The 144,179-nt window shown below is 38.5% G+C and overlaps 2 protein-coding genes across 3 annotated transcripts; both read right to left on the reverse strand.

Moving 5' to 3' along the window:
- Positions 1-5,311: 5,311 nt before the first annotated feature.
- On the reverse strand, positions 5,312-82,915 carry BBOX1 (gamma-butyrobetaine hydroxylase 1). 2 transcript variants are annotated; one of them, XM_027115151.1, is made up of 8 exons: positions 82,551-82,915; positions 76,083-76,336; positions 74,756-74,870; positions 56,576-56,774; positions 30,528-30,633; positions 25,343-25,539; positions 7,554-7,720; positions 5,312-5,822 (listed from the first exon to the last, which is right to left on the reverse strand). In XM_027115151.1, exons 2-8 carry the CDS (start codon positions 76,299-76,301, stop codon positions 5,662-5,664), a joined length of 1,164 nt encoding a protein of 387 aa, XP_026970952.1. In that variant the 5' UTR covers positions 76,302-76,336; positions 82,551-82,915; the 3' UTR covers positions 5,312-5,661. The 2 variants fall into 2 exon arrangements, with proteins under 2 accessions (XP_026970952.1, XP_026970951.1); XM_027115150.1 differs by having other exon boundaries at positions 76,083-76,339.
- Positions 82,916-118,108: 35,193 nt separating this feature from the next.
- FIBIN (fin bud initiation factor homolog) lies at positions 118,109-120,179 on the reverse strand. The gene has a single exon (XM_027115152.1). The coding sequence runs from the start codon at positions 119,720-119,722 to the stop codon at positions 119,087-119,089; it is 636 nt and encodes a 211-aa protein (XP_026970953.1). The 5' UTR covers positions 119,723-120,179; the 3' UTR covers positions 118,109-119,086.
- Between the last annotated feature and the right edge of the window lie 24,000 nt (positions 120,180-144,179).

A 144,179-nucleotide genomic window follows, 5' to 3' on the forward strand; every position in this document is an offset into this window, starting at 1 on the left:
AAATGTGAAGGCCTCCCTATGACTGGGGTCCCCTAGAGATTTTCCCTCTTAGATATGTCTACTCTGAGCCTCCAGCAATTTGTCAATTATAAATTAGGGTTTCCTACCCTGGTACTGGTCCTGTGGAAGTTTCTGCTCTGATAAGTTGTGATTTTCTGTACTTGCTTTTTTGTCTGTAGAGTTTGTCACAGCAGTTTACCCTGTGATCTCACTTGTTTGATGGATCTAGGAAGTGTTGTTGATTTTTCAGTTTGTTTTACTTTTTACTTGTTGTAAAGAGAGCAAGGGCTTTGAAGCTCCTTGCATGCTGGTCTGAAAACTGAAAGTTCCCTGCTGGGTTGTTTTAAATTGGTGAATGGACCGATCCTGGTAGAGAATGAAAAAGCTTCTGAGGCTAAAACTGGGTATGTGCATAGATAAAATGTTTTATACAAGTGGAAGAGGGAAAAGAAATGAGGTCCCACCTGACACAAAAACTGAGGTTTTTCTAGATGACTGAGGTTCTGGGGTTGTGACCTAGGATGTAAAATGGAGAGTACTAGTATGCCCTAGCTTCAATCATTTATTCCACGTACTTAGGCACTGGGGATATACTAATGAAAATATCTCTGTCTAAAGAGTATATAATCTATTGGACACTGTTGGTTGGCTACTCAGCTTCTAGACTCATGGCGTTCATCTATTTCTTCAGAGGTACCATATTGCCTTCCATATCAGAGCACTTACTCTTTTTGGTCTGCCTGCTATGCTCTCCTTGCCTGTTTTTCTCCTTCACCTAGACAAGTCTCTCCTATCTAGAGCAGACACTGGTGGTTGCCTACACATCATCTAACCTTAATCTTCATCCTGATGTTTTAGTTATTTGCTCTTCTCCACACAACCACCTGCACCAGTGATAGAGACTACCTCCCCTGTCCAAGGTCAGATCCTGATTCATCTAAGCTAAACATGGAAATCTCATTTTCTTTTTCAGTCACTAGCTTAGGAGAGTGTATTTGACACAATTGTGGTTGAGAAGGCATGAGAGGAAGCCTGTAGGAGGGGTTCTAGGAAAAGTTTCTCTGCTTCCAAGAAAGAGAGCTTTCTAGGAATGTTTCTCTGCTTCCAAGAAAAATATCAGACTTTTTATTCCTTTTCACAGAGCCGTGTCTTGATGTGATGCCTGGAACTTCTGTAGCCATTTTACCAACTTGAGGATGAAGCACACATATGAAGTAAAGCAGAAGCAAGAGAGATACAGAGGAGTGGGACTGATGAAATGTGATGTGGGGAGATTGCCTCATTCCTGGACTTCAAGTGTTGTGAGATAAAAATTTTCTTTATTGTTAGATTAAGAGTTTCTGTTGATGTCAAAAGTACCATTATATATATCATTCTTCATCAAACAACTCAAAAGTCAATTCCTCAAGGAAGGCTGAGCCCCACTCCCTTCAAATTAGTCCTATTCTCTTATTTTATGCTTTTGTAACTTCTTAGACTTTTCATCTATAGCATTTACCACAATTTGTAATTAATTACTTCTGTGATTACTTGATCAATGCCTGATATTACCACTAGACCATTAGCTCTACGAGGGCCCTTATGTCTGTCTTCCTCACCACTGTGTTACCAATGCCTTGAATAGTGTCTGGCACATAGTAGGTGCTAATGAATATTGATAGAATAAATAGATGAATATACAAACATTTATTTAAAGCTCACTGGGAGCCAGAGGAAAGGGTGCTTAAGCCTGACTTGGAGAATCAGGGAAGGATTCACAAGAGAGGTGAAAGGAGGAAGACGAGTTTTCCTGGCATAAAAGGTGGTAGGGAAGAATAGTCCAGACAGTTGGAAAAGTATGTGCAGCGACACAGAGGTATGTTCTAAGCTATTTAGTCTGAACAGATCACATTTTCATTGCAAGAACTTTTGGTTCAAATCTATCCTCAAAATGATATTTAACATAAAAGGGTATTTTTGTTCATAAAGTGTCTCCTGTTTCTTAGCTTAAATTCTGAACAGAGAAATTACCCTCAGTGTTACTCAGCTTTTCCATGGATTTCCTTCTTTTGCATAAATTCCCTCTAATGAAATTCATTTATTTACCTTTTAATGGTCCATTAGGGGGAGAAATAGAGAACAACAAAGATACCTTGTGACATGTCATTCTGGTGACCTGTGAAGTTATTCTGATTAACCAGCCAAGAAGCTAATATTCTGCAATTCAAATTGGAGAAATAGAACAGACAGTAAGAGTCCGCGCTGCCAAATAGGGGTAAATTCTAATCCAAGTTGCATCAGATCTATTATGAGTTTGGAGGAAAGTCAAATCTTTAGACTATTATATCCAGGAAACCTAATCATCTTCAGTCAGCACCAGTTGTCGTAGCCCATAATATGTCATGTCCTATATAATACTTCAGAAATTGTTGCAATGGCATCCAATCCTTTTGTCCCTTCTTTCCAGGGCAGAAATAATTTTTCATCAGAGAAGGAAGCAGCCAGTCCATGGGGCGCTGGTTTGGAATGTTGTCATCTAGTGACTAAATATGATATGTAAGAGGTCTAGCTGATTTTGAATGTAAGCCACCGCTGATATGTTCAGGGTGTAACTGATTCCACAAACTAGGCCAATATCATTAGTTTATCATCATATCATGAGGCTTGTAATCTTGATCATGATCACTAAATGTCTCCAGGAAAACAAGTAATGATTTCATCCATCATTTATATACTTTCCACATGCAGATCTCCAATCCAGGTCTCTGTCCTGAGCTGTAGGTATATACAGAGCCAACTGCCAAATGGACTAGTCCAAGGACAATTCAAGTTCAGTCTGTTCAAAACTGGATTCGTTGTCTTGCCCACAAGCTTTCTTCTGCTCTTGTGGCTTCTCTTCCTAAGCATGGAATCACTGTTAATCCATTTTTCTTAACTGGAAATACAGCAGGCATCCTGGACATCTCATTCATTCTCTACATGCCGAGAGGCACCAAGTTCTCTAGATTCAGCCTTCTAATTATCTCTCTGTTCCCTCTCCCAGCATTCTGATTCAATCTTTCTTAATCTCTCATCTGGCTTCCTACAGTAAGTAGATTTATAACCTCATAAGTGGATGTACAGCTTCTAGCCTTGCTCATTTACAATTTCCTCCACAATGTAGCCAGGCGGATCTTTAAAAAAATGAATATCTGACCAAGGCACTTTATTGTTTAAAAACCTTTAAATGGTTCCTCATTGCTTTCAAGATAACATGTCAGCTCTTTAGTGCAACATACATTTTGACATTTCATGACTTGGTCCCTATCTCCGTCTCTGGCATCATATATCTCTTTCCATCCTTATCTACCCTCTCCCTCTACAACCTCTGTTATTATAACTAATTATAGTTAACATCTACTGAGTGCTTACCCTCAGCTAAGAGCCATGCTAAATGCTTTACATTAATTTTTTTCCAAACTTCTCTGTTGATGCCTATCACCTGGGATCTTTGCTCAAAATACAGTTCCTAGTTCTTAGCCCAGATCTACTGAGTCCTAGTCTTCAGGGACCGAGTCTGGGAAGTTGTATTAAACACACACACACACACATACACACACACATGACTCTTATCATCTGAGAAGTTTGGGAAAACACTGCTCTACATGAACGTTTACTTAATCCACATAAAAATATAATGAGATAAGAACTATTATTAGTCTCATTTATAGACAGAAATCTGAGGCTTAAGGGAAGAAGTCATTTGTCCAAAGGCACATAGTTAACAGATTATCATTATTACAATTTGAACCTAGGCATCCAATCCCAGGATTTACAGCCCTGCTATACTCTACCCTCTCAGTGCCTGCATTGTGATCACTTTCAATTCTCTGTGCTTCTTCTGCCCTTTGACTTAGAAAGTCATTTTCCCATCTTTGCCAGGAAAACTACTGTTAACACTCATTCAATTTACACTGAAGCTTTCATTAACCTCCCCAGTATTGGTTGTCTCCCTATGAACCGTTCTGTTAACATAACACATCGTCATCTACATCCTTATCTGTTCCTCTACCAGACTATAAGCAGGCACATCCCAAGTCCTTCTATGTCCTTAGTCTAGCACCGTGCCTGATATATACCAGGTATGTGATTAAATATCTGTCAAATGAATAAAAGTCTAACAAGTCACTTTAGTGTTGCAAGTGTTTGTGGTTTAGGTGCTGTAAATGGATGGAGCTAGGGTTAGTCCAGAAACTTATTTGTTTTCAGTTATTGAATGCAGCCTCTTCAAATCAAGCCATGCCCCCATTGAACTTACCTGTTTTCATTCTAGGAGTCTCTTAGGAGAGGTGAGACTGAGAACACAACCCATTTCATTTGAAGTATAGAGGAATCAAACATGTGTGGTGTACTATAGTAGCCCCAGGCAAGACCAGATGATGGGAAAGGACAAAGAAGGCCCCAGAAAGGGGCAGTGTTCCAAGAGAAAGAGGAGCCTGGGCAGGCAACATGGACTTACTACCAGAGTTCAGAAAATAGAGGGGTGTGCTGACATAGGCCTAAGACACTTTTGATCCAGACTCCCAGTGCCTTGGGCACACTATGAGTGTGAAACAAAAGTTAAAGCATGGATGGAAGTAGTGTTTTCACTCGGTCTTAAGGTGACAGGTAGAGCGCTACAGTGGTGGCAGTGATTAAGACTTTTGAAATAGGAGGCTTGGTTAGGTCCCAAAATGTATGGACTAAAAATCTATGTACTACCAGGATTTCAGCAAATGGAAATGCTGAGACTCCCCTTTTCGGCAGAGGTAGGGAAGGGACTGGGCACAACCAGAGTGGAACTTTCATGGCTGGTGGTGACACCTGTGTTCCATCACTGGAAGCAAGGCAGTGGCCATATAAGAAGCCAAGACCAGCAAGTCAAGCTGTCCAGAGGTTAACAAACATCATGTCCACTTATGAGTGTTGCATGCATCTTGGTTCTACCTTTTCTAGTTATTAGTTGAAGGCAAGGAGTGAGGAGAACTGATCCACGGACAGGGGTAAGCTATGCTGGCAGTCCTTGGGAGTATTTCTTTGGGGCAAGAGCAACTTGGCGGGGGGTGGAACTAGATTTTCTTTTCATTTGGCATATTCTTGGGTTTGGTATCATAATTTAGGTATTAAAAGAAATGCTGAGATCACCAAGTTGGTGAGGTCTGGAAATTGGGGTCACGTAATTCTGTAATAAGAGTAAACAAAAGAGATCTTTGAAAATATGAAGCCTCTTTCCAAGCATGCTAAAGACAGTCATATGTAGTCATGAAAAATGAGACCCTCCAGGCAACAGAGCAGAAACATATTTTGAGACAAGTTTATTTGAAACACAACCTTTATTTGAAACAAAAGTTTTATTTAGAAGAAGCCTTACTTGAAGAAAGACTTTGATACAAAACTATTTGAAGGTATTCTGGATACTCTCACAGATGTGCAAAAGAAATTAGATCATACATGCAATTGGACAGAAGAGATGCTTTATTATTTGAAAAAGAGAGAGCATGGCTACAACATCTAAAAAGTTGGCAGTGTATATGACTACAAAGAAAAGAGAACTCTTGTGTTAAAGAAATTAATATGTTACTGACATGGCTCATGGCCTGTGAAGACAAATAACCTTGCCATATCTTATAAAATACACTCACTGGAATCTTATCGACAGGAGATTCAGTTTCTATTCCGGACACTCTGCCTTAAGATACGAAGCCTTGACATGACCACATCCCAGTCGGCATAAGCTCCTTCTAGATGGCGGGATATCTCAGTTCCTGCTTCATAGCTCCGTCGGCCATGAAGTAAGCGCCAGTTATCAAAGGTAATCACATCACCTAGACAAAAGATTTTGTTCAATATGAATATAATTCTATGTGTAAATGATTTTCTGAGCTAGAAAACGTAAACTGCAAAACAGCATTGCTACTTGGTTCACATCAAGACGCAATATGTTTATTTCTTTACATGAAACTGCGCATTTGCTTTTTCATACAAATCAGGCCCACTGAATGGAGACTGCTTTAGACCTTTTGACATTTGAACTACATAGCTTGGGGGGCCCTTGTAGACACTTTTATAATTCTTACTTAAAGTATTATCTCTGTATAAAACCTTTGAATTGTTCTTCCTAATGGTTACTTATCTCTTACTCAGAAGTGTTTTTTTTAAATTGAAGTATAGTTGATTTATAATATTGTGTTAATTTCTGCTGTACAGCAAAGTGATTCAGTTATATATACATTCTTTTTTATATTCTTTTCCATTATGGTTTATTACAGGATATTGAATATAATTCCCCGTGATATATAGTAGGACCTTGTTGTTCATCCATTCTATATATAATAGCTTTCATCTGCTAACCCCAAATGTCCAGTCCATCCCTTTCCCCAACCTTCTCCCCATTGACAACCACAAGGCTGTTCTCTATGTCTGTGAGTCTGTTTCATTTGTGTCATAGTTTAGATTCCACATATAAGTGGTATCATATGGTATTTGTTTTTCTCCTCCTGACTTAAGAAGTATTTATTTCTACTTTAACAGCTTCAAACAATTATAAGGGTAGTGACATTCTTGGTTTGTCTTTCATGTTCCTAGTATTTTATGTACATAATTTCTATGCCTCATAAAAATCTTGAAAGGAGAGTATTATCTCCTATTTTCATACATGAGAAAACTGAAGCTCTGAGCAGTTGAGGCACTTGCCAGGAGATACACTGCCATTGAATGGTGAAGGTTGAATTCCAACTCCTATTTTGGGGGTACTTTTCTCCCACGGTATTTCCATTTTACATGTTGCTGCTCTTAAACTCAACTTGGTGTTGACTTCATAGCAGCGGACTTATGGAGATTTCTAGTAGTACCTTATTATACCAAAGATCAGTTCAAAAAATAATCACACACGTAAAGTATCTTCCACTTGGCCCAATCAGTAGGAGGGAGAAATTATGCTTTTTATTTTAAATATCAAAAGCCTCAAGTTTGATGTCACTTTATTGAGTAGAGATGGTCCAGACAAACCATAGTGCTTTCTGCTCCTTTATCCAAGTGGCTGGAATACTTCAAGTACTACTTTATTTCAGGTAGCACCATGTTTGCCAGATCAGATAAGCGTAATGAGTAAATCCTACTCATGTACTTTAGAGTGAGACTCATGGAGATAATTTTATTTATTTACCAAGATAGGAAAATTAAGTACAGGTTTCAGTTTATATTGATTGGCTATCAAAATAGAAAATATAAGTCATCAGTCTTCATATCAGACATGAGATTTTATTTGGTCTGTAGCTTGTCTTTCAATATTTATTCTTTAGGTTAGAGGTTATTAAATTTTGGTGTGCTTAAGGATTACCTAGGGACTTATGAGTATTTTAAAGTCTGGAGAGTCAATTTAGAGGAAGGGTAGGGGCCAGGAGTCTGCTATTTAAGCAAGCTGGCTGCTCACCAAGACTCTGTTGTTAGTGTTCCACATGCCATGTTTGAGAAACACTGCTCTAGATATTGTGCTAAATGGTTAAGGTTGAAGAAAATCCATTCTTTCAGTTGTCTGAGAAAATGTGTTCACTGACCTGGATTCATCTTGAAAGTAAACTTGAATTCTTTACAATTCATGAGGTCAACAAACTCCTTCAGAGCAGCATAAAAAGGCTGAACTCTTTCAACAGGTACATCAAATATTGTGTCTCTAGTTGCATTATTGAAGTTGATGCGAACCACTTGGCCTTTATCGTCTAATCTATTTTTCAAAGAGAAAAAGTTAAAATATAGAAGTCATGAAATATCTATTTACATTTGTAAGGGTCATTTCATCTTGGAAGATATTTCTGAAATACAATATTAAAGAATCCAAACACATGTACAGAAGATATTAAGGTTATCTGTGGTACAATGTACTCATTTGTTTTTTTCACATATTCATTTAGCAAGAATTTTTTGAAATCTTACTACATAAGTTCCAGAATTGATTCATTTAGCAAGAATTTTTTGAAATCTTACTACATAAGAATTTAGCAAGAATTTTAGCAAGAATTTAGCAAGAATTTTTTGAAATCTTACTACATAAGTTCCAGAATTGATTCAAATTAATTTAAAATAAATGTTTCTGAGAAATTCCAGTTAAAATTTGTTTAGGAAAATAAATTCATTCTTTATTCTTTAAAACAGTAGCTTTTACATATTAAAATATTTTTATATTACAGTTCATAGGTCAATCACTTTATATGTTTCATCTATGGAAGTTTTAAATATGATTTTACTGGAACAATATTGGGAAGAAAAAATTTTTTTTTTTTTTTTGTATGCGGGCCTCTCACTGTTGTGGCCTCTCCCGTTGCGGAGCACAGGCTCTGGACGCGCAGGCTCAGCGGCCATGGCTCACGGGCCCAGCCGCTCCGCGGCACGTGGGATCTTCCCGGACCGCGGCACGAACCCATGTCCCCTGCACTGGCAGGCGGACTCTCAACCACTGCGCCACCAGGGGAGCCCCAAAAAATTGTTTTTTAAAAATTGGAAATACTCTGTTCTATTTCAATCCCTAGTTTATAGATGGGGAAACTGAGGCACAGAGAAAGAAGAGTCTAGCCTGAGGCACATTCTTTGGATCTTTCCATCTATACTATGTATCTTAGTGTATAGGCTTCTAGAAGACTGATACTGAATGTCATTTAACGTTGTATTCCCAGCAATTAACATAGATCCTGGATATAACAGGCAGTTATTAAATATCTGTTGCATATGTAACTTTGTATATATTTTTTCAGTACCTTTAGAGAGTACCAAGGTCTTTTTAGTACCTTGGGAGAGCCTAATATTGTGATCTCTATATTCTTTCTTAGAATATTGATCATGACAATGTAACATAATACTGTTTTCAATGTAACAAATGATAACATTATTTCTAAATTTAAGTTTGCTGGTTATAATTAGGAAGGCATGACCATTTAGACACAGAGACAAAAGGAAGAGACAAATTTTTTTTTAAGCTTATTCGGAAGGTGAACTTTTCTCCAGTTCTAAAACATCAGCCAACTTTACCTTTTCTTTAGGTACAGGAGTGATGGATAAAAACTGAAGGTGGGCAAGGATGGTGACAAAGTGCCAAGAATTACTCCTGGGCCAGCTTAGGAGGTGGTAATGTGAACCAACAGCTGACTGATGGGTCAAACCGAACAGACTGTCACATGTTCCAGGGGTTGGTGACACTGATTTGGGGTCTAGATTACACTTAGCTGGCTGCTCACACAGAGTGAACCATTATCAACAAGCTAGGTTATGGGAGGAAGGATGCAATGGCCTGTGGTATACAAAGTATGGCTATCTGGGCCCCTGTGCTTTGTACCTCAGATTAATAGTCAATCCTCTGAGCCAATGGCAAATGTAATGATAAACTCTAAGAAACAGTGACTAGCAGCAACTCTTTGCTTATTGAACAGTGACTGAAAACTACCTATTGAACCATATAGGGAAAGAATGTAAGAAAGGAACAGGTTTTCAAAAAAGGCTCTTAGAAATTGAATTTATATATATTGATAAAATACAAATATGACTGAATAGGCAGTGAAGGGCCCTCCCCTGTTGCCCCATCTTCTCCACATAGATAAAGGATGCTCTCTGGCCTGCAGGTTGTGGCTTTATGAACAAAGAATCAAGGAAGAGGACAGTCAGCAGAAGAGACTGTGGACCTCTGGGTTTGAGGGGTACAAAGGACAGTGCTTGGCCTTTCAATTGCCCCATTAGTGTTCATACTGCTGGTTTCAGACCCCTTTCACAGTTTCTGAGGGCATTTTGCCTTTTCATCTTATCTTTAAAATTCTAGCCTGACTGCTCCTGACCCACATTCCCTCCTCTCCCCCTGCATTATTTTCTGTACATATACCAATGACACCCTTTGTGTCATCCTCCATGATACTGACAAGTATGTCACATCTTTGAAACTTCTTGGGGTCTTCCATCCCAGCCACTCTGGTGATGTTTTTTTTTTTTTTTTTTTCCACTAACACCGTAATTCTTGCATGGGAATGGTTATGCTAGTTATGAGCTCTCTCTTTTGGAGTCCATGTATGTATCCTCACATATCTTTGAAAGGAACTTCGTGATTCATTAATCTCATGAAATCAGGATTGTGTGTCCCATGGTACATTGTATTAAGTTTTCATTTCCCAGAGTTCACACATGTGGGCAAAAAGAAGCAATTTCTCTGTGTGTGTACGTGTGTGTAACACAGCCTCTGTCTCTTTTCACCTGGTATCTACTTTCTATATGAGAAAATAAGAAACAAATTTGTTATTTAGCATTCTCAGTAATGACCTGAGGAGAAATAGAAAGTAAATTTAGTTATGAGGTCTAGAGAAGATGTTATCCTGAGGGTTGAAGAATGTTAGAGGAGATGAGTGGCTGGCATCTTGAAGATCAACCTAAAATGCAAAATTGAATCTTAGTAAGCAGGATATTCTGTGTGCAAAAACAGAATGAAAGGAAGGTCTTGATGCAGGATTATATGCTGAGGAAGGGTAAAAAGCCCCCAAAGATGAGGAATAACCAGCTATGTATTAGCTATGCATAAAGGACAAGCATTTAAACAGAAACAAGCAACATGATGACTGCAAATTAGTAAAAGCAAAACATCATCAGTGATGCCAATAAAAGAACCCAAGGGAAAGACTGTAGAATCATCTCCTACAATCCAGGTGGATGCTGTGGACACGCCTCGTTAGTTAAAATATTATTTCTCATTGAGAGAGGTGATGTGAATTTGTTGTGAGAATATCACTATGGTCTTGCCCACCACATCACATTTTATGCAAGAAAAATTTATTTCAGACTTTAAAAGCATCTCAAATCTTGCAAATGGATTATGTTCCCTCCTTGCTTTGGTCTTTAGAAACTCAGAGCTGAAATTAAAATCTATCACCAGTAAATGTGTTGGATTATGAAAATTATGGCTAGCTAAAATTTATTCTGCCCTTTCTGATCCAGACACTTTGACAGGGCTGTCTGTATATTATCTCTTAATTCCCACTACAATTATTATGTGGTAAGTATTAATATCACTTTTTTTTTTTTTTACTGAGAATTACTCCTTTTCGTGGCTTAGCAAGAATAAGTCACTTGACCAACAACTCACAGATAACAAGAGGAGTTGTGTTCATGTGACTGAATTTGTAACCAGTAGGATGCAACACTATAGCTTAATCTCACTATTATTTTCATCCTAGTTACTTTGTTTTTTATTGTACTGCATGATACTTAACTTTCTCAGCAGCCTCCAAGATCTTTTTGTATTAGATAGGACATAAGCATCTCAAAAGACTTAAAAGATTTAACCACCAGGAAAATTAACCCAAACACTCAGGGGACCGAGGCCCTTGATTAACTGAAAACTCTCTTTGTTTCATCTCCTGTTGTTAAAAATACATTTTAAGTGAATTAATGTTAACCACTTGATATTCTTTATGGATATCCCTGAGACCTTGATAACGGCCAAATTCTAGAATGTTATTGCAAAAAATAACAAAAGCAAATTATGATGATAGATATTGTTAATCTCACTCAAGGAGACCTTCAAGATGGGGGAAGAGTAAGACGTGGAGATCACCTTCCTCCACACAGATACATCAGAAATACATCTATACGTGGAACAACTCCTACAGAACACCTACTGAATGCTGGCAGAAGACCTCAGACCTCCCAAAAGGCAAGAAACTCCCCACGTACCTGGGTAGGGCAAAAGAAAAAAGGAAGAACAGAGACAAAAGAATAGGGACGTGCACCAGTGGGAGGGAGCCGTGAAGGAGGAAAGGTTTCCACACACTAGGAAGCCCCTTCCCGGGTGGAGACTGCGGGTGGCGGAGGGGGAAAGCTTTGGAGCCGCGGAGGAGAGCATAGCAACGGGTGCGGAGGGCAAAGCCGAGAGATTCCCGTACAGAGGATCAGGGCCAACCGGCACTCACCAGCCGGAGAGGCTTGTCTGCTCACCCGCCAGGGCGGGTGGGGTTGGAAGCTGAGGCTCGGGCTTCTGTCGGAGCGCAGGGAGAGGACTGGGGTTGGCGGCGTGAACACAGCCTGCAGGGGGTTAGTGCACCACGGCTAGCCAGGAGGGAGTCCGGGGAAAAGACTGGACCTGCCTAAGAGGGAAGAGACTTTTTCTTTCCTCTTTGTTTCCTGGTGCGCGAGGAGAGGGGATTCAGAGCGCTGCTTAAAGGAGCTCCAGAGACGGGCGCGAGCCGCGGCTAAAAGCATGGACCCCAGAGACGGGCATGAGACGCTAAGGCTGCTGCTGCCACCAACAAGAAGCCTGTGTGTGAGCACAGGTCACTATCCACAACGCCCATCCCGGGAGCCTGTGCAGCCCACCACTGCCAGGGTCCCGTGATCCAGGGACAGCTTCCCCGGGAGAACACACGGCGCGCCTCAGGCTGGTGCAACGTCACTCTGGCCTCTGCCGCCGCAGACTCGCCCAGCACTCCGTGCCCCTCCCTCCCTCCGGCCTGAGTGAGCCAGAGCCCCTGAATCAGCAGCTCCTTTAACCCCGTCCTATCTGAGCAAAGAACAGACGCCCTCAGGCGACCTATACGCAGAGGCGGGTCCAACTCCAAAGCTGAACCCCGGGAGCTGTGCGAACAAAGAAGAGAAAGGGAAATCTCTGCCATCAGCCTCAGGAGCAGCGGATTAAATCTCCACAATCAACTTGCTGTACCCTGCATCTGTGGAATACCTGAATACACAACGAATCATCCCAAATTGAGGCAGTGGACTGTGGGAGCAACAATATATATATATTTTTTTCCTTTTTCTCTTTTCGTGAGTGTGTATGTGTATGCTTCTGTGTGTGATTTTGTCTTATAGCTTTGATTTGACCATTTGTCCTAGGCTTCTGTCTGTCCATTTTTTTTTTTAGCATAGTTTTTAGCACTTGTTATCATTGGTATATTTGTTTTTTCATTTGGTTGCTCTCTTCTTTCCTTCTTTTTTTTTCTTTTTTATTACTTTTTAATTATTTTATTTTTAATAATTATTTTATTTTATTTATTTTATTCCAATCTTTCTTTCTTTTTTTCTTCCTTTTCTTCTGAGCCGAGAAGGTGGGAGAGCTGAGGTCAGGACATTGGTCCACTAGAGACCTCCTGGCTCCACGTAATATCAAATGGTGAAAGCTCTCCCAGAGATCTCCATCTCAACACTAAGACCCAGCTCCACTCAACAAACAGCAAGCTACAGTGCTGAATATCCTATGCCAAAAAAATAGAAAGACAGGAACACAACCTCACCCATTAGCAGTGAGGCTGCCTAAAATCATAATAAGGTCACAGACACCCCAAAACACACCACTGGATGTGGACTTGCCCACCAGAAAGACAAATCCAGCCTCAACCACCAGAACACAGGCACTAGTCCCTTCCACCAGGAAGCCTACAGAACCTACTGAGCCAACCTTAGCCACTGGGGGCAGACACCACAAACAACAGGAGCTATGAACCTGCAGCCTGCAAAAAGGAGACCACAAACACAGTAAGTTAAGCAAAATGAGAAGACAAAGAAACACACAACAGATGAAGGAGCAAGGTAAAAAGCCACCAGACCAAACAAATGAAGAGGAAATAGGCAGTCTACCTGAAAAAGAATTCAGAGTATTGATAATAAAGATGATCCAAAATCTTGGAAATAGAATGGAGAAAATACAAAAAACGTTTAACAAGGACCTAGAAGAACTAAAGAGCAAACAAACAATGATGAACAACACAATAAATGAAATTAAAAATTCTCTAGAAGGAAAGAGTAGCAGAATAACTGAGGCAGAAAAACGGATGACTGACCTGGAAGATAAAATAGGGGAAATAACTACTGCAGAGCAGAATAAAGACAAAAGAATAAAAAAATTGAGAACAGTCTCAGAGACCTCTGGGACAACATTAAACTCGCCAACATTCGAATTATAGGGGTCCCAGAAGAAGAAGAGAAAAAGAAAAGGATTGAGAAAATATTTGAAGAGATTATAGTTGAAAATTACCCTAATATGGGAAGGGAAATAGTTAAGTCTGGAAATCACAGAGAGTCAAATAAAGGATAAATCCAAGCAGAAACACACCAAGACACATATTAATCAAACTATCAAAAATTAAATACAAAGAAAAAATACTAGAAGCAGCAAGGGTAAAACAACAAATAACCTACAAGGGAATCCCCATCAGGTTAACAGCTGATCCTTCAGCAGAAACTCTGCAAGCCTGAAGGGAGTGGCAGGACATATTTAAAGTGATGAAAGGGAAAACCTACAACAAAGGTTACTCCACCTGGCAAGGATCTCATTCAGATTTGACAGAGAAATTAATACATTTACAGACAAGCAAAAGCTAAGAGAATTCAGCACCACCAAACCAGCTTTACAACAAATGCTAAAGGAACTTCTCTAGGAAGGAAACACAAGAGAAGGAAAAGACCTACAATAACAAACACAAAACAATTAAGAAAATGGTACTAGGAACATACATATTGATAATTACCTTAAATGTAAATGGATTAAATGCTGCAACCAAAAGACATAGACTGGCTGAATGGATACAAAAACAAGGCCTCTATATATGCTGTCTATAGGAGACCCACTTCAGACCTAGGGACACATACAGACTGAAAGTGAGGGGATGAAAAAAGATATTCCATGCAAATGGAAATCAAAAGAAAGCTGGAGTAGCAATTCTCATATCAGACAAAATAGACTTTAAAATAAAGACTATTGCAAGAGACAAAGAAGGACACTACATAATGATCAAGGGATCAATCCAAGAAGAAGATATAACAATTGTAAATATTTATGCACCCAATACAGGAGCACCTCAATATATAAGGCAAATGCTAATAGCCACAAAAGGGGAAATTGACAGTAACAGAATCATAGTAGGGGACTTTAACACCCCACATTTACAAATGGACAGATCATCTAAAATGAAAATAAATAAGGAAACCAGCTTTAAATGATGCATTAAACAAGATGCACTTAATTGACATTTATAAGACATTCCATCCCAAAATAACAGCATACACTTTCTTTTCAAGTGCTCAAGGACCATTCTCCAGGATAGATCATAACTTGGGTCACAAATCAAGCCTTGGTAAATTTAAGAAAATTGAAATCATATCAAGTATCATTTCCGACCACAATGCTATGAGACTAGATATCAATTACAGGAAAAAAATCTGTAAAATATACAAACACATGGAGACTAAACAATACACTACTAAATAACCAAGAGATCACTGAAGAAATCAAAGAGGAAATCAAAGAATACCTAGAAACAAATGACAATGAAAACATGATGACCCAAAACCCATGGGATGCAGCAAAAGCAGTTGTAAGAGGGAAGTTTATAGCAATACAATCCTACCACAAGAAACAAGAAACATCTCAAATTAACAACCTAACCTTACATCTAAAGCAATTAGAGAAAGAAGAACAAAAAACCCCCCAAAGTTAGCAGAAGGAAAGAAATCATAAAAATCAGATTGGAAAGAAATGAAAAAGAAATGAAGAAAACAGTAGCAAAGTTCGATAAAGCTAAAAGCTGGTTATTTGAGAAGATAAACAAAATTGATAAACCATTAGGCAGACTCATCAAGAAAAAAAGGGAGAAGACTCAAATCAATAGAATTAGAAATGAAAAAGGAGAAGTAATAACTGACACTGCAGAAATACAAAGGATCATGAGAGATTAGTACAAGCAATTGTATGCCAGTAAAATGGACAGCCTGGAAGAAATGGACAAATTCTTAGAAAAGCACAACTTTCAGGGACTGAACCAGGAAGAAATAGAAAATATAAACAAACCAATCACAAGCAGTGAAATTGAGACTGTGATTAAAAATCTTCCAACACACAAAGCCAAGGACCAGATGGCTTCACAGGCGAACGCTATCAAACATTTAGAGACGAACTAACACCTATTCTTCTCAAACTCTTCCAAAATATAGCAGAGGGAGGAACACTCCCACACTCATTCTATGAGGCCACCATCACCCTGATACCAACACCAGACAAGAATGTCACAAAGAAAGAAAACTACAGGCCAATATCACTGATGAACATAGATGCAAAACTCCTCAACAAAATACTCGCAAACAGAATCCAACAGCACATTAAAAGGATCATACACCATGATCAAGTGGGGTTTATCCCAGGAATGCAAGGATTCTTCAATATATGCAAATCAATCAATGTGATAAACCATATTAACAAACTGAAGGAGAAAAACCATATGATCATCTCAATAGAGGGAGAAAAATCTTTTGACAAAATTCAATACCCATTTATGATAAAACCCCTCCAGCAAGTAGGCATAGAAGAACTTACCTCAACATAATAAAGGCCATATATGACAAACTCACAGCCAACATCATTCTCAATGGTGAAAAACTGAAACCATTTCCACTAAGATCAGGAACAAGACAAGGTTGCCCACTCTCACCGTTATTATTCAACATAGGTTTGGAAGTTTTAGTGACAGCAATCAGAGAAGAAAAAGAAATAAAAGGAATCTAAACTGGAAAAGAAGAAGTAAAGTTGTCACTGTTTGTTTGCAGATGACATGATACCATACATAGAAAATCCTAAAGATGGTACCAGAAAACTAGTAGAGGTAATCAATGAATTTGGAAAAGTAGCAGGATGCAAAATTAATGCACAGAAATCTCTTGCATTCCTATACACTAATGATGAAAAATCTGAAAGAGAAATTAAGAAAACACTCCCATTTACCATTGCAACCAAAAGAATAAAATAACTGGAATAAACCTACCTAAGGAGACAAAAGACCTGTATGCAGAAAACTATAAGACACTGATGAAAGAAATTAAAGATGGTACAAACAGATGGAGAGATATACCATATTCTTGGATTGGAAGAATCAAAGTTGTGAAAATGACTATACTACCCAAAGCAATCTACAGATTCAATACAATCCCTATCAAACTACCAATGGCATTTGTCACAGAACTAGAACAAAAAATTTCACAATTTGTATGGAAACACAAAAGACCCTGAATAGACAAAGCAATATTGAAAAAGAAAAACAGAGCTGGAGGAATCAGGCTCCCTGACTTCAGACTATAGTACAAAGCTACAGTCATCATGACAGTATGGTACTGGCACAAAAACAGAAATATAGATCAATGGAACAGGATAGAAAGCCCAGAGATAAACCCATGTACATATGGTCACCTTATTTTTGATAAAGCAGGCAAGAATATACAATGGAGAAAAGACAGCCTCTTTAATAAGTGGTGCTGGGAAAACTGGACAGCCACATGTAAAAGAAATTAGAACATTCCCTACACCGTACAGAAAAATACACTCAAAATGGATGAAAGACCTAAATTTAAGGCTAGATACTGTAAAACTGTTAGAGGAAAACATAGGCAGAACACTCTATGACATAAATCACAGCAAGATCCTTTTGGAACCACCTCCTAGAGAAATGGGAATGAAAACAAAAATAAACAAATGGGACCTAATGAAACTTCAAAGCTTTTGCACAGCAAAGGAAACCATAAAGAAGATGAAAAGACAGCCGTCAGAATGGGAGAAAATATTTGCAAATGAAGCAACTGACAAAGGATTAATCTCCAAGATATGCAAGAAGCTCAGGCAGCTCAATATCGAAAAACAAAACAACCCAATCCACAAATGGGTGGAAGACCTAAATAGACTTTTCTCCAAAGAAGATATACGGATTGCCCACAAACATATGAGAGGATGCTCAACATCACAAATCATTAGAGAAATGCAAATCAAAACTACAGTGAGGTATCACCTCACACCAGTTAGAATGGCCATCATCAAAAAATCTACAAACAATAAACGCTGGAGCAGGTGTGGAGAAAAGGGAACCCTCTTGCACTGTTGATGGGAATGTAAATTGATATAGCCACTATGGAGAACAGTATGAAGGTTCCTTAGAAAACTAAAACTAGAACTACCATACGACCCAGCAATCCCACTACTGGGCATATACCCTGAGAAAACCATAATTCAAAAAGAGTCATGTACCACAATGTTCATTGCAGTTCTATTTACAATAGCCAGGACATGGAAGCAACCTAAGTGTCCACTGACAGATGAATGGATAAAGAAGATGTGGCCATATATACAATGGAATATTAGTCAGCCATAAAAAGAAACAAAATTGACTTATTTGTAGTGAGGTGGATTGACCTAGAGTCTGTCATACAGAGTGAAGTAAGTCAGAAAGAGAAAAACAAACACCATATGCTAACACATATATATGGAATCTAAAAAAAAAAAAAGTTTCTGAGAAACCTAGGGTCAGGACAGGAATAAAGATTCAGACATAGACAATGGACTTGAGGACAGGAGAAGGGGGAAGGGTAAGCTGGGATGAAGTGAGAGAGTGGCACGGACTTATATATACTACCAAATGTAAAATAGATAGCTAGTGGAAAGCAGCTGCATAGTACAGGTAGATAAGCTTGGTGCTTTGTCACCATATAGAGGGGTGGGATAGGGAGGGAGGGAGGGAGACACAAGTGGGAGCGGATACGGGGATATATGTATATGTATAGCTGATTCACTTTGTAATAAAGCAGAAACTAATACACCATTGTAATGCAATTATACTCCAGTAAAGCTGTTAAAAAAAAATCACTCAATAGCTAAGTGTTGTTTTCTTTTCGTTTTTGTTTTTTTGCCTCTGTTCTCTAGCCCTGAAGAGTCTGCACCCATATTGTGTCACAACAAAATGGTAATTTGTCATAGGGTTTTAAGGTAACTTTTTTTTAAATTGTTGTATTTAGCCCATTTATATTTAATGTCATTATTGATAAGGTCATGATTAAATCTACAATCTTACCATTCATTTTCTCTTTTTTTCTTGAATTTTATTATATTTTATTTTTTATAAAGCAGGTTCTTATTAGTTATCCATCTTATACATATTAGTGTATGTATGTCAATCCCAAACCCCAATTCATCCCACCACCACCACCCACCCCCCTGCTTTTCCCTCTTTTTGTCCATACGTTTGTTCTCTACATCTGTGTCTCATTTCTGCATTTCAGACTGGTTCAGCTGTACCATTTATTTAGATTCCACATATATGCTTTAATATATATTTGTTTTTCTCTTTCTGACTTACTTCACTCTGTGCAAAAGCTTTTAAGTTTCATTTGTTCCCATTTGTTTATTTTTGTTTTTATTTCCATTACTCCAGTGGGTGGGTCAGAAAAGAACTTGCTGTGATTTATGTCAAAGAGTGTTCTTCCTATGTTTTCCTCTAAGAGTTTTATAGTGTCTGGTCTTACATTTTGGTCTTTAATCCATTTTGAGCTTATTTTTGTGTATGGTGTTAGGGAGTGTTCCAATTTCATTCTTTTACATGTAGCTGTCCAGTTTTCCCAGCACCACTTATTGAAGAGACTCTCTTTTCTCCATTATATTTCCTTGCTTCCTTTGTCATAGTTTAGTTGAGCATAGGTGCGTGGGTTTATCTCTTGGGTCACTATCCTGTTCCATGGATCCATGTTTCTGTTTTTGTGCCAGTACCATACTGTCTTGATTACTGCAGCTTTGTAGTAAAGTCTGAAGTCAGGGAGTCTGATTCCTCCAGCTCCATTTATTTCCCTAAAAACTGCTTTGGCTATTCCGGTCATCTGTGTCTCCATACAAATTTTAAGATTTTTTGTTTGAATTCTGTAAAAAAATGCCATTGGTAATTTGATAGGGATTGCATTGGATCTGTAGATTGCTTTGGGTAGTATAATCATTTTCACAATATTGTTTTTCCAATCCAAGAACATGGTATATCTCTCCATTGGTTTGTATCATCTTTGATTTCTTTCATCAGTGTCTTATAGTTTTCTGAGTACAGGTCTTTTACCTTAATAGGTAAGTTTATTCCTAGGTATTTTATTCTTTTTTTGCAATGGTGAATGGGATTGTTTCCTTAATTTCTCCCTCTGATCTTTCATTGTTAGTGTATAGGATTGCAAGAGATTTCTGTGCATTAATTTTGTATCCTGCAAATTTACCAAATTCATTGATTAGCTGTAGTGGTTTTCTGGTGGCACCTTTAGGATTATCGATGTGTAGTATCATGTCACCTGCAACAGTGACAGTTTTACTTCTTCTTTTCCAATTTGTATCCTTTATTTCTTTTTTTTCTCTGATTGCCATGGCTAGGACTTCCAAAACTCTGTTGAATAATAGTGACAAGAGTGAACATCCTTGTCTTCTTCCTGATCTAGAGAAATGCTTTCAGTTTTTCACAATTGAGAACGATGTTTGCTGTGGGTTTGTCAAATATGGCCTTTATTATGTTGAGGCAGGTTCCCATGGTTTGCCCACTTTCTGGAGAGTTTTTATCATAAATGGGTGTTGAATTTTGTCAAAAGCTTTTATGGCACCTATTGAGATGATCATATGGTTTTTATTCTTCAAGTTGTTAATATGGTGTATCACATTGATTGATTTGCGTATATTGAAGAATCCTTGCATCCATGGGATAAATTCCACTTGGTCATGGTGTATGATTCTTTTAATGTGTTGTTGGATTCTGTTTGCTAGTATTTTGTTGAGGATTTTTGCATGTATATTTATGAGTGATATTGGTCTGTAATTTTCTTTTTTTGTAGTATCTTTGCCTGGTTTTGGTATCAGGGTGATGGTGGCCTCATAGAATGAATTTGGGAGTGTTCCTTCCTCGGCAATTTTTTGGAAGAGTTTGAGAAGGATTGGTGTTAGCTCTTTTCTAAATGTGTGATAGAATTCTCCTGTGAAGATATCTGGTCTGGGGCTTTTGTTTGTTGGAAGATTTTTAATCACAGTTTCAATTTCATTACTTGTGATTGGTGTGTTCCTATTTTCTCTTTCTTCCTGTTTCAGTCTTGTAAGGTTATACCTTTCTAAGAATTTGTCCAGTTCTTCCAGGTTGTCCATTTTATTGGCATAGAGTTGATTGTAGTAGTCTCTTAGGATGCTTTGTATTTCTGTGGTGTCCGTTGTAACTTCTCCTTTTTCATTCCTAAATTTATTGATTTGAGTCCTCTCCCTCTTTTTTTTTTTTTTTGTGGTACGCGGGCCTCTCACTGCTGTGGCCTCTCCCGTTGTGGAGCACAGGCTCCGGACGTGCAGGCTCAGCGGCCATGGCTCATGGGCCCAGCCGCTCCACGGCATGTGGGATCTTCCCGCACCAGGGCACGAACCTGTGTCCCCTGCATTGGCAGGCGGACTCTCAACCACTGCACCACCAGGGAAGCCCAGTCCTCACCCTCTTTTTCTTGATGAGTCTGGCTAATGTTTTATCAATTTTGTTTATCTTCTCAAAGAACCAGCTTTTAGTTTTATTGATCTTTTCCATTGTTTTCTTTGTTTCTATTTCATTGATTTCTGCTCTTGCTATAAACTTCCCTGTTAGAACTGCTTTTGATGCATCCCAGAGGTTTTGAATCGTCGTATTTTCATTGTCATTTGTCTCTAGGTATTTTTTGATTTTCTCTTTGATTTTTTCACTGGTCTCTTTGTTATTTAGTAACGTGTTGTTTAGCCTCCATGTGTTTGTGTTTTTAACGTTTTTTCCCTGTAATTGATTTCTAATCTCTTAGTGTCATTGTCAGAAAATATGCTTGATATGATGTCAATTTTCTTAAATTTACCGAGGTTTGATTTGTGACCCAAGAAGTGACCCATACTGGAGAATGTGCCATGTGTAATTGTGAAGAAAGTGTAATCTGCTGTTTTTGGATGGAATGTCCCATAAATATCAATTAAATATATCTGTTCTATTGTGTCATTTAAAGCTTGTGTTTCCTTATTAATTTTCTGTCTGGATCATCTGGCCATTGGTGTAAGTGAGGTGTTAAAAGTCCCCCACTATTATTGTGTTACTGTTGATTTCCTCTTTTATAGCTGTTAACATTTGCCTTATGTAGTGAGGTGCTCCTATGTTGGGTGCATATATACTTAGAATTGTTATGTCTTCTTCTTGGATTGATCCATTGACATTATGTAATGTCCTTCTTTGTCTCATGTAACATTCTTTATTTTAAAGTCTATTTTAACTGATATGAGTGTTGCTATTCCAGCTTTCTTTTGATTTCCATTTGCATTGAATATCTTTTTCCACCCCCTCACTTTCAGTGTGTATGTGTCCCTAGGTCTGAAGTGGGTCTCTTGTAGACAGCATATATATGTGTCTTGTTTTGGTATCCATTCAGCTAGCCTGTGTCTTTTGGTTGGAGCATTTAATGCATTCACATTTAAGGTAATTATTGATATCTCTGTTCCTATTACCATTTTCTTAATTGTTTTGTTTTTGTTTTTGTAGGTCCTTTTCTTGTCTTGTGTTTCCCACTTAGAAAAGTTCCTTTAGCATTTGTTGTAGAGCTGGTTTGGTGGTGCTGAATTCTCTTAGCTTTTGCTTGTCTGTAAAGCTTTTGATTTCTCCATCGAATCTGAATGAGTTCCTTGATGGATAGAGTAATGTTTGTTGTACGTTCTTTCCTTTCATCACTTTAAATATATTGTGCCACTCCCTTCTGGCTTGTAGAGTTTCTGCTGAAAAATTAGCTGTTAACCTTATGGGAGTTCCCTTGTATGTTATTTGTCATTTTTCCCTTTTTGCATTTAATAATTTTTCTTTGTCTTTAATTTTTGTCAATTTGTTTACTATGTATCTCAGCGTGTTTCTCCTTGGGTTTTCCTGCCTGGGACTCTGTGCTTACTGGAGTTGGGTGGCTATTTCCTTTCCCATGTTAGGGAAGTTATTGACTACAATCTCTTCAAATATTTTCTCAGGTCCTTTCTCTCTCTGTTCTCCTTCTGAAACCCCTATAATGTGAATGTTGGTGTGTTTAATGTTGTCCCAGAGGTCCCTTATGGTGTCTTCATTTCTTTTCATTCATTTTTTTTTTTTTTTCTGTTTTGCAACAGTGGATTCCATAATTCTGTCTTCCAGGTCACTTATCTGTTGTTCTGCCTCAGTTATTCTGCTATTGATTCCTTCTGGTGTATTTTTCATTGCAGTTATTTTATTGTTCATCTCTGTTTGTTCTTTAATTTTTCTAGGTCTTTGTTCTTTAATTCTTGAAGGTCTTTGTTAAACATTTCTTGCATCTTCTCGATCTTTGCCTCCATTCTTTTTCCGAGGTCCTGGATCATCTTCACTATCATTATTCTGAATTCTTCTTCTGGAAGTTTGCCTATCTCCACTTACTTTAGTTGTTTTTCTGGGGTTTTACCTTGTTCCTTCGTCTGGTACATAATTGTCTGCCTTTTCATTTGGTCTATCTTTCTGTGAATGTGATTTTTGTTTCACAAGCTGCAGGATTGTAGTTCTTCTTGCTTCTGCTGTTTGCCCTCTAAGTTAACTTTTAAACAGTGAAATCTGTCCTGTTAAAACTGGGAATCTCAGGAGCTATTTTATCTTCTTCCCACCTCAATGACCTACCTCTCAGGGTATGTTATTATGAACTAGGATTTATTTTTCACATGTGTCTTTCTCTCACACCATCATTCAATTTGTCATGAAAATATGCTGTTTTGATATGCAAAATATATCCCCAAGCAGACCCTTCTCCATACTGCTGCTATCGCTACCTGGACCACTCATGTTCAAGTTACCCTCATCTCTGACCTCTGGTCGTGTAGGAGCTTCCAAGCTGGTCTTCCTGCTGCTGCCCTTGCTCTTGTACACTATATTCAGCACAGCAGCCATGGTGATCCACTTAAAATGTAAATGACTTTATATAAATATAGATGCCTCTCTTTTGGTCAAAATCTTCCAGCAAGCCCTTTTTTCACTAAGAATTAAAGCTAATGTTATTACAATGACTAGTAAGGCTCTATATAAACTTACCCCCACCTGGCCTCCTTTTGTAATACCATCCCCCCATTGGCCTCATTGCTGTCCCTTGAACACACCCAGCATCTTCTTAGGGTTATCCTAGGAACTTTTCTCTAGCTGCTCATCTTCTGGAAAAACTCCCTCACTTCTTTAAATTTTTGCTGAAATATCACCTACTCAGTAAAGCTTATCCTTGACACACTATTTAATGATACAAATTTTATCCTCCCTAAGTCTTTGGCTCTACAGATTCCCCTATCCTGCCTTACTTTTCCTTTTTTCTTAAGCACTTAAAATATTTTAATATTCATTGCAATTTACTCATATATTTTAAAATTCCTGATTCTCCCCTCCCCTATTAGAAAGTAAGCTACATGAAGGCAGGAATCTTTGTTTTGTCCACTGATGTATCCCAAGCACCAAGAAGAGTGACTGGCTTCAGTAAATATTTGTTGAATGAATAAATGAAGATCATATGTGTATATAATAAAGCTGAGTTAGTATACTGGGGATTTGATTATTTATTAAATGAGTTTATTTTCGTATTATTTGGTTATTTCTCCTAAAAGAAGAATACAAACTCAGTTATAAAATTGGAAAACACCCCAGCATTCATTAACTGAGGTTGGATTAAATAAAACATGTCCTAGAAACACAATGTAGGATAATTCTCATATAAGAGAATAAATGTGTGGTCCTTGTAGATACTTGAAAAATTATTGTGAAATAATGTTAAATGAAAAAAGCACACAAAACATTCTGTGTAGGGAACATAAGAGTTTTTGGCATCAGTCTGGGGAGATGTCACTGTTTCATTCTCAGCCCTTGTAGTTCAGGTGAGCCTGACCTTACTCCAGAGGTGAACATGTGATCCAGGGACAGCCAGTCAAAATTCTCTGACTTCCTAGCCATGGTGATTGCTTCCAGTATCTAGCCATGGTGATTGCTTCCAGTATAGACTTGAACACATGTTGAGCAGCGAATCTACATCTTTGTGTTAGCTATTGGGAAGTAAGTGTTTTCTGTGTGCTGTGATTATCAGCTCTAATAACAATGAAAACTTGGAGCTTCTATTGATTATCTTTGAAAATGAAGCCAACACAGAAGATATGTTGGCTAAGAGGTGAAGGAAAAAAAGAGATCAATATCAGATGATATTTTAAAACTCCTGGACCTACCTAATTTGAGTTATATTTTTTTCACTTCTGAAAGGGTCCTGATTAGCATACAATCACACTGATTATAACTCTGTAGAACTTATATTTTTAAAATGAAGTATACATGAAGTCTTAGTTACTCTTCTTATATTGATTAAGAACAGGGAATTTGATAAAGAATTTTTTTAATGGTGATAGTGTTCTTTTTTCCTCTTTCATTCAAGAACTGGAGTAAACAGTTAATAAAAACTAAAGTTCGTGAGTTAACTGAATTTTTCTGTTGTTTAAGCTTTAGGTTAATGAAGCCTTTGCTGTCAACAGTTTTACTGCTCTGACAAATTTAGAAACAGTACTTACTCTATAATTTTGTGTTTTGATTGTACAGAGAAATCGCAGTAATCCACTCCAATGTCTGTAAAGTCCACAAAGGTGGAGGACAGAATCTGGAATGCCCAAGGATTTTTTTCCTTGAGCTTTTGGCATACGTTAAATCCATCTACAATTTCTGAATCACCCCCAGTGACTGTTTGCTTTATGCAGTGCAGAAGCTGAACCTATGAAAAGAAACAGAGAACTATGTTTTAAAATGGTATGCACTTAACACTTTTGACAGTTTTAAGAAAAGATTCATAAAAGTTACTGAATTAAAATCAGCAAACCTTTTATATCTGTCTCTTTGGTGACAACAGAGAAAGAGGTTAGGGAGAAAAAGTTGCTTGTAATCAATAATTTATAGTTCAAATATTGTTATAGTTGAAGACAAGGGCACAGGCATATAATGTTCATTAGTAAACAAAAGGCACAGATCATAAGAGCAGTGATCTTTTGAGTGGGCACTCTGTGTTGACTTTACAGAGGAGGTGGGATTTAACATGGGCGAAGGAGGATGGATAAAATTTTGGATACATAGAATGGAATGGCAAGAGCTAATCAGGTGACAGTGTTGATGGGTATGCAAAAATGCATACTTCACTGGGTCTCAAAAAGTTTGGCTGTGGTAGAGGGTCACAACTGGGAATAGTAGATCCAGCTGGAAAGGTAATCTAGGATTTCATCAGGAGAGTCTGGAATGTCAGATGAAAGATATTGGACTTTCTTGTGCACAGAGGGGAATTGTTAAAGTCTTTTGAATATGGAAGTAATGTAGTCAAGACTGAGTTGGAAATTATTAGTCTAGTGGTGTTGACAAGAGATACATTTTTTAAGGGGGGGAACTAGTGAGAGAGTAACTACTTGAGAATCTAATGCAGTAGTTCAAGCATAATGATAAGGGAATGAGGAAGGATGTGGCTATGAGGATGAATAAGCCCAAGGTACACTGGGAATGAGAAACCAAAAGGAATGTTAGTTACTTTTACTAAGAGTTAGGGAAAAATGTTTAACATTATTTCATTTTGAAAAACTAAATGTAGTAATATTTTAACAATATTCTTCTGAATGGAGTTGATTTGTTTTCCTCGGTTACATGATTCTTTTTGGTAAGTCAGCATGGGTGGGTGATTTTGAATACTTTTTTTTTTTTTTTTTGCGGTATGCGGGCCTCTCACTGTTGTGGCCTCTCCTGTTGCAGAGCACAGGCTCCGGACGCGCAGGCTCAGCGGCCATGGCTCATGGGCCCAGCCGCTCTGCGGCATGTGGGATCTTCCCAGACCGGGGCACGAACCCGTGTCCCCTGCATCGGCAGGCGGACTCTCAACCACTGCGCCACCAGTGAAGCCCTGAATACCTAAATTTTTAATACCTAAATTTAGACAGTAATTTTTCTGCTTAAAGAAATTAACACTATTCAGCTTAAAGAAACTAATACTATAAACTAAAACTTCCTCTTTACTGAATAAAATAAAAATAAAAGCCAGTGTCTGACAGTTCTTGTAGAAAGGAAGAGGCAAATATGATCAAATACTCAGACTAGGGGGATATCAGTATAAGGGGGGAAAATATCTATTTGGCTTGGTTATCTCCGTAGATGGCTAGGGCAGTGCTGTCCATTAGAACTTTCTGTGTTGATGGAAATGTTCTTCTGTGCTGCCCAATATAGTAGTCCCTAGTCCTATACAACTACTGTGCACTTGAAATGTGGTTAGTGTGACTTAGTTAGCTTAAATTACAATGTAAACAATCATAGATGACTAGTGACTACTATATTGGATAGTGCAGATCTAGAACACAAATTCTGCCTCCTTCCAAGTCCACACAAAATTTCTCAATATTTAAAATTTTATACATACTTGATCTTAAATTATGATGTTATAATGCATATTTATTAATTCCTCACAACAGTCCTTAGAATTCGATAATTTCATCTCCATTATATAGATGAAGAAACTGAGAGTCAGGTGTAAACACTGGCCAGCTGGTAAGAACTCTGCTAATACATGGCAAAGCTAATGTTCAAACCTCAGCCTATTTGCTTCAAAGTCCTCATACAGCAAGTTCCTTTCCTGTAATAGGAGAAGTCCCTTTATAGTACTCTTACTAATTTGGTATTATGTGGTGTGTGTGTTTATGTGTTTTGTAAACTTAAACTTCCATTACAGGTTGATAATACCTTATTTTCTGCTATTAGGAAATAACTGATCTAAATGAATAATGGTTCAGTCCTTAAACTTATGCCATTTTTTTTAAGCTTGAAAAAATATGTGCATAAACTGACCAAGTCATTGTAGAGAATTATCTCATCTCCATGGTAATGAGGGGTGAAACAGCATGATTAAAAAGAAGATGAAATGGAAATATCAAACTCGAGTCTTCCAAACTTCCAAGAAGGCAAAGCAATAGCATAACTTTGTCTTTGGGAGGATCTGAGTGTTCTTTAAATCCTTTTATACTCTGCCATAATGAAGTCACAGAATATTGCAAATACAAATCTTAAAAAAAAAAAGGTCAGCTGATGTCTTTTACATGTGGCAAGGCCAACTAATAATCTTCTTTTGTACATTTACATTTTAATGCCATCTTATGAAAGATAAAGACGATGGAGCCAGACAATACTTTCATCATGAATTCAAAAGGTAAATATACACCTGATGTGTATAAAACCAAATTTGATGTCATGTAAGTCATTCAGAACCAAAAATATTTTCTTTTTAAATGTTACTTTATGGCAGCATGTGACTTTTGGCCCAGACAAAGACAGTGAAGGAAGCAACATCTGTGTTTCATTAAAGATGTCTCCTTATCCTCCCCCACGTGATTGAAATTGATCAAACTGAACTCTCAACAGGTAACTCATTATCCAGATCATTTCATCTGTACTGAAAAGAGCATTGATTTATTTTATTTGTTATAAAAGAGCGCAAACTTTGGTTTAATCCCTGAATAATTCAAAATGGAAATTTAAACAATAGCACAAGCAGGTGGCTACACTTTATTCATTATTTTTACCAGAATCTAGACATTTCAGGAATCATTTTTTATTTAAAAATCTCCTATCAGATCACTTAGATTTGGATATTGCACTTGCTGGTAGAGATTGGTACAATTTTGTGGCATTTTTAAACCTCTTTTTGGAATATTTATTAAGTCTCTATTACATGCAAGGTGCTGGGTTAAGTCTTGAAATTTATGGAAGTATGATTCAATTCCTGTATTTTGAGAGTTTGTAATATATGACAATGTCTATAAATAATCAACATTTTATAGAAATTATGGTAATTAGAAAGTCCAACTCAAGATCCCTATGGTGTGGTGAAAAAACTTGATGGAGGCCTGGTTTCAAGTTCAAGTTCCCTATTAATCAGATGTCACCCTGTGAAAGTATTTAACCATGCTGGGTACCATTTCATCATTTAACATAAAAAGACATGATGTCTCCTGTCTACCTTAAAGGAATTCTAAGAGGCATCAAATAAAGCAATATAAGTAAAAATGCTTTGAAAGAATATAAAATGCAGAAAAAAAAATAAAATGCTATGAAAATGTCAAGCCTTATACTTCAGGGACATTTATGAAGTCTTTTAATTACTTTTCCATAGGCTTTCAATTTTAACCCAGAAACAAACATAAACTCATAAAAAGCAGACAATTTAAAAATTCAAATAGAATCTAGTTTTCTAGTCTAATTTTTAAAACTTTATTCCATTTAACTTCTCCAACCTGTCTTTGGCAGATGAACTGAGCTGATTAGTTTGGCTTTTAACCCTCAGGGTTTTAGAAAATTTCTGGACCACGTTTAAAAGAAATCACATTGTGTGCCTTCCCCTCAATCCCTACCCAAAAAGGTGACTATTGTGGGTCATTTCACTGTCGTCATTTAGTTCAGAGAAATCATGTGGTGTTGTACAATCAGCAAAATAAAATATGTGAAGTCAAATACTAGACTAGCTTAGTTAATACTGATGAGGACAATGGGTAACAAAGGCACAGGGAAAATGTGTCCAGTCAATATGATGAAAAACACAGAAATTTTGATTTTCCCCCATTTCACCTTCATTAGCTAGGGAACTGCCCCAAATTTCCATTTACTGTTGAAGATATAAATTTCTGTGTGGCTATTTCATTTAGTCTCATTTAGCTCTAAAAATAGGAACAAAATATCTTTTCAAAGGTAGTTTCCTGACCATTTATTTCTTGGTTTAACAAAATGATGCTTTTGTAAAAATGTAGCTGGTTTAGTAAAATGGTAATTTTGTAACAATGTAATGGAAGAGGAGGCTTCCAGAAAATCTGGAGGATTTGTGGTTCCATGGTGAACATCTCCCTGCTCAATGAAGTATCTGATAGCTGGGAGAGTAGATGATTTCCACAACCAGACAGGGTTATTCTGCTTCTTGTATTCATACTCCTTTGTAGTACATCTTTGCAGCTTCTCCCATAAAAGGTGGCCTCTATTTCCTCACCCCTTGAATCTGGGCTAAATTCATGACCTGCTTTGACCAATAAAACATGGCAGAGATGACATTCTGCTGATTGAGGGGAGAGGATGACAGATCAAATGGAGCAGGGGCAAGTCATCTCAGCTACCACCTAGGTCAACCAGTCCCTAGCAGACTTAGCAACCACAGAACTACCCAGCTGAACATAGCCCAAATTGTAAAGACATGAGCTAAGTAAATGGCTGTTCTTTTAAGCTGTGAAGTTATGGAGTGGGTTTTTTTTTTGGGGGGGGGGTTTTGCAGCAATAGCTAACTGATATGAATGGTGGCCATGTGACTTTGTGGGAAAAACTCTACATTGTGTTACCTGGTTTTATTTTCTCTTTTAACTCTCTTGGGAATGGTAAATGTTCAAAAAGACCTCAAGATGTACCACTGTGGTAAAACGTCTTGGCAAAGCAACAAATGCCAATAGTTATTTCCAGGGAGAAATGAAGAAATGTTAAAAAAACCCAAAACAAAACAAAAATATGAAAATCTTCTATTCCTTGGGAATATGAGGCTATTCAGGATTTAAATACAGAGATTTTCTGAGTTTGGATTGTGTTTGGAGAAAGATCTACATAAGACAAATTAGCTAGTGAAACATATAATCTTCTAGGCTCAAAATGTAGGAGGATATTAGTCCTTGGCCTGCCTTGTGGAAAATATGTTGAAGCTCACCTTACCCCAGGTGGATGATGGAGGGCTGGATAATCAGTGTGAAAGCTTAGCTTCCCAGTTGTGTAAGCCACATTGTTTGCGTCGATTTTGTCTTGCACTTGCCAAGTGTGTCTGTAAAATACAAGAAACGTGTTTAAACAGGCTGTCACTAGGTCAGAGGAAATGTGTTAGAATGAACTTGAGACATGGGGCAAATGGAAACTTCATTTTATGAAATAATTACCATAATGACTATGAGTCAGGAAAAGAGTCTGACCTTTCTTTGTCCAAAGTAACTGTTTCAGAATCAGCATCTCCTCATTTCTCTTCTCCTCTCCAAAAAAGAGTGCAGAATTTATAAAGAGGTGTATATGGGTGTAGGTTATGTTTTTTAGTAGCTTAATGTAGTTGAAAAAATGATTCATTGAGGCAAAATTTACAGAACATAAAAGGAACCACTTTAAAGTGAACACTTCAGAAGCATTTAGAACATTTACAATGTTGGTAACCAACACCTCTTTCTATCTAGTTTCAAAACACTTCCATCACTCCAAACTAAAACCTCTTACCCATTAAGCAGTTTCTTCCCATTCTGTCCTCTTTCCAGTCTCTGGCAAACAACAATCTGCTTTCTATCTCTATGGATTTACCTCTTTGGGCTATTTAATGTAAATAGAATCATACAATATGTGACTTCTTGTGTCTGGCTTTTTGACTTAACATAATATTTTTGAGATTCATCCATGTTGTAGCATGTATCAGTACTTCATTCTCTTTTATGGTTGAATAATGTCCTATTGTATGGATATACCACAATGTTTCTATCCATTCATCATTTGATGGACATTTGAGCTGTTGCTACTCTTTGGTTATTGTGAATATTGCTGGTTTGAACATGTGAACATGTTCAAGAACATGCATTTATTTGAATAACTGTTCTCAAATTTTTTTGGGGGGGTAATACTTAGGAGTGGAATTATGGGATTATGTCATAATTATATCTTTAACTTTTTGAGGAAACACCAAATTGTTTGCCACAACAGCTGAACCATTTTACATTCTCACCAGCAATGTGTGAGGGTTCCAATTTCTCCACATCCTCACTACACTTGTTGTCTGTTGTTTGTTTTTTTAAAATTATTTATAGCCATCTTAGTCGGTGTGAAGTGGTAGCTTGTGGGTTTGATTTGTGATATCCTAATGACTAAAGATGTTGAGTATTTGTGCTTGTTGGGCATTTGTATATCTACTTTAAAGAAATGTATTCAAATATTTTTCCCATTTTAAAATTGTCTCTCTTTTTTTTGTTAAGTTGTAAGAGTTCTTTATATATCTGAGATACTAGATCCTTAGATACATGATTTGCAAATATTTTTGCCTCTTCTGTAGGTTGTCTTTGCATTTTCTTGGAATGTCCTTTGTTGTTCAAAGTTTTTAATTTTGATGAAGTCCTATTAATTTATATTTGTTGCTGTTTTTGGTGTTATATGTATGAATCCACTGCCTATTTCAAGGTCATGAATATTTACCCCTATGTTTTCTTTTAAGAATTTAATGATTTTAGCTCTATAATTGATCCACTTGGAATTACTTTTTTATAAGTGGTGTGAGTAAGAGGTCCCAGTTCATTCTTTTGCATGTGGGTATACAGTTGTCCTAGTACCATTTGTTGAAGAGAGTATTCTTTCCCCATTGAATGGTTTCAGCACCCTTGTTAAAAATCAATCAGCTATAGATTTACGGGTTTATTTCTGCACTTTCACTTATATTCCATTAGTCTATATGTCTATCCTTATCCCAGTACCACAATATTTTGATTACTGTTGATTTGTAGTAAGTTTTAAAATCAGGAAGGGTAAGTCCTCCAACTTTATTCTTTTCAATATTGTTTTGGCTATTCTGAACCCCTTGCAATTTCCTATCAATTTGAGGATTGGGTTTTCCATTTATGCCAAAAGGCCATTGGAATTTTGACAAGGACTGCATTGACTCTGTAGCCCACTTTGGTTAGTATTGATATCTTTAACTATATTATGTCTTATAATTCATGAATATAGGATGTCCTTCCATTTATTAGATCTTTAATTTCATTCAGCAACATTTTGTAGTTTTCATTTTACAAGTCTTTCACCTCCTTGGTTAAATTTATTCATAAGTATTTTATTCTTCTAGATGCTACTGTAAATGGAATTGTTTTCTTAATTTCCTTTTCAGATTGTTCATTGCTGATATACATATAACAACTGACTTTTCTGCATGGATCTTGTATCCTCCAACTTTGTTGCATTCATTTATTAGCTCCAGTAACTTTTTTGTGCATTCTTTTGGGTTTTTTACATACAGGATCATGCCATCTGAGAAAAGAGATAGATTTACTTCTTCCTTTATCATTTGGATGCCTTTATTTCTATTTTTTGCCTAATTGCTCTTGTCGAAACTTCTAGTACAATGTTGAATATAAGTGGTAAAAAACAGCATTCTGTCTTATTCCTGATCTTAGGGAGAACTTAATGAAGTTTTAATTACACTCTTGTAACTTCACTCAGATCAAGAAACAGAACTTTAAGCTCAAACATATGCCCTGTCCCAGTCACCATCCTTTCTTCTCTAGAATAACCATGACTGTGACTTCTATATTTATCATTTCTTTGCATTTCTTTACATTTTTATTCCCTGAACATGTATCCTAAGACACTATGTTTAATCTTGCCCATTAAAAACAATTGTTATGTCTTTTAAGTCTCTTAATCTATATGTTTCTCTTCCAGCCTATACTTCTTACAATTTATTATTTGAAGAAATTAGTGAATTTGCCCTATAGAGTTCCTCACAGCCTGGACTTTGCAGATTGTATACTCATGGCGTACTTCAACATGTTCCCTGTCCTCTGTGTTTCTGGAAAATTGGCAGCTAAATGCAGAGGCTTGGGCAGACTCTCTCTTCTCTCTTGGACAAAACTGTAGATGTGATTGTGTTCTTTTATTACAAGGCACAGAATATCTAGATGTCTTTCTTTTTGTGATATTTGTTGCTCGTGCTCAATAGCTAGACCCACTAATTCACTGGGGATTCCAAATAGTGAAATACCAAATTAATAATTTCTTTTTTATTTATCAGTTGGAATACTTTTAAAAAGATTCATTTTCCCTCATCTACTATTTGTTTACCCCATATAATAGCTTAAATAGGGATGATGAGATAAATGCTTGATTCTTTCCTTTATTTACCATTTTGCTATGTAATGGGTTAGTTTTCTACCACTCCAAGATGAATAATAAGTTTTCTAAAAAGTAACATCATTGATGAAAATGGATTAAAATTAAATAGAGGTAATGGTTTCACAACATTGCCAATGTACTAAATGACAGAGAAATGCACATGTTAAAATGGTTAATTTTATGTTATGTCAATTTTACCTCTATTACCAGAGAATAGCTTGACTTAAACGTTATAAAAAGTTAATTAAAAAAATAACTAGAGATTACTTGCAACTCTGTGGCAAGAGAAGCAACCGTTATTCAGATTTTGTAAGGCTTTTCCTTGGAAGATTGAAACAATGGGTAATTGGAAGGAAGCTGTGTCTCAAAATAAACCAAAGCTGATTTGAAAAGATGTCACTATACACGCATGCCATTTTATTGCTGTTATAATGTCTATTTGTTAATTTATGTTCATATTAAGTCATTTTCAATAAATATATATTGAAAAAACCTATTCTATTCCAGGTATTGTTTTAGCATTAGTAATATAGTAGGGAACAAAAAGGACAAACAAGTAATCACCAAATCTAATATCAGATAGAGGTAAGTGCTATAAAGAAAATAAAGCAAGGCAAGGAGATAAGGCTTGGGGTCAGGAGAACATCATGGTGGAAATGATGCTTTGGGAAGTATCTAGAAAGAGCTGAAATTTTTCATAGAAACCTGAATTAAATAAGGGAAGGAGAAATGTGAATGTCTGAGAGATGTATTTGAGGCAGAGGACTCTGAAATGAAAAGGTTGGGCTTTTTCCCCATTCTCTGGGACTGAGAATGAAACTAGCTATTTTGCTCTGTTTTTTTTTTTTTTTTTCTCATTTAAATTTGGGGTGGAAAGCCTGGTATAACTTTCATTAAAATTAAAGAGCCATCCATATGTGGGCATAAACTGGAAAGAGACATAGTGAAAGGAGAAAAGCGTATGTATAGCCTGCTGCAACTCAAGTATGAGTCAGGCAATCCATTATATTGTTGTGACTATAGCCAAGAAATACATGTTCTCTATGAAGTTCGTGTCACTCCATGGTCCATATATAATACAGATTCAGATTATTGTCAACATCAGCATTCCAAGAATAATCTACATATAGGAAGGGATTTAGGTACAAAAAGAGTAATTTCATCAAATTATAGAATATATAATGTCTTCTAAGAAGATGATGCTGTCGACACTGTCAGGAGGAAATGACTTTATTTAGATTTTCTGTCCAAGAGTGATGATCGTTTTGCTTTGATCCATCTACATTCTCTTTCCTGGTTCCTCCTACGATCAAGGGTAAATGAACTGAGTTTTGCTGTGGCCAAGAGCTGGCTGAGATTCAAGGTGCAAACTTTAGGCAGGGAACAGATCTTTTCTTTGACACTAACTGGCTTCTACAGGGATGGGGCTTGTGACTTGACTTCTTCAAAGCAGTTCTCCAGCCCTCTGAGCTAACTGGCAGGGGATGGTAAACATTTTATAGCCCTAAAGTGTCTTAGGCACGGTATGGGATGTATAGCCTAAAAGTCTATGCTCACACATAATGATAAATCCCAGGAAAGTAGTTTGCCAGTTCCAATCATAAAACCTTCTCTTAATAGTTATAGCATAAGTCTGGAAAAATCTTAGAAATGTCATTTGATTTACCTTTCTACCTCCTTATAGAAATGAGTCATGCCAGGAAGGCTTCTATGACTCTAAGCTTTCACTTATCCTTCTCAAATCCAAACCTCCAATGAAACATAGCAGAAATAAATGCAAGTATGATCCATTGGCCTGTGTAGAAAGCATTTTTAAAAAGTCCGCTTGTGGAGCCTTAGTGAGATTAGGGTGTACTTACATGCACCTCTTATTAGTGACATATTCTTAGGTTGTTCTAAGAAAGGAAACAACTCAAGCAGATTATCAGGAGCTGTCATGCAATAGAGGTGCAGGACCAGATTGTTCTAAAGAGGAAGAAGCAGGCTCAGTGTAGCATCTAAATCTGATGGTGTAGACTTGCTTGTAATTGTACTTGGGGCAGGTAATTGTCACTGTACAAATAATACTGCTTTTGCCAAAGATGTTATTAAACAAGCCTAAGTATTTTCACTGAGCTATTCATGTCATTCTCAACATTTAATTAGAACTTTCCCTATTTTTCCTCATCTATTCAAGAATTTTGTCAAAATCTTCTGTACATTAAAATCATGATGTTAAGGTAGCACTGTATTTCATGGAATTGGTTTGAATGCTAATTTACTAGATTCACCCTAATCTAGATGGCCAGTCATAGATACCATGGCATTTCATGATATTAATAGTGTTTTGTGACAAATTTGAATCCTTCAGTATTTATGGAATGCTGAAATTTTGTTTTCACTAGATTTTTTCTTTATAACCTGGGTGATAGATTTTATACTCTTTTGGTTAGTGGCTCACACTTGGAAAATCATGCTGAATTTATTTGTAATCTTTTTCTTTTTTGAAGTACTATTTATATGAAAAGATGTTCTAAACCTGCAACCTGGATTTATTGTTCCCAGCAGCTACAACCTCCAATGTTGACCTGCTGCAAACTCTTATTGTCAGATATAAGAAAGAATGCCTTTTTGAACATCATTACTTATCCCATTGTATCAAAAACATAATGTTCATATCTTATTTTTATTTTTTAAGTTTTAACATGGAAAACACTCTCCTAGCTAAAATAAACCAAAAAAATTTATAGTTAACCATCTAAAGGAATACATATTGCTTATTATTTCTAACTATAGTTGTGATGCTTCCACATGTGACTTGCTAGATGCAGTCACTCATCAGACATCCAGATATTTATTTTTCCATTATCATTTATTAGACACATACAATGGGCCAGGAACTGAGGATGCAGAAGTGAATAGAATAGTCATGGTACTTGCACTTCATGGAACTTACAGTCTATGCAGAAGACATATTAGTGTGATTTATCTTCCAAAGCTAACGTACAAGGTGTTATGAGAGTAAAGATGTGACAGTCAGGTGGAGAACTGAAGATTGAGTAGGATTTACTTAGAAGGCTAAAGATTGCAGGCAGAAAAAAATAGCTTGTGAGAAGGCCTAGTGGAGGGAAAGAATATGATCTATCAGAGGATGTGAGAGATGAGCAAGGAAGATTTGCTCAATGGCTATTCTTGGCTTCTCTTCAACTTTCTGCTTCCCTATAGTCCTGTAGAGTCTTACAAAAAAAAAAAATCTCATTACAGCAGGGAACTGAACAGCTCCATAAAACATAAAGATATGAAGTAAACAAGGAGGATTCTGGAATGTTGGTGGTGACAAAGTTTTTAATCTCTCTGAATTCTCTCTGCAAGACATCTAGAGTACAAACCCCAAAACTCAGTGACAATATCTAATTAAAATTAGGTGACAAGTTATTTCCATGAACCCCCAAAATGAGTGAGTATAGAGATGGGCCTTCCAAAGCAACTGTGTAGGAGGAAGCAGAGGGAAGCAACTAGATGTCTGATGGACCAGAAAAATTCCCAAATTACTGACAGATATTCACTGGAAAGTGCAGTAGGGCAACTTGAGAATGGTAATTAAATCTGGGAGGGGATTTTGACATTCCACTATAGCTGAATACAAGAGGTCTATAGTAAGGAGTTGGAATAGTCTGAGCACCATGAACTCTAAAATCTTACTAAATTCCCTTCCATGATAAAGCTTCCTTCTGAGAAAAAGATCCTATGTTGAGCATTACAGGGACAAAGGAAAAACGTCTAGATGAAAGTAAAGGAGAAGGACTGGGAGGTCTTAGAATGTTATTGGCCATAATTTTGAAATATAGCTTAAAACCATAACTTATAAAAGGTTTCTGAATCACATCTCCCTTTAATAGTTAAGAAAACACATTTTATATAAAGATAAGCAACATACAAATGATTAAGGTTTAGTCTCATAGTTAATTTATAAAAGAGAAAGAAAAAATAGTGAAATAGCACACCTACAGAAAATACATCATTGATAGAAGGATATGCCCCTAAAAGATGAAAAATATATTTTTTTCTGTTTCTAACTTCTATTTTCTAACTTATAGCTACTTCTAATGAATCCAGAAGACTTTGGTACAATATATGAAAGAATAACTTACATAAGAAGCAGAAACTCAAAAATGGGATGACATACTCAGAAAAGAAAAAAAATTAAAAATAATTAGAAAATGAAAACTAAATTAGAAGAAATACAAGATCAAATAAGCATAACAAATAATGCCTTTGGATGACTACAGGATGAAAGGGAGGAAAATTTAAATGTCAAAAAAAAAAAAAGAGAAAGAGATAGGGGATCTTCAAGGTGGCCTGAGGAGTAAGATGTGATCACCTTCCCCTCCAAAAATACATCAAAAATACATCTACACGTGGAACAGCTCCTACAGAACACCTACTGAACACTGGCTGAAGACCTCAGACTTCCCAAAAGGCAAGAAACTCCCCACGTACCTGGGTGGGGCAAAAGAAAAAACAGACACAAAAGAATAGGGACGGGACCTGCACATCTGGGAGGGAGCTATGAAGGAAGAAAAGTTTCTACACACTAGGAAGCCCCTTCACTAGCAGAGACAGGGGGTGGGTGGGAGGGAAGCTTCAGAACCATGGAGGAGAGCACAGCAATGGGGGTGCAGAGGGCAAAGTGGAGAGATTTCTCCACAGAGGATCGGTGCTGACCAGCACTCACCAGCCCGAGAGGTTTGTCTGCTCACCTGCCGGGGTGGGCAGGGGCTGGGAGCTGAGGTTCGGGCTTTGGAGGTCAGATCCCAGGGAGAGGACTGGGGTTGGCTGCGTGAACACAGCCTGAAGGGGGCTCGTGTGCCACAGCTAGCTGGGAGGGAGTCCGAGAAAACGTCTGGAACTGCCTAAGGGTCAAGAGACCATTGTTTTGGGGTGTGTGAGGTGAGGGCATTCCTTCCCCGAGTGCCCACAGAAGGCAGAGCACTGCCTAAACGAGCTCCAGTGATGGGTGCGAGATGCTGCTATCAGCGCGGACACCAGAGACGGGCATGAAACGCGAAGGTTGCTGCTGCAGCCACCAAGAATCCTGTGTGCAAGCACAGGTCACTATGCACACCTCCCCACCTGGGAGCCTGTGCAGCCCACCCCTGCCAGGGTCCCGTGATTCAGGGACAACTTCCCTGGGAGAACACACAGCGCGCCTCATGCTGTTGCAATATCATGTTGGCCTCTGCTGCCGCAGGCTCGCCCCGCATTCTGTACCCTTCCCTCCCCACTGGCCTGAGTAAGCCAGAGCCCCCAAATCAGGTGCTCCTTTAACCTTCTCCTGTCTGGGTGAAGAAGATATGCCAGAGGGCGACCTACATGCAGAGGCAGGGCCAAATCCAAAGCTGAACTTCCAGAGCTGTGCGAACAAAGAAGAGAGAGGGAAATCTCTCCCAGCAGCCTCAGAAGCAGGGGATTAAATCTCTACAATCAACTTGAGATACCCTACAACTGTGGAATACCTGAACAGACAACAAATCATCCCAAAATTGAGGTGGTGGACTTTGGGAGCAACTGTAGACTTGGGGTTTGCTTTCTGCATCTAATTTGTTTCTGGTTTTATGTTTATCTTAGTTTAGTATTTAGAGCTTATTATCATGGGTAGATTTATTTATTGATTTGGTTGCTCTCTTCCTTTTATATATATATATATATTATATATATATGTATATATTTTTCCTTTTTCTCTTTTTGTGAATGTGTATCTGTATGCTTCTTTGTGTGATTTTGTCTGTGTAGGTTTGCTTTTACCATTTTCCTAAGGTTATGTCTGTCTGTTTCTTTTAGTATAGTTTCTAGCACTTGTTATCATTGATGGATTTGTTTATTGGTTTGGTTGCTCTCTTTTTAAACTTACTTTTTCATTTTTACAATTTTAATTATATAATTTTTAATTTTAATAACTTTATTTATTTTATTATTTTTTCTTTCTTTTTTTCCCTCACTTTTGTTCTGAGCCCTGTGGCTGAGAGGGTCTTGGTGCTCCAGCCAGGTGTCAGGTCTGAACCTCTGAGGTGGGAGAGCAGACTCCAGGACATTGGATCACCAGAGACCTCCCAGCCCCATGTAATATCAATCGTCAAGAGCTCTCCCAGAGATCTCCATCTCAATGCAAAGACCCAGCTCCAATCAACCATCAGCAAGCTACAGTGCTGGACACCCCATGCCAAACAACTAGCAAGACAGGAACACAACCTGACCCATTAGCAGAGAGGCTGCCTAAAATCATACTAAGTTCACAGACACCACAAAACACACCACCGGGCACAGTCCTGCCCACCAGAAAGACAAGATCCAGCCTCATTCACCAGAACACAGGCACTAACTAGTCCCCTCCACCAGGAAGCCTACACAACCCACTGAACCAACCTTACCCACTGAGGGCAGACACCAAAAACAATGGGAACTACAAACCTGCAACCTGCCAAAAGTAGACCCAAACACAGTAAGTTAAGCAAAATGAGAAGACAGAGAAACAAATAGCAGATGAAGGAGCAAGGTAAAAACCCACCAGACCAAACAAATGAAGAGGAAATAGGCAGTCTACCTGAAAAGAAAGAGTATTACAAGAGACAAAGAAGGACACTACATAATGATTAAGGGATCAATCCAAGAAGAAGATATAACAATTGTAAATATTTATGCACCCAACATAGGAGCACCTCACTACATAAGGCAAATACTAACAGCCATAAAAGGGGAAATCTACAGTAACACAATAAGAGTAGGGGACTTTAACACCCCATGTTCACCAATGGACAGATCATTCAAAATGAAAATAAATAAGGAAACACAAGCTTTAAATGACACATTAAACAAGATGCACTTAATTGATATTTATAAGACATTCCATCCCAAAACAACAGAATAAACTTTCTTCTCAAGTGCTCATGGAACATTCTCCAGGATAGATCATATCTTGGGTCACAAATCAAGTCTTGGTAAACTTAAGAAAATTGAAATCATATCAAGTGTCTTTTCTGACCACAACACTATAAGATTAGATATGAATTAGAGGAAAAAATACACACACAGAAGCTAAAAAATACGTTACTAAATAACCAAGAGATCACTGAAGAAATCGAAGAGGAAATCAAAAAATACCTAGAAACAAATGACAATGAAAACATGATGACACAAAACCCATGGGATGCTGCAAAAGCAGTCTAAGAGGGAAGTTTATAGCAATAAAATTTTACCTAAAGAAAGAAGAAACACCTCAAATAAACAACCTAAACTTACACCTAAAGCAAATAGAGAAAGAAGAACAGAAAAAATCCAAAGTAGCAGAAGGAAAGAAATCATAAAGACCAGATCAAAATAAATGAAAAAGAAATGAAGGAAACCATACTAAAGATCAATAAAACTAAAAGCTAGTTCTTTAAGAAGACAAATGAAATTGATAAACCATTAGCCAGACTTATCAACAAAAAAAGGGAGAAGACTCAAATCAATAGAATTAGATACGAAAAAGGTGAAATAACAACTGACACTGCAGAAATACAAAGAATCATGAGAGATTACTATAAGCAATGATATGCCAATAAAATGGACAGCCTGGAAGAAATGGACAAATTCGCAGAAAAACACAACCTTCTGAGACTGAACCCAGAAGAAATAGAAAATATAAACAGACGAATCACAAGCACTGAAATTGAAACTGTGATTAAAAATCTTCCAACAATCAAAAGCCCAGGACCAGAGGCTGCACAGACGAATTCTATCAAACATTTAGAGAAGAGCTAACACCTATCCTTCTCAAACTCTTCCAAAATATAGCAGAGGGAGGAACACTCCCAAACTCATTCTACGAGGCCACCATCACCCTGATACCAAAGCCAGACAAAGATGTCACAAAAAAAGAAAACTACAGACCAATATCACTGATGAATATAGATGCTAAAATCCTCCACAAAATACTAGCAAAGAGAATCCAACAGCCCATTAAAAGGATCATACAGCATAATCAAGTGGGGTATATCTCAGGAATGCAAGAATTCTTCAATATACACAAATCAATCAATGTGATAAACCATATTAGCAAATTGAAGGGTAAAAAACATATGATCTTCTCAATAGATGTAGAAAAAGCTTTTGACAAAGTTCAACACCCATTTATGATAAAAACCCTCCAGAAAGTAGGCATAGGGGGAACTTACCTCAATGTAATAAAGACCATATGTGACAAACCCATAGCCAACATCGTTCTTAATGGTAAAAAACTGAAAACATTTCCACTAAGACCAGGAGCAAGAAAAGGTTGCTCACTCTCACCATTATTATTCAACATAGGTTTGGAAGTTTTAGAGACAGCAACCAGAGAAGAAAAAGAAATAAAAGGAATCCAAATTGGAAAAGAAGAAGCAAAAGTGTCACTCTTTGCAGATGACATAATACTATACATAGAGAATCCTAAAAATGCTACCAGAGAACTACTAGAGCTACTCAATGAATTTGGTAAAGTAGCAGGATACAAAATTAATGCACAGAACTCTCTTCCATTCCTAAACACTAATGATGAAAATTCTGAAAGAGAAATTAAGGAAACACTACCATTTACCATTGCAACAAAAAGAACAAAATACCTAGGAATAAACCTACCTAAGGAGGTAAAAGACCTGTACTCTGAAAACTATAAGACACTGATGAAAGAAATCAAAGATAACACAAACAGATGGAGAGATATACCATGTTCTTGGATTGGAAAAATCAACAATGTGAAAATGACTATACTACTCAAAGCAATCTACAGAGTCAATGCAATCCCTATCAAACTACCAATGGCATTTTTCACAGAGCTAGAACAAAAAATTTTACAGTTTGTATGGAAACACAAAAGACACTGAATAGCTAAAGCAACTTTGAGAAAGAAAAATGGAGCTGGAGGAATCAGGCTCCCAGACTTTAGACTATACTACAAAGCTACAGTAATCAATACAGTACAGTACTGGCACAAAAACAGAAGTATAGATCAATGGAACAGGATAGAAAGCCCAGAGATAAACCCACACACATATGGTCACCTTATCTTAGATAAGGGAGGCAAGAGTATACAATGGAGAAAAGACAGCCTCTTCAATAAGTGGTGCTGGAAAAATTGGACAGCTACATATAAAAGAATGAAATTAGAACACTCTTTAACACCATACAGAAAAATAAACTCAAAATTTATTAAAGACCTAAATGTAGGGCCAGACACTATCAGACTCTCAGAGGAAAACATAGGCAGAACACTCTATGACATAAATCACAACAAGATCCTTTTTGACCCACCTCCTAGAGTAATGGAAATAAAAGCAAAAATAAAGAAATGGGACCTAATGAAACGTAAAAGCTTTTGCACAGCAAAGGATACCATAAACAAGATGAAAAGACAACCCTCAGAATGGGAAATAATATTTGCAAACGAAGGAACTGACAAAGGATTAGTCACCAAAATATATAGGCAGCTCATGCAGCTCAATATCAAACAAACCAGCAACGCAATCCTAAAATGGGCAGAAGACCTAAATAAACATTTCTGTCAAGAAGATATACAGATTGCCAACAAACACATGAAAATATGCTCAACACCACTAATCATTAGAGAAATGCAAATTAAAACTACAATGAGGTATCACCTCATACCAGTCAGGATGGCCATCCTCAAAATGTCTATAAACAATAAATGCTGGAGAGGGTGTGGAGAAAAGGGAACCTTGCTGCACTGTTGGTGGGAATGTAAACTGATACAGCCACTATGCAGAACAGTATGGAGGTTCCTTAAAAAACTAAAAATAGAACTACCATACAACCCAGCAATCCCATTACTGGGTATATACCGTGAGAAAACCATAATTCAAAAAGAGTCATGTATCACAATGTTCATTGCAGCACTATTTACAGTAGACAGGACATGGAAACAACCTTTGTGTCCATCGACAGATGAATGGATAAAGAAGATGCACATATATACAATGGAATATTACTCAGCCATAAATAGAAACAAAGCTGAGTTATTTGTAGTGAGGTGGATGGACCTAAAGTCTGTCATACAGAGTGAAGTAAGTCAGAAAGAGAAAAATAAATACTGTATGCTAACACATATATATAGATTATAAAAATAAATGGTTCTGAAGAACCTAGAGGCAGGACACAAATAAGGACACAGATGTAGAGAATGGCCTTGAGGACACGGGGAGGGGGAAGGGTAAGCTAGGATGAAGTGAGAGTGACATGAACATATGTACACTGGAAAATGTAAAATAGATAGTTAGTGGGGAGCAGCAGCATTACAGTGGGAGATTAGCTTGGTGCTTTGTGACCACCTAGAGGGTGGGATAGGGAGGGTGGGACAGAGATGCAAGTGGGAGGGGATATGGGGGTATATGTATATATATATAGCTGATTCACTTTGTTATACAGCAGAAACTAACACACCATTTTAAAGTAATTATACTCCAATAGAGATGTTAAAAAAAAGAGAGATCTGTATCAAATTACCCATTATATTTTTCACAGAACTAGAATAAATTATCCTAAAATTTATATGGAACTATAAAAGACCCAGAATTGCCAAAGCAATCCTAAGGAAAAATAACAAAGCAGGAGGCAAAACCCTCCTATACTCAGACAATACTACAAAGCTACAGTAATCAAAACAATGTGGTATTGTCACAGAAACATACATATGCATAAATTTTACAGAACAGAGAGCCCCGAAATAAACCCACACTCCTACGGTCAATTAATCTTCAACAAAGGAGGGAAGAATATAAAATGGGAGAAAGACTCAAAGCAAGTGGTGCTGGGGAAGTTGAACAGGAGTATGTAAATCAATGAAGTTACAATACATCCTCACACCATACACAAAAATAAACTCAAAATGGCATAAGATATGACACCATAAAACTCCTAGAAGAGATCATAGGGAAAACATTCTCTGACATAAATCATATCAATGTTTTCTTAGGTCAGTCTTCCAAGGCAATAGAAATAAAAACAAAAATAAAGAAATGGGACCTAATCAAACTTACAAGCTTTTGCACAGCAAAGGAAACCATAAACGAAACAAAAAGGCAACCTACGGAATGGGAAATAATATTTTCAAATCATGACCCACAAGGACTTAATTTCCAAATTATACAAATGACTCATACAATTCAACAACAAAAAAGCAAACAACCCAATCAGAAAATGGGCAGAGGCCTAAATAGACATTTCTCCAAAGAAGATGTACAGATGGCCAAGAGGCACATGAAAAGCTGCTGAACACCCTTAATTATTAGAGAAATGCAAATCAAAACTACAATGAGGTATCACCTCATGCCAGTCAGAATGGGCATCATCAGAAAATCTACAAACAATAAATGCTGGAGAGGGTGTGGAGAAAAGGGAGCCCTCCTACACTGTTGGTGAAATGTACACTGGTGCAGCCACTATGGAAAACAGTATGGAGGTTTCTTAGAAAACTAAAAGTAGAATTACCATATGATCCAGCAATCCCACTCCTGGGCATATATCCGGACCAAACTATAATTCAAAAAGTTACATGCCCCCCTATGTTCATGTTGGCACTGTTCACAATAGCCAAGACATGGAAACAACCTTAATGTCCACTGACAGATGAATGGATAAAGAAGATGTGGTACATATATACAATGGAATACTATTCAGCCATAAAAAAAGAACAAAATAGTGCCATTTGCAGCAACATGGATGCAACTAGAGATTATCATACTAAGTAAAGTAAGTCAGAAAGAGAAAGACAAATACCGTATGATATCACTTATATGTGGATTCTGAAATATGGCAGAAATGAACTTATATATGAAACAGAAACAGAGTCACAGACATAGAGAACAGACTTGTATAATTACCTAGCAGGGAAGATACCATGATCATGAGAAGAGACTTGTGGCTGCCAAGGGGGAGGGGTTGGAGGAAGGATGGATTGGAAGTTTGGGGTAAGGAGATGCAAACTATTACATATAGAATGGATTAACAATGAGGTCCTACTGTATAGGACAGGAAACTATATTCAATATCTGGGATAAACCATAATGGAAAAGAATATAAAAAAGTATATATGTGTATTACTGAGTCACTTTGCTGTATAGCAGAAATTAACACAACATTCTAAATCAGCTATACTTCAATTTAAAAAATTTTTAAAAAAGGTAAGAACATTTGAGAGAAAGTAACAAATTAAGAGGATAGGCAAAGATGGTTTAATATATACATAATATGTGTCCTCAAGAGAAGAAACTCAAAGTAAAGAACAGAACAAATACTAAAATCTACAACTCAAAAGAATTCTTGAAATTAAAAAAATGAGCTTCGAAAGTGCACACTGAAAGATCAACCCATATACTCCCTGAAAAAGTTACCCCAGAGCAACCAACATGAAGAAATAGTCTATAAAATTATTGGTCTTTAAAGAAAATAAAATCTTTTGAGAATCTAGGTAAAAATATCAAATTATTTATAAGGAAAAGAAAATTAGATTACCAATAAAACCATACTGACATCTTAGAGATGCTGTGAGACAAGAATTTGATATTTAGCCAAGCTGATTTTCAAGTATAAAGGTCTTAAGTTGCTTTCAATATGCAAGAATTCAGAGAGTATTGTTCCCATGAGTTCTTCCTGAGGAATTTATGAGAGAATGGGCTTCAGGCAAGCGAAGTGAATAGAAATACATTGACATAGCACTGGTGCTGATTAATAAATTTATGTTTACAAATAGAACTGATTGTAGGTAAGGAAAAAAGATATCAGAAAACTAAAAAGTTGGGAAACCAAACTGTAGTGCTAAGGAAGTCACACTTGGGTGCTAATACTTTAAACTAGAAAACCATGTAAGTGAATATGATAGTGAATACCTTAAAGTTCAGGGGCGCTATTACATGTGGGGAGAAAAGAGAGGTTTGTGATTGGTTAGGACTTGTGGATGGGCTGTAGAGGGGCTGGCAATGTTCCATTTCTTGACCATTTCTTGACCTTAAATGGTATTTAAGGGTGTTTGCCTTAGTAATTCTTTAAGCTATACATTTGTTTTATGTGATTTTTCTGTATCTATATTCTACCATGAGAAGTATTTTTTGAAAATTTATTTTTAAAGGTTAATAATACCCCCAACAATAAAAATGAAGACAGGTAATGATAGAAAGATGGCAGCTGCCTCTAAAAACATAAAGAAAAATGTTACAGCAATTTGCTCCAAAGTTCCAAAGGCCTTCATTAGGAAAAACTTAGAATGTAGTACATTGCAAAAAAAAAAAAACAAAACTATAAGATTTCCACATTTACCATATTTAATAGTTTTTCGAGGGGTGAAAGGAAAACTGTGCTTGATTTATTTCATCAGAACAAGAATTGGATGCTAGTTTAGATTATTAATGTGAAACATTAAAATATAAACTTTAGAAGCAAGAAAAACTACAATCCTGCAGCCTGTGGAATCAAAACTACAATGAGGTATCACCTCACACCAGTTAGAATGGGCATCATCAGAAAATCTACAAACAACAAATGCTGGAGAGGGTGTGGAGAAGAGGAAACCCTCTTGCACTGTTGGTGGGAATGTAAATTGATAGAGCCACTATGGAGAACAGTATGGAGTTTCCTTAAAAAACTAAAAAGAGAATTACCATATGATCCAGCAATCCCACTACTGTGCATATACCCAGAGAAAACCATAATTCAAAAAGAGACATGCACCCCAATGTTCATTGCAGCACTATTTACAATAGCCAGGTCATGGAAGCAACCTAAATGCCCATCGACAGACGAATGGATAAAGAAGATGTGGTACATATATACAATGGAATATTAGTCAGCCATAAAAAGGAACGAAATTGGGTCATTTGTTGAGACATGGATGGATCTAGAGACTGTCATACAGAGTGAAGCATGTCAGAAAGAGAAAAACAAATATTTTAACGCCTATATGTGGAACCTAGAAAAATGGTACAGATGAACCGGTTTGCAGGGCAGAAATTGAGACACAGATCTAGAGAACAAACATATGGACACTGAGGGGAGAAAGTGGCGGGGTGGTTGTGGTGGTGGTGTGATATATTGGGTGATTGGAATTGACATGTATACACTGATGTATATAAAATTGATGACTAAAATTAATAAGAACGTGCTGTATAAAAAAATAAATAAAATAAAATTTAAAAAATTTTAAAAAAAGAAAAATAAATACAAACTTTATCTTCTCTTGTGACAAGTTATCTGTTTGTCAACTGTCATTTTCCCTTTGCATAAACAGTTGGCTATAATTTGAATTTAATAGAGGGGAAGGGAATGAATAGTCTGGTACTGTCATTATGGTTTAGTTTGAGAACTTTCCACATAATCCTGTCAAATTATACCCTTGCATCTGGACTAGCAGTATGAGTTGAAGACACATTTGATAGTCAACAATTATTATGGCATTAGGGATTATGGGAAAATGTTAATATCAACAAACCACCGCAGTGGTGTGTTGTAAAGGAAAGATTACAGACTGTTGAGTCAAGTAAACCACAGTTTGCAGCTGATTCTTCTGCCTCAGTTTCTTTACTTTTAAAATGGGGATAATGATTCTTATCAAAATCGTCAAGATTCAAGATCATGACGGTAAAGCATGGAGCTCAATACTTAGCACATAAAAAGTGCTTAATAGAAAATTATTTTCTCCCATCTCAATAACAGCAGCTGCCTGTCTTGGCTGCACAGAGTATAACCAAAGAGGTAATGGGGATCAGAGGGCTTGTGGAAAAGCAACTGCCTTAGTAGGGTAGCCTGTAAATTTCCTCAAGTGATTTCTAGAGGAGCATGAGATACAGAAATTATTTTTCCTTTCATTCATGAGATGACCTCATACTCAAGTGGTTTTGTTGGCAGCTACTTTACCGTGAAACCCAAGATAACAAACGGAACTCCAGAGACTGGCTCTTGGCTGATAACGTAAACTGGGATTCACAATGGCCGAAAGAACACAGCTTGTTACTCTGCTTGGGAAACCCTAATACTCAGGAGAATACACATTTTAAAGCTCCCCCAACCCAATCCTCAAATACTGTGATCAGTACTAAATCTAAAACAGCTCATTAAGAAATTTCAGGGTAGATTTTTCACAAAGTAGGATGAAATTACAACTCAATTCAGAACTCAGACAAGTTTTCTTCCCAAGTCTGAATTGCTTCTAGGTTAGTTTTTATTTTATAGCCATTTTTATTCAAGAAGGGCTGTGTGGTTTTCTCAAGCAATTGCTTGGCTAGAAACTTCAGCAAAATGGGTAAACTTGTTTTTTCTTCCCCTCTTCAGTCCCCACACTTCACAAATGTTTTCTAGTAACATGTATATCAAGCCAGTAGCTGTTTCAAAGTCAGATTTGGAGGAAGTACTAATGGTAGGAGCAATTTCTAAGGGGCCAGATGCCAAAGAATAATCATATTTTTCACTCATACATCCTCAATCTCTAATACAAGCTAATGTGTGAAGTGCTGCTGGGCTGGCTTACAGAAATGCTAGCAGAAATCCAGTGAATGCTGGAAAGGAGATATGTTTGTTCTCCCCAGAGGCTATTTCAATAATGTTAATTTTTAACTGGCTTGGCTGGCGCATTTGACAAACAGCCCAATAGAAACATTTGCTGTTTGACATTATTTTATTCATCTCATGAAGCCTGCATGCAAGGTACTCATGCAGATGCAAAACTCAGCAGTAATAGTAGCATTTTTAGATTTTTTCCAGCAAATTTTCATCCAAAGACCTCAAAGGGCATGATAGGTATTAAAACACTCCTTTAGAAAGAGAAACAAGGCCTCAGTAGAGGAGAATCATAGAACTCTGGGAAACTAAAAGTTTAGACCAACTTCTCACCTACAAATAGCTGGTGGTGAAGCCATGATTAAGCTCTGCTTTCCTACTGGTCCCATGGGCAGCTCTCTGGGTAGTAAGGCAATACAGATGCTCTGGGGCATTGGGTCCTCAATTCTTCCCTAAACTTTATGGAAGGAAGTGTTTCAAAGTATTTATTTATTTTCCACTACAATTTGTGGCCTTATAAGTTTAATTTAGCATTTACATAGCTTTCATGCTGTCTCCACAAGATAAAATTTGACTACCACCAAGATTCATAAATTTCTTTGCTTTTACACCTATTCCTCATTGTCTTTCATCATCTTTATTTTATTCCTGATGTTAGTGTTTCAGAAAAATATATTTTTAAATTTTCACCTGATTATTCTTCTTAGTCTAATCCTTGTTACATGTGTTACTGCATCTTGCTTGTGCTAGAAAATAAAATATTCTTAGAAAGAAGAAGAAAGAACTGAACTTCTGGGCTCTGATCTGGAAAAGAGGAGTTTTGTTAGCTAAGGTTGAAATTTGTATTTTTCTTCCTCTTGACTTTCTGATGAGTTGTTCATGAGGTTAATTTTCTAAGGACTGATAAATGTCGACAATGCTAAGAAAGAATTTTTGATGTCTTGATCAAATGGAATTTCTCAATATCATAGCATACATTCCCTTTCATTAACGTTTCCTGAGAGATAAGTGTGTGTGGGACACCAAACTAGTATTGAGCAGGCCACTGTTTCTGCCTGCAAAGAGCTCAATATGACGGTGGCAATGGCAATGAGATACACATGCCTTATTTTCAAAGGTTATCCTGGCTAGTAGTCACAAGAAAGGTAACTAGTTAATACACAACATTAATGGTAAACACTAAAAAATACGATGTCGAACCCTCCTCTCCCACCCCATCTCTGTGTCTAACACACACACACACAAGTATATATAAATAGTAATACCCTGACCACACCAGTTAATTTAGTTGTCCAACTAATTAGAGAAGAAATTCTCAGGTTATGCTTTTGCCTTTTTAGGGAAGGGCATGTGAACTTCTCATTGTTGTCTTAATTACAGTCTCAAAATATGATGACTAGCAAATATTACTACAACCCAGCAAACTAACAGTAGTGATATCTTACAACACAGTAGTTTATTTTCTTTCACACTGTATGCTTTATCCCTAAAAGTGGAATCTTCCACAAGAAACAGAAATTGCCTAACTAGATTTTAGGAATATATGGGAGAGAAGGGAATTTCCACCCCTCTTTCTGGATGGGCGGTTCAGAATGCAAAACTGGCTCCTAGGATGAGTAGTAAAGTACTTATTTTGTTTTCTTGTAATGCCTGGGCATGGGGATGTGGCGCTGGTAGTGATCTCACAGAGCTGAGGCTGGGAGAGGGGTTCTCTCCCTTAAAACTGCAGAGGCTACCAGATCAAGGGAGGATGTAGCAGGGATGGTGGTTGGAACACAGGAGGAGAAAGATTAATAGGTCAAGCAACTAGGGCACGAAAGGCCAAAAAGCGGCCAAAATCAGAGGAGGACTTGGAACATGTTGTTTGTAGACAGGATAAAGGAGATGGAAAAGCGAGGGAGATGCATGCAAGAAAGAAGGTGTTAAGTTGGAAGGGAGGAAAGCAACCTGAGCAACGTGAGAAAGGAGCTATGGCTGTAGTTGTTCCCCACCAACTCTCTTTGGTGGATAAAATGGTTTGCATCTAGGGCTTCCCTGGTGGCGCAGTGGTTGAGAGTCTGCCTGCCACTGCAGGGGACACGGGTTCGTGCCCCGGTCCGGGAAGATCACACATGCCGCGGAATGGCTGGGCTCGTGAGCCATGGCCGCTGAGCCTGCGCGTCCGGAGCCTGTGCTCCACAACGGGAGAGGCCACAACGGTGAGAGGCCTGCGTACCGCAAAAAAAAAAAAAAAAAAAAAAAATGGTTTGCATCTAAGTTGGGCTAGCTTGAGATGTGGAGGAGAAGTATAGAATTATATAGTCATAATTAAATATGTATGTAGTAATGTCACACCTATTTATACAGTGGTAGCCTGTGTAAGTTTGAGGAGTCTGGCTTCATTCTCTCTAGCTGCCATATTGATAGCTGAATATCACCCCATCTTCACCTTGCTTTCACCAGGCTGGGAGAGTATCACCCTTGAGCTATGTGCTACCTTTTAATTACTGTTGGCATGTATTGACTATCTTTTTCCCTCATTTATAATGCCAAAAGTCCAGGGGTACTTTACAGTTTTTTCCTTGGTTTTATGGAATATTTATTGTTCTAGATTATCTAGATGAAGTCAACTCAACTCTTTATATTCACCCATATACAGCAATCACCAAAGATAGTTTTGCATAAAGTAGCAACCCAGATCTAGTTCAGAACAAAATGCCTGGCATGGTGCCTTGCATGTGGTAAAGTATTCAAGGAATGGTTGTTGTATGGATGAGTAAGACGACAATACCACTGACCAGGACATTCTCTTTCATTGACAGTGACTGTACTTTCTTTAAGATTTACTCTGTGGGATGCATTGTCAAATGCATTATTCTAACTTGCATTCAGTCATTGAAGATGGCAGTGGAGTGTAGTTTACAATGACTATTTCCCATTGGGTTAAATTATGTCATAAAATTCAGATATTTTGTTCAATAAAGAAAGAAATGATCCAGAAAGCTATTTTCATTCCTTTTGTGAGGGTGGGGTGTGGTCAGGGACATGGGATGAGGCTTTTGGCCTCATTCTGTAAAAACTACATTGTTCCAAGTCAAAGGTTTAAATCCTCCTGAAAAGGTCATCTTTTTACATACTGCTCCACATGTATATGTATTTGACAAAATTGACAATGGGGGTTTCTTTACCAACTCTTATTCTTTTCTCCCAGGAAAGATTTCATCATTAAGGCAGTAAGGTTACTGAGCATTTCATATGGCTGCATGAAAAAATATTGCCTAGATGATGCACTGTCAAAAAATGTCAAGTATCTGAGAAAATACAGCTGTGGAAAATGATGTAAACATATATCCTCAAAGCTATTGCCATTTTGATAGGTGGACATAATTTTATAACATGAAATGCTCTAATAATTATTGCATTCGTCAGCTGCTTTATAGTCTTTTAAAAACTCGGTGTGAATTTATTCATTATATATTTATTCCTTGCCTACCCTATGCTAAAAATACAGAAAGTTCTGGAATCTACTGTTTTTGTTTATCCAACCAACAATCTAACAATGTAGATGACAGCCAAAACCCCAAAATAGACATTATAATTCTCACTTCAGACCCACACAGTTTAAATTCTCTAAACTAGTAACCCTATTTGAATGGAAAAGTACTAGGTTAGCTTCCCAAGGCAAGCACATGTGAAGTAGCATCAAGTTATTATTGTTTTTGGCAGCTAAGCAAGAGCGGAAACCAGGCTCCTTGAAAAATCTACCCGGAAAGCAAAGTTTACCTTTAACATTCCCCACTTTGCTTTCTCTGTCTCTTTCCTATTTCTGGCATTATTATTATTGCCTTCATTATTTATTGCCTTCATTTATTCTTTCTGTTCACTCAATCACCAACCAGTTATTTTTCAAACAAGAGTAAGGCCAGGGCTTCCTTGGTGGCGCAGTGGTTGAGAATCTGCCTGCCAATGCAGGGACACGGATTAGAGCCCTGGTCTGGGAAGATCCCACATGCCGTGGAGCAACTGGGCCCGTGAGCCACAACTACTTAGCCTGTACGTCTGGAGCCTGTGCTCCACAACAAGAGAGGCCCGCGTACCGCGATGAAGAGTGGCCCCCACTTGCCGCAACTAGAGAAAGCCCTCGCACAGAAACGAAGATACAACACAGCCAAAAATAAATAAATAAATAAATAAATAAATAAATAAATAAATAAATAAAAAGAGTAAGGCCAGTGGAAACAAAGATATGAAAGGGAGAGACCCTGTCTAAGGCAGCTACTGATTCTGTTCTAAAGTCACGTCCAGGCATTACCACAGTACAAAGAAGAACATGACAAGTGCCATTTAGTCTACATAATTGTGAGAGTTCAGAGGATGTAAAGAAACCAAGCTCCACACCTCCTGTGACCTGCCTTCTCTTGAACTACCCTTCCTCTCAACCAGAGGCTTATGACCTTTGCTGCAAATGAGCATCTCCTGAAGTGTTTCTAAAATTCCTGATACCCAGGCCAAATCCAAGTCCTGTTAAAAAAAAATATTTCTGGAGATGGGACCCAGATGTCAGTATTTTTTAAATTGGTTATTCCACTGTGCAGCCTAGGTTGAGAAACATTGTCCTAAATATCTCCCTTTTTTTAAAATCTCATGTTACCCTGACTTCAGTATAGAAAAGGCAAGTAACTTCGGGGAAAATATTCACTTTTCTCATTCTGTTGACAAAATCCCCCCAAACAAGTAAGCAAACAAACAAAATCAAAGCTACTACAACAACAACAACAACAAAACTGTTCTCTTCGTTAAGTTCTTGAGGTAGGGAATTCGAAATTACCAAAAAAAAAAAAAAAAATTAAAAATTAAAAAAAGAGATCTTGGCAATTATTGGTGGAAGAAGCAGTAAGGTGGAAAGAAAGGCATTTTCTGGAGTGTAGTATAGTTTGAGAGATTTAGGGAAGAAATGTGATCAACTGCTGAAGGTGAAATTGTGTAGGTAAACTCTGTGGTCAGACGCAAAGATCTGGGACAAAGGGAATGGAAGAGTAGTAGGAAGTCTGATTTGTTTTGACAACAAACCTTTAGTATTCATTCCAACAAATTTCACAATATTAGATCAGTGGCCAAATTATTAAGCCTTTTTTAGGATTTGTAACAACAAAACAAAATAAAACACAAGTTATAAATCAGGACTAAGAATCTGACCCTTAATGTGATGGATGGGGGTGGAAATTAGGGAGCCATAACAAAGAGCCCCAAATTTGGCCACTGTAATGAAACTGTGAAATGTGTTGGCCTCAGTGCAAAAAGTCTGTTGTCAGCAAATAAAAATGAAGTAAAAAGAACTTAGAAGATATTTGAAGTGTTCTGTTTACCTCCAGTGCCCTAAGGCATCTTTTCAATGTGCTTCCTTCATACTATGATTGATAGTGAGGTAGATTAGAAAGCCCAGGGATGGGACAGACACAGATTCCAACTCTGGTTACTTGTTTACTATCTGTGGAAACTTGGGTTTATACTTTAATTCTCTGGGCTTCAGCTTCCTCATTAGTGAACTCAGGGATAATATCTATTCCAGAAATTTGTGAAAAATAGAGAGAAAATAATACAGTTGGGGCTCTTAATAATTTCAAAACTCTTCCTCTTTCCTTTGTCTGTTGTTGCTGCTGTAATCTGTTAAAGCAGCTTAAATTCTTACAGATGTAGGGGAGATAAAAATTTTGTATGACACAAACTCGCTAATGGTAAAAGTTTGTTCTTGGGATGGGGGTGGGGACTGGGTCATCCAAGCCTAAACATGATAGAGTCTTCTACCATGAATAAACATGCTCAAATCATTGAAGGCAAGTGACTGAATATTTTTGACCTTCTGTTTACCTACAGATGAGGTCTTACTCTAGATTAACAAACCTAAGGGCAAAGTCAAAGGCTAGCAGGTCTCTTGCAGGTCTGAGGTGGGAGTTGGGGGCAGAATTCGTGAAATTGGAGAGTGAGAATATGCTGTCTTCCGGGCTCAGCCTTTTCTTACCTCCAGCAGGTTGCTGGCAAGCAGGGGTTTAAGCTCAGTTGTTGCTACGTTTGATTTTTCAAGAAAAGTCAGCTCCATATTTAATGTAAAATCGCCCAGTTTTTAAGTGTTGATCCCATTTTTTTTCAACATCATGTGAGCCAAACAAAACACATCTGAATACTGCCCGTGTGCTACCAGTTTGCAAACTTTGCATTTTGCAGGTCCTTTTCACTTTTAGTGCCCTCTACTCTGAGCCCAAGAATAAGTGTCTCCATCGCAAATGACAGGCTCACCCTAAAGATTAGAAATACAGTCATACCCCCACTTCCAGGTAGTGTTTCCTGTTGCTAGTGTTTTCTTTATCCGTAATTAATGTTACCTCCCAGGCAATTCTTATGCAAACAGCCTCTTGTTCCAAAGTTAAAATCAATTGTATTTCCTGTTACTTGTTAAAGTGCGTAGACTTAATTTTCTGCATGTTAGCTTTATTTAAAACATCTGGTGGCTGGTTTCATTTCCCCAGGGCCCAACCTAATTTTGTGCCAACTCTTGGGAGGTAAAACTTTAATGAACGTTCACATTTGTAAAGCTGAATATTTTTAAAAAGCCTTAGAGAAACAGTCTTCTATCCCACTTGGTATGGACTGAATTGTGTCCTCCCCAAATTCATATGATGAAACACTAACCTTCAATGTGACTACATTCGGAGAAAGGGTCTTTAAGGAGGTGATTAGGGTTAAATGACATCCTTTTTTTTTTTTTTTTTTGACCAGGGATTGAACCCAGGCCCTCTCCAGTGAGAGCGTGGAGTCCTAACCACTGGACTGCCAGGGAGTTCCCGATTACATGAAATCTTAAGGGCAGGGCCCTAATCCAGTAGGACTGGTGTCCTTATAAGAAGAGGAAGAGATACCAGGAGTGCTGGTACCCTGAGGAAAGGCCATGTGAAGATACAGTGAGAAAGTGGCCAACTGCAAGTCAGGAAGAGAGCGCTCACCAAGAACCAACCCTGCCAGCACCTTGATCTTGGACTTCTGGCCTTCAGAACTGTGAGGAAATAAGCTTGTATTGTTTAAGCCACCCAGTCTACGGTATTCTGTTGTGCGGCCCTAGCAACCTAATCCTCAACCTTTAACTATCCTGTCTTTGGCGTCTGACGTCATTCCAGTCATTCTCAGAGAAATTCCACTTTTAGATTCTCATCTGACTTCCTGTCAAGACATTGTGGAAATTTCTATATCATCAATCAAAAGAGTCCCTGTCTGGAAAGTATATCAAACCCTATATATGATGGCAGAACACCAGCTATTGTGTGACTTACCCATAAAATGTGAGATAAAGGAAACCAATCCTTTTCCCAAGTTTTAAAACTTCTCCTCGTTTGTCAGATGCTCCTGTGAGTCGCACTATGCCGACTTTCTTGAGCCTGGAGAGCCACCTGTATGCATGCTCATCATCTTTTAAAACATCTTCAAAATCCAGAGTAGGTAGCTGGAACTCTGAGCCCCAGTACTGACATTCTGTGAATTAAGAAAAAGAAGAAACCAGATGGGATTGCACTGTTTTTAACATACAATGAGAACCTCAGAGAAGGGACTAGTTCATGGAAGCTGACCTTTGTTCTATCATGGAATTGATTAAATTTCAGTCATATTAGAAATGCCTAAGTTACCAGCTCTTCTTCCCTGGACCCAAGCCAGTCTACTCTACGCTTTCTGCCTACAGCTGTGGAAGACCCATGACAGGTATTCACTATAGCACATTTGTCAAGAGAATGTTGTTTAGCTTGTGATGGCTCTTGATACATAGGTCCTTAGGGCTTCTTTGCCTGGACATTGCTTAGAAATAGCCTTGAAATAGTGTGTATTTTAACAGCTAAGTTATATTGTTCAATTCCAAATAGAGATAAAATCAGAATCATGTGCTAGAACAGCGTATGCCTATCCCTGGGGGTTGGGGTGAGAAGTGTTTGCCATGGTAGGAATTGCTCCTTCTTCCTCTTGTTTTACCTGATAAGAAGCTTGCTCTAGGGTCAACTTGTTCACAGGAGTCAGCAAAAGCTGTCCATGGGGAGGAAAAGATGAAAGTTGTGCTCATGGCACGCACAAACGCTTTGGTGACAATGCCACATGAGATAAAGTCAAATGCCTTTCTTTGTTTTCTGATTCCTCATGATTTATGGCTCATAAAAATGTTTACTTGAAAAAACAGAAAGGAAAACAAATGTAGAAAATAATTTGCTTACAAACCAGGCTCTCTCAAAGGAAGTAGAACATGGAGGAAACATAGTTTTGCCAAGGAAAATAACTCAGATATTAACAATTGCATTCAGCAAAGACCACTCTAGCTAATCCACTTGATTTCTTCATTTTGGGGGAAAGAATTTACCTTAGGAAGGCAAGCCTTCCTAACAAGTGACAGAATGAGGTCTTATGATCTCAAAATCATCCTGTGCAATGCCTCCCTTTTCTAACTGGGAAATATATGTCATGTTACAGAAAACAACCCCAGAGCCTCCAGTTTAAGACAAAAGATTGGGTCAGTGTTCCGTTGTAGTAGTTGTAGATTGGGAATCATTTCTTCTTTGATGTCAGCATGGCTGTTTCTGCAGAACCAAGGATGTCTCAGGAGTCAGATGTTGGTTTAGTAGTAGCAAAGATACTTACAGGTGCAGGAAGCCACTTCCTGATCTCCCATCAGCGAGTTGCATGAGGACATTCACAGAGATGAGCAGGTGTGTGTCGGGGCGGGGAGGGGGGGGAGAACTAATCAGATTATAAACACATATACTGCCAAAGTTTGCATAATATTGCATAATGCATAATGAGGCAGAATTTTCAGGGCCTAAATTGCAAACTCTAAATGAGTCCTCCCTAGTGGTTGCATTCATTATTTTGGACAATGTTAATATTCTTCAGTATTGAATACATTCCAGGTGACTTACTGTATCTTCTCAGGAAGTCAAGTTTATATTCAGCCACCGGTTCCTAATTTTTGTTTTAACTCTTCTCTTTGTGGGACTAACCGTAACTGAAAGAACTATAGCCGTTCCTGTTCCTTTTTTTTTCAGTGTTTCTTATCAAGTGCTTTTAGAGAAAAACCTTAGAATTTACTATTAAACCAAGTCAGCTTGGCAAAGAGAAGCAGCTCAGCACATGGGCCAGAGCAAGTTGGCTAAAGCGATAACAATGGGGTGTGAAGGGTTTGGGATATAATCATAATTTTTTTGGAGGGTGGATGGTGTAAAATACATATTTTACCATGTCGTGAGACACAGTGATAGACAGTAGGTTTTCAGGAACTCATAGTCTATGGGAGACTTGGACACGGAAACTGACAATTAAAACATAGTATGGTAGATGCTATAGTTGAAGTACGTTCAGGATACCATGGAGAGATCAGATCTTCTGATCCCTTACCTAATGCTCCTTCTACGATGCCAGCTGCTCTTTTATATGCATGAAGTTCCTCAGGTCTGTCCCTCATGCCTCAACTATTTCTTCTGAAGTCAAAGTTGGTTTTATGGGCCCAGCGCAGTTCTGCTGCACCACTCTGCTCTCTAATAAGAGTTGGCTTTATATGAAAGAGCTTTTGTTCAAAGAGGCAATCTATTTGACTTTGTTTTGAATATTGGATTATACGGTTGTTTGCTTTGCCACTCCCATTTGCCCTTCGCATTTACAGTCTCCAGATTGTAATATCTGATACTAATCAAAAAGGTCTGTGAAAAGAAGGTGATAAATATCATCAATATTACTTATTGGCTACCAAGCTAGAAAAGTCATTTGGCTTCCAGTGAAGAGAAAAATTTCCTGGGCAAAATATCATTGTTAACGACATAATAAATCACTATCTCCTCTTTCCAAAGCTTACACCTAAGTAGACTACACCCAGAAACTTAAAAAATATTGAAAACAGCTTTAAGCTTGTTGAGCCCCAAATGAAAGTTATAGGTCCATAGAGTATTAGAGGTAGATGAGAGGTGGAGACTCATCTTGCATTTTCACATTGGCTTTAGGATTTCCCATCCCCATGGGTTCTTATTATTGAATAAAAAGATCATCTAGACTACAGCGGAGGATTCTCCTAGTTCTTGGGCACTGTGATGATCTGGCCAAGGGCAAATTTTTCATTCCTGTGTAGACTGTTAGATGGATTAGCTACGATCTACATGGCCATCTATAGCAATGTGTTGTCTTTATTACAAAGGGTTAAGTCATTAATTGATGAGCCTTTGTTATCATATTTAAAAGAAAAAATTTGTTGTCCTATTGAGAGCAAACCAGCCTGGAGAGATAGTATGGTCTAGACTGCAATATTGTCAAATAGAACAGATGAAGGAAATATTCTCTATCTGTACCATCCAGTATCATAGCTACTAATAACATGTGGCTATCGAGACTTGGCATATGGCTAGTGGAACGAAGGAACTAAATTTTTTCCTTCATTTAATTCAAACTGATTTAAATTTAAACTTAAGTAGCCACATATCACTGGTACTGTATGAAACAGGACATGAACAGAATAAAGAACAGGGAGCTAAAGAGGCCTGGGTTTGAGTCATTGTCTTGCTTCTTACCAGTTTGTTTCCTTATCTTTTCACTGATCCTCCAGATCTTAATTTATAAAATAACCGTACTTATATTTACCTTGCAGGTCATATGTTGACCATGCAATGAGATTATGCAAGGAGCTTGGTACAGTGCCTGGCACATAGTAGACTAATAATAATAATATAATGGTTAATATTTGCTGAATACTTTCTAGGTGTCAGGTACAGTGCTAGGTGCTCTCCATACCTTATTTCTTTTAATGTCCATAATAAATATAGGCGATAGATGCTTTCAGTATTCCCATGTTACAGAGAAGGGAACAGAGATCCAAGTCTTTCAGCTAATGATTTGCAGAGCTAGTTAGGCAAATTCAGGTGACTAATTCCAAAGTCTGTAATTTCAACAACTACACAGAAAATAAACATTTAATGCCTTGAAATACTGTTGTTACATGTATTCTTAAGTCCTATGTCTGAATGTCCACAGCTTATTCTATCCCTTACAAAGGAAATCTACTTTCTAGATGAAAAAGAAAGCAGGGCAAGTTACAATTAGGAACACTCTGTCTGGACATGTTCAAGCATGAGTGTTTAAAGATAAACCTTGGCTCCCAGTCAGGATTTTAAATGCAGAAAAGGCTTTATGACTAGGCACAGCTCTTTGACAGCATTGCTATTCATTGCTTTTGTGAAATGAACCAAGGCTTAAAAATCAGCTAGCTTCTTTTTTTAAATTTATGCCAGTATATGTCAGTGATCCATGCCAGTCTGGTTTTACTTAAGGCCTTTATCACTTTCCAGAGAGTTTTGGTGACTGTGTAGCAGGGAAATGTAATAAATAGAGATGGAAAAAACACTTTCACAAGATGTAAATATTTTCAAAACTTTTGTATTTTGAGCATTTTGTGGATTCAAGAAGGCTCTGCTAAGGGCACACACTATATACATCTATATATAATTATAGCATTTTTTAATGAACTTTTGTTTCTACATGAGTCATTTTCCCATTATAGAATAACACACATGCACACACAAACACATGCTCTCAAACCACACGCACATACACACAAGATACTCTTTGTTTTAAAATTACAAAATGAGTTAGATTCTTTGAATAAATTTGTTACTCTTTACATGTGTAAAATTAACCATATTCACACCAAGACTCAGTATGAAACTCAGTATGAGGCTGTTCATATCATACATAGCATAGTCTGTCCTATACATAATTTCAAGTTCATAGGATTTTACAATCAGGGGCTGGTCACAATACCTTTTAAGTTCTACAGAGTTTACAGTTTTCCAACTATAGCTCCTATTTTGGTGTGCCTTGGCAGGAGCTTTGAAAAAGTCAGTGACCAAGGGCCGCAACCCATCACAGGATCTGTTTCCTAATACGAGCCACTCACAGACTCAGTTATACCAGTTGTGACTTTCAGAGACAGCACTATGACTACCCAGTTTCCAAATTCATCAAAACATCCCCGATATAAAATACTCCAATCTTCCGGGAGAAATAAACTACATCTTCTTAATAAATCCACCAGTAAGATCATTCTATGATTTCTGTGCAGAAACTTTGACATTGAAAAAGTTATTTAGAAGCATTTTCCTTGTCTCCCCCCAACTGCAAAACACCACTACTGGGGACCGTAAGAAAACATGCTGGCCTAGAGTAAATCATTTTTTAGGTGAATACATTAAAAGAAAATTTAAATTTCACACTTGGGTCTGGAAACATAAACAGTGTGGAAAATGACGGAATAGTTAAGGCATGAACCACCCTTTCTAATTTAACTTACGGACTTACTAATAAATGCTTCCTTGAACATGTGCTTCACACATCATAAAATTTATGAACAGGCTACATGCTGGCTTTCAAGACACCATTTGTACAAGGCTTCCTTTTCAGGATTAAGCCTCACATTCCTGGATCCTGAGTTGTATTTCAAAAAAGGAAAAGACACAAAGAAGCTCTTCAGTTAAAGATTCATGAGTACGGCGTGCAGGGTTGCAATGTGTTATTTCAAGAGTTTAGGACCTTCTGTCTACCTGCACGGAACTGTGCTGTTGGCTCTGAAACAGCTCATCTCATGTGCTGATGATCAGCTGATTGCTTACTGTCTTTTCCTATAAATATCTTGCAGGGGCCCAGCCATAATCAAAATCTGACCCCCAGATTTTGGGACCCTGATTCTCTTCTCTGCACTAAGGAAATCCTGCCCTCTTTGGAAATTCTTTTACCTCTTGCCTAGTGAACTCGACATGCCTTTCAAGATTCTGGTCACTTGTCCTTTTTTAGATTGAGATCTTCCAGAAGCTGACCTTGAGATGAGGATTTGAATGCAAGCAATTTACTAAGGAGGTCTCCCTGGAGGCACCAATAGGAGGTGGGGAAGTGAGAAAGGGAAGGTGGCCTCTGGAAGGTGTTTTAATGAACGGGTTACTTCTTTTGCAGCTGGGGCTCAGCACTGCTGGACCTCATGGCAACACTGTAGACTATACTCAGATACAGAGTTGTCCCACCCAGGGGCAAGGAAGCTGAGATGCAGAGGCCACCCACACCTACCCCTTATTGGTTGAGAGCTGCTTCTGGGCATTCACTCCTTGGTCTTTCTGGCCTTCCCTGTGTGTTGGTCAAGCATGCTCCCTCAGGCAGAGAGAACCCTCCAGGAGCTTGGCAATCTCGCAATAGCAAGCTGTTGGCAAGTATGGGAAGAGTGCTGAGGAGGTCTGATGGGGCAGTGACAGCCTCTGCAATGCCCACCTTCAGGATCTCCAAGACTGGGTTAGATGGCGATCTTCTGTGATCCCCAGCACCAGTGCACACCTCAGCCCCTGTGCTCACCACCTTAGGCCGAAAGGATCTTTCACTTACTCCACACGTATTTGCTGAAAGTCTGGCTATGCGAAAGAGGTTGCATTGGTGAATAAAAATAGATGTGGGGCTTCCCTGGTGGCGCAGTGGTTGAGAGTCCGCCTGCCGATGCAGGGGACACGGGTTCGTGCCCCGGTCCGGGAGGATCCCACATGCCGCGGAGCGGCTGAGCCCGTGAGCCATGGCCGCTGGGCCTGCGCGTCTGGAGCCTGTGCTCCGCAATGGGAGAGGCCACAGCAGTGAGAGGCCCGCGTACCGCAAAAAAAAAAAAAAAAGATAGATGTGATTGTTGCCTTTGGGATGAAAAAGTGAATAAACAACCAAGCAAGCAAATAAATACATAAAAATAAACGTTGTAGTAAGTGCTGTGGGCGTAACGAATGGGGTATATTGACAAATAATCATTGGGAGTGGGATGGAGAACTTATTTGCTTAGACATGGCGGATAAGAAAGCTGTAACTGAAAAGAAGCTTTTTAAGCCACATCCTGAGAGGTCAGAGAAGCCAGTCTCGCAAAAGGCAGGGAAAGTGTCTAAAAAGGAAAGACAGTAGGAAGAGGGGTGATCTCTTAGCTTGTTGGAAGAACTCAAAGTCACTGAAGCTAGGACCCACGAGACAAAGAGGTGGATGTCGCAGATGAAGGGAAAAAGCAAGCAAGTGTGGGTCAGGCAGGTCCCTATCTTTTTCCCTCTGCCACTGGACTGTACGGTCCTTGCAAACTATAGAGATCCTGTTGCTTATCTTTATTTCCTCACCACTGTTGCTCCCTTACTCTTCCTCGCCCTGGTATATAGCCCAGGGCTTGCACCCAGTAGATTTTCAGAAAACTGCTACGTTCTGTATCCTAAACAAATCTTTGTTTATTTCCTAATGATGACTGGAAACAAGAAGCAACCCCTGAAAAAGTAGTGTTTGAGCACACTTTAGTATTTTAAAAGATGGAGAAATCCATAAAACCTCTCCTCTAGGTGATAATCCCACCAAATTTGAAAAGTCTCCCTGAGAATGTACAAAAGATGCTTCTAAACAAGTTTACATTGCTTGAAAGAAGAGAAACACATTTTTGTTTTGAACTATTAAGTACCCGGTAATATATATATGCTCAGCCCCATATATATAATAGATATATGACAAGAGTGACGATTTAGTTGGAAAAAACAAGAACTCATGAAATAATGAAGCAGCACTAAAGGAGAGTGTGTGAAAAACACTTGAAAAAATGAGAGTGAACACTTATTGGGCATTTATAATTCCAGGCACCCTTCTAAGCACTTTACATGGAGTGATGCCTGTAATCCTGACAACAACCCCATAATAGAGGTTCTATATTATTCCCCCTTTATAGATTAGACAGGCATCAGGATCATACCTAAGTTAGGCAACGTCACACAGCTAATATATGTCAGGGCTGGGATACTCACACGAAGAGCTAGACTCTGGATATTCTGAAAAAAATTTGTCAAAGGATAACAAGCACCAAAGGATGTTGATAAGGGAGATTATTATCTCAGACTTCATTGGAATCGGCAGGACTAACAGAAAATTCAGTTTTACCCTCTGTCCTTGTTGTGACTATCCCCTCTGACATCTCTCAAAAGGTTATAGAACACCCTCTTGATGGCTTTTAATTCCAGAGCACACATCTCTCTACGGCACAGCCTATCCTGGTTCCAGACGGCTCCAATCAACACTATCTTCTTCCTTATGCAGAGGCACATCTACGTCTGTCACCTTCTTTTAGGCACTAATTCTGTGCTCCAGAATCACGCAGAATATGGCAGTCTTGGAGATGTGTATAAAGACAGGCCCTGAGCTGAGTTTTTCTTTCCAAGGCTAAATAGTCTCTTTCTCTCCCATATTTTTCATGTTTTATGGCTCCCAAACCCTGCACTACTCTCTCTGCTCTCCTCTGGGTGATGCTTTCAAGTTTGCTGATGTCCCACAGCAGCCTGGGCATCTCAGATCAGACATAATACTACAGGTGTGCCGGCACGGTGGGCTCGCTACTACATTTTTATTCAGGCCGCCTAAATCTAATTAACTTTTTTTGGCAGTCTCAAGTCTGTTGACGCATACTAACTTTTCGGTCAACCAGAATGCGTACGAATTCCTCCTCAGCCAGGTTTCTGAAGCTAGTTCACCGAGAACATATTAAGCACATATAGAGTTGGGGGTGCGGGTCCAACGTGATAGGGACTTTGTGTCAAAACTCATCACTCAAGGTTTGAAGGTGACGGATGTGGATTCGAATCTGAATTCTGATACTTCCGTCTACGTGACCTTCAGAAAGTGATGCATTCTCTCAGTTCAATTTCTTCATCTGGAAAATACAGAGTTAAACAACCTGCAGGGTTGTTGGGAAATTTAAATGAGATGATACCTAGAAAGAACTTGACATTGTATACTTAATTAAATCTGCACTTGACCCAGAGCAGCTGAACATGGCTGGAGGAAAACATACCATGATGAGTGATGTTATTGCACATCCATTAATCTATAGTTAACTCTATCTCGTGCTCCCCTCGCTGACTGTTTCTCACGTTCCCTGTCCTCAAACTTCCCACACTTCCTCCTCCTATTCATGCTTAGCTGATAACTTTGCTTCCTATTTCAGTAAAAAATTAGAAGGACTCAGAAGAGACTTCCATACACCCCATCGCCACATCGACCAACCTGCCTGTGTCCAAGTCCTTATGGCCACTTGATGTAATGTAGACAAATTGGTAAATTTCATGATCTCTTTCTCTACCAAAATGTAAACTCCTTACAGATAAAGTCTACCTCTGTTTTGTTCATCAATGCATTCCCAGTACCTAGAACAGCGGCTGGTACATAGCTGACACTCATTAAGTACTTGCTGAATAAATATAATGCATGGAAGATGTTCAATAAATGGTACCTGTTATTAATATTAGCTATTTCGCTGGATTCCAATTGTCTAGTGGGGATGACAGTCAAATACACCGACATTGACCCTTCAGTGCAATAATTGCAGCGACACAAAAAGAGGAGCCGGCACCAATTGCTGCAAGCACAGAGAAGAGGTGGATGACAGAAAGGCATTCAGTAAAGCAGATGTTCTTCAGTCAAATCTTGGCTCTGTTACTTCTTTGCCTCTTTGATTTTGGACTAGTTACTTACTTTTATCAGCCTGATTTTCCTCATGTGTAAACTGGTTACAGTGATGTTGCCTTTGTAAAGTTGTTGCTAGGATTAAATAGAGTAATACATATCAAGCATTGAGCTCTGTGCCTGGCAGATAGCAATGCTTTAAAAATATGAAGAAGGAAGACTGGCAAAGGATAGGGGAAGAGGAAGGGGAGGAAGAGGGCGTATGCTGTTGGTAGTTCAGATGGAGGGTTGGTGGTGGAGGTAGTGAGATGTGGATGGATTCTGGATTGTTTTGGTAATAGGGCTAGTAGATTTTCTTGACACATTGGGTGTGTGGTATAAGGGATAATGAGGAGTCTAGGGTGGTCCTGCTGCCTGAGAGATGGAGTTGCCATCAACTGAGATGGGAAAGACTGTGTGTGAAACAGGATTACCTAAGACCATCTGCTCCCATCAGAGGACTCACCTTTTCTCTGGTTTTCTTCATTTTTTCTTATTGCTCCAAGTAAATCACTTTATAAATCTCCTTTTTGGTTGTCCATCATATATTGTGCTTGACCAATTTATTCTGGGCTAGAAACTTCCATCACGTCTCAGTGAAGTTAGAGTTGAGACTCTGCTTCCTCCTTGCATGAGCAATTGTTCTCTTTAGGTACCTTTCCTCTATCTTCCTTATTCATATTACCTGTTTTCTATATGGTGATGAGACTGTATTTAGATGGGTCTGGAATTTTTTTCATCCAAGTATCTAGGTTTGTACCTGAAATATATCTACTGAGTGCTGGTATTTTCATCTGTAGTGATCCTTGACTAACTAGTAGATAACTCACCACTTTTCCCCAAGTTTGCTGATCATCCCAGCTTCAGTAAACATTTTTACAACACTGATTGGAATTAGGGTCATAGTTGACCAGTGTTTTCATTGCCTTCCTTGGTATTATTTAAAGGAAACTATCTGTCAGGTAGGCAAAAATTTGGCCCAGACCTCAAACCAATGTCTGAATAACTAAAATCCTTTTCGTGGCAATAATTCACCTCTGAGTCACTCGCAAGTGTTTAATCGGATTATATCATGATTATTCGTCAAGTAAGGGGAACTCACGCATAAGAGGTGATCATGCCACTGTTGTTTCTCTCTCCTGCCCTTACCTGAATGCTCTTTACTATGCCTCTGCTATGTCCATGGCTCTCTAAGTAGAAGGAGAAGGGGAGGGAAAGGACCTAACAGGGTTTGAGTATCCACAGTGTGGCAGGCAAAGTACTTACATTTTTCCATTTATTCTTCACATCCTGGAGCTGAGAGGCATTGCCTCTTTTACATATGGAAAAAGTGAGAGTCAGATCATTTATGACACTAGGTCAGGTTCACAGAGCAGAAAGTCAAAGCCCCTCTGCTGACTCCAAAGCTGTTCTCCTTTCAAAACACTGTGTTGTTTCACGGGGGGAAGCACTTTCTTAGCAGACCACATTCTTTCACTTCTTCTCCTAACAAATTCTAACAAAATTCTTTTAGAAAAAAATATATGCTTCCATTGTTACATTATAGCTTTGCATTTTAGTGTTACCAGTGAAATTGTGTCCATTTCCTGGGCTTGCTTTCTTTCTGGTCTCTATTTTGTAGTTTGACTTGGGGATAAATATAAATATAAATATAGGGTAGGTTGGTAAAGGGCTTCTTTGGGATGTGAGTTACACCTTGCAGGATGGAAAGGTGAAGTTTGGCCAGACAGAAAGAATAGAATAAGTGATCTGAGAAACTAGGAGTTTGGACAAAAGTAAGAATCCACATGCTTGCTGAGGGGGCACTACATTGTGGGATGATTAGAAAGTCCCAGGGAAGACTTTGGACTTTATTGTGCTGCAGTGAAACACCAGAGCCAGGGGGGAAGAAAGATGATGGTGGGCATTGGGAAGATTACCCTGCAGAGTTGTGCAAGCTGGGAGTGAACACAGAGGATTCGAGTGTGAGATAATAAAAGGCTTCAACTAAGTTGTTGGCAAGAAGGACAACCTATATAACCTTTTCCCCCTAAAACCTTTTGAATGTCAGTCTTCTCTGGGCAAACAGGCGATGTGCATGGAAGCTTGACAGCTAATGGAAAAAAGAGAAAGAATTTTACTAATAGGATTCTACGTTTTTTCGTTTCATATGTTTCATTGAACAGTAAACATATACTGTTCAAGAAGCCTCTCAAGGCTGTTCTCTGTAGTTATTTACAACTGCTTTCAAGGGAAACTTGTGAAGATGAAGTGAGTTAATCTGTAAAGTGAGACATTGTTTTTCTCTCAACATGGCGCTACTCAAGGTGATAAGTAGGTACCATCATGCAGTTAAAGATTTAGGGGCATAGACAGGTTAAGTACATTGCTCAAGATCACAGACCTAGAAAGACCTAAGTTCAAGAGCACTTTTAATTTCAGTGCTACACTGCTCTTTTGATTAAGAGCAAAGTTACAGATTGAGAAATATATGGAATTTTGAGGAAAAGAATAAAGTTAGAGAATTCATTCAATGGAGCAGTGATTAAAAATTATTTACCTAATTTGCTCAGCTAGATATTAGGCAAATACACAGAATGGGTAAATAGCAACATCAAGATTCTTTTTAAAAATCAAATTTTTCCTACAGTGATAGAAAACTTTAAAAAGAAATTAAAAATCAATTTTTTCCATGGGCATATTTGAAAGTTTGGGACTGGAATCTTAAGGAAGAAATTTAAGTAAGATGAAGATATCTACTATCCCAAAACTATAGTTGTTCTGCTGTGTTCTGTCGTCTTGAAGAACAAAGTAGAACCAGAAGTGAGAATAATTGTTTATAACTTATGTGTAGGTTTGGTAAGAGTGAAGCTAGCATGTAAAGCAATCCAACTTTACTTCTTGAAATTGCCACACTTTGGAATTTTCTAAATTTATAAATTCTAAATTTGCAGTCCAATTGCCAATGTTATAAAACTTATTCCTGGGCTGCAAGAAGAAGTAAGTCTTGTTTGTGAGAAATGGAAGTTCTTCACTCACTGAAAAAAGCCCACTCTACCCTGTTTGAGAAGAAAAAGGAAGGAAAAAAAATAAATTTACTTTAGTGTAACTCTAGAAAATTACTTTTCCAAGAATAAAATAGTTAGTATATTTTTCTTAATTTTTGATGTGGTAAGTATACTGAAAAGATATGAAAAGGGAATACAACGTAATAATTCTTCCTTAAAATGGATTTGTTTTAGATTCTCAAAAATATCCTCAAACTTTTTCAAGTCTTTTAAAGATATCAGCTTTTGAAGACACCAGCTTTTCAAAATACTATTTCACACTAACATTGGATGGTGACACGATTCTTTGTTTTATGAAGTTGTTGAGTAATAAAAAATGATTTTTTAAAAAGAATATAATGTTTATTACCTAAAAATTAAAAAAAGTAATAGATGTAGTACACAGGCCTTTTCCCCCCAGTATTTCTGTAATGTATCTAGTTGTAAAATAGACATCTTTAATATTCGATTGGACAAAAATTTCGTTCGGGTTTTCCATAACATCTTACGAAAACCCGAACAAACTTTTTGGTCAACCCAATACTTATCTCTGAGTATGTGGTTATGTATTTTCTAATTGGAGGTATGGATGGAGATGAGAAAAGGCAAAAGAAAAAGGATCTGACCTAGAGTTTACAAGTGGAATCAAAAACTAGGCAGATGGCTGTGGGAACAACCCGCAGATTCGGGGCCTCTGCTGGGTACACAGCACTGCAGGGTACTTCCCAGTCTTGGAATCTTGAATCTCCCATCTTGAACTCACCCATGGAGGGATATTAGACCCTTTACATATTACTCCCACGTTTACCAAGTACAATGCAGAAACTGAGTGGGATAAATGATATGTAATTCAGAAAAGAACAAGACACGTTGGAAGACATCACTATGGCACAGAGAAAAAGTGAAGCAAAATATGCATTTGTAAACTCACAAGCATTTAAGATACCTGTATTCGTTTCATCAAAACCCCAAAGACATTTCTCTGAAAGTCAGTAGGTTCATTTCACATATGGCAGGCAAAGTAGAATAGAGACTATCTTCTTAAACTTACGAAGACTTTGAACCATTCTCCCACCTGTGCATCAGACAATGTGAGCCTGGATGACCTCAGGGAAGGAATTTTTATAAGGTCTTTCTTGGGAAGGGAATGTATTTTGGTACATAACATGGTGAATTGATTGCTCTAATGCAACTGATTTAACAGAGCTCTTCTGAAGCCATTCTGACCTGGCAGTTCTGATACAGTTGGAACGTTCTAAGACAGCTTGAAACAAACAAACTCCCAGTCCTTTTTATAATTACCAAGTAATATGTGAAAAAAATGCCCTCACCCATCCCGGACATGCACTGCAGATTCCCACCTGTAGGGGTTTACGAAAGGGGGAAGGATGGGCAAAGCTTAGGGACATGGGTGAAATATTACATGGGAGTTAGGCATGTTTATTGTGTACATTACTTGTTAATTTTTTTTAAAAGATAGTGATTTTTTCTCTTTTGGAAAGTTTCTGTAAAAGTAGCCTGGGTACCAAACCCACTATAATAGAAAGCTTCATCTTCAAGGAAACACATGCCCTCTGTAAGAAAGGGGGAGCTCTGTTTTTTGGGTTGTTTTTGTCACCATGTGCAAGGCACAGAGATCTTAGAGGGACCTTATATCTCCTTGAGATTTTTCACTCCTCTTGTGGCATATTCCTTTTGAAACAAAGGAGGGAGTCATAGCTATGTACCGAAGGGTTGTAGTCTGATAACGTACACAGGTGAAGACTTGCTCTGCTAAAGTGGAGCATATTGAAACAAGGGGAAATATCCTTTTCTGACAGTGCAATGTACTCACTCCCTGCACTGCTGAGAAAACTGAGCAGACTGCTTCCATAGAACAAAAGATTTTCTTCAAATTACCACATTTTAAATCTCAATTTGCAATGACAAATACTACTGATGTCAGAGAATAATATACAAACATTTCAGTACCAGTTCAAGGAGATAGATAGGAAAACGAGCATTCATTCTGCCTCTGAGTGTTAATAAGAAGAACAGATATTTAGGTTCATATATATATAAGATCATGCTATGTATTGATTTTTTTCCCCATTTTAGTCTTATCAATTTTATTTTGGGAATTTTGCATCATGAAGTTAGTCACAAAAAATGAGTGTATAATTATGTCAGTTTCACATGGAGGTTAAAAAACAATTACATTAAAAAATCTTCATATTTCCAATGTTTTATTAAAGTCTTCCATTTCATCCACCTATCTGGAAACACTCACATGCAAGGCTTCAACAGTCTGGTTTTAAATTGGTAGAGACTAGAGGGCCAGCAACCTCCTGTCCTCCAGGTCAATGATATGTTTCTCTTGAGTACAAATTCTACCCCCATCCTCTCTGCTACTTCCCTAGTTTAAGTTCTTAATGGCTCTTACAGGACAATTTCTAGGCCATGCTATGGTTACCTTGCTCCAGGCACTACCCACGCCAATCCATCCAGCACAGATGACCATGCCCAAGACCTTTCTACAACACAGAACTGATCACTTCACCATCTTTAGTAAGATAAGTACAAACCAAGAACCAAAGGGGTACACTGGAGGGGGAGAGAATGCATCAAGAGAAAAAGGAAGCTAAGAAGACATTCACAACCTTGTAGGCATTTACGAAATTACATGCATTTGGTAAAAATCAGAAAGATACAACTCTGAAAATATAAAATGCATCCTAAAGAAAATAAGTAAAGCAATCTTCTTAAACTTATAAAGACCTTAAACTCATTTCTCTGGAATTTTAGGAAGAGAATCAGCCTGGGAAACTAATGGAAGGAAACATACTTGACCTCTGTGCTGGGCAAACTTCCTTGCCTAAGGGTTTAGGGCTGAGCTTCTTAGTAGGGTACTTAAGCCACTTCCTTCCTTGTTGCCTAACAATTTTAACTTCACCCATATTTTAAACTAATTGCAGTTTCCCGCACCTACCCTGCCCTTTTATGCTTCTCTGATTTTCTCCATGCCCTTTTCTCTGTTGAGAATTTCCTTTCCTTCTATCTTTGTCTGACAGATCCTTCAACACCCAGCTCAAGTATTAGTATTTCAAGTATTTCTTCAGAGTCCTTCTACATTCTAATTAACCTTCTATGCACACTTTCATGTACTTAAAATGATGTACTATACTTATTTGTTTCCATGCCTAGTGTCCCCTCCTCGACTGGATAAATCCTCTACGGCAGAATCCATGTCTTTTTAAAACCTGGTATTTCCTTACAGCTTCCCACACGAGATAGGTGCGCGATATACGTGCAGTTGAATAGAAATTTATGACGGAATGATCGTTACCCATGCCTTCTTTCCAGCTGTGGCTGTCCCATGACAAGAGTTTTTTCTGGCTGATGTTTTTTTCATTTTTGAGTTCAACATCTAGTGCCAAGCAAAGATCAAGGAAAAGTGATCTTCATCTTGACGCCAGATTTTAAAAGTGTTTCCTCACTCTAAGGAAAGAGCAGTAGAGGAAACATTGCCACTGAGGACTAAAAACAAAATTCTTTGACAAATGTAACTGAGTTTGTTTACTTGTTCTGAGTATGAATGTTTGAAAATATGCAATGGCAGGGAAATAAGGTGTCAAATTCTACAGGCAAAAAGCCATAGAAGCAATATTTCAAAAATGGTCCATTAATTTCTTCTTTCACCTACCAATTGCACAGCTTGAGAATATATTTTCAAAATCTGATCTTGTTTTAAACCATTAAAATAGTTTCCGTTGTCTAACTAGCAGCCAGTCCTCCTTATATTATTCATGATTGCAGCCTGTCAGTGTGACTAGTTTTTTCCACTGTGTAACTGAATGTAGTATCATTTCCATCCTGCTACTGCCTGATAGTACTGAGAAATGTAAGCTATAAAACTGAACCCGTCAAGAAATATTAATGGAGGGGGTGGCCATATACTTTTACAATGCTTAAAAGCATAAGCTGTAATAATAAAAAGTTGGCTTTTATTCCCTGAAAATAATCAAAAGAAGAACTCGAAGGAAATTAGAGTAAAATCCAACGGGATTACAAAATTAGGGCAGAGTTAAGGAAAAATATTTTGAGTACCAGAAGAAATCTAAAATAAATAAAAAAATAATAATATACTTGTGATATTGCTATTTGACCCAGACAGTTGCCACTCAGTTTTGTAATTGAAGACTCTTTGAAGAATCTAGCAAAGCACTCACTGGGGGGAAGGCAGGAAAAACATCTTTCCCTTGATATCCATCTGGATTCCACCAGCTAGCTGGACTAGATAAAGAGGAAAATGGATTCCTGGTGGTTTAGACAGAAAGCACTAGAGCAAAACATTGTCAGGTGTCAGAATGTTGAGATTAAGAGAATGGAGGAAGCTAGCTCTTGATAAGACTGGACTATGCTCGAACAGGAAGGGGACCACGTCATACCCTATTGATAACCATGGGACAAGGTGAAGCTGTGGGGTTCAAGTTGGCTATTTAGTAACATCTCCACACCCAGTAAACTGCTGTAAGTCTAACATTGAAAACCATGCAGTTACCACACATGTTTGAGAATTTCAGATTCGAAAGGAGTAAGGTAAAATCTCTATCTTGGTGTATGACCCAGAAATCCCAGAAGAGGTGTGTATAAAATCCAACAAGGCTGGTCAGTTGCCCAAAGGGACAGTGGTCCAATATATCTGGTAAACAGCAGAAAAGAATGTTCAGGGAAAGTTGGCTTGTTAGTGTGTTTGTAGAAGTCAAGGTTCTAGTAAATACATATGAATCAGCATGTTTTCAGAATTTGAAAACATGAATTTGTTCGCCTTTGACCCACATCATCTTATGACACAAATCTTCAAAATACACAGAGAGTAAAGTATTAATACTTCCCACTTCTCCCCAGCACCTCTGTTTGAGCTGTATTACTGTGTATCTCCAAAAATCGTATTTAAAAAATAACTTTTTATCTATATTAAGTATTTACTTTGTCTCTCAGATCAAAAATTAAGTCTTCTTCATAGAGAACAGACTCATAGTTGCCAAAGGGGAAGTGGAGGAAGGATGGAGTGAGTTTGGGGTTAGCAGATGCAAACTATTCTATATAGGATGGATAAGCAACAAGGCCCTTCTGTATAGCACAGGGAACTATATTCAATATCCTGTGATAAACCATAATGGAAAAGAATATAAAGAAGAATGTATATATATATATATATGTATAACTGAATCACTTTGCTGTACAGCAGAAATTAACACAACATTGTAAATCAACTATACTTCAATAAAAAAAGAAAAAAGACTGAAAGCAAATTTTAAAAAAACCAACAAAGAATAAAGTCTTCCTTTTCCACCGAATCTTTTTACTGGAGATTTTCTGAACGTTTCTGTGTTCACAGATTCCCTTGGGATTCATATAAACTCTCCCCAAGCAATTTGCTGTGCACAAGCCTGACACACATACACACACACACACACACACACACACACACACACATGCTCACATGCACACTCAGTGTTGTCAATGTTGTGTATATCATTTCATGAGGTTCATAGATCACATAGTTTTATCTGATGCCAGGTTAGGAATTTCTGCCTTATTGATTCTGTGTGGTTCTGGCCTTAGATAAAATTCTTAAGGGCAAGTCTGCCTCTGGTTTATCCTGCTGCTTTGCAGGGAACACTTATGGATATCTACGGTGTGCCAGTTTTTGTGTTAGATGACAAGGATAAATATTTGCTGCATTTCTTTTCTTTCTTTCTCTTTAGAATGTCTAGAACTCCTCTATGTTTCTTTCCATCTCTACCTACATGATCTGTGTTGGTAAATCATTAAACGTTCCACATAAATTACAATAATACTTTAACCAAAGCACAAGGGTTTTAATTTGCTTCTGAGCAAATTTCTTACCAGACAAGTTTTAAAGGACATTGAAGACCATAGCAAGGTTACCTGGCAAAAATAATTCTCTCTGGAGCTTTTCTCTGGCCTGCTGTGAAAAGCATCTTTTCTTCAGCCAATCAGCTTCATATTCACTGTAGTGGTCGTTTGGCCACGTGATATGAACCTTATAATACAGGAAGCAAATATCACTTAAACGTTTATTATGCTTCTATGTACTTTGGTTCTCCACTCTTGCTGTTTCTGAATGTTATTTAAGGTTATCAGGGAATCGAATGAGCTCTTGCTCTTTTTTCTTTCTGTTTTTTAACTTATATACTCACAGGCATAGAATAAGCTTTTGGAAAACAAGGAAACTGAAAGCCAAGGGGATACAGCTGAGATCTGAGGCCCTTTAAATATCACAAAGAAATAAAACCTGGCTAGATCTGAGTTCTTGTTCTATATTCTGAAAACCTGTGGTCCCTAAACTTTCTGTGATGGTTAGAGATCAATTAATATTCCTGCCAAGAGTGTCAGAAATAGTAATGATGATGATGAGGCAGATAATAATAGTAAGAATAACACCATTTTGAGTGTATACTGTACAATGAGCGCTATAAATATAACCCACTTAGTCCTCATACGACTTGAGGGAGAAGCGATAACTAATACTCACATTTTTCAGGTGAGCAAAGTAAGAGGAAATAACATGTCTAAGGTCCCACAGCTAGCAAGCACTGAACCCTGGGGGTAAAGTCCTTAATTTGAGATAGAGACAAGAGTGGGAGAGGATGACCTTGCTGGTCACACTTGCTCTTCTGATAACTATCTTAGCAAATTTGGAAGAGAGAAACACAGGGTGAGGCCACATCTAGTTTGTGGTTTTGAGAGCTATGCTCTCAGGAATCCCCTACAAAGCCTTACACATTTACTCACGAATTTGACTAAAAATATTCATCAATACAAGTTTTTGAGCGCTCACCATATGCCAGCCACATGCTAAGAGTTTTACTCATATTAGCACATTGAATCTTCACATCATCTCTAGGAACAAATTTTGTTAGTATCCCTCATTTCTAGATGAGTAAACTGAAGCCCAGGGGCATTCCTTTTATTACAGACATAGTTTGATTGTGTCTTCAAGGCTGCCACTCACTGAAGGAATAATGAGCAACACTGTACATTTTATTAAAATAATAGCAGTAGTAATAAAAATAGTAATAATAGCAGAAGCTTCCATTTAGTAAGCATGTGGACTTCGCACCAAGGACTATGCAATCACGGCTTTATTTATAAAATATGATCTAATAAAATATAATTCATTATGTAAATTATTGGAGACTAGTTCCTTCATTTAAGTTGAGAGAGAAGGCAGAGATAATTTAGAGATAGTTACCTTTTTCCTGTCAAACGTCAAGCCTTTGATACCGATGTCCACATCAAGAGCTTCGATGAGAAGTTTCCGTGCTTTTGCAGAATCCAGGTAGCAGTCGGGACACTGACAGTTGTCCCTCAGCCACACAGCGGGGTAGACAGACTCTACACCATCCTGCCAGAGGATTCGCATCAAATGAGCCCCATCCAGCGCTTCTGCCTTTTGGATGGCACAGTGCATGTTTCTGGTCCTTGAGGGTAAATCTTGTCAGCTACCTGCTATGACAAATCAGTGTTAAAAGGACTCTCAGGAAGATCGGCTCTGAACTTGACTTCAATTCAAATGGACTCTGGCTTCTGCTATTTGCTTGAGTTTGTGGTTTCACTTATCAACGCTAGGACCTTTGTTCTGATGAGAGTATTTCATGAGCTGTAAACAGAAACACAGTGACTGAAAGTAAACAAGATAAACGTGCTGAGTCAGGATCCAGATGAAAAGAATTCCTTGTTTTTCTCACAGTAATTTTAGATCATAAGTTCAGAACCAAAGACACAGGCACTTTTATGTTTGCATAAAAGCTCTGGAAATGTTTTAAGGGAGAAAAATACTCCACAAATTGAAAGTGTAATAATCATACCTGTGCTATTTTAACTGATGCCCAAGTACACTGGCTCCAGGCAAACTAAATATTTTCTATCGTTCAACCTCCATACTTTCAAATCTCAGTTCCTCAGCTCATTCTGCCCCCATTGCTTGGGATGACCTTTCACAAACTTTTTTGTGAAAGGGATGACCTTTCACAAACAGATAGAGCCAACCTATCTGTATCCAGATGATCTGACAAATAAAGGCTTAAATAAGCAAGGAGTTTATTTTTCTTGTGTGAAAAGAAGTCCTAACATGACTGTCCAGATGGTAATGTGATTTCACAGAACCATGGGAAGCCCAGGCTACTGGTAGATTTTCTCCTTCTACTTCTTGCCTCATGTTTGCAAAATGACTGCTGCATCACCGATACCACATCTACATTCCAGAGAGGAAGAAGGGAAAAGGAAAAACGTCATGTGGCAGCTAAGTCTACCTCATTTTAAAACATTTCCCCATCTAGCAACTTCCAAGTATATTTCATTGACCAGAATTATATCACAATCTAACCTTAGCTACAAGGGAAGCTGGGAAACATAGCTGTTTACTAGTCACATGCTTGCTCTGCAGAAATCAATGTTTTATTAGTGAGGAAGGAGAATAAGATAGAGTTAATATGCATTCAGCAGCATTGATCACACCCTTTAAAACTTACTCATATAGACATCTTTAAGGAGGCATTTTGGAGCCTTTCAGACAACTATCAATGCCATTTGTGCCCAGTCTTCCTTATTTTTTGTTTACTTTCATAATTATCTCACTTTTTTTTTGAGGTCTGAAACTTCATGGTGATCTTTGTATCCTCTAGTGCAGCAGACACATAGAAGATATTTAATATATATTTGAATGATAGCTCTAGCTTTACATATGAGGAGGAAAAATAGAACTCTATTCTGTATTTAAGTAAGATTGTACCTACTGAAGTAAAAGCATGACTTACATAACTTGATCAAGGGCAGGCAAAGTACCGCCTGTGGGCCAGAAGTTTTTGTACAGCTCATGAGGTAAGAATAGTTTTTACATTCTTATAAGGTTTGAAAAAATAAAACAAGAACATGTGACAGGGAATGTATACAGCCTGCAGAGCCAAAAAATATAATATTTGCCCTTTTACAGAAAATATTTGCCAACCTCTGAGCTAGAGAAGAGTTTACTATGTTTATTCTTTTTGTTCTTATGTGTTGTATGCTATTTAAGGGTCTGGTTATATTATCCCAAATTAACTGGAAACATCCCTGCCCAGTGAAAAGTCTATGGCAATTACCCAAGTAAACAACAGGAGAAAGAGGTTGGGGAATACCAGAATACAGATGATACCATCTTAAGTTCTCCCAAGGATTAAGACAATTAAGGAAAAAAACCTTCTTATTTTTATCGTTAAACTTTCATGTGTATCAGTGTATATTCTAAGCTTAACTCATTGTCAATAAAGTGTTTATTAATGAGCTTGAAAATGTCTTGGTAGAAAGGGTTTTTATAAATTTCACACATTGAATTTTTTTTAAACATTTTTATTGGGGTATAATTGCTTTACAATGGTGTGTTAGTTTCTGCTTTACAAAGCGAATCAGCTATACATATACATATATCCCCATACCCCCTCCCTCTTGCATCTCCCTCCCACCCTCCCTATCCCACCCCTCTAGGTGGTCACAAAGCACCGAGCTGATCTCCCTGTGCTATGCGGCTGCTTCCCACTAGCTATCTATTTTATATTTGTTAGTGTATATATGTCCATGCCACTCTCTCACTTCATCCTAGCTTCCCCTTCCCCTTCCCCTTGTCCTCAAGTCCATTCTCTACGTCTGTTTTTTCATTCCTGTCCTGCCCCTAGGTTCTTCAGAACCATTTTTATTTTTTTTTTAATTCCATATATATGTGTTAGCATATGGTATTTCTTTTTCTCTTTCTGACTTACTTCACTCTGTATGACAGACTCTAGGTCCATCCACCTTACTACAAATAACTCAATTTCGTTTCTTTTTATGGCTGAGTAATATTCCATTGTATATATGTGCCACATCTCCTTTATCCATTCATCTGTTGATGGACACTTAGGTTGCTTCCATGTCCTGGCCATTGTAAATAGTGCTGCAATGAACATTGTGGTACAGGACTCTTTTTGAATTATGGTTTTCTCAGGGTATATGCCCAGTTGTGGGATTGCTGGGTCATAACACATTGAATTCTGAATGGATACATTGTTTGAAGGGTGCATCCCCTACCACAATAAATACTGTTCTGTACTTAACTTGGCACTGTGCCAAGTCACACTAACTGTTGAACTGATCACACCGATAGATGTATCTGCACTAACAGACACTAGTTACAATCCAACCTTCCTTTTTAGGCTTTCTCTCTCTTTTTTCTTTATTTTTCTTCTTCTGCTTAGCAAATTTGAACTGGAGAGGGAAAGTGCATTCCCAGGTATTAGGGGAACCTGAGACTCTTCCCCCCCGCCCTCCTGAAATGGCTGTTCTGAGGAGGGTATTTCAGAGCAGTGGCCACATCAGGAGGGTGGTTGATGGAGGCTGCCTGAGGCACCTGGGAGAGGGTGGAAGAACTGGAAAGACCTGGGTGTTGCTGAAGTTAAATTGTTTGGGTATCTATGAAGGAACTTGGTGGGTTACTTCTACACTTCACAATTCCTTTCTCAACTTCATGACAAATGTGAATGGTCATCCAAACAAAAGCAGGGAGCAATGGGAACACAGTTTCCCTCTTCAACTTTTTTTGATTTATTTAAAACTGTATTGGGGCAAATGGGCTGAAAATTTAAACAGGGAGAAACCATCAAGGATCATCAGAACTTGAAAACAGATTCTTCATGAAAATGAATAGGTTTGTACGTGTGTGTGATTTGTTGAAATCTGTTTTTCAATTTGACTTGTTAAAATTGAGCCCTGTTATGGAGATCAGCTCAGAGCTTTGTGTCCACCTAGAGGGGTGGGGTAGCGAGGCTGAGAGGGAGATGCAAGAGGGAGGGGATATGGGGATATAGGTGTAAATATAGCTGATTCACTTTGTTATACAGCAGAAACTAACACAACATTGTAAAGCAATTATACTCCAATAAAGATGTTAAAAAAAACCTGAGCCCTGTTGAAGCATAATGACCATTTAGTTATTTGATAAACTATTGTGTTTCTCTGAAGAAAAGAGAAAAAAGAAAAAGTTTGATGCTCCTAGATATGTATGTATATCTATCTATATCTGTATCTCTCTCTCTTTATATCTATCTCAGTGTGACCTTTTTGCTGAATTAAAGAGGTCCTATAAAATGAAAATGTTTATTTATTTTATACTTAACTATTCTGCTTCTTATTATTCACAAGTATAATTTAGTTTATGAAATATCAGCTTGACTTTTGTGGGAGGAAGTAGTTTTACCTGTCCTGGAAAATAGACCTTGGATTCAGGTTAGGGGGGATTACTATCTGATGGGACAGATTTCTTTTAACTTCATCCCATCACTTGATGTGTATGTGTTGTTGTTTTCCTTCCTAACTCACTTACCATATTTTTCCCCTTCAGAGTTATGGAAGTGTGTTTGGCACTCCTGTTTTGCACAACTAAATTGTTTCAGAGATCATCTTACTTAAGCCATGGGTGTGATTTTTGTCATCTTTAAAATTTTATAAACTCAAATTTTGTCAGCTGGTTTGGAAAATCAAGAAAGTAGCTCTGAAAGTTATCTTATGTACTGATCTTGTAAATAAAAGAAACTTAGAACTAGAAATCTCAGAGCTGGAAAGAAACAATCTTCAGTATCACTGGGTTAAGTGCCCTCTATTTTTATGCAAGGAAAGTGGAAGCTCAGAGATGTTGGGTATGATTTGTCCAAGCACATACTGCTGGCTAGAGGGAGAGGTTGCCCCAAACCTGGATTTGCCAGTCCAGTACACACATAGAAAGTGAACAACTTCTGGTTCTATACAAGAGAGTGCAAAAATTCCTCAAATGCGAATTACAACTAATTTGAATCAGAGGTTTTAGTTAGGATTCTCAGGAAGTTGATGTAGAAACTACATAGTTACTATATATAAAATTAAGATTGCTGGAGATTAATAATATGCACCTGAGAAGGCTGATTCATCTGCTAGATTACTCACCCTCCAAAATAAAAGGCCGTCATTTTTGGACTGATTTTTATAATGGAAGACCAGATAGAGTGGACTCATGTTATCAAATGTCAGGATCTGTTAATATCTATTTTCTCTTCCTCTGGTAAGTCATCAGACTTGCTGTCATAGAACAGGATTCTCTGTGTTTGACCTCCTGCTTTTAGGTATTAGGATCAAAAAAATGATCAAAATGCAAGAAACATGCAAATCATATGGGTAGGTGTGCGAGGTGTATCACAAAACCATGTATTTAGCGCTTTTTATGTTCTAGCTGCTCTAATGATGCTTTCGACTGCACAAACCTTATTTAATCCTCCAGAAAACACTGTGAGATCCGTTCCATCAGTTCCCTTTTACAGATGATCTTAAGCTTCAAGAGGTAAAGAAACTGATTTGAAGGCAGAGGAAATAGAAATTGTGACCACTACACAGGACTACCTCATGGAGAATCTGTGGCTGAATAATTTTCCAGGCAATAACTTCAATTTACCAAAAAGGTACTATTAAAATAGTAGCTAACTCTCATGATTATTGGTTGTTGATTGACCTCACCATCCGACATTTCATCATTGAAAGGAGAGGACAGGAAGAAGTTTTCAGACATTACACCATAAAGGCTTAAAATATTATTATTCCTTTATGCACAACCTTTAAATCATAAAACTCAGTTTCCACTTGGTAAGGTAGAAGTTGACCAAACTGCATTTGTAGTGTGTGAACTTTAATATGGTTTGAATACGTACATACTCTACTCATTACATTTGCTACCTAAGTCCTTTTAACTTTTAGAAGTTATTGCTTTTTTTTTCTCTACCTTGATTTAATAAGTGGCTGAGTTACTTAATAATTCATGAATATACTCTCATGGGAATAATGAATTCTATGAAGCCATTAGTAAAACTGGACCATTCTCTTGAGTAGGTTTACCCTTCTGACTGCTCCCTTATTTAAAGTACCACATTTTTTTTAAGGTATCACATTTTATGCAAACACTTCCTTCCTAAATTATAAAAAGGAAAATTTTAGCTTCAGTCTGGTGGCATTACTACATTCAGATTGAAACTCAAATTATCAATTCATTTGTTTACCAAGGTAAAGCAGAGTACTGGGTCTAGATTTTAAGAAGGTTTCTAAATCTTTGAAACAGAACATATATTCATTATGAGAAATTCTATGTTTTCAAATAAAATCAATTCAAAATACCTGTCCTATGTCTTCTTGAGCTATATTCAGGAAGCAAAATAGCCTTAATTGACCAATATTCTAAAAAAGCATGTTACATTCAGTTTGGGGGCTTAACAAAGGGCCAAGGTGTAATATACAGTCACTTTCTCTGGGCTGGGTGGTGGATTAGTTAGTGAACATTTCCAGTTTCCAGCCAGAACCCCCCTCCCCCTTCACCCAGTCTACTTTTTAGACAGTATCCTCTCTGTGCCCGCTGTATGCTTCCTGGATCAGCTTAGGGACTGCAAAGTAATTTGACTACGAGACTAAGCCAAACATAATTGGGAAAAGGAAGCTGCCAAGAAGCAATCAGATCCACTGCATTCCAAATCAAGCCTATTCCTAATGCCAGATGGACCATCCCCATCTCAGCCCACATGGCCGTGAGATGCATGTGACTGGATTTCCAATCGGATACTCCCCCCACCCCACCCCCAATCCATAGACCCGAATCCACAAGCCCTTCAAAATAAGGGAAAGTTGAGCTCAGTTATACCTGTTCTCAGATGTGCGTTGTGTGCCAAGTCATGCAAAATTTACCAAGGAAAGAAAACATCAGCTTTGATCTTCAGTGTCCTTTGGGCAGGTAGCCTCCTGATGCCCGTCACCTTCCAGATGTATCTGCCCCCAGTTTCCCTACGTCTGATGTACTGCTCTGACTTGGAAGCCTTTCTTCCTGTTCCTGGCAGCACCACTGCTGCCCTGCCCCCAGACACAGCTGAGGTTTGCAAATGAGGAAGGATGTCCCAATCTGAAGGTGTAGCAACTCCTGACGGGAGTTTGGAGATTAAAAAAAAAAAAAAAAAGTGAAGAGCTTTTATGGCCTAGAGGAGAAGGAGTTAGAAAGAGAAAATACTTTCACTTCTACTAGTGCCTAAAACCACAAAACCCCAGGACTCACTGCAATGCATTGCCGTAGTTAGAATCTTTCCTGGTAAAAGGAGAACAGTTCTCACCTGTCTTATCTCCTGCCCCTGCGCCAGCAGCAGCAAGTGAAGGAACTCCGTTACTCCTGTCCCACCTGTTCTCGGCAATAGCTTTATTGTTGAAAAACGCACTTGGAGAAAAGACATTGAGATGCACATTTAACAGGGAGGAGCTACTAGCTCCCACCTGAGCAGAGATGAGGTGGTACCTCCGTGCCCATAGAATATTCCATATGAGTCTCTTTGGAGGGAGCTTGACTAGTTCTCAGGGGCTAGTAGGAAGGCTGGGATGGTCCCTCCTGAGCCCGATGCCCTCCTTTCTCTGCCACTTTGGCTGGAGTGAACAGTGGCGGCCAGAGAGCATGGGGCTTTTCTGAAGGCACCTGGTTGCCAAGTGACTTGACTCCCAACACACAGCCCTTAGGGCAACAAAAGGGAAAGACCAGGGTGGGCAGCCTGCCAGGGACCCAGAGCCTGGCTGCCGGGCCTTCAGTAGGTGCATGCCCGGTGCAGGGGGAGGGCTGGTGGGCAAGTCTCAGGTCCTAGTTCTTAACGGGGGTCCAGATTCCATTAAAAGAAAGTCTGCAGGTGGCAACTGAAGTCCAGGAAAGTGACCTATGAGCCCTCTGCCCTCCTCTCACCAAACACCACCCTTCCCAGGAAGACACCCAAACAGCCTCAGCCCACAACTTGTTGTTTCTTGCCTGAAGGACTCCACAGCTGTGAGACTCAGACAGGCAGCCACAAAAGAGCTAATGAGAGAGAGAGAGAGAGAGAGAGAAAGAGAGAGAGAGAGAGAGAGAGAGAGGGAGAGAGAGAGAGAGAGAAGGAGAGAGAGAGAGAGACAGAGAGGGAGAGAGAGAGAGAGAGAAGGAGAGAGAGAGAGAGACGGAGGGAGGGAGGGAGGGAGGGAGAGAGAGAGAGAGAGAGAAAATGCAGATCCATTCTCCGTGGCCTCTTCTACGGTCTCCTGCCCAGGATAACTCCCCCCTTCCAGAACTGCAGCGTCCCCTCCATTAATGATGCCCTGTCAGCTCTTTCACAGTAAAATTTAAACTGTGTCCTTTCATCAGTGGTCTCCTCCTCCATCTTCCTTCTTCCCTCCCCCAAGTCTCCAGGTCAAAAGACTGACACGCAGGAATCCAGTGAAAATCAGGCAGGTTTTGTTTCCCACATATGGGAGGAGAAGGTGTGTGGACATGGGGGTCCTCCATCAGTGTTGCCAGCACTTTAAACCCACAGTAACTGAGGTGATAGGTATGCCAGAAGCAATCAGTTAATTATATTTTAAACATTAAGATGACATAATATTGTAGAAATACACTCCACTGACTTTTTAAAATTTAACTTAATTTAATTTACTTTTTCATACAGCAGGTTCTTATTAGTGATCCATTGGATACACATCAGTTTATACATGTCAATCCTAATCTCCCAGTTCATCACACCACCACCGCCGCCCCCTGCCGCTTTCCCCCCTTGGTGTCCATACACTCCACTGACTTTTATTTCACACTTTGTGCTTTAGTAACAATTACTGGAATAAATTAGGTAAATTCTGTTCCAGCTTTCAGAACATTGTTGAAAAACTGGGTTGCATGAACACGGTTTCTAACAGAAGAGTGAAAGAAAACAAAACGACAACAATAAACAAACCTGTTAAGGTTAAAGTTTAAACACCTGCACATAAAGAATTAATTCCCACATTGAAAGCAAACAGACAAATCCTACTCTTGACTGTGAGAAGCCTCTTTAAGATTGAAAAAAAAAATAAAAAATAAGCGTTTCCCTGAGGCCTCTCTTCTATCTGTATTAACCCTTTACAGTTTTCAGCTTGCTTTCATATGTGGTCTCTCAGTGTACTATCCTGGCAGTGGCAAACAATGTTAAAATTCTGGGTTTCAGATAGAGAAAAGGAGACTGTAGAGGTTCATGGACTACAGAAGGTCACAAAACGCGCAAGAGGTGACATCCGTACCAGAGCCAGAAATGTTGATATTTTGCCCATGTGTTTCTTTTAGGTTTAGGCTGAAGAAAAATTTATTTTAAAAGTTAATTCCATGTTAAGTACAGCTAATTGAACTTAAGTACAGCCAATGAGTTAGACGTTAGAAACACATTGTAACTCCGTTTTTATTTTAAACAGAAATAGAATGAATGATGCCCTCATTTCAGTGAGCATGCACAAATGAAAGATGGTCTTGATTATTTGAAAGGCTTATTTGGTGTTGTCCAAGTGGCAGAATTTGATGAGACTGAGCAAGATCTCACTTGCAGATTTGAAGGTGGGTGGTGTTTCCAGAGGAGGAAAGCCACTGGAGCCTGGAGACTCCAGTGGCAACATACCTGTATCATATGTAGCATCTGGTGATGCTAAAGAGGGTGACTTGGGCTTAAGAAAACATTGCTAACTGGCAGGACTCTTTAGTTTCAGTGAAATCTAGTGCCTATGGAAAGATTCTGCTGTTTACACCATTTCCACTTTTGAAGGAGGAAAAACTAACAGGATTTGCACATGATACTTCCTATACAGTCAATAGATAGTAGCATTCTTTCTGTTTAAATTTTAGTCATTTCATAAAGGTTGAAAACACACACACAAAAATTAATGATATTAAAAAGACTATAATTTATACATACTTCTCTATAAAGAAGAAAACCAAAATGACCCATAATCCCACTGACCTCATATTATTATTCAGAAAAATATGGAAATACAATCAATGAAAAGCCTTCCTTCTCTTTCTTTTGAATTACTTTTCCCAAAAGTAATAGCTGTTAAAATTTTTTTTTAGTCTACACTGAAGTATTTACCATACATATGTGTAACCCAGTGGTATGCTGGTAAGCACTGAAAAACCAGCTCTCTGTGCCCACAAGTTTCTAATTTTCAGGTAAATAACAAAAATACTTTCATTATCTAGGGTGATGGGACCCATGAGCAAGGAGCAAGCCCAGCCCAGAATCTGCAGAAGGACTCATTCAGGTAGGTAGAAGGAACACCTATATTGAGTGGGAAGCTGTCCTGAGTCCTTCCTTAGACATCATAACAAATACTGTGATGAAAAATAAATATTGGTAATCATTTTGTGAACTAAAATCAATAGCTGAGCTCTGAATTTTTAGTCAGTCTCCAAGAACTTAGTAATTTCTGAAAAAATAATCTGTCCATAAATAGTCACTATTAATCTTATGATTAATAGTCACTACTAATCTTAAAGAGGGGTGGTAATATAACCAATTTGATCTTGAAAATAATTTTTTTAAAAATATTTAAATATTTGATATTTAAACTATTATATGTCCTCTTAGTGAAATATGAGCTCCATGAGCACTTTGAGACTTCTGTATTTAGTATCATTCTTAGAACAAACAATAGAGGACTCTACGCTGTGCCCTGTGTTTTAGGGGGCTCTACTCTGGCCCCTCTCCATCCATACCACTCCCCATAGGTGACTTCACATGGGACCGGGGGACCCACCTGGAGCCTGTACCATCCCTCCATTCTAGATGATGCTCTGTGAACCCAGACCCTGACATTTCAGACCTGCAAAGACTTGTGTCTGCTACCAGGGTCTGTAACCATTCTCTTCTCTTCTGCTAGGCCACTGAGGTTGTACAGCACCCCTGATATGAAAAACCCTAGGCCCAAGGGGTGGTCCAGGGGCAGCTCTGCATGTGTGTGTGGTGTACAGATAGATGAGCTTACATGTGGAGTGTCCACATGATCTTCCTCCCAGTGAAGGGTGAAACTTGAGATTGATGAGAAGTGGACAGAGCTGTGGCCTAAGGTTGCCGGCTGAGGACTAGAGTCTACGGGCTGGCTCTCCCTTCCCTGTCAAAATCTGGTGCAGAACAACAGGAATCTGGGAATTATAAATTCAAACTTGGCCTCCTAGGTTATTTTGAAGGTATATTTTTCAAGGTTGGGGGATAGAACATATTTTATTCAACAGTTAGGTTGTCACAAGCAGTGGTATGCTGGTCAATGTTTAACAAGAGGCTCTCTGAAAACAACAGCAGCAACAACAACAATGAACCAATTTGTAGTGTTTTCCATTTGCCATGGTGTAAATTCTCCCACCACGGCCAAATTCAAACCGCCAATGCAACATTACTGAATGTGAATTTGGGAGGAGATGCATACAGCTGGCTCTATGCAGGAACCACCCATTCTTCTTGCATGGCCCTGCAATAAATCTTTCTCTGCTCCAAACTCTGAGGTTTCAGTTTGTTTGGCCTCATTGTGCATAGGTAACATTTATATTTTAAATATTTAGTTTTGTAGTATAGGAGCCTCAATTTGTACTCCCATTCTTGGAAACCCCCCCCCCCCCCCACAGCCGAATGTTACTGATGCACCCTAGTGCATAGAAAAGTGCTGGAATATAGTAAACCTTAATAACTATCTCTTGGATAAGAGGCTTTATAGGTGCATGACTTTAGGTAAGCCATTCAGCTATAAATTCTTCTGTACTTTACAGAGCTCTTGACCAAATGATACAGTTCATGTGAAAACATCTAGCACAGTTCTTGGCACCTTATATACAATCAATAAATGTTGTTGAAAGAATGAATAATAGACTTTCAATAAATTTTCATATGTTTTTTATTATCATATTTGGGAAAAATTCAAGTTTTTTAGTTTAAGCTGTTCTTAGGTTTTTGTAATTTTCTGCAGTTGTCTATAGGTCAAGACAAATGCCCATTTCTTTGAGGGTTTTTCTTGGAGAATCCTTTGTGATAGACATCTCATTTTCATACAGTTCCCAAGGGAACAGTGCTCACACAATGTTACTCATTTTAGAAAGTTTGGTAAAATTCCATTTGGCTACAAGTCTGTTATTCGAGCTCAGGGGAGGAAAGGCTGTGTTTTATGCTCTAACTTTGTTCTCAGCTGTATTTTGTATCCTGGGATAGTGAAGAGAAAAAGGGCTTTGAATTAGTAGTTGAGATTTAGTCATTCCATATACTATCCTCAGTGAGGAATTCAAGATGAACATGTGAGAAATAAGGAAGATTCAGCAGAGGCATTCTCCCTCTCATTTGCTTGGCTAACTGAATAAATCTTAATGATGAGTAATCACTTCTGCTGAGAGAGTTGTTACCTGTGAAACATAGTCCATTGACTGGTTGTTGATACACTTAGTTTAAGCGTTGCTTTTTCTCAATCATTCCTAATAGCAGATATTTTACTTTTCATGAGGGTGTTTTCTTCCTCCCAAAGTATTTCAGTATTTCTCCCATGTGCTCAATGAACCATTATTTCCCTCCTCAATATTTTTTAGCCGACAGTCATGTTTTCTTTCTTTTTTTTTAGGTGTAATTTTTCTTCCTTTCCTTTTTTTTTTTTTTTTTTTAGCTATGTTTTCTTTTCATAGTGTCACCAATAGCTTTTTGTTTTACCTCCCAATTTCTATGAAAAAAGTTGAGTGAGCTCTGTTTCTATTATCTCAAAACTCTGGGAAAGAAATCTCTTGTAAATAGCAAAAATATGTCTGGGAATCTTCCTTTACACTATCAAAAAAACAACACAGTTCTTTCTCCAAAAGATCTCCAAAAAAGAATATCCTAGGATCAGACCACAAAAATGTTGAAAACTCATCTGAACAGGCTGCTGAATGGAAACACAAATGGATCCATGCGCACATGAACCTAAAGGTAGCACTCAGGAAAATCATCAGTAAATGGAGAAGTACAATTGAAGTTGGGAAGAACCTTAGACATCTTCTGATCTAAAATCTTAATTTATAGATGGTGAATCTGGGCTACTTCTGCAGGAAAGAAAAACCAGATAACATCAAGAGTGATATCATCTAGGTGTCCACTCTAGAGATTTTCATTTCTATGTTAGTGAAGATAGCTTGGGTTATGGTGCATAAATAAATAACTGCAAAAGCTGAATGGCTTAAAGCAACTGTGAGGTATTTCTCACACACATGACATGCCCATCATGTGTGGGCAGTGGGATCTTCTCCATGAACTTGGGGATCAAGACTGATGAAGTCTCTACTACCTGGCATATCACCAGATGCTGTAGCAGAGGGACAGTAAGCATGGCTAATTATGCCTGGAATTTAAAGACTCCCATCTGTAAGTGTCACATACCACTTTCACTCATTTTATTAGTTAAGCAAGTCAATCATCACACGTCCCTTCAAGGAGGTAAAGAACTGCAATCCAACCGTGTTATTGGGAGGACGAAAATGGAATACTTTTGAACTGTCCCAATGTCTGCAAATCCTTATCACTCCTACAGTCACTGACAATTTTCAAATGTGTGAACTCACAGACATAGATTGTAAACATAATATATACTAAGACATAATAAGACCCTAACAATAAGATGTTTTGAGAATACAATTATAGAAAATTAATTCTAGGAAATTAGCATAGAACTGAGTGGCTGAAACATTTCTTCCAACTCTCACCTGTCTGAATTAGTAAGATCCAAGCAGTTGCAAGATAAGTGATATTAAGATTATCTAAGGAAAGTGACAATTGAAGGTGAGGAAACATTAAAAACCAGGAGTTAGAAGGAGAAAGCTGATAGCACCCCTCCAGCACCACCAAAGGATTTGGCAATGCAGATGGATGCATTAGTGTCTGACAGCATATATCCAGTAACGTTTGAGACCCACAAATAGTTCTCCTTGCCCACCAACATATTTTTATATCAAAATTTGGCTTTCACAGATTTTTTTTTTCATAGAGGGGGAAAATGGACAGCTTAGGCTAATAGGAATATTTTCCGTCTCAAAGTTAGGAGTTCTTGTTCTAATTCAACAAATTGGTCTCTAGTTTATATGCTTCAGTGTGGACATTGCAAGGCAGTCTCACTTAGTGTTATCAACTCCGAGAAACTGACATTTTTTGGGTCTGCAAGGCCAATACTTGATTAAGATAAAGTCACCCAGGAAACGCTGCTGGATAAGACCTTCTCCTCACCAATATCTGACCTCCCGTCTCACCCTCTAAAAGACAGTTCTTCCTTCTCCATTGGAAACACTGTCTTCAAACTATGATGTGCAGGGTGCTAGTTAACTTCCTTTCTTAACATGATCTCTTTTCTGCCAAAAGAAACTGCACTAGTAATAGGCATCCCATTGATTGAAAGGCAAGCATCTTCTCATTGAGATTTAGTCTCTTCCTGAGATCTTTTCAAATGCAATTATCCTTTGAGAGAAGCACTACTTTGTCACTAATGTTTACTGAGCATTTCTTGTGGAGCAGACACTTTAATCAGTGTTTGATGCTCTATTTTGTTCAACCTTCACAAAACCCAATGAGGTAGACACTATTATTCTTACTTTACAGGTGAGTAAACTGGAGTTCAGAGAAGGTTGTTAACTTGCAAAAGTTTATTTAGCTGGTAATTATCAAGGCTGGAATTCAAATACAGTTCTGACTTCAAAACCAGAGCTCCCCATCACTATGTAGCAATGAAGAGACTAAAAGTAATTGCAATATTCATTTACTCACTTCTTCAACAAGCATGTTTAAGAGCCCACCATAAACACTTCGAGATGCTCCTCAGGGAGCTATTATTCCACTGAGGAACATAGATAATAAGGAGGAAATAAATTAATGAGATAATTTCATAATGAGATAATTTCACCAGTTAGTGGTAAGTGCTGTAAAAATACTAAACAGGGAAATGAGGTGGAGAGAAATTTGAGTGAAAATATATTAGTTGTGGTGGTCAGGGAAAGCTTTTTTTTTAAATGCAGAAAATGCTCAAGCTAAGAAGCGAATGATGAGAGAGCCAGCCTTTGGGAGAGGATGAAAAACATTGCAGGCAGAGAGAACAGAGGACAGGAGAGTATAAGAACATTCCAGGCAGGGAGAAGAGCAATGGAAAATGGTTTGAGAGAAGGGTCAGTCTGGTGCCCTTGAGGAAAAGACAGGCCACTGCAGATGCACATGGTGATAAGGGGAAGAACTGGAGGAGATGAGGTTAGACAGATGAGCAGGAATCATTTAGGGCAGAAGATGGGAGGCAGGGAGCAGCATCTGCTCTTGGATGAGAGTGAAAGAAACGAGAGGGAAAAATTGAGGAGTCTTGGAAGACAGAGGTTTAAAAAAATATTTCTTTCAAGGGACCAATCTTACTCCCAGAGATTCTTACTTTGTACCCACCCTGCCAAGACCTAGTGACATGTACTACAGATTTGGATTTAGCTATGCAAACCACTGCATTCCTTCAAGCACCTGTTGAACACAAGACACAAGATTGCCTATAACATTGAGCACAGTTAGGTCAAGCATGCATTATTACAAACAGCTGTTTGTAATTAAGACTGTCACATTTAGAAAGATGTGTAACACACTGATGGTGGTTGAGGTTAACACAAATAGCTGGAAATGGGACTAAATAAATGATACCCATGGATTTGAGGACATAAACTGATAAACATGCCTTCCTAAGATTATCAAATGGTTCCCAAATCAGCACTGTAACATGGGTCTGAATCCTATAGGTTCACCTTGAAATTAGGGGGTTTCTAAGGCAAAGGTTCAAGTGATTTCAAAGATGGAACATGTTTCTTATTCTGTGGCTAAATTCTAGGAGACCCAGGGGGATCCAAGGGAACTTTCCTTGTTGTTTTCTTGTGAGTGTATCTCCTGCATAAACCTTTTTCTGCAAGCCAGCAATCAAATTCAACAAAGTAACAAATAGTTCTGTTTTCTGATTTGTTGTTTAACAAATGAAGTGCTCTCCAGCCTGTTTGGATACCTCAACAAAAGACTTAGACATATGTGTGGGTAAATGGATTTAGGGTTTGATAATATACTGTGGAAGATTAATTTAGAATGTGACTGGAAGAAAATGTATACTACACTGAAATGTCTTAAAGAACCTCGTCCAGTGTGTGCAATCTGTGGGCAGACTTGCACTTGAGAAAGTATATTAAGTGTCTTTTGTTCCCTTAACACTAGATCCTAAATCTCACATTCCTTTCTTATCCAGATGTATTTACAATACTTTAAATTTTTTCTTAGCTTTGTAGGGTTCTATAACATTCTTTGTTTTTCTTTCATGATCATTTTTCCAATTAGCTCACAAGGCTCTGATGGCATTTTTGGCAGAAAGAGGGTAACTCCTCACTCACTACATGATTTGAACAGTGGGAAACGAGAGTTAACACACCATTTATATAAAACATTTGGGAAACAATGATTTGTGGGTTCATTATTTGTCTAGCCAAATTTCAATTTCTCAAAATACTCTATTTTTTCCTACTTCAGAGAATGTCATCTTGAGTATAAAGAGCCGCTAAAAATGCTTCATCCAGACATGTGTCCTTGATTTGCAAATGTAGGAGTGAGTTTTAACTTTGAGATGTTTTTAGACAGATAGACTAGAGCTATAAAAACATCTCAATGGAAAGGCTTTACTCTTCTAATAAATTACTTAAAAGGGTTGGGCTGGCCCATTAATGGCTTTAAAAAAATTAATAAACACAGAGCTCTGAGACTGAAATACAATGGAAATCTGGAATTCATTTGTTTTATAGTACACTAACATTCCAAATATTTTTATTATAACTTACCATATTTGATATATTACTAAGTTAAAAAACATTAATGATAAATACCAGGCACAAAAGAATTGTGACATGTCATATGAGTATACTAATTTATTGATTTCTTAGTGAGTTTGGAAATAAAAGAAATCATTAATGGAGATTATGGCTGTATAATTCTGGATAATGAAGATCTTTGTTTTATATTTAAGGGAATATTTTTATCTGTTTCACTTTCTTTTCTTATAAAATCTTACATGATCATAAAATTTTAAACAACATGGAACTATATAAAGTACAGGACTGAAGTTCTCTCCTTATTCTCTTGTCCCCAAATTAATTTGCCAGAGAGAATCATGGTAACAGTTTGGAGAATACCTTTCCAGATTTTTAATGTTTATATAGATTTACATAAAGGTATGCCTACACACACAGTTACATACATACATACATTTATACAAGAGACATGTATAAGTTCATACATGTATATAAGAAATGAGATTATACTATATACGTAGTTCTACAACTTGCTTTTTCACTTGGATTGTGGAAAACTTTCCCTATGAGCACATGGAGTAATGCCTTACTATCTTCAACCATTGATACTGAAAAAAATGAGACTTTGTTTTTTCCTCTCGGCTTGGTAAAATCGGAAAAGATTGTTAAGGCCTGTCTTTAGGAGGGCATGGAGAAACAGGCCCTCCTAGGTCCAGTGGGTGGGAATGTAAATAGTGATGATATGAAGAGCTCTAACAGCTTTCCAGGGAATTTAAGCAGTATATAACAAAGTTTTAGTGTGCAATGTCTTTGGCTCAGAAATTCCTCTTTAGTTTTCTAGCATATAGAAATAATTTTCGTATGTAAAATGATATATTCAAAGAGATATTTATTGCAGCACTCTCTGAATTTAAAAAATTTGAGAAGGTAAACAACCTAATGCCTATAAATATGGTGGAATGGCTACATTAATTCATATCCATCCTTTTTTTTTTTTTTTTTTGCAGTGGGTGGGCCTCTCACTGTTGTGGCCTCTCACTGTTGTGGCCTCTCCCGTTGCGGAGCACAGGCTCCGGACGTGCAGGCTCAGCGGCCATGGCTCAGGGGCCCAGCCCCTCCACGGCATGTGGGATCTTCCCGGGCCGGGGCACGAACCCGTGTCCCCTGCATCGGCAGGCGGATTCTCAACCACTGCGCCACCAGGGAAGCCCATGTCCATCCTTTTATTTCTCACATTGTGCCAGTTGGTTGGGCTACAGCAGTTCTAGACTGGGCTTGGCTGTAGTTCATGAGTTGGGTTCATGTCCTCTCCATGGGTCTCCCATCCTCTTTGGACCAGTGACCACCTGAGACATGTTCTTCTCATGGAAAAAAGCAGAAGTGCAAAAGGGCCAGCCAATCCATATAGTGCTATTTGAGTTCTTGCCAACAATCCATATGCCAAAGCAGGTGCCATAGCTGAGCCCAACATGAATGCAGGATTCATGCCATTATCTTCCAGTCTATGGAGGAGGTCAAGGGGGAGGGAGTGACCATTTGCAAACAATCTAATGAAATCGAATAATCTAAACAATTTTAAACAGATCCCACAGGTTTCCAATAAATTTTAGGTACAAAGAAGTCCAATCCAGTCTAGTTGAATTTAAAGCTTCAATGTCATATTCAATTTACTGCTTATGTTCTACTCTTCTACATCCAACTTCAGCTTGATTTAGGGCTGGGGCACCTGTTAGATCTCTCTCTTCTTTATCTTCCTTTTCTTGTTCTCTCTAGTATGGAAAAAGACGGAATAGTACAAGCATCACTAACTGAGCAGGTCTCAGCAATTCTCCATGTCTCTGGGCAATCTCTGAGTCGCTGGCTAAGATGGACTGGCTGCTGATGCCCCTGTAAGGCAAACATGCTGACTCTATTGTGGGGTACAAGAGGCCCCTTTGAGCTTTCCTTACTGCCTAGTTTTTTATTATGAGATTCTTTCTAGCTTAACTGTTTTGAACCCATGCAGCGTGTGCTCCTGGCCGTTTATCCCACAGCTTCCTGATGCTCTTGATATCTCACTGGGTGCCCAGCCCTCTTGGGTGTGTTACCAGCAAGATATTTCCTGTTCAACCACCTTTTGACATGCCCACTTAACCTTGAAAATTTCACACACCTTTGCCAAATCTCACCGTTGAGGTCCCTCTCTCCATGCTGCCATCTCTCTCCAGTCCCTTTGCCTTGCTCAAATAGGCAGATTAGCATGATTATTGCCTAAGCAAAGGTCCAAGCAGGGAATGAGATAAAAATTTCATGTTGCTGTGGACACCCTCAGGCTCTCAGATTGTCTTCTATGTGCCCTCCTCATTAGCTTTGGGGTGGGGTAAAGTTAGGAGGCACCTTTTCTTTCTCCAAAAGAAGCTGGAGTTGGGGAGTCAATGACTCTCTACTCCCACACACTGCTAGCTCTCTGTCTTTTTATTTAGGCTGGTTGTTGTGTGGCAGGGAAGAGAGGAAGATGACTCAGGTAGCTGAGATATGGTTGGGTTTGGAAGAGCCAGATCTACTGCTTCTAAATAAGCCTTGGAGAGAATTTGGCTCACCTTTGTTTTTCGCTCTTTTTAAAATGTGGGGTACTTGTCACTTCTTTGCCATCAGCAGAGGCTCCCAAGAGTCAATTCTAAGGAAATGGGAAAAGTTCATTCAATTTCATATTACTTAGTATATGTGAAACTGGGATTTCCAGTCAAGAGCAGCCATGCTACTAGGGAAAGTATTATACCTTCAGGATATAATTTCAGTGCCCTGGAAATATCCTGTCTTGGATAAAAATGCTCCATCTTAAAATTCTTAGTTGGTGGGATCCTAGGGATAAGCATTGCTTCCAAAATGACTAAACCAAGAGAACATCTTAATCTCTTCTATCCTCGGTTCAGCTGTCTGGCACCCTATGTCTGAGTGGGTCAGAATTGGGTGGCTAATTGGAACCATCCTGAGAGGCAAGATGCAAGGATATCACTTAAACTTACCATATATAGTACCAGCTGTAGCCTTCCCAGTAGAAACACTCTAATCAAAATAAGGAAATCATCATTCTTTTTGACACCTTGTGAATAACATTGTTGACTCTGAGCTGGTCTTATGGCTACTGATCATGATGGGGTAGAAGAAGGGTGTTGGAATCAGAGAGATCTACATTCTAATTCTGATCTACTCCTTCCTAGCTGTGTGACCTTAAGCAGTTAACCCAAGTTCAGTGTCTTCATCTGAAAACTGGGAATCCTAACAACGACCTGATAGCATTATTGTAGTTAAATGATCTAATGTATATCAAGCTATTAGCACACAGCATGTGCTTAATAAATGGCTACTCTTATTTAGAAAAGCATGAAAGCAGATAACTGATTGAGTTAGTATGACATATACATGCTTACTTAGAGAATATCTGCTACTGCCCTCTAATAACTTAGGCACACTCTATAGAAATTTTTAATTTTGTTTGGAAAACCTCTCTCTTTTTTACAAGTCCTAATTCTGAAGAACCTATAAATAATATTGGTAATTCTTTAATATATTGGTCTCTAATGGACTAGCCAAAATTTAAACAAATTTAAAATATGTTATATTTTATGAAGTAAAGCCCCCAAAAATGGTCTTGGATGACAACCAACATATACTGATTTTCAACATTATGATTGTTTACATTTTTCATTACTTCCTTGTATTCATGCCAATGCACACATACCCACTACATTAGTCAGTGCAGTTTCTCTCCTATAGTTACCAACTGAGGGATGGCCAACTCTATGTATAATGCAGTTGTTTAATATGCATCCTTGGATTTAAGCATAAAGAGGAAGCACCTCACACAGCTTCGCTTGGGATATGTTTCTTTTATACTCTAGTAAAATGAATACATTTGTTCAGGGAGACATGTGCCCTAGCATCACAGAACTTGTGGCTCATGGCCTGCCATTGTCTTCGAGGGAAGCAACCTGTTACATTGGAAAGATTGGAAAGAGCATGAGATCTGGAGCCTGTGGTGGAAGTTGCCATCTGTCCACCCAAATTCACTCTTCCCACATTTCCCAGCCCCCCTCACAGTTAAGTGTGCTCATGTGACTTCATTTTTGCTAACACAGTTTGAATAGGAATAATGAGTATCCTTCTAAAGCTGGCCTATACGACTTCCCCAATCTGTTCTTTCATGTTCTTTCCTGTACACGATGATGAAGATTTAAAGGGTTATAGAGCCACAAGACAGAGAGGTTTAGTCCATTGATGACCACATAAAGGAGAGCTGCCCCACTGACTCAACTGATGCTCCTGGGACACTTATGTGAATGGGAGGCTTCTATTGTGTTAAGCCACTGAAAGTTTGGGGGCTAGTATCACTGCAGCTTAATCAAACTAATACATAATCAGGTAGACTTAAGTCCAAATCTGATACTTACCTTTTATTAGATATTTGGTGTTGGACTCTTCACTTATCCTCTCTGATCCTCTCACTTTGTATGAAATATGGATACAAAAATAGCTACATTACAAATTCTTATTAAGATTTTAGAGAAAGTAGGTAAACCATCTAAGTTAAAGCTTTAAAACCATTTTTTCCTTGTATTTTAGACCCAGGAGCACAGGATTGGATTAATCATAGTCTTTAGCTACGAAGCACTCTCATCACTGGCTCATGAATGGTTGCATTTGTTTTGTTGTTTGTTTATAATTATTCATTTATTTTCAATAATACAATAAACACTTGAGGACTTACCATTCAATATAAGAACTAGAATACTGCTTGAAACTACCCTCTGCTCACCCATTATGGGATAGATTACAGTTATTTGGCATAACCAGATGTTGGACTATAGAAGACCCTGGTTCTTGGGTTGTGGGGCTTTTAATCTCTATGGTTAAGGGTGCTCCAGCTCCTCTGCCAATGTGATCAGATTCCAGAATAAAATAGCAAAGTAATATAGCAAAACTTTTAGTCCAGCCCTATCTTGCTAGTTGAGTCTTCTCAGTAGAGGGTACCATTAGCCTTTCCCTTGCAGTGATCAGGAGGTCAGGGTCCCAATCTATCAGTTGCAGCTGTATGATGATGTGAGTGAATGGAAGAATTTGTCACCTGGCAAGAGTATTCATGTTCACAGAAGCACCAGTCCATCATGGGGCATCATCAGTGTGCTGGGGTCTAAGCCTTGAGGTTAACTGGGATTGACGTCACCTTAAATATTTGACCAATGCTGGTTTCTATGAAGTTTTGCAGGAAGTCATCTCTTTTTCTGGGAGATCAGCCTGCAGTGGATTGGTCTCAGAGAGTTAATATGTACCTCTCAAACTTATTATCTAAATTCTTTTCAACACTTGGCACTTGTCAAAAATTATTACTACTATTATTATTTTGCCAATCAAAAGGGTCTAAAATGGCATCTTATGTTGTGATTTCCAGCTATCTGATGATACTAGATCTTTCTCTGTGTGTATATTGGCAACACACATTTCCTTAACCTCAAGGTGTGTGCTCATGCCTTTGACTATTTGTTAGTGTGTTACTTGTCCTTTCCTTATGATTTCCAAAAGTTTTTTATATGTTGTTATCAATTTTTTATTGGTTATACATGTTGAAAATATCTTCTTCCAGTTCATAACATGTATTTTCACTTTCTTTAATGTGTCTTCTGATTAGCAAGTGGCCTTAATTTTAATATAGTTAAATTCATCCATTTTTTCACTTACATCAGCACATTTTGTATTTTAAGAAATCCTTTCTACATTGAGGTCAGAAAGAAATTCACTTACATTTTCCACTAAACTCTTTACTTTTGACATTTAGTTCTCTAATCCATCTGGAATTGATTTTTATGGGGCAGGCAGAAATCCAATTTTATTTTTCGCTGTATGGATAACCAATTTGCGATGGTCTTTCTATTACATCATTTGTACTTCAGGGATTTGAGTTTGACATTCTACCTGGGTTAACATCATGCATGATATAGAATGGGCTTCATTATTTCTTCCCTTAGATAAATTCTCCCCATCATAACTGAGTGGGAAAAGGTTCTGTCCTCACCAAGGCTAATTTTTTATTTTTTAGTGAAGCTGATTAAACTGTTTTTTATATTTTTCTTAGTGGCAAAATTATTTGATCTGATTTGCTCTAAACCATTTCTCTTAAGTTCTTCCAACTGGGCCATATTATTGCCTCCGAATCCTCCCTCCCTGATCACAATCATTGATGAAAGATGAAGCATGTGTGCCTTGAGTGTCTGGTCTCCTTCAGTAGAGGTTTCATCCAGGGTATTCAAGGATCACTTTGAAGAAAGTATAGGTTTGAGTGTTCTGAAAAGCTGGGGAAAGACACACTGGTTCAAAAGTGAAAAACTGTTGAGATGGTATGTTCTGCATGGCATATATGCACCCAGTATATGTGTGTGGTGGTGTTTAGTGAGTTCCGTGGCCTCATTGATGAAATCCAGATCTCTGTGGTCAGCAAGATCTGGTGGTTTCCAATGATGGTTCTCTCCAGGGAGAGAGGTTCATTTTCAGGAAAAAATAAAAATACTAGTTAACAAAGTTAGCATATAGTCTTGTTTTGGTAAACTTTTGAGCCACATAAATATGGACCATTTTTTTAAAAAATCAAAGTCTATTCTTATTATTTTAAAAAGTGTCTTATTGAATAGGTTGCTTAAGAAGTGTTCCCCATGAGCATAACTTTGATCTCTCATTTTTCTTTAACAATCTTTTGCACAACTGCAAAATAGCATTGATCTAACGCTGGATAAGGGATGTACTATAGAAACCCAGTAACAGAGAGAGAAAACAATAGAAACCCAGTAACAGAGAGAGAAAACAATAGAAACCCAGTAACAGAGAGAGAAAACATTTTTTTTTTCTGAGCTTCAGGAGGAAAAAACCCAATCCATGTGCTGTTATCTGCAATTCCTATTCAGCATACATTACTCCATCTGATTCTGCAAACCAGTGTTGCCATTGAGTCAGAGTCTGTGGTTAAACCAGAGCCCCAAACTACACTGCAGTCTGTTATGGCCACTTCACGATGACACACCACCTACAAACACAGGTAGTTGCTTTGGAAAAACATTTTACTTGGAAATCCTTGCCAGAAATCCTAGTAATGTAGTGCGACACGTAATTTGTCTGAGAAGTGTTTAAATAAGGGGTTCCTGAAACCTTATCTGTCAAGATTCCTGTGAGCACAATTTTCTGAATGGTGGTCAAATAATCTAGTTTTATAGTTACTGTGGGTCTGAGAAAAAGCCTGTCCATTCATTTCAATTTGATTCGATTTAGGGCAATTCAATTCAATTCAACTATAGTTGCTGAATAACACATAATAGTTCAATTATGCGGACTTTATTGAGAACCTATTATATACAAGGTAGTGTGCTGGGGGAGGTGAAGAGAGACCATTTTGCTGTATTCATTTTACACGAGGAGACTAAAAGCTCCTTGGTAGCAAGCAATACAAATCCCTCTGTCTACTTTAAGCAAAAGGATTTAGTGGAAGTGTTCAGGGGTCATAGAACACAGAATTATTATATCTGGCCATTTACAGCACTCATATAAGCAAATAGCCATATAAGCAAAATTCATACGACCACGGATGACTTAAATGTACACTTATCATTGTACATTTGTCCTTATCTCCAGATATTCATTTTTGTGAGATATACAACAAAATAAACATCAAAAGTTTATAAAAATGGCTCTGACTATACAGATCCTTGTTTATGCCTTTTAGAATTTAGATTAAAAATTTTGAGAAAACACGGGTAGTGATGCATAAATGTTATTATCCTTGAAACTTTTTTTTTTTTTTTTTTTTTTTTTTGGTGGTACGCGGGCCTCTCACTGTTGTGGCCTCTCCCGTTGCGGAGCACAGGCTCCGGACGCGCAGGCTCAGCGGCCATGGCTCACGGACCCAGCCGCTCCGCGGCATGTGGGACCTTCCCGGACCGGGGCACGAACCTGTGTCCCATGCATCGGCAGTCAGACTCTCAACCACTGCGCCACCAGGGAAGCCCCTTGAAACAATTTAAATACTATTACTGAAGGACTAGAGAATAGGGGGCATGTAGAAAGTTAGTCTTTTATTGTTCTCTTCTATGTATTAAGAATTTCATTGGTTTGTCTTGTAGCTAATGAGATAGTTCAATATGAAAAACTGAGTACAATATTGAAATAGTCAATGTGCTTGAGCTTGTGGTTTTGATTAATCCCATAGCTGGCCATGGTGTTATGTCAGAGAAACCTGACTTCTCATGCAAAGGGATTACCTAGCCAAGACCTCAAACTCAAGATTTTTATTGAAAATGTCCTTAAATGCAATAAAATGGTAGTAAGTAGACTAGGCTCAGGAACAATAGGAACCAATGTATAATATAATATAATATATAAATGTATTATGTAATAATATTGTTATATATTATATACTGTATACATTATATAAAAATATGTGTATAATATATTTATCAACCCAGAGGCCGAAAAAATGCAGGAAGATTGGACCATTTAACAAATATCTCCAGCAAGACCAAGAATCTTGCATGCTGGTGATGTTGTAGTCATTGCCACTTCATCCTCCCCGTGATGAGAGTAATTGCCCCTCAAAGTTCCCAAATCATCTGATTAGCTGAGATTTGGTCACAGACCTATCATGGCTGAACCAGAGTCTGGTCCATAATTGGAGGTGTGCATTTGCAAGCCAGGAATTACCCTTCTATCAACTTCAAAACCAATGGGGGGAAGCTAATTCCTCCCAAAGAAGCTGGGTACTATTGAGAAAAGGGATGATGCTGGGAAATTCCTAGTGCAGGCAAGGTGGACTTTGTCACATTGCTTAGAGAGGAAGGAGAAGGAGGACGGAGAAGGAGGACCAAAAAGGGGCCGTTTAGTTTGAAGGTGTATTAGAAGGTCATTATTGTTGGTGATAAATGGGGCAACAATGAAGTGCCCTCTAAAAACACACACAAAATGAAATAAGATGGCCACGTGAGAATTAAACTATAACATGAACACTTCAGGTTTGATCCATCAGAGATGGTCAAAGCTACGTAAAGAAGAAAGAGTGCCTTTCAGGCCAGTAAGACAGGACTGAAACTTGATTGAAGGAATTACCTTATCTAAGGAAAGAATGTGTCATTTCAGAAGGGATTTTGACCAGCAAAGAGAAGCAGAGAGACACAAGCCAGAGGGGAGAGTGCTCTGATTAGATGGTATAAACATCCATTTCTCACAGGCAGATGCATCCTTATCCTGGAAGCAGACATGCTGGTGTCATTAAACATTCCAGTCACCAGAGTTGACTGCAAGACAGCCAGTTCTTGGCTGATCAAGGTACCTCCTGATAAACTGGCTTCACATGGCTTTTCTACAGGGAGAGAATGTACAACAGAAAGAGAGTGTCCAACTGTTCTATTTCTTTTTTAACACATACCCTGGTTTAGATATCCAAATCAGTACAAGTTGTCATCCCAAATATAATTAACTCTGAAAGACTGCTAAAGCCAACTTTCTGGGTAATTTTTGAGAAATGAATCTCAATAAAGAGATGGTTAGATGAAGCCAGACTGCAGGGGATTAGAGCATGAAAGTGTCTTAATAATAACACTCCTCTATATTTGTGTAGTGTCTTGTAGTTTTCAGAGCACTTTCCCTTATATTATCTCATTTCACTATTTTGTGAGGGAAGCAAAGATTTCAAAACCTACTTGAAAGTAAGGATGCTAGTATTTAGAGATGAAATGATTCACAGGTGAGAACTGGCAGAGAGAGAACTATTTCTCCTACCAGTCCAGTGTTTTCCCATTGGTCTACGCTTTCTATCATTTCTTTTTTTTTTTTTTTGTGGTACGCAGGCCTCTCACTGTTGTGGCCTCTCCCATTGTGGAGCACAGGCTCCAGACGCTCAGGCTCAGCGGCCATGGCTCACGGGCCCAGCCGCTCCGCGGCATGTGGGATCCTCCCAGACCAGGGCACGAACCCGTGTCCCCCGCATCGGCAGGTGGACTCTCAACCAGTGCGCCACCAGGGAAGCCCCTATCATTTCTTCAGCATTGTGCTACTCACCATGGACTTGGAAAAGGTAAGTGAGACACTGTCTGGCTTTCAAAGAACAGGCAGTGCTGCAAAGCTACACACTTACATAATGTATTTTGTATTTAAGCTTTAAGAGGTATCAATTCAGTCATTCATTAATCCAATCTAAGCATTAGAACTATGGTGAACAATAGGCAACTATGATCTTTGCTCCCATCAACCTTTCAAATCTGGAAGATATTGGTTGTCTACTTTCTGTTTGCTTCAAGGCCCAGGGACTTGGAACTCAAAATTATTGAATGTCTATGATGTGACAAGCACGATCCTGGAAACCTTATAAGTATTATTTTACAAAATCCTCTCAACTACATTATAAGGGAACTTTTCTTAAAGATTTTTGAGGAGATTCCCAGATCATTTATAATTTACTTTCCAGATGTCTCTTTCTCTGGTTAAAATCTAAACTCCATGAGGGCAACAGCTAGCTCTCTTGCTCCCTGCTGTAGTGTCAGAACCTAGCATAGAGGGTTCTTCAAGCATAGAATATTTCTTGAACTGAATAGAAAGAACTTGTCCTTTATTTATTTTTTTTCCTGACATTAAAATTTTATATTATAGACATTTCAAACATATACTCAAGTAAGGAGAATAGAACAAAAAAGTCATCTATATCCAGTTTCAAAGACTGCTAACTCATGGCCAATTTTATTTCACCTCTACCCACATCCCCTCCCACCTCATGACCTTTCCTATTAGATTATTTTAAACCCAGTCTCAGACATCATATTATTTCATGCATAAATACCTCAAAACATTGAAAGAACCTGTCCTTTAGAGATAAAAGGTTAAGTAGTGCTCTCAGTTTCTAGAGATTGTAAGTGGTGGATCAAAGATTCAGACAATGGTCCAAATAAAGCCAGAGTCTCTGTTTACCTGTTGATCTGGATCTCGTTGTCTTTCTGTGCACTGAATTGATAGTATTTTTCTTTTCAAACTAATCTCAGAGTCTTATAACCATGAATTTCTCTTCCTTTCATGCTGTTTATCTTTTTCCATTAAAACAACCCAAACCAAGCTTTAAACAAAGATCAAAACAGTAATTAAAAAAATTTAAAAACAGATAGAAACTCAAGATACATGTATATATTTATAGATATGCATGCATGTATATGTGTGTGTGTATAAAACTAACATTTATAAAATACATACAACTATAAGGAAGAAAATAGGTTTAATTCTACCACACACTCCATATATATTTTACACACATAGCAAAATTGCTATCAGCTCCATCATTTCCTAACTGTTTTCATTTTTATCCTTTTCTCTTTCTGATCTTTTCTTATCTTCATCTTTTGGCTTTGAAGGAAGGGTCTCAGCTGCTTACTCACCAACTCACTCACAGCCCTGGAACTATGTGTCTACAGCATTCTGGTTTTTGGTTCATGCAACTCCAGAGTTCTTCTGATTTCCTTTTTCCCAGCAAGGAAACATTTTCCAGGAAGAAGGAGAAAAAAGATCTTTCCATGTTTCTCTCTCACTGATTCTCTTCTTTAAGAACTCTTTCTTTCTTCCTGTAAAGTTTCTCAAATGGACTCTACACTTAGGAAACATAAAATATACCTCAAAATTTCCTCACATTTAGAAAGAGGTACTTTCTCAAATTGAGGAAGAAGAATTTTCCCTTTCATTCAGATTTCTAGCAGAGGACTAGAGCAGATTCCACATCTTTTCTTGAGCAGTTTTTGTAAAATTAAATTTTTTATATAATTCAGGAGATTACTTACCTACTTAATATCTGGATCCTCAGAAGGTTGCTCTAAAAATATTTTGAAAAAATTTCTATGCTCTGCCACCATGGGAAGTTTAAAGTGATAATGTCACTTATAAGAGAATGATTAATTGAACAGTAACTAGAAAGAAAATAGCTCCTCTCCCACTCTCCTCCTGAACAAATCATGTGAAGGTTTTGTCAGAACAAATCTCATCCTTGACTTCCCTGTCCAGGTCTAATTCCCTTATTACAAACTGTTTTAGCAACATCTACTTCTCAGTTTTCTCATCTATCATAGTTGCAACTGTCCATCTATTCATTTAATCTACAACGCTTACTGAACATTCTGCTCTGTGTCAGGCATTGTTTTAGGCACAGAAGTTATCACAGGAAACAGTATAGACAAGGTCCCTGCTCTCACAGTTTTCTCTTGCTGGGGGAGACAGACAACAGAAACCTAAATGGAATAATTTTAGGCAGTGATAAGAGCTATAAAGAAAACAGGGTAATGTGATAGAAAAAGAATGTGGTGGAAGTCTATCTCAGATATGATGTGTTTTAGCTAGCTATTGCTGCATAACAAATGACCTCCATGTTTCTTGGCTTAAAATGATGACAATTTAAATTTTGTGCAATTCTTTTGGTTGACTGTGTTCAGCTGGGTGGTTTTTCTATTCCATATTCTGTGATGAGGTCATTCATGTGGCTGCATTCAGTTGGGGGCTCAGTTGGCCCTGTCATGTCCATCATGGCCTCTCACCTTCCCTGGTCTCTCTCCATGTGGGCTCCTTCATGCAGTAGTCTAGCCCAATGTTCTTCACACCTTTGTAGCTAGATTCCAGGGGGAAAGAGTGGAAGCTGCTCTTGGCCTTTTAAAGTTTGGGCCCAAAACTGGCACAGTGTCACTTACACCACATTCTATTAGTCAAAGCAAGTCACATTGCCATCCAGATTCAAGGGGAGGAACGTAAAATGCCACTTCCTGATGAAGGAAGCAGCAAAGAATTGGGACTGTCTCTAATTCATCAGAAGGTAAATGATTATTTGATTAGTGATTCTTTCCACTAGACTTTAAGCTCTGAGAATGCAGGGATAATATCTACTGTTGCTCACTATTGTTATATTAATGTCTATAATGGGTACCAAAATGAATGATAATGTCAGTAAATGTCAGGAAAGGATGAGGAAAGAAAATACTTGATTTACATATTACCTCCTCCCCATCTTGTAATTTTAAAAGATGCTGTTAATAGATCATAGAATTCTTTCTCCTTATATTGATAAACCTTTAATATCCTACCTGACACAGTGATCCAGGTAGTCTTTATTAATCACAGTTGTTATGCATTATATCACCATCGACAGGAACCCTAGAGAAGGCTTTAGGGAGGTAGTATGAGCTGGGCTTGGAAAGATATGTAAGAACTGGAAAAGCAGGAAAAAGGGACCACATTCTTCACTGGTTTATATTGTTCCTTTAGATGAATTAGAACAAGGTGTCACCTCTTGGTAGATGAATAAAAAAGAAACTAAAAAGCAAACAAAAATACAATGTTCCCCTTCTGGGTGGATGCATTCACTTGAGTTTGTGAGCAGACAGTAACTTGTGCATGAAGAAAAAGGAGCCCTGTTCTCCAGGCAGATATATTCCTTGTCCAGGGAACATGGCTTGATCTAATGCTTTGGTGGATTACACAAACTTCCCAGGAGTACATTGAGAGTGTATTTGGATATGAGCAATCACAGGGCGACATAAATGAAGGTTATGCTTGAGTTCTTCCTTTTCAACTCTAGAGCTCCTCTTTCTTATAAGCAATGGTCTTTCAGGTTGAAGATTCATACCTACAATTCTTTATTTTAGGACCAGTTGAGTACCCTGCCATCAGCTAGGTTTACAATGATGACTAGCCAACATCCAACAATGATTATGTTTCCTCCCTATCAAAACCACCAAGTGCAAAATGAAAGTGCCAATCAACCAGATGTTTTGTCTACATCATGCCAAACTATTATTTAGAAAAATCAACATCCCTCATCCCTTTTAATTGTCTTGCCAGAGGGTAGAGGAAGCCCTAATCAATGGAAGGGCCAGAAATCCAGTTGTCTTTTGAAGCCAAGGAGATAAAATTAGCCTCTTGATAGATGCTTTCACTTTTCAGCCAGATGTTAGGGCATTATAACCATGATACTATATAAAATATGTGAACTTGCATCAGGATGCCTGAAAGTCTCTAGTATCTCTGAGTGCTAATATGTTAGACAAACCTTTGTAATACAAATATTCCGAAATTTGTACTTTCTTTGTGCCTTGAATTCTATAATACACCCATTACGTCTGGGAAGAATTTTAACCTGATATTCAAGTTCCTCAATCTAACTATCACATCCCTATTGTCTCCCTGCTGCCTTATGTCTTACATATTATAGACCAGGGTTTCTCGACCTTGGCACTACTGACACTGCAGGCCAGATAATTCTTTGTCGTGGGGGTTGTCCTGTGCACTGTAGGATGCAGATCAGCATCCCTGGCCTCTATCCCTTTCCTTTCATGTCACACTCTATCCCCCTAATGCATGTGGTTCTTCCTCCTTCAAAACGTTTTTGTTGGGAAATGGGGTGGATCATGTGTCAGTGTGGTTTTTTCCTTTTGCCAAGAGCCAGGAAGGAGATAGGAGGAGAGGAGGGGCCAAACAGGTAAGGGACAGGAAAAAGAGTGTGGACTCTACCTTTATTACACAGCAGAAACGAACACAACATTGTAAGGCAATTATACTCCAATAAAGATGTTAAAAAAAAAAAAGAGTGTGGACTCTAGGTGTTAATCATTTTGATCCCATCGTGTTCATGGGACAAAGACTGCTTGCTCTTTGTCCTTTTAAACTTAATGAAATAGTGTAACATACATGCCAGACCATATACCAAGCTGGAGTCTCTCATTTGGTTCTCTTCAAAATACTAGGAGATAAGGACCATAATATCCATTTATAGAGAAGGAAACAGGCCCAGGGGGTGTAGTCATTCGCCACAGATAACCCAGATGACAAAGGAAGAGCCATGATTCAATGCAAGGCAGTCTGTGCCCAAGAGCCCCTTCTTAACACTCTGTTGAAGTTTATATGCTTTAAAAGATATTATCCTTGGGCTTCCCTGGTGGCGCAGTGGTTGAGAGTCCGCCTGCTGATGCAGGGGACACGGGTTCGTGCCCCGGTCCAGGAAGATCCCACATGCCGCGGAGCGGCTGGGCTCGTGAGCCATGGCCACTGAGCCTGCGCGTCCGGAGCCTGTGCTCCGCAACGGGAGAGGCCACAAGAGTAAGAGGCCCGCATACCGCAAAAAAAAAAAAAAAAAAAAGATATTATCCTTGAGACAGTTTGCTTTGGTTTCATCTTCCTGTTACTGAGAGATGGATCACCTGGGAGAGAAAGCCAACTGAATTCCCATCTTCCTTGTGTATAGAAATTCCAGGGCTTTCATTTGCCTTTAATGACTTTCTCAGGTCTTTCTCTTGAGAGTGAGACCTTCCAGGGCTGAGCTCAGCCCAAACATGAAAGTTTTGGGAAAGAGTTAGGAAAGTCTGTTCAGCTGTTTTTGTAGCTGGTAAGGGGGTGGGGAGGGATACGATAGAAAGTACCTTTTCTCCCATTCCCAAAATAACTTAGTGTTTGGACTTTCAAATTAGCATGTGGTCAGATGTTTATGAGAAAGTCCAGAATTAGTTGAAAAAGATTTGAATTCAAGACTCCTCTTGTCCCCTTACTGAGCACAGCCATGAGCATGAACTACACGGCTTATCACGTGGTTGGTGAACTTGTGAGAGAAGGGCTGAGGATGTCCTGCACGGAAAGCTCACCAGTCGTAAGCCGTGGCAGCTTTGGGGTAATCATTCAGGCCTCTCCCCTTCATTCCTCCTTTGGCCTTCTCCCCAACAGGGTCTTCCCCAGATTTGCAATTCTTTCTATACAGCTCCCTTAACAATGCTGAATTTATACAAAGACCCAACCTGGGGTTTGTTCATTCATCCATTCAGATCTATTTGTTGAATTCTTACGAAGTGCTAGGTGTAGTGCTTGGAATTTTATTCATGTTATTTCATTTATTCACCCCAACAATCCTATGTTGTGGATATCATCATCACCAGTTCACGTAAAAGAACCCAGGTTATGGTCAGAATAAATAAACTGCCCTTGGATGTTTGTGTTGTAAATGTAAAACTGAGATTCAACCCAGAGGTTTGTCGGTTTGCAAAGCCCATGCTTTTAACCACTGTAAATCATTGCTTGCTGGTAATAAAGTAGAGCAAGGAGACCTTGGTTATTATGCTACAGAAGGAAAGGTTGGAGGCTATGGAGCCTGGCCAAAGGAGCTGCCGGGTCGTTGATTAAATTGATATGGAAAAGGGATAAATGAGGCTGTGGGTCCCTGAATGGTGGAAGCTCCATGAGGAGAGATTTAAGTTCAAACTACAGAAGAAATTTCTAAGAGTTGGAACTCTCTGACAATTGAATGCACTCCTCCAGAGACAAAGGAATGCACCACAATTTGAGGAGTGCAAGCATGTGGGCTGTATTATCACTTGGCAGGACTGCCATATTATAATATAAGAAATTCAGGCAGCTGACGACTGACCAGGTAAATGGGATAAACTTGGCCCCTCGGGTTGTGATTCTGTGACATCCTGGCCTTAATACCATGAGTTTATATGACCTGGAATAAATTTCTTCACTTGTTTGGACCTCAGATTCTCCATTTGTGAAGGTTATTTCTAGCTCTGATGTTCTCAGACTGTGTAGCTCTCAGGGCCAAAACTGTATCTAGGGATGTAATTACAAGTACGGTTCTATTTCTATTTTAGCCTGACAGAGGTTAACATAATGTTGAAATCTTGGGTTTCATGATCAGGTTGGCTGGCTCAATCCCGAAAACTTGAGCTTGGGGTCAAGGTCTTCTCCTGCTAACTTTCTTTCTCTAACATTTCTTTCTCAGATAATCTAAAGTTTGTTTTATTTAACTCCCTGGATCACTGAGGAAGAACTTTCTCCAAATATTCCTGAACTCCTGATTTAAAGACTGCTTGATCCTCCCAGAATTAGCATTCCATTAGAAGGTAGGAGGGGTCAGATCAGGAGAGGCTGGTAGCCAGAGAGGGGACTCTGGCAAGGCTGGGGATCAGGGAAGAGGCAAGAAGAGGGGTTGGCATTGGCATTGGTGACATTCTAGAAAGGTCATTGAGCAATTTACAAGCAAACCTTCTGAAGGGTTATTGCAAGGTTTACCTGTGTTAAATAAATGTGATATGTTCAAAATAGTGTGCTGGGCACATAGTAAGGAGTGTAAAAACATTGTCTATTGTTTTATTTTTATTATTATCATTATTATTACAAGTATTATGCTCTGAATCTAGTAAAGTAATTGCACATAGTAGGTATTCAATAAATATTTGTTGAATGAACAGAAAAATGAATGAATAGCCCCTCTGAAAAATAGTTGTTTAACAATGAATGAAAGGCAAAGTGGTGGCTTTGGTAATGGTCAAAGTTTTACAGAGTACATGGGAGAGCCCTGTAAACGCTGACATCCTGGTACTATTACATCATTATTGCGAACTGGCAGTCCAGATTTTTCACTGCAATTCTTTTTATGACAAAACTCTTGGAAATTAGAGGGGCTGTGGAAAATGTGATTATGGGATAAGTATTTATCATTAGTATGGCCTTTGCCAATTTCTGAGCCTGAATGAGTTTTTGTTTGAGCCAGTTAAAAATTGTTCTATTTCTGAAGTTTCCCAAGTGAACAGAATGCTTCTAGAATTAGAAAAGAACTGTTGCCTATTTATTCCTTAGATTTACTGCTAAATATATGCACAGATTAGTGTTCACTGGGCCACACTGTCTGCTTTTATACTGAAGAGGATGTAGATCCAGGTCTTCTCTGAGTGTATCTGCAGGGATCACCATGCCCTATCCTGAGTCGGTGTTCAACGGATCCAGGGCCTCTTCCATTGCAGCGCAGGTAGAGAGTGCATGGGGGAGAGGCAGGCAAGCTAGAGAATTACTAACTTCAGAAATTCTCACTTCAGGAAGTCTGCAAGCTGCATGCAAATGTCCCCGGGTCCTCTTAGTGAAGACCGCATATGTCCGAGCTGAAACAGGGCTTAGATCAGTACAATCTACCAGCCCTGGCAAGCTCATGACCTGGAGACTATAGAGTAGGGGTCCCCAAGCCCTCTTAAGAACTGGGCCACACTGCAGGAGGTGAGCGGTGGGTGGGAGAGAGAGCGGAGCATCCCCTGCTGATCCCCTTCGCTCGCATTACGGCCTGAACCATCCCGCCTTCCCCCCGCCCCACCAGTGGAAAAACTGTCTTCCACGAAACCGGGTCCTGGTGCCAAAGAGGTTGGGGACCGCTGCGATAGAGGACTACCAGGCAGTTAAGGCCAGTAAATCCCACAGCAAGAGTGTGGGTTTACATAAAGAAAATCATGCTCTCACCCTAATGCTTTCCATATTGAGATCACCACAAATGGGCTCTGGTTTTAGTCTGACAGGCCTGAAACTGGACTTGTCCAGGGTACCAGGACCAAATATGTAGTTAGTGCTCAGTAAATATTAGGAATTAATATTCTTATTCTCTCTCACGTGGTAGCCCTGTTGCCAAGGTTTGCGAGTTCTCTCACTGTAGCTGCCCAAGCACTGCAGTTCCCGAGTTTCTTTCATGTGCATCGTTCCCGTGCTCAAGGCAAGAAGCAAAGGCACTGTTAACATTTGGAAAGGAAAGGTAAGCGAGTTTGCTAACTGTTATTTCCTGCAATAGCATTCATTCTCTTGGCCTAGATAGGGAGGAATGTTTGAGGTATACACACATACATGCAAAGGAGCTTCTCTTACATGAATGGGAACAAACACGTCTTTGGCTTCTGAGATGCCTGCCTAGAATGGGGAGGTTCATACAGGTTCATGACACATACATACAATGTCTAAGCCTTATTTGAAATACATCTTTTTCATTTTACCCTAAGAACACATAAGATGTCCCTTCTTAAAGGAGGGTCTTCGATGAGCTACCCATGGCCAGACATCATGGTTATAGTGGCACGCACCTGGGCTCAGTATTATAGTAAGTCCTCTTCATACAATGGCATATCAAGTCCTCACAAGAACCCTGCAAACTGTGTGTCATGATTCCCACTGTACAGAGGAGGAAACGGAGGCTCTGAGAGGTTAAACGATTTGCTTAGTTTCTGCAGCTAATAAATTGCAGAGTCATGATGTGAATCCGAATTCTGCCTCTACTTCCCATGCTCCTAATAGCAAAAGGAGAGGGAGAGATGGAGAGCAAAGGAGGAAACAGGAGAGAAAGAGCTTTGCTAAGGCAAGGGGGAGGGGAAATCAGGGCAGGAGAAAACAGACACTTGAAGGGTAGGCAAAAATGTACCTCAGAGCAGAGCGAACCCACTAGATTTTCTGCTCTTTATAATTTAATCTGTAGTCGAATCATGTGGAAAATGTTAGTGGTTGACTCAGTGGGACTGCCAGCAAAGCATACATTTTGAAAGTTGAGCAGAGTGCCTGCATTTAGAGTCGGGCAAAGATCAAAGCAAGAAAAGACATTCAGGAAACACATTTCCTTAACTCCTGCAGGAGGAAACTTTTCACAACTGGAAAATGCAAGCCATTACTGCCAATCCCAAAGCATGGAGGCTCTCCCTCATTAATCATAGCTGTCAGGTTCTGCTCTGTAAACAGCAAGCTATTGACACACAAAATGTCTTCTGTTTTTCGTGGAAAGGCAAAAATGAGACATGGTGAAATGTACATGCCATACGAGTAAACACTGTGAGAGTCAAAATAGGATGCTCTGTGCCCTTATCGAGTACGAGGCAATGACAAATTCTGAAGTCATTTGAAAGCCTCAAAAGAAAAGTTATGTATTTAGATATAGCTTATCTGTCTTAAAACTCCTGTGAAGAAAAATGCAGAATAAATAGAGATGCAGTGGTGATGCCTGAGCTCATTAGTAAAGGGGAAATGTCTAAACTTTAGTGAGATCACAGTTATCTTTGTGTAATAGGCAATCGTGTGAGTCATGCCCGTGGTTTGAATGCAAATCTCCACCTTTACAGGTCTGTCCATTCCAGCCTAAAAAGTAGGGTAGACAGGGTTTGGGCTGGTGGGCCAGAGTTGGAGCTTTGAGTGGGAGGGGTCAGCTGGGGTCCGTATATTGCCTGAGGTAGCCATTCATACATATCCAGCCACCTTTTGGTAGGGGAAGGTGGTCAAGAACCTGAGGGAGCCAATGCTAGAGTCACATCCAAAAGGGGAGGAAGAGAAGTGGAACCAAGAGTTGGGAAATTGGATCAATGCAGAAGAAAGTTGGGAATAATGACACACACTCTTCTGCGGCAAAAGCAATAATGAGACATATTGGTAGAGGATCAAGGCCAGTTCCTGCTGTCTTTCCCATTAGCACCTTAGCCCAAGCCTTCGTCATCTCTCACCAGCATGACCTTGTAGCCACCTATCCAAGTGGCTTTCCTGCTTCCACTCTTGCTGCCCCACATATAATCTCCTCCCAACGTGGTCTCTTTAGTGTAAATCATATCATACTACTCCTCACCTTAGACCTCCAAGTGCATTGAAATTTGAATAATATCCAAAAGGAAATTAGATCATTGAAATTTGAATAATACCCAAATATTATCTAATATTACATTAATTAATATCTAAATAGATGCCCTCCTTAGACTTCAAGTGCATTGAAATTAGAATAATATCCAAATTTCTTGTGATAACCATCTAGTTCCTATACTACCTAGTCTCAGTTCTCCTCTCTGACCCCAAGCTCTTTCTTTCTCTGATTTACTCTGCTATCATAAGACGTGTTATGATAGAAAGTGATAGTACATGTGAAAGTGATTGGAAAAATGTCATATTTAGAGAGAAACCAGTTGTTCTTAGGCAAAGAATCACAGAGTGACACAGGTATAAGGAGATACTTGGCCCAATAAAATCAAGCAGAGAAAAAAGTTCTCTGAGAGAAATTGGGTTTAACTTTTTTTGGTTAAGGTAATCATATAAAGAAAATGTTCATTTCACAGGCCACATGTCATAGATCCTGGAATAGGCAGAGAGTTAAGAAATCATGTGTCCAGTCTCCTGCTTCCAGAAAGGAAAAGCATCATTAGTGGTTATGAGGGCAATAGAGAAGTCAGATTGCCTGCTTTTGAATCTTGACTCCACTCGTGTTTAGCTGCGAGACCTTAACCTCTTTGTGTCTCAGTGTCATTATACAAAAAGTTCAGAAACTATAACATCTACCTGAAATATGACCCCGTGAGGATTTTATAAGGTAATGTATGGAAAACACTTTGAGCTGTGCCTGTTCAGTAAATATTAGCTATTATTGTCTTCATTTTGCAAGCAAAGTGACTGAATTTCAGAACATTGAAGGGACTTCTTCAAAGTTGCATAGCTAACATGTGTTGGGCCAAGATCTGAATCCAGAACTTCCACCTCCTGAAGCATGGTGGATAGATTTAAGCATTTTTAAAAGATTTATGCAATTGAGCCTATTTAACTTTAAACTTCACATTGGCTACAAAACAATGCATTATTATAATATCATTTTTTCTAAAAAAAAATACAATACATAGATATGTGTGTAAAGCACTACAAGAATGCACACCGAAATGCAAATAGTGAGTGTATGGCAGGGAGAGTTTGAGAATATGAACGATTTTGTTTTCTTTATGTTCTGTTGTTTGCCATGTTATTAGAATTCAGCAGGTATGGCTTATATAACTAGAAAAAAAGTTATTTAAAAAGCAAAACAACAACAATAATAACAACAACAATGAAACTCCTTTATCCCTTGAATATGTGGTTATACAAAATCCTTATTTGATTTACACTGTTTTACATTGTCCAGACAATTCTAGTTTAGACTCTTGCTGGACCTTGTACATACAAATCCACAGTGTGCCAAGCTCACATCAGTTTATAGGTGTCAGTTTCCTCACATGCCTGAACACAGTTGTCCCTCTGTATCTGAAGTTGATTGGTTCCAGGACCCCCGTGGATATCCAAATTCAGGGATGCTCAAGTCCCTTATAAAAAGTGGCTTAGTATCTGCATATAATATACTCACATCCTCCCATATACTTTAAATCATCTCTATACTACTAATACCTAATACAACATAAATGCTATGTAAATAGTTGCCAGTGCACTATTTTTGCTTTTTGTTTTGCTTCTTGGAACTTTCTGGAATATTTTTTCTTTCAAATATTTTCTATCCGAGGTTGGTTGAATCCAGGGATGTGGAACCCGCAGATACAGAGAGCCGACTATACTATTTCTATCCTAGTTACCTCATATGGTGGCACTTAAAAAATGTCTGATAGGGCTTCCCTGGTGGCGCAGTGGTTGAGAGTCCGCCTGCCGATGCAGGGGACACGGGTTCGTGCCCTGGTCCGGGAAGATCCCACATGCCACAGAGCGGCTGGGGCCGTGAGCCATGGCCGCTGAGCCTGCGCGTCCGGAGCCTGTGCTCCGCAACGGGAGAGGCCACAACAGTGAGAGGCCTGCGTACCGCAAAAAAAGAAAAAAAGTCTGATAAATAACATATCCTTGGGGATTCTGATTCTGGAAATAGTATTCCTAAGGACCACCCTGATTCCAAAATTACTAAGATGATTTGCAGAATCTCATTCTCTATACTGGTGAATGATTGTTATGTATTTCTGTATTCTATTTCTAACCAAGATTTTTATGTCTCCAGTTGTTTTTCCTTTTATATTAAAACATTTATAAACCACATTTATCATTCATATTTCACACCCTAGTATTATTCTTTATCAAGAAGATTTTAATAATCATACTCTGAAAAATGTCCCAAGGAAATTTGTCCCTACCCTTTAGGGAGATTTCATATCTTTAGTAGTTTTCATGGATGCTTTTATTACTTGTTAAATAGTTTATAATTGAAGTTTCAAGGCTTCTCTAAGAAAGTTTTTTGTCTGTTTCCTTAGCAGAATTGTAAGTGAGAGTTTAAAAGACAATGAATGTATATAAACTGTGGAACAGCCTCTCCGTGCTGCCATGCATAACACACCCACACCTGCCAGCTTCTCCGAGTGTGGCTTTGGTTTTTGCAGAGGCTAACGTGGCCTGGTGTCTTTTATCGGCAGACTATAGATGGACAGATATCTATGGAATTCTTCAAAGTAGGTATATAGCAGTTTTCACATGGTCAGATTGAGAGTGTGAGGATACTGCACCAATGCATTACATGGAGAAAGTATCAGTGAGGAATTCTGTTACCAGTGGAGCCACTCAGCTTCTGACTGACAGCTCTCAGGCATCTGAACTGCTGTAGGCTGTAGGCTGCCTGGCCTAGAAGGGACAATGTTTGGAGTGGACAGCTGGCAGCTCCACTGGACCCTTACCCTCCACATTCTTCTTTTATTTGATCATATATCCCACTAGATAATCATCAGCTTAAAAAGTGAGAGAATAGTGAAACAAATAAGACATCACTGTTTTAACCTTGGGAAAATTACCTAGGCTTTCTGGGCCTCAGTTATAAAAATAATGATAATAATAAATACAGTAAAGCAACAACTAACATTTATTGAGGATTCACTCTGTGTCAGGTACTATTCTAAGCCCTTGGCATATGTTAATTCCTTTTATATAATCCTTTCCTCACACAGTTTGTTGTTAGAATTAAGGGAAATACCCTGGCAAAGTTCTTAGCACAGGCTCTAACCAATAATGCTGAGTTGAGTTCTCAAAAAAGTTGGATATTTTGTTGTTGTTGTTAACAATAATAACAATGACAATAATAATAATAATAATAAATGTCTCCTACTCCAAATAAAAAAAAGCCCTAAGAGGTTTTTTAAAACTTTCAGTTAGTTGGTGTCCCAACACTTTGTAATATCTCAGAATTACCCACAACCTAACCTAGTGCCTGACACATATTGAGTGATCAACAAATATTTATTAAAGAAAGACTATCCTACATTGAATGTTCTTGTAAGTAGATTTCTCAGGGAAGAAAGTACATAGTTTTCTTCAGATTCTTAAAATATTTCATGGTCTAAAAAATAAAGAATCACTACTTAAAAAAAAGAATTTGTCACTGTGTGAGTAATAAAGTCTTAGTAAGAATAATAAGGAAGCAGAGAGGAAAGATCTGCGTGGGGCTGGCTCCCCGTCATAAGAGGATTTGGAAACTCCTTGTGATACTAGCCTCTGGGTTGATAGTCCAGGATGGCTTGCTTTCCCCACCTGGGAATTCCAATTTGCCCTCTGGGGCCATTTACATAAGACTCTGTGAGATTACTGGCATTACATCTGGCCTTGAATGGATGATTCAATGTCAGATAATTTCATTCTGGTTTTGTAGGAATCATAGAATGTCAGCACTGGAAAGAACCTCAGACATTATCTATTTTTGGGTTTCCAAATTTGTAGCAGATGTGTCACCACTCGCCTTCCTGCACGCATGGAAGATATCTCTAATTGGGTACAGCAATCTTTACATCTGTGTCATTTAAATCCTTTTTGATGTACTACTGTATGTAGTCATTCCCAACTGATTGAAATTAGCATCAAGAGGAAATCAGTTTTCCATTGTATCATGAGTCTAATATCCTTTTATTACAACTGGGAAAATTAAGGAGATGACATTTAATACGTCTGTGGATTAGATGTGATTGCTGTGAAGTGAGTGATATGAAAGTTTTGAGATAGGAAAGGTTGTGACTACAAACTACAATCATTTAGGTACCAAATATCATCTCCTTTGCCTCTGCTGTTACTTTTTTCCTCATCTTTCATGGAATAAAGATAGAAACCATCTTAAAAGATCTTTACCTTTTTCCCACACACCAGTCTTCTCCCCATACACTAGAGGCGGCTAAAAGAAATGACAAATGATTATTTGAAGTATTATTCCATATTTTGTCCCTTTTTATTTTAAACAATGAAAGAGTTATGCAAAGCCTCAGGCCTCAAGCCACTCCCTCTCATCTCTCAGCATCTTTGAAAAGAGCAGTGTGGGAAAGTCCCATACTTAAATCTAGGAGACTTGGTGCTGTTAGAACTAACTGAGGATCAGTCACTTTCTGGGCCTCAGTTTCCCCTATTGTCATAGGAGGATATTGAACACTTCAGAGGGATAGAAAACTGGATTCCTCATGCATGGGAGAGAAAAAATTGCGCCCTGTTGGAGAATAGATTATGAACACTTATTTCCCAGTGTGTGTGTGTGTGTGTGTGTGTGTGTGTGTGTGTGTGCATATGTATGAAAGGAAAGCATATTTAAGGGAAGGGTGAGGATTGGCTGGGAAAAGGTATGAAATAAAGTGCATTTCCATTTTAAAAATCATTAATGAAATAACGTAGACCTGTCTTCAAAGTTATTAGACATCAGTGTGATTCTTACAGCTTAGAATGGAGCCTTCCCTCTGCATTCTGAGGGCATATAAGCTCTGAGCCTTGCCGTAAACTTTTCCAATTAATTCTAGGGGAAAACCAGAGAAAATTGGAGTTTTTAGGCAGACCAGCAGAGATCAAGTTTTGGCACAGCCTAGATTTTATTTTTTCCTTTTGAGGATGGTAAGGGTGGCCAGGGAAGGGAGGATTGCCAAATACGTAGCGGTCCCTCTGTCTTCTTTATCATATACTCTAAGTAAACTGGCTTCAATCCCAGCCTTCTCTTCCCTTTTGCACTGGGTCCTCTTTGCAGTATGAAAGTTATGAATATAAATTAGAAGATAAGCAGGTATTATATGAGAACATATTTATTGGCTGAATAATAAAACTTAGTTAAGGAGTTATGAGAATTAAAATTCCCTCTACTTGAAGTACAAATTTTCAATAAGCAAACAGAAGCAAAACCCTTAAATGAGAAAGAATACACTGGTAACCTAAATCACAGGCATTTGGGGGGGTGTCAAGGCAATCTACCTACTTCTTTGTAGTGGACTGCAGTGCTGATGACACAGACACACAATGAGAGACACAGCAAATCAGCATATCACAGGAGTGCATAATCACCACAAACTTTAGACTTCTTGAATGTGACCCCTTTAACTTACACATACCCACAGAGGCACAGCGGACATCTCCCTGCAAAAGGTGATTTGCATATAGTTTCTAGCCAATACTTAAGAAAAAACAAACCAAAAAACCCAAATCCAAAACCAAAAAGAAAACAACTAAAGACCATGGTTAATAAATAAGAAGGAAAAGGAGAAGAAACCGGCAACTTCCATCCTCTGCCAGGCATGCTGAGAAGCACCTCTGACCTCATCTGAAAAACAGGCGACTTTGACAGCTTTCAGAGCCCAGGAGAGAAGGCTGAAGGCAGAAAGGAGCTGTGCACATGCTCCCTGGGTATTTTCACATAATCTTCAGGATGAGGAAGATTAAACAGTCCCTACTGCATAAACTGTGTCCTTTCAGAGGTGGCTGAAACAGGTGTCTCTGCAGAGATATAAAGCCCTTCTAGGAAAGGCAGGAGACATGGTTTTAAATTCTTCTTTCCAGGTGACAAATCAATAGCGATCACATAAATAGTGTACAAAACTAAAACCACTCAACTCTCACTTCTTTCTTGTTAAGATCACATCAGATCACTCTCCAAGTGCAAATCTGGTTATAGAAAGTAATAAGTATATGGGAAAAAGCCCCGTCTCTGTCCCCCACCTTCCACCACGGGTCTGATGTGATTCCCTCTCCCTGGAAGTTTGCCCTTCCACCTACACTTTAAGATAATCGTTTTTCAGCCGACCTAGCCGGGTCCCGTGGCTTCTGATGGTGAGGGCCAGCAGCTCGTATTTGTCCCTGAGCCCCACGGAGATGTCGAGCGTTTCCTTCAGCAGGGACCTGGTGTGGACCAGCATCCCCAAGAAGTCCTCGTTGAGCCTGCTCTCTTGCCGGCTGTCCTGTTCCTGGCCCTGCTTGAACTTGCTTTCCAGCTCAGTGAGAGACTTGTCCGAGTTGGAGTAGGCATCCCCGATCTGGTGGGACTCCCGCCGCAGATACTTGCCGTAGCTCTGCTCCCCGTCTAGGTCGTAGGAGATGCTCTTACTGATGCCCTCCAGCACGCGTCCCGCGTCCTCCACCTGGCGGCCCAGCACGGTGAATTCCTCCCGCAGGGTGAGGCTCAGCAGACTGCTGGCTGGGCTCCCCTCCCCTTGAGAGCAGCGCCGTTGGTCACTCACCCTGAAGAGCAGCTGGCACTTCTCGGGGTCATCGTTCTCCTCGTAATCCCCGTCGGGCACAAAGTAGTGGTGCAGAGACCCATTGGACATCTCTGGATAGAGAGGGCCATCGAAATAGCCCTGACACAGGTGGCACAGAAAACCCATCCAGAGGAACTTCATGAACACCATCCTGGATATTCAGGATGACCGGGGACCCCTGGAGAAGACTTTTCGCCCAGGCACGAGGAAGGGGGTCCCCTAGGGAGTCAGCGCCTCCCTGAGACGGCGTCAGCCTCAGTCCCAGTAGCCTCGCTGCACCCTGGCACCCCCTCCCCAACTGGCTTCATGTGGCTGCGGCACCAGAGCCTGGGTAGCAGCCGCCGCGCCCGCAGCCCAGGATGCACCCTCGCTCTGAGCTCCTGCGCTCGCTCGGGTGGCTGGAACTCAGCCGGCTCCTTCCAGACGGGATCCCGGCACGGGTGGGGAACCCCTGCTGCAGCTCTCTGGCTGGACGCTGGCTGGCTCCGTCGCCCTACTCTGGCTCTCTGAGTTACCCCTCGCTCCTTGGGAAATGGAGCCTGTAGCTGGAGAGAAAGGTTCTTGCCCTCTGATACTATTTCAACTCCTGGACTGGGTGGGAATGCGGAGCTTTTCCTTTGGCTAATGATATCCTGAGGATCTCTTTGCTCTCAAATTACAGCTGGTTTCGTCACTTGGAAGCCAGGGAACAAGTTTGGAAAGAAACCTCTCACCAGGTCTGTGCTATTAAAGGTACAGGGTCTCTTTTTGAGGATTGGTAAGGAGACCCCGGAAAATAGAATTTAGCTTGAAGGAGAAAATGGGAAGAGGATAAATAGAATTCCCATAACAGACAGACTGTTTTGCTATTAACGAATCGGGAGGAAGGGTAATTACCCTGGAGAAATGCCATTTCACTATTTAAAATTGTTTCCAAAACAATAAAATGAATGTCAGTTAGATTGCATTCTGTAGGTATGTCTATTTTTAGCATTAAAAAGTTTATGGCTTTAAAGGAAAATTTGAAGTGTATGAAATTGCAGTTTTGTTTGGAAATGGTTAATTAAAGTTACAATAACTTTAATACTTTGGTATAAATAGGAATATAGAAAACTGATTAACGTATGGTTGCAAGTATGTATAGGAACAAAAGCTGATAAATGGAATTTTGCCAGTTTAATAAGTCAATGGGCAACTGAGATAATTGTTTAATTTCATGAAAGCCCATCCTTGCTAAGCTCCTCCATTGCATCTTTAACCTAACACCTTTACAGCTATTGCCTCTTTTGGGACACTTAAAAGTTTTTGAAGAATATGGGACTGGCACTGTTATCTCCAGTTTTCTGGGTGCAGAACCCAAGGGATAGAAAGTTAAACAAATTATTTGTTATCACAAAGATTGCAGTTCAACCAGCCAGTACTCATTAAGTCACTGCGTCTTTTAATTTAATTTAGAAAAAAAGTATTTTTTTCACCAGGCCGTCTTAGTTTTTGATTTATGAATTGCTTAGCATATTGCCATCCTTCAGGCCATCTCATTTGTTCATCAAATGTTTATTGAGCACTTAGCATTCGCCAGAGTCTATTTTGTTCACAGAAAGAGCAGTGAACAAAAATAGAGAGAAATCCTTGCCTTCCTGGAGCTCACATTCTGGGACATGGAAAGAAAATTAATATAAATAAATAAGAGATATTGTATGTCAAATAGGGGAGTGGAGGAGAAGACAGGGAAGGAGTGGGAAAACAGAGGCAGCGTCCCTATTTCTATGGTTATTTCCTCTTTCTGCCTTGAAATGTACCTGAAACACTCATGTGATTTGCCTGTGTTTATGCTTATCTCCCTCTCAGAATCATAAGGCACTGGTGTCATTTAGCGCCACAGTGCCATACTTGCTGCCATCACTTTCAATGACATAAACAACCCTGGCTAGACAGTGAGAAGTCCAGTTAAGTAATTGGATATTTGTTGATGTGATGCCACATGCATAGATTTTGAGGAGCGTGTTGACCACACATTTTAATTTTTATCCAGAGACTTGGCATCGTGAAAACGTAGGTCACATGAGTTTTCTTAGGGTTTATGCTAACTAAAGACTATGACATTTTCACTGTGTTTCAGCAGAAAACTCCAACTTTCTCCATTTAAGAGACAGGACTCTTGGACTCAAGAACCATATTGCTTCATTCCTTTTCCCCTGGCACCTTGACAAATGACAACAGATGGATTCAAATTGGCCAGTCAGCCAAGAAAAGCAAGCAGAATTTACTCTGATTCACTCTACTTCTTGCACAATCCCTTCTCTGACTTGCTAACCAATTCAACTAAACAAGCCTATTTTAAGCACTTACTACTACTTGCCCCCTACTATGTGCAGGGCACAGTGTTAAGTTAGCTACAGATACAAATGTGTGCAATAAAAAGTTACAGCCTCCAAAGAGCTTGCTCTTTGGTTGAAGAGTCAGACGTGTATATACACACACAGTATTTGCTTTTTCCTGCAGTTACCTCCTTTAAAAGACAAACTGCATGTCACGAAGCTGGAAGGAATCATTCTGGTGCAAGTAACTGAAGGTCCAATTTAATCAGACTAAAGGCAAAGGAAATTCCTTGACTTACAGAAAGTCTAAGATTAGATTGTTTTCAACCCAAACCTGCCCAGAATCTAGTTTTTCTCTTACCATTTTTTCATTCTACTTCTTCAGTTTATATTCATTCTTGGGCAGTCTCTTTCATTTGTGGTTCCAAGATGGCTACCAGTGTCTTCTGGGGTTACAGACTTCTTTGTTCATGTCTAGCAGGAATGGCAGGTTAGATTTTCTGGTAGCTCAAATACAGGTCCTTCAGATCAGCCTCAGTGGCTACAGTTGGACTGATTTAGAAGATGAATCCGTCCTTGAACCAGGCTGATCATAGTCAGAAGTTTGGGATAGCCACTGGGCTTAAGACAATAAACCCAGTTCTGCAGCCGAATGCAAGTTACCATGAAAACTATATAGTTGGGAAACAGGAACCTGCTTAACAAGGGGACAGCATGAGAATAGATTCTGGGGAAGTAACTGCAAATATTCCCCCTTCCCCATGCTTTTGTCTTCAGTACCCACTTCTGAAAGACATTGGCACCCTATTGCAGTGCTGTGCTGGTAAGCATTCAACAGTAGGCTTGAGGGGAGGAAAGAACCCCCTTTCTAGCATTTGCTGATTTCCATGGGGTAAATACTCTCACCATGGCTGATGCCATTGAGTGCAGAGTTAGAGTGACATGGGCAACGACACATCATTATATAGCATTCCTATCATACAGATACATTAGACACAGATGACCACTAAAGCATAGAATATAGTAAAATGTAGTAAAATAATTAAGAACTGATGAGTTTTACTTATGCATTCCCTTTAATTTAGTATAATTTATTTAATTGTAAGTTTAGATAACTTAATTTTTAATAATGGTGATCAATGTTTAACAACTGACTTGCAAAATTCCTGAAAACCTAACAACTGGCTCTCATGAGCCAGTACCAGCCAGCTCCAGCCCGCTGTAGCCTTTTGCATTAAATGCTTCATTTCGTTCACTTTTTATAAACATTTGTTCATACATTCTTCGTATATGCCCAATTCCATCTTGGGTTGTTCTACCAGGATCAGAGTTAAGGTGGGCTTCTGAGGATTGGTCTAAAACAAATGGAGCCAGAGGAAACATCTAAACACAGACAAGCCACATAGAGGACTTTGAAGAGTTAAATCAAGAAGCACCATCTGCTGAAAGGGACAGCAGTTGAGTTTAGGGCTGAAGATTAGAGACAAAGTTAAGGGACAGGAACTAGGTGAATTCAAGAATAAAGGAGGAACTCAGGGTCAGGGGCCAGAGTCATATAGATGTCATGTAGATGAACACCGTTGCCCAGTACCAGCTTCTTATATGCAATCCTTGCTATGCAGTACCAGCAGGTTTGGCTAGCTTAAAACTTGCTTATCCCTTATCCTTTTCACTGCACTTTAAAATCTTGCTCCTTTGGTCCAGTTACCACTTCATAGAAGGAAGGAGGAATTCAGGTTGGCACCCTGAGCCTAAAGACCTGTAAGATTTCTTAAGCTCTGTGACTTACCCCTGACAGGTTTTTTGTGATCCTCTGACTGTTTCTGATTATGGTAATGGTAGAACTTTTATAGAAGAGGGCCTTGTATGCATTAAGTATAAGAAAGGTTGGGGAGATTAGGTTCCACTGTATAGTCTTTTAGACTATATTTGGTTTCTAACCCGAAAGGAGTCTCTGGGAAGTGGAGGCTCCCAAAATCCCCCCGAAACTGTCAGGCTGAATTCACCCCTGGACCATGTCACAGAAGATAAATGAACAAAGGGAATTAGCCTGGGCCAGAATCGGGGTCCTGGGGTGGGACAAGAAGGGAAAAATAAAGGGGGGAAGATGAGGACACAATATTTAGCACTTTGGGGATTATGTGATCAATTAACATGTCAGTAGCTTTTATTGAGCAGCCATTGTTTACAAAGGGTGGGAAGGAGAGAGGAATAGAAATGGATGAGAAAGAAAGAAAACAGAGAAGTAGGGAATGAGGAAGGTAGCAAGGAAAGAAGGAAGAAAAGACAGAAGGAAGAAAATAAGGAAGAGAGTGGAATGCATTTTGATTTTCTAGTCAACTATTTGTCACATTAACTCAGTGAAATGGTCATTATTATTTACTTTAAGAACATTGGTTAGGGGCAGAGGAGAGTTAATTAACAAGAACAGTCACACAAAGTTCCCATCAAAATTAGGCAATAGGGCTTCCCTGGTGGGGCAGTGGCTAAGAATCCGCCTGTCAGTGCAGGGGACACGGGTTTGAGCCCTGGTCCGGGAAGATCCCACATGCTGTGGAGAAACTAAGTCCGTGCACCACAACTACTGAGCCTGCACTCTAGAGCCCACATACCACAACTACTGAAGCCCACATGCCTAGAGCCCAGGCTCCGCAACAAGAGAAGCCACCGCAATGAGAAGCCTGCGCACCACAATGAAGAGTAGCCCCCACTTGCCGCAACTAGAGAAAGCCTGCGCGCAGCAACAAAGACCCAATGCGGCCAAAAATAAATAATAAAATAAAATAGATAAATTTATTAAAAAATAGGAACAAACTCACCTATGAAATCATAATTAGAATGGTTACAAGGAAATAAGTATAATGTGTGAAGAGAGTGATTAGTTCTCCCATCTTTCTCTATTAGTCAGAATAGGCATGATATGCTGTGGTAACAAGCATCACTAAATGTCAGCACCAAATTCAAGTCTTCTGCAGCTCAAGGTGACTCAGTAACTCTCCTCTATGTGGCAACTCTACCTGACCATTTACAACATGAGACCTCCCTGGTTAACGTGGCAGAGGAAGAGGGCTCCAGAGAGACACGTGCTGCACTTAAATGCATTGGCTCAGAAGTGACACGTGCCACTTTGCACACTGCCTATTGGCCAGTGACATGACCCTGCCTTGGTGCAAAGGGAAGGGGAGTCTAATTCTTTCATGTGCCCAGAAGGAGAGGAAAACCAGATGTGGAAGAACACTAGGTATCTCTACCACACTTTCCAGAAAAAAAAGCTGTTAGAAATATTGTAGAACTACCAAACAGGAAATGAGGATGTAGGCTGTGAAATAGATTCTACAATAATGCAAATATTTCTTATTTGCAGCTAGGTTAGAAAATACTCTCAAAGAAAAGACTATAAGCACTTCTTTTATTGTCACTACCAGATTCAAGGAATCTGTGATCCTATCCACCCATTTCACCCATCAACACAGTCTATGCTAATCATAGAGGAAAGAGCTAGGGAGAGTCAGAGAGGTGGAGTAGGAGAGTCTGAAGGAAGGGAGGGAGGTCAAGAGTATGAGGAGGGTTTCCAGGAAGGTACAGGGGGAAAGCATGGTATCAGGTAGAGGACCACCCTTAGCTGAAGGGGATTCTGAGGACACAGGTACAAGAAATAATGCATATGGTGGTGGGGAAGGGAGGGGATGGAGGGGGGTAGTTAAATTCTCAGGGAGGAGACGCACCACTGAAAATAAGAGCTAGGGGGTCCAGAGGAGAGAAGGAGAGTGCTACTAAGAGGCTGGAGCCAGGGATCAAATAGTGTCTGTCTGTGCAGCACCATGCCATGTAAGCTAAGCACATTGTAAGGATTCAGAGTCATTTGGGAGGGATTTTATCCACCATTCTAGATGCCTCAATGGCGTCCCACTGCACTTTGACTGAAATTCAGCTTCCTTAGTTAGCCTACCAGGTCTTGCTCTGTCTGATCCCAGCTTCTCAATTTCCACCTTCTGCAATGCCCCACTTTGTTCACTATGCTTAAGCCATATGGGATTCTTGTTCAAATTTGTTCTCATCTGAAAGTCTTTACTCATTCTGTTTTCCCTGCCTAGAACCCTCTTACCCAACTCCTGTCCTGCTTCATGCATACTCTCTCATGTCTTAACTGTAATGTCATTTCCTCTAAAAGTCTCTCCTTGATTTCCAGATTTTACTTAGTTCTCTTGAACATTCCCTATCATACCACCCTGTTCTTTTCCTCGTGGCATTTTCCACTATTTATAATTGTACTTTATGTATTTATTTGTTCTAGGTTTGTCAGTCCAGCTCAACTTACAGCATATGAAGATAGGAGCTATGTTCACTTCTCTCTCCCCAGTGCCTGGCACAGTGCCTGAATCATAGGAGGTGCTTAATGAGTTTTCGTCAGCAAACCCTAGGTTAAGTTGATCACTTCCTATTTAGTGTTTGACAAAGTGTTTTTGTAGTATTTCAGAGGTACTTTTTCTTTGTTTTTTTGTAGTGTGTATTGCATTGCATTGAGTTTCTGTTAAACTGGTCTATCTCCCCTACTTAACTGTGAGTTCCCAAGTGTAAGGATGTGTTTTACTTACCTTTATTTTCTCTGTGATTAGCACAGAGCCAAGCGTATAGCAAGGACCAAATACTTGTTAGTGGTTATGATAGCTAAACTGTAGAATTCAAGGAATTCTATTATTTAATGATGGTCAGATAATCCATCTTATTTGAGCACATGTTTTATCCAGCCAACAGTCAGCCAGTGATGTCTCACACTTAATCTGGATGATCCTGGCAGGAGAGAAGGGAAGAGCCCTATGCATTCCAATATTCAGAACATTCAGAAGGGAGTATCACTCAGAAGGGTGACTTTTGACCCACTCTAAGTAAACTATGCAGCAGTCTGTACATGTGATCCTAGTGTTCTGGTCTATAAGCTTCAGAAGCATCAGACCACCCTGCAGGGTAGTTTGTTATTTGCCTGGTAAAGATTTTCTCTTTTCTGCTGTTGAAAGCACATGCCTGGGTTGTGATTGAACCGGGTTGGAGAAGAATCTGGCCTTGTTTATTTCCCCTCTTTAAGCAATGTTTTTATTTTTCCTTATTTTAATTCTCAGGTCCGGTAGAATCGGGGGAGATGAGAAAAGGTAGAGACAGAGTATGAGAGAGTAAATTTATTGGTCTCACTTCAATTCTTCAGGCACTTTGTTCAGCAGCCCACATGGGGAAATAGGAGGAGTAGATGCAGGTCTACACTCTGTGGAGGTTGTGGGAAACATGGATGCAAAGAGTCCGCAAATTGAAGTGTACAGTGAGGATCACAAGGGGGTCCCACAAAGACTGTGATGATTTTAGGGAGTTGAATCTCACATCTGATTGGGAACAGGACAAGTGTCATGGAATTTTTAAGCCAAGAGCCACTGACTGAGGTTACCGACGAACAAAGGGGCTGAGTCATTCCCCTTATTTAAGGCGTTCTGTTGTTTCTGGTCTCAATAAAACTTACAAAGGAGCCCATGAAATGGCCAAAGAGGTGCCCCTCAGAAATCAGCCTGGGCAGGAAACGGAGGGTTGTGGCAGGGTTAGTATTCACATTGTTCTTTCTTTTCTTTGTTAGAAAAGAGGAATATCTTCCACACTTGCGTTTCTTTGTTCTTGGCTGCCTTTTCTTTTTCAAGATCTTGAGGACTTTTAAAATGTCCTGCAGTGAACAAGTCCTTGATTATGCTTTAAATCCAAATTCAAATCTAATTTTTAATTCTAAAGAAATGCAGTTGGAAGAGGATGATAGAGGCTATTTTGAAGGTGAGTCAAAAACGGGCTTGTCATGATTGCCTTTAGGAGAAGAAGTCTGAATAGACTTCACAAAGCTTATTTCCAGACTCTAGCTCCAGGCTGGACATGATTTACTCCACAACGTGTTTTGCAGCTTTGTTTATGCCACCTAATGACCCACGCTTTGTTTCTCATTTTTTTCACCTACTCCTCATTGGACCCTTATCGCTAATGACCCCAAATGTCAAACAGATGGAGGGAGAAGAGCCAGCCCATCTAGATGTTTGTCATATAACAAGTCACTTAAATATGCCTGTTAGGTATTGAATCTTAATTTAGGGCATGTGCTTGTCTGAAACTGGGATGCTTTTCAATCTGACCATGTTCAGAGTAGGTGCTCAGCAAATATTTGTTGATAGAAGTATTAAACAAATGATCATGAGATAAGTGAGCCTATCAATTTAATAATGACCATATGTTTTGAACTATGGCTGTAAGAGGACTCAATGGTATAGATTTGAGACACGATTCATTAGGGTGGTTAAGACTCTTCAACAGAATTTACATAACATGTAGCTAAAGATGATTTAGACTGAGCAAATATTCTCATTTACTGATGAACTTTTCCTGCAAAATTTTGTTCACAACAAACAACTCTTGATTTGTTGGGAGTGAGTCTGAGTCACAGCATATCTTATCTTTAGCATGCTATTGCAGCTCTGTAATGATCAGCAAATAAAACAATGTAAGGAGCTATAAAAGGAAAGTATGACATATTTGGTTACATAAAAAAGTGTACGTAAAAATTATTATATAGTTGATAAGGGGCTAATATCCAAAACATATAAAGAACGCATACAACTCAATAGCAAAAAAGTAAACCACCTGATTAAAAAATGGGCAGATCTAAATAGACATTGTTCTAAAGAAGACATATAAAATGGTCAACAGGTACATGAAAAGATACTCTACATCCTTAATCATCAGAAAAATGCAAATCAAAACCATAACGAGATATCATCTCGTTAGAATGGCTATCATCAAGAAGACTAGAAATATATATATTTCTAGTATATTCTAGTATATATTTCTAACATATATCATGTTAGAATGGCTATCATCAAGAAGACTAGAAATAACAAGTGTTGGGCAAGGATGTGGAGAAAGGAGAAAACTTGTGGGCTGTTGGTAGGAATGTAATTTGGTGTAGCCACTGTGGAAAACAGTATGGAGATTCCTCAAAAAATTAAAAATAGGACTCCCATATGATCCAGCAATTCCACTTCTGGGTATTTACCCAAAGAAAGCAAAAACACTAATTTGAAAATATATATGCACCCACATATTCATTGCAGCAGTATTTACAACAGCCAAGATATGGAGACTAAGAGTCCATCAATGGATAAAAGAATAAAGAAATTGTGATATGCACATACAATGGAATATTATTCAGTCACAAAAAGAATGAAATTTTGCCACTTACAGCAACATGGATGGACCTCGAGGGCATTATACTAAGTGAAATAAGTCAGAGAAAAATATGCTCTCTCTTATATGTGGAATCTAAAAAAAATTTTTTTTTAGTTTAAACAACTAAGCTCATATAATAGATTGGTGGTTGCCAGAGGCAGAGGATGGTGGGTGGAAGAAATGAACGAACTGCTGTTGTTGTTTTTAGTTTAAATAAATTGACTTAAAATTTATTATAGTTGTAATTAAATAAATTGGGACAATATTTACAGCACATTTTGATAAGAAATGCTGCATATTCTTCGTGTGTATTGTGTTCATAGAACTCAGTAAGAAAAACACTGTCACACAAGAAGATAAATGAGCAAGTGACAGGAATAGGCAGTTTTCAGTAGAGAAAATTATAGACCTGTTTAACATATAAAGTATGCAACCTTGCAAGTAATGAAAAGCCAAAAATTAAAATAACAATGAAATAATGTTTGTCTTAATACCTTAGTATAAAATAATTATAGTTCTTAATGCTTTAATGTCACAGAAAAACAAGTATACTCACATACTGAAAGTGGGATATTAATGGGTTTGACTTTTCTGTAAAGCAATATGGTTATTTTTATCAGGAGATTCAAAGGTTTTCATATCCTTGGACCTAGTAATTTTGTTCTTAGAATATATATCAGCAACATAAACAGAAATGCACCGAGAGATTTATGAGCAAAGATGTTCATCACTGCATTGTGTCCAAGAATAGGCACCTAGAAACAAGCAAGACATCCAAAAGAGAAAAAGTTAAATACATGGCACACCGTATGTTGGAACTATTTTGCCTTTTCTGAAAAGTAAATTTAAAGATTTTTTAATAAAATGGGAAACAATCATGATACCATAATCTATTTATATATTCATATAGAGTATGGTATCATGATTGTTTCCCATTTTATCAAAATGTTTAATAAAGAAAACAACAACAAAAGGAACAACACAAAGTCAAGATGGTGATATGACGAAAGGTGGCATGTTTATTTCTATGGAGGGATTGTAGGCAATGCTATGTTCTTCTTTAATTTGGTGTGCTTTCTTCACATTTTCTACAATAGGAGATAGTATGAATTTTGGGAAGAAAAAGAGAAACAAAGAAAGGAAAATAGAATATAGAGGTAGAAAAACTTGAGCTGCATTCTGAAAGCACTTGCCTCCTGTAGCTCCTGAATTCTCATTCTTTAGGCAGAAGGCTTCCCTGACATCCTCATCCTGGGTCTGCAGCCTGCAGGCTCTCCCATGCATTTGACTCCTAAACCACTTGGCTCTGGAGCCAGATACCCAAGCCCTGTGGATTCGGGAGCCTCTGGTAGATTCATTCCACTGTCAAAATAAAACACAGCATGTTCCATTACTGTAGACTTTGAGGTTAAATTCCTAAATTTTCATGGATTGGAATTTTTGTTGGGCTGGAGGGCAAGGTGAGGGATGATGCAATTCCTATGTGTTGTAGAGTATTATTTTGTGATAAAGCCACTCTACGCTAGGCTAGATGAAGAGCTTCTAACCACAAATCTTAAAATCCAGTAATTAGAGTCAAGATAAATAATCCAAGAACTGGATTTTCTTTTCTTTCTCACTTTCTGGTCTTTTGCATATTTATTAAGACTGCTGCTTTCCAGATTTTTCCTCACACCATTACCTAAATGGAAGGGATTTCTGTTAGGTAGCTTCATAGCCTAATTGTATCCTGTAATGTACACGAGAAAATGTTAAAATCCATAACGTTATATACCATATATTTTTTCTCTTTCATTTCTTTTGATATAAATGAAGGTTTCTTTCAGGAATGTTTAAGCCAAGTTTGAAGATGTGTAGCTGTCTAGAAAATGTGGTGTTGTAAAGAAAATGGGGGAAAAGTTATAATTTCTCATTTTCAAATATGAAAAATAAAGAGAACATGTTTTAATGAAATTTAACAGCAAAATTTGTCTTGGTTTTAACACTAATTATGGAAAATACCCTTTGAAGCTTTTTATTTTTCAATGTTGTGAAATAAAAAAAGAAAGTTTGGATTTTAAGAAAGTTTAAAAATAAAGTGTGTACTGCCAGGGAGGTCTGTCAAGTATCCAAGTAACATGATGTTTAGAAAGACTCTTAACAGTATAAAAAGATAGAGCATCCTTTTTCCTTTCCCCTAAGTAGACTAGTGTCTGGTACAAACTGACAGCAAATTATAATTTATGAATAGTGGAAAAACTTGTGACTTATAATAACCCTGTTGTGACAGCACAGTAATATAATAGGGCTGATGATGTTTAATACAGAGAGAGCACAAAATAAAAACGTTCTCAGGTCTTCCCTGGTGGGGCAGTGGTTGGGAATCTGCCTACTAATGCAGGGGACATGGGTTCGAGCCCCGGTCTGGGAGGATCCCACATGCTGCGGAGCAGCTGAGCCTGTGCACCACAACTACTGAGCCCGCACTCTAGAGCCCGTGCTCTGCACTCTAGAGCCCGTGCTCAGGAGAGGCCACCGCAATGAGAGGCTCGCGCACCACAATGAAGAGTGGCCCCTCTCGCCACAGCTGGAGGAAGCCCGAGCGCAGCAACAAAGACCCAACTCAGCCAATAAATAAATAAATAAATAAAAATGTTCTCATTGTTTTCTTAGAGATTTTTATTAGCATTAAGGATACTGAGCCACTTCACTATGGGGTATGTCACTGGAGTGCATGTATGTTTGGGTAAGATGAGAAAGAGGCTTTCTGCCTAGGAAAAGCCATCTTCCTTTTTTCTCCTCCCAAGTGGTTTATTGATAATGGCTTTATCTCAAAAGCAGGAGCCAAGGAAAAGGACAAAATGATCCCCAGAGAAGAAAAATATTCCTTAGGAATTACAGAAACAAGTTTAAAAATAACTAAAAGTGATTTGTCATTAAAAATTTGCTTTCCACTTGTAGAATTGTTTTTAAAATTTTCAATTAGAGGAAAATATTTCTTATTTTTAACCTCTCGGGCCCTCCTTGGCTCAGGTACGACTGCATTCCAAAGCTGCTTGAAGAGAAGGGATTAGCTTTGGAACAGCAAATTCACTGTGGTTTGTATCTGTGGATGTGGAGGTCCAACAGCTGACAGGAAAGAGAAAAAGTAAGCACTCAAATGTTAAGCCTATATGAAACCAAACATTAGGCTATTGGATACATTTTGGATGTTTGGTAATATGTAGGCAAAATACTTCTGTGTTTTGCTCTTACTCTAGATATTTCAATATATTGGGAATCTGGACTTAGATTCCTAAACACGTAGAGATTTATAGATATTTTAATTTGAGGAAGAAAGACTGTTGATTGAAAAATGTCATCCCAAATAACCAAAACCATAATATGATCAGACTATGTAAACTCAGATATTATAGGGAAACTTAACACACTAAAAAAATATCACATTGATCTGTGTTTCTGGCCAAGATGGTGTAAAAGAGTTTGAATGCATCCTCCAACTTGAAAATAACTAAAACACCAGACATAATACATTAAATAACAGTTTTCAAGACATGGGGCATTGGGCAATGGAGGAGAGTGACCCCTGAGAGAGAGGAAACCAAACATGAGTAGGGAGGGAAACCAAGGTGGGTCTTGAAGTCCAGGGAGGCTAGGTTGGCTAGAGTTCACAGAGTAGAGTCATGGAGAAGATAGAACTGTATGCAGTATGAGCACCAGAAATATGTAGAGGATCTCCTTGGAGTCTTCAGCGGAGTGTTAATAAGCACGGGCATGTGAGAAAACTACCAGAAGTGGAGAAAGAACCATCCAAAAGAATTAGAGGGCATAATCTCTACAGCTCACACAGAGCTGGAAAGAGGTCTGGTTCCATCCAGGCAGAGTAGAACATTTCATAATTCACTGAATGTTGGGTAGATTACTCAAGAGAATTTTGCCTCAGTAGTGGGGCAATGTTAGTCATATCCTAAATGCTGCTCTGTAGGCTAAGAAAGTTCACAAACCAAACCTCTAAAGATCAAAACTGTTTCCAGGTAACACACCCAATACCAGAACAAAACTCAAGAATATTCATAAGAACGTAAAGACAGCCAACACCCAACAAGGTAAAACCACTCATGTCTAGCATTAATTAAAAATTACTGGGGGGCTTCCCTGGTGGCACAGTGGTTGAGAGTCCACCTGCCGATGCAGGGGACACGGGTTCGTGCCCTGGTCGGGGAAGATACCACGTGCCGCAGAGCGGCTGGGCCCGTGAGCCATGGCCGCTGAGCCTGCGCGTCCGGAGCCTGTGCTCCGCAACGGGAGACGTCACAACAGTGAGAGGCCCGCGTACTGCAAAAAAAAAAAAAAAAAAAAAAAAAATTACTGGTTATACAAACTTACCAGGCACTCCTCATCTAGGGAAACAGAGCCCATGATGAGGAGGAAAATCAATCACAACTGACCCAGAAATGGCACCAATAATTGAATTAGTAGACAAGGACATGAAAACAGCTGTATAACTGCTTTCCATTTATTCAAAAAGCTAGAGGAAAGGCTGATGATATTAAGGAGAGATGTAGAAAGTATAAAAAAGAACCAAATCACTTATAGATATGAAAATTAAAACATCTGACGTGTAAAAATACAGAGTGGATTAAGGGAGATAACACATGCAGGAAAAAAGATTAGCAAGCTTGAAGACATAAAAAATCCAAAATATAAGTGTATTTATATATTTATAAAAATATATAAATATAAAACAGAAATACAAAAGATCAAAAAAGTATGAAGACAGCATCAGTGAGCTGTGGAATGCCTTGGATCAGACTTATGCATATGTAATTGCAGTTCCTGCAGGAGAAGAGGGGGAATAAATGAAAGAGTATTTGAAGATATAATGGCCAATATTTTTCCAAATTTGCTGAAAACTATAAACCCACAGATCCAAAAAGCTCAAGAAAGCCAATAAAAGAATCATGAACCAAACTGCTTAAAACTAGTGATAAAGACAAAATGTAAAAATCAGCTAGAGAAAAAAGGACAAATTTTGAACAGAGGAACAAAGATGTGGATAGCAATAAATTTCCCTTGTAAATAATGCAACCTAGAAGACAGTAGAGCAACATCTTTAAAGTACTGAAAACAAAACAAAACAAAAAAACCAAACCAAAACAAAAAAATACCCAAACCTGTCAACAAAGAATTCTTATCCAGCACAAATATGTTTCAAAATAAAGCCATGGAAGAGGCAGCCTGGACATAGGATCACTCTTGCTAAGATGGTATAAGTCATCGGACTTACAAATAGACCACATGGTAAATCCGGCAGTAGGATGTTGCTAGAGTGAGATGCCAGACGTGGTAAGGACACTAGAAGCTGTAGTCAGCATAAGGTTGACCATTTGCCTAAGCATCCTTACTCTCTCTTTGTATGCTACAGTAGCATGAAAAATTCTGAGGGTCTTTCTGTCTTCCAGTACCTCCAGATGCAACTACCATACCTACCACCATATCTACTACAGCTCTTTGCAAGTGTGGGATATTTCTATAAGATGCTTATCATTTTTCTGGGCTGCACCCAAGAAAAAATATTCAGGAATTTTCTACTTTGGGGTTTATGTTTTTATTAGAAGTTCTATTGTTTTCCCCTATTCCCATCCCAGGGCTCTATTCTTGGAGTGGAAAATGTGTAGGCGTACCACATTCTGCCTAACTCTTTCACTTTCTTTGAAAAATTTCTGTCTATCTCCTCCAGCCCTTAGAAGTTCTATGTATTCTCTCTGCAGTAGGAAATTCTGGCTAGCTAATTATGCCTGCAAATCTTTTGTTTATGCCAGGATTCAAACTGCTAGGAGCTTAAATTCACGAATTAAGTTCTTTATGTTTATTAGCATCTCTCCCATTGCAACTCTTCACAAATAGAGTCTAGGGGACAAATACCTCACGCACTCAAGTTATCAACCCATTAATTTTGCCAATATTTTCTCCTGTCATATTGCTTATGTTTAACTTTCTGTTACTCTGTTATTAGCCAGCTGAGAGTCTGAATGCTACTGTGTATGTGTGTGTGTGTGTTGTGTATGGGTGCACACCTACAATGAGTAACTGAAGGGGAAGGAGGGTAACACTCAAGACAAATTTATATGATGGGCAATCCTTTCTCAAGGGCTGTCCCTGGTTATGACCTTCAGAACCCTCTCTAGTGCTTTCCATGGTCTAGAGACTATTATTCATGTTGGGTAATCACAGTCCTGGCAGGAAGTTCACTGGGGAAATATCTATTGAATCACTTTTTGGACTAAACAGACAAATCAGTCAAAACTGTTAACCTGAGTGTTAACAGCATGCATTTGAGGCTTGCAGAAGTATTACCAAAAGCTCCCCAGGAGAAAAGTCACAGATTACCAAATAGTACTTGAGATGAAAAAAATAAGTAAATGGCTGAAGTTTTAATACAGTTATTATTTATGTTATCATGAGGCTCTTTGTTGTTGTTGTTGTTGTTGTTTTGGCTGCGCGGCATATGGGAGCTTAGTTCCTTAGCTCCCCGACCAGGGATCGAACCCGTACCCCCTGTACTGGAAGCACAGAGTCCTAACCACTGGAGCGTCAGGGAAGTCCCTGAATTTTTAATTTTGTCTAATTGCTTGGTCATTGTTTTACATATTGTAAATTGGACCCTGATAGGTATAGTGCAACACTGAAAATGTAAAGTGGTTGTTTTTCTATCAATAAATATTTTTGAGAGAAATGTTGCTAACATTATGAAGATATAACTATACTGTAGTAGCTAATCCTTTCCATATTTCATCCATTCCAAGATGTTATCAACTTTGAGATGCCTTATTGTTTTGTGTACCAAAAGAAAAAAATGCTGTCTATTACACTATAACATAATGCTATTGTAGAATTTTTTAAAAAATTTTTATTGAAAGAGCCCTTTTAGACTTATGTAAACATAGACCTTAATCATTTATCACTTTTGGGCATACATTAAAAGGAAAATATAAGAGAAATTAATTTGTCCTTCCTCCCTCCCTCTTCCTTTTTTTTTCCCTTCCTTCTTTTTGTCTTCATTGATAATATATCTCTGGAATTTAAATTCAAAGTTAGAAGGAAATTTTTCATGAATTCTTGTTTAATACCTTATCACTTGTCCTGTGTAAAATAAGAATTGGTCTTATCAGCCTCTCATTTCTTTAAGATTCCTTTAGCTCTTTCAGATATCAGTTTCTCCTGTCTTTAGTTCTGTTGCTTGTTGTGTGATAGACAATCTTTTTGTAGATATGCAGGCAAGAAAATGTTAACAGCTTCATTTACTTGTGGGTATTTTACCTTCTTAGGTCCTGTTAAACACTTGATTGTTGCTTTGCAAGAAAATATGGAATTTTGGTGATTTCTCAACAATGATATTTGTGTACCTAATATATCAATACTCAAATATCTCAATGTCCCAAACGTCTCAATACTCTTTTCCTGTGATCTCGAAGATACATAATAACTTTTGTTTCAACATGGAATCATAGCATAATCTTTTAAAAGACATCTAAAATGCCAGTTACACTTAGCACATATGGAAACAGCTATGCACATACAACAATTGTGCATAATTGTGCACAACTGCAACAATTGTGCAAAAGTGACAAAGATGTACTCATCTGTTATTGAAATCATGCAAGCACAGAGAATGACACATACCTCATTAATTCTACCTGGCCAACAGGGATTATAAACTATCTTGTTTGGGACTGGTCTCTGCCTATCCATAATGATACTATCATTACTGGAATAGGGCCCCTTTCAGGGCCTGAGAGTTTGCTCTTGTCTAACCCTCGGTAATGAATTGTCCAAGGAGACACATGTGGTGAGAGAGCAAAAGACTTTATTGGGAAGGGGGGCCCTGGCAGAGAGCAGCAGGGTAAGGGAAGCCAGGAGAGCTGCTCTGACACATGGCTTGCAGTCTCAGGTTTTAAGGTCATGGGGTTAGCTTTCCGGGTTGTCTCTGGCCAGTCATCTTGCTTGTGTCATATTTGGTCGGACTCAGGTCCCTCCTGGTGGTGCATGCATCTCTCTGCCAAGAGTCTAGTGCAAGAGCTTCTGGGAGGTTGGCCCATATCATGGGCTGGCATCTCCTCCCTCCTTTCAACCCCTCACGAATTCTCTCATGGCGCCAGCACTGTGTTCCTTATGGGACCTCCTGTTGTGAGGTAACTCATACAAGCCATTGTTATCGTGTCTGGCCAAAGCGGGAGGTTTTGATCAATGGTTCACTAAAGCTATCAGCTAAAAATGCCTGGGAGTACACACCTACCATAATAGACTACTAGTGGTGAGGCTCCACAGACATTTCACTAACCAGATCCAGTGTATGGTTGGTCTGACCCTTGTGATTCTTATTATGATTGCAAGACACACCTCAACAACATCCATCAGGGAACTTTGAAAAAAACAAGGTTCATTACTCACAAGTCCTAGAGGGTACATGGTGCACCCAGGACCACACAGAATGGTAGGTGAGCGGGGCAGAGAGAGAGTGACAGAGAGAGTGAGAGGAATTGTGGCTCTGCCTTTATTGGGATCAAGGGTGGTGTGCTTAGACTTTTGAGGTTTCACTCTTTATTGGTGAATTTAAAACATAAGAGTGGGAATTAAAGCACAGGAAGGGAAAGCAGGGTCAGTCAGTCAGTTATCTAGGTCAACTAGGGCTTTCTAAAAGGGAAACTTCATGGGTGGAGCCGCCTGGCACTTTATCCAGTTGTGTAGCTGGCAATGTGTTTATTATAGATGGATGTCTTTGAAATGGATGCCTTGCAATTAAAAGCTTAATGTCAGGCACTTACATTACAATCAAGAAAAGCAATTGTCAGACACTTACACTACACATCTATTAGAAAACACTTCCTAATTTCGGAGATGTTAAAATGCTACAAAAAAAGTGCATCTTAGAACCAAAAAAGTGCAACATTGATAGCATATATCATTGGCTAAGTGCTTTGCATACTTTACTTAATCCTTACAACGGGCATAGGAAATCAGGATTATTATTTTTCATCTCTACCTTTCAGGTGAGGAAATTGAGGCTCATAAAGGTAAACAACTTGCCCAGGGTCATATAACTAGTAAATTGAGGAGCTGAGATTTTCACACAAATCTGTCTGATACAAGTACCAACACTCTTTACCATTATTCTAACTTTCCTTTGGGGGCTGGAATGAGTGAGTCCAAAGCAGCCTCAAAGTTTGTGTGGCTCTCCAAAAACACTTTGACATTATCTTTGTTCTAAATTATCTGCTTGCTCTCAAAGTAAATTTTCTTGTATAGTTTAGAATAGGTGTGTTCACTATACATTTATAGAGTGTATGAGAGCTATTTTAATCTGTTATGAGTATGGAATGTCCATAATATGCCAAAATTATGTAATAGGAAAAAAGAACTTTTTGAGAAAAGACTTGTAATGGGAACTTATTTTTATGAAGGATGCATGGAAAAATCCAGGTATTTCTGACACCCTGGGTGTCCAATGGTGTTGTCCATTACCGTTATATTAAAATATATCAAATGCTGCTTAAAAGCTACTACTTAACAGTCAACAAGTATAGACTGTTTTGTAATCAATCTTACCTTGAATATACTTTTTCTGTCTGTCCGTTATATTAAAGGCAATGAACATAGATTCCCATGCTCAAAAGAGAGTGAATTAGGCAAAGGAGAAGGGCTGAGTGAAAAGGAAAGACACATTTGGACCTCTGGTTCCTTATTGTGAAGATACTAATACAGTAGTAGGTACATAAGGACTCTTGAGAGGATGAAATAAGAAAATATTTATAAAGCATTTAGCATTGCAATTAGCACATGGTAAGCTCTCAATAATTTTGGCTATTATTATTACCCTAAATTCTAATAACAAGAATTTTTCTCTATTAAATTCAGTAAAGCTACTGGAATTTTGAAGAAAAAAAGTGGCCCACAAACAGTTTTATTTTTCTTAAATTATCCCTTGTGCCAAAATGTTGCTCACTAACGGTCAAGCATTGTCATCACCTAGTAATTGTTACAGATACAGAATTTCAGAACCCTCCCTAGACTCACTGAAGTAGAATCTGCATTTTATCAAGGTCCTTGGTAATTGCGATACACACTGGCTTTGGAGAAGCTTAAACTCGGTGGAGGGGTCATGACATGTGCTTGTGACTGAACAGATTTATTTTCATTCCTATTCATGCTTCAGGTTTTGGCATATTATCGAATTTGCTATCCTATTCAACTTCTCAGTTTTCCATAATTAATTTTCAGAAAAAAAAGAGAACAAAACAGGTAGCAGAATCTAGAATGGACTAAGTTGTCATCCATTTCATCGTGTCAAGTTCCAACCATGTGTCATCCATATGTGTGCTTTGTCTCATTAAATCTATTTAATCCATATAACAACTATCCCAGGTAGGAATTATTATCTTCATATCACAGGAAATAAAACTGTCTCCCTGAAATGACAAATGTTTTAAAAGGACACTGAGCCAATAGGTGGAAGAGCTGGATTTGAACCCAGGGTTTTTTTGTGTTTTTTTTCAAAATTATATGATATTTTTTCCCTGATGCATCAGTGTGTCATTACTCAGTTGCATTACATTTCTGCTCTGTAGTTAAGTAACCAAAGAGGTGGCTTTTCCTCTTTTCCAATAGATTGGAAACACAGTATTTCTATCTCCTCAAGAGTATTTATGCTGACACATTAGTCCCCTCCCCCTCTTTTTTATTGGGTGCACATTTAAAATGGTGCACATTTTGCAATTGAGAATTATTGAGCCAACATATGGTTTCAGTTGAACAATTCCAATATATCATTGTGAAAAAAAGAGGGAAAAATAAAACACAAACTAACCTTTGTACTTTTGCAAATGTGTTTTAATAAAAATCTATAAAGTGAAAGCTCTAGAGTTAAGTAGAGACGCATTTATATTTGTTTATTTTTACCTTCCGTGTCGATCACGCCTAACAAGCAGAGAGCTTTAGGACACAGCTTTCATTCAGCTGCTTTTATGATTTCCCCGAAGTTTGGGGCACCATTTACCAGAATTTCAGACTATAGCTTACTGTGTCTGCCTATGGCCATGTGGTGGCTTAGGAGCTGCCAGCTTGAGTTGGATCTTTGTTCCAGAAAAGATCGTAAGGATTTCACACACTGGTCTGATTTTAATGAAAGAGAGATTCATATCCCTGAGTCGTTCTTGACTCTGAAATGCTTCAGATTAGGAATCACTGAATTTCAATTAAATTGTTGTTATCTGCACCTAAACCAGTTTGGTGAAACCTGCTGTGTTAATTTGGAGGCAATGGTTGGGGTAGGTTATGGGAGAATTCTAACTCTTCAGAAAGATTTGGCACAAAGTAGAGGAGTCTCTGCATGTGACTACAATGAAAACAATTACTGTCATAATTTATGTAGGGATCCCAGTATATTCATATGCACTATGTCATTTCATCTTCATTATGGATCATTTCAGATAAATATTATAATATATTAATATAGAGGTGTGGGCAGTTCATTTCAGGGAAGTTGTGACTTGCCTTAGTCATGGTTGGTAACTGATGCTATAGATCATATATGACACTCTTTTCGAGGCTTTGCTTGGCTTTTGTGACATCAAAGTCTCCTTGTTCTTTTCCTCTTCGACCTGTCACACTCAATGACCTTCTCATATTCATTTTCCTCTTGTGGACTGGGTCTCCATAAATTGAGGTACCTAAGGTATGTTCCTCTAGTGATTTTTCCCTCTCTATTTTCTTTGTAGAAGATCTCATTTCTTCACATGTCATTAAATATCATCCGTATTCTGATGACTCTCAAATTTGAGCAGAAGAGATTTGTCACTTCCATTCCACGGTAGATAAAACAGTTGTGAATTCTTCAGAGTCTCTCTCTCTCTCTCATACACAGGTTTGAAAATAAAGAACTCCAAAATGATAGCGTTGCAAGATGGAAGAAGTCTGGATTCCTGGGTCACCACTGGAAGAGAGCACAAGGAGACTTGTGGGACCCATGTTAGACTGAGCCATGAAGAGCAAGTAAACCTGTATTGTGTTAAGTCCTTGATATTTCAGGGTTCATTGCTACTACATCATAGTTTATCTTGACTAGGGATTGGCAAACTTTTTCTGTAAAGAGTCAGATAGTAAATATTGATACTTTAAACTTTGTTGGTCAAGAGGCCAAATTAAAGATATTGTAGGTACTTATAACAATAGAGGAGACAAATTTCCCTAAATTTTTATTGAGGAAATAAAAAATGTAATAATATTATTATTATATTATATTATATTAGAACTACTATACTCCTTTTTGTAATATGGATCCACTAATGAGATAAATGGAATTCTATTTTGAGGGGGGATAATATTTTGCCTAATTGAATTTCAAAGGTAGTCTTTGCTATTAACAGAATCAATTGCAAATTTTCTTCTGTTAATGTTGAGTTGTAATATCATGTATAAAAGTACATCTCATCTTTGAAAATGTCTTTTCACAAAGATAGATACTACCAAATACTGATATCAATCCATGTGTCTATGATTTTAGTTGAGCATATTCATTGCTTGGAAGGTATTGATAGGATTCCATTAGATTCTTCTCCTGATAGTTGCTTTTGAGCATGTGAAAACATTGCAAGTTAATCACTTTAAATTGAAGCTTAGGTGGACTCTCTTGGATAACAGTTAAATGGATTTTGAAGTTTGAACATCTCTTTTGTACTTGCATTGAAATACGATAAAGGCTCTTGGAACTCTACTTTGAACATAGAAAATATAGCTATTGCAAATTTGTGTCAGAATGGAGATCTCAGTTTTTGTTTTGACAGCACAGGAAGTATGTAAAGCATTACTATAATTTAAACATTACTATAATTTAAACATTATTGCCATTGAAATAACTATTACAAGTATCTTGAATAAACATTGTTTTGCCTCATAATTTTAGGTTGAACTCATAAATAAACATTGTCAAGTCCACAGCAAAAAGTAATTTTCAAAGTTGTTCAGTGTCTGATAATAGTGTTTGGGGTTCATTTTGTTCAGAAAAATTCCAATCTTGGTTGTGAGCTCCAAAAAATAGCAATAAAATCTTACTAGTGCTAAGTCACTAAACTGCTGTGTGGTGGACTAAGTCATAACATTCAGCTGCAATTCACAGCTTCGATTCATAAATTCCCAGAATTGGCAATGATTAAGTCCATGAGAGCAAGCAAAGCTCACCATTGACACTACTGGAATAATATCACATGATAACTAAAAATTTTCTGCAAATATCTGCTGATGAATAATACAGCAAATAACCATAGGCTATAAAAACTATACTTCTCACAAGCTTTGTAAATTTGCTCAGCTGTGATTTTCTGCTCCATCCACATTTTTACCGTTATTAGTTGTAACACATCTTAGAAGATTCCACTTCATGTTATATTGAATTATGTTTTCTCAACTTTGAAACTATTCCTGCCTGTAGTTATTCCACACAGATCACTCAGGCTGATTCTTCAGTCACTTCAAACTCAGCATTAACTCCTTGAATAAACAACAGCTGAGCAGTATTGGTAACATCTGTTGAATCATTAAGAACCATGGAAACACTCACAATCATTTGTTTTGTTTTAAATTGAATATTGATATTGCCCCTAATGTTCTCAACTCTTTGAGCAACTATTTTATCTGAAAGGCTAATAGTCTTAAGCAAGTTTTGTCTGAACACATTTCTTTGGCTGCTGCAATCATGCATGATTTATTTAACTCACCAACTACTGTTTGGCTGGGTAACAAATGAGCCACTTAGAAATTTACTTTGGTTGTAACCTTACTTTTATTTATGTTTGTGTGAAGAAATTCTGCTGTGATGAGATATTCAGTTTTAAACTTTCTAGTAATTTTTCAGACTGTTGCTTTCCTGTGAATTGGGAATATTGTGATAAAGGCTTAATCTGGTAATGTCATCACATATTGTATTCTAAACTATAGTGTCATTGCATGATGAACACAATGCTGTGCTATCTAATTCAATAATAAAATCATCTACACTTCACCGTGCCTTAAAAACATGCCATTCAAAGTCCACTTTTTCTCTTTTACTGACATGATGGGATGCACTAGCAAGAAAAGTTACATAAAATAAAATTGTATGACAATGTGTGTAACACTTGACATACTGTTGAATAGTAACTATGAACTGTGATTTATAGTGCACCAAGAACAGTGTGAAGAAATTAATGCCACATATGGTTTCTGTCACAATTGCTCAACCTTGTTACTGTAGTGCAAAAGCAACCACAAACAATGTGTAAATGAATGAGTGCAGCTGTGCTCCAATAAGCTTTATTTATTGAAACTGAAAGTTAAATTTTATATAATGTTTGCATTTCACAAAATATTCTCTCTTTTATTATTTTCAGCCATTTATAAATGTAGAAACTATTTTTAGCTCACAGGCTATACAGAAATAGGAAGCCAGCTGGATTGGCCCAAAGCCCATAGGTTAATAACTTTTGATCTTGGCTAATACAGTGTCTATAACTAAATTATTGTTTGTACTTTCCAAACCTATTATTTCTCTAACCTCTCCACCTTTACGTATAGTATCACTACCCAAATTTCTCAAGGCAAAACTTTATTTCAATCCTTAACTTCTCTTTTTTTTCAACCTAGAAATATTGACTGTATTTTGTCTTTTACTTTTAATCTGGTTATATTTTTATATTTAAAGTTGATTTCTTGAAAATAAAACAGTTATTTTTTCTTTTCAGTCTTACAAGCTCTGCCTCTTAACTGAAGTGATTAGAACATTTACATTTTATGAAATTCGTGATGTGATTGAACATAAATCTGTTATCTTCCTACTTGTTCTCTATCTCATTTGCTTTTTATTTCTGTTCCTTTTTTCCCCTTTTCATAAAACTGAGTATTTTATGATTTAATTTTATTTCCATATATTTTCATTATATCTCTCTTTAAGTGTTTGCCCTAGGGTTCCCAGTATATATCTTTAACTTATAATGATCTACCTTTAAATAATATTATACCACTACATATTTAGAATAAGAACTTTAACACATACCATC

Source organism: Aethalodelphis obliquidens, unplaced genomic scaffold (assembly GCF_003676395.1).
Source record: "Aethalodelphis obliquidens isolate GAN/ISIS:26980383/991018 unplaced genomic scaffold, ASM367639v1 scaffold14, whole genome shotgun sequence".
In the NCBI taxonomy this organism is placed as follows: Eukaryota; Metazoa; Chordata; class Mammalia; order Artiodactyla; family Delphinidae; genus Aethalodelphis; species Aethalodelphis obliquidens.

Bases quoted from the DNA above. Each gene is read 5' to 3' on its own strand.
- BBOX1 (XM_027115151.1), bottom strand. From the start codon at position 76,301: ATGCACTGTGCCATCCAAAAGGCAGAAGCGCTGGATGGGGCTCATTTG. The intron at 74,871-76,082 runs GTAACTATCTCT...CTGTATTATAAG, and splicing joins TGACGTTTGACAGGAAAAAG to GTTCATATCACGTGGCCAAA. The intron at 25,540-30,527 runs GTAAGGTGAGCT...TTCTTTTCATAG, and splicing joins CCCTCCATCATCCACCTGGG to GTTCAGCTTCTGCACTGCAT.
- FIBIN (XM_027115152.1), bottom strand. From the start codon at position 119,722: ATGGTGTTCATGAAGTTCCTCTGGATGGGTTTTCTGTGCCACCTGTGT.